This window comes from Clavelina lepadiformis, chromosome 6, assembly GCF_947623445.1.
Source record: "Clavelina lepadiformis chromosome 6, kaClaLepa1.1, whole genome shotgun sequence".
Lineage (NCBI taxonomy): Eukaryota > Metazoa > Chordata > Ascidiacea > Aplousobranchia > Clavelinidae > Clavelina > Clavelina lepadiformis.
Window position 1 is genome coordinate 2,772,364 of NC_135245.1, and position 117,844 is coordinate 2,890,207.

General features: G+C 36.3%; 15 protein-coding genes and 1 non-coding gene across 19 annotated transcripts; 11 read left to right on the top strand and 5 right to left on the bottom strand.

The window, feature by feature from the left end:
* Positions 1–1,140: 1,140 nt before the first annotated feature.
* Positions 1,141–15,578, top strand: LOC143462956 (fibronectin-like). The gene is made up of 15 exons (XM_076961282.1): positions 1,141–1,299; positions 1,983–2,044; positions 4,283–4,392; positions 4,768–4,921; positions 5,130–5,341; positions 8,407–8,652; positions 9,228–9,402; positions 9,883–10,026; positions 12,430–12,573; positions 13,031–13,230; positions 13,462–13,558; positions 13,881–13,995; positions 14,204–14,388; positions 14,651–14,772; positions 15,167–15,578. The coding sequence occupies exons 2-15, from the start codon at positions 1,984–1,986 to the stop codon at positions 15,323–15,325; spliced, it is 2,124 nt and encodes a 707-aa protein (XP_076817397.1). The 5' UTR covers positions 1,141–1,299; position 1,983; the 3' UTR covers positions 15,326–15,578.
* Positions 15,579–17,658: 2,080 nt separating this feature from the next.
* On the bottom strand, positions 17,659–24,120 carry LOC143462879 (uncharacterized). The gene is made up of 11 exons (XM_076961184.1): positions 23,648–24,120; positions 23,475–23,555; positions 22,496–22,623; positions 22,102–22,250; positions 21,466–21,569; positions 21,030–21,187; positions 20,754–20,830; positions 20,578–20,632; positions 19,351–19,618; positions 19,050–19,159; positions 17,659–18,693 (listed from the first exon to the last, which is right to left on the bottom strand). Exons 1-11 carry the CDS (start codon positions 24,039–24,041, stop codon positions 18,568–18,570), a joined length of 1,650 nt encoding a protein of 549 aa, XP_076817299.1. The 5' UTR covers positions 24,042–24,120; the 3' UTR covers positions 17,659–18,567.
* Positions 24,121–29,283: 5,163 nt separating this feature from the next.
* LOC143462673 (uncharacterized) lies at positions 29,284–30,965 on the top strand. Its single transcript, XM_076960915.1, has 2 exons — positions 29,284–29,679; positions 29,978–30,965. The coding sequence occupies exons 1-2, from the start codon at positions 29,647–29,649 to the stop codon at positions 30,788–30,790; spliced, it is 846 nt and encodes a 281-aa protein (XP_076817030.1). The 5' UTR covers positions 29,284–29,646; the 3' UTR covers positions 30,791–30,965.
* Positions 30,966–38,814: 7,849 nt separating this feature from the next.
* LOC143462755 (uncharacterized) lies at positions 38,815–40,282 on the top strand. Its single transcript, XM_076961015.1, has 2 exons — positions 38,815–38,953; positions 39,202–40,282. The coding sequence occupies exon 2, from the start codon at positions 39,253–39,255 to the stop codon at positions 39,877–39,879; it is 627 nt and encodes a 208-aa protein (XP_076817130.1). The 5' UTR covers positions 38,815–38,953; positions 39,202–39,252; the 3' UTR covers positions 39,880–40,282.
* A 4,039-nt stretch (positions 40,283–44,321) lies between these two features.
* On the top strand, positions 44,322–45,148 carry LOC143462161 (uncharacterized). The gene has a single exon (XM_076960205.1). The coding sequence runs from the start codon at positions 44,322–44,324 to the stop codon at positions 44,985–44,987; it is 666 nt and encodes a 221-aa protein (XP_076816320.1). The 3' UTR covers positions 44,988–45,148.
* An 18,553-nt stretch (positions 45,149–63,701) lies between these two features.
* Positions 63,702–64,677, top strand: LOC143462756 (uncharacterized). Its single transcript, XM_076961016.1, has 2 exons — positions 63,702–63,819; positions 64,211–64,677. Exons 1-2 carry the CDS (start codon positions 63,775–63,777, stop codon positions 64,613–64,615), a joined length of 450 nt encoding a protein of 149 aa, XP_076817131.1. The 5' UTR covers positions 63,702–63,774; the 3' UTR covers positions 64,616–64,677.
* Positions 64,678–67,515: 2,838 nt separating this feature from the next.
* LOC143463291 (galactosylceramide sulfotransferase-like) lies at positions 67,516–70,973 on the top strand. Its single transcript, XM_076961735.1, has 7 exons — positions 67,516–68,032; positions 68,168–68,284; positions 68,498–68,676; positions 69,567–69,776; positions 69,873–70,020; positions 70,104–70,226; positions 70,350–70,973. The coding sequence occupies exons 1-7, from the start codon at positions 67,793–67,795 to the stop codon at positions 70,701–70,703; spliced, it is 1,371 nt and encodes a 456-aa protein (XP_076817850.1). The 5' UTR covers positions 67,516–67,792; the 3' UTR covers positions 70,704–70,973.
* Positions 70,974–71,370: 397 nt separating this feature from the next.
* LOC143462100 (uncharacterized) lies at positions 71,371–72,786 on the top strand. The gene is made up of 3 exons (XM_076960142.1): positions 71,371–72,134; positions 72,303–72,467; positions 72,583–72,786. The coding sequence occupies exons 1-3, from the start codon at positions 71,925–71,927 to the stop codon at positions 72,784–72,786; spliced, it is 579 nt and encodes a 192-aa protein (XP_076816257.1). The 5' UTR covers positions 71,371–71,924.
* Positions 72,787–72,789: 3 nt separating this feature from the next.
* Positions 72,790–75,431, top strand: LOC143462098 (galactosylceramide sulfotransferase-like). Its single transcript, XM_076960141.1, has 5 exons — positions 72,790–72,993; positions 73,182–73,391; positions 73,661–73,808; positions 74,116–74,241; positions 74,341–75,431. Exons 1-5 carry the CDS (start codon positions 72,977–72,979, stop codon positions 74,680–74,682), a joined length of 843 nt encoding a protein of 280 aa, XP_076816256.1. The 5' UTR covers positions 72,790–72,976; the 3' UTR covers positions 74,683–75,431.
* A 250-nt stretch (positions 75,432–75,681) lies between these two features.
* On the bottom strand, positions 75,682–86,164 carry LOC143462097 (ARF GTPase-activating protein GIT2-like). 2 transcript variants are annotated; one of them, XM_076960140.1, is made up of 19 exons: positions 84,262–86,164; positions 83,800–83,900; positions 83,313–83,388; positions 83,028–83,116; positions 82,503–82,660; positions 82,177–82,354; positions 81,681–81,906; positions 81,369–81,451; positions 80,989–81,158; positions 80,549–80,649; positions 79,914–80,027; positions 79,527–79,648; positions 79,104–79,311; positions 78,899–79,032; positions 78,162–78,325; positions 77,673–77,874; positions 77,301–77,420; positions 76,990–77,106; positions 75,682–76,795 (listed from the first exon to the last, which is right to left on the bottom strand). In XM_076960140.1, the coding sequence occupies exons 3-19, from the start codon at positions 83,368–83,370 to the stop codon at positions 76,682–76,684; spliced, it is 2,358 nt and encodes a 785-aa protein (XP_076816255.1). In that variant the 5' UTR covers positions 83,371–83,388; positions 83,800–83,900; positions 84,262–86,164; the 3' UTR covers positions 75,682–76,681. The 2 variants fall into 2 exon arrangements, with proteins under 2 accessions (XP_076816255.1, XP_076816254.1); XM_076960139.1 differs by lacking the exons at positions 83,800–83,900; positions 84,262–86,164 and having other exon boundaries at positions 83,313–83,762.
* A 3,218-nt stretch (positions 86,165–89,382) lies between these two features.
* Positions 89,383–92,844, top strand: LOC143463187 (elongation factor Tu-like). Its single transcript, XM_076961593.1, has 11 exons — positions 89,383–89,546; positions 90,072–90,118; positions 90,229–90,376; positions 90,505–90,671; positions 90,858–91,031; positions 91,153–91,245; positions 91,431–91,566; positions 91,683–91,781; positions 91,863–92,014; positions 92,162–92,299; positions 92,497–92,844. Exons 1-11 carry the CDS (start codon positions 89,510–89,512, stop codon positions 92,683–92,685), a joined length of 1,380 nt encoding a protein of 459 aa, XP_076817708.1. The 5' UTR covers positions 89,383–89,509; the 3' UTR covers positions 92,686–92,844.
* A 1,877-nt stretch (positions 92,845–94,721) lies between these two features.
* On the top strand, positions 94,722–97,006 carry LOC143462536 (amine sulfotransferase-like). The gene is made up of 8 exons (XM_076960742.1): positions 94,722–94,971; positions 95,051–95,164; positions 95,387–95,496; positions 95,622–95,763; positions 95,879–95,994; positions 96,074–96,227; positions 96,321–96,463; positions 96,499–97,006. The coding sequence occupies exons 1-7, from the start codon at positions 94,731–94,733 to the stop codon at positions 96,437–96,439; spliced, it is 996 nt and encodes a 331-aa protein (XP_076816857.1). The 5' UTR covers positions 94,722–94,730; the 3' UTR covers positions 96,440–96,463; positions 96,499–97,006.
* Positions 97,007–97,208: 202 nt separating this feature from the next.
* LOC143462473 (uncharacterized) lies at positions 97,209–100,032 on the bottom strand. Its single transcript, XM_076960657.1, has 2 exons — positions 99,333–100,032; positions 97,209–99,180 (listed from the first exon to the last, which is right to left on the bottom strand). Exons 1-2 carry the CDS (start codon positions 100,002–100,004, stop codon positions 97,213–97,215), a joined length of 2,640 nt encoding a protein of 879 aa, XP_076816772.1. The 5' UTR covers positions 100,005–100,032; the 3' UTR covers positions 97,209–97,212.
* Positions 100,033–100,963: 931 nt separating this feature from the next.
* On the bottom strand, positions 100,964–101,035 carry Trnag-ucc (transfer RNA glycine (anticodon UCC)). The gene has a single exon. It is a non-coding gene; the product is annotated as a tRNA-Gly (tRNA).
* Positions 101,036–104,036: 3,001 nt separating this feature from the next.
* LOC143463467 (amine sulfotransferase-like) lies at positions 104,037–106,202 on the top strand. 3 transcript variants are annotated; one of them, XM_076961946.1, is made up of 7 exons: positions 104,037–104,407; positions 104,495–104,608; positions 104,737–104,846; positions 104,931–105,072; positions 105,178–105,293; positions 105,365–105,518; positions 105,614–106,201. In XM_076961946.1, exons 1-7 carry the CDS (start codon positions 104,137–104,139, stop codon positions 105,730–105,732), a joined length of 1,026 nt encoding a protein of 341 aa, XP_076818061.1. In that variant the 5' UTR covers positions 104,037–104,136; the 3' UTR covers positions 105,733–106,201. The 3 variants fall into 3 exon arrangements, with proteins under 3 accessions (XP_076818061.1, XP_076818063.1, XP_076818062.1); XM_076961948.1 differs by having other exon boundaries at positions 104,039–104,407; positions 105,365–105,532; positions 105,614–106,202; XM_076961947.1 differs by having other exon boundaries at positions 104,039–104,407; positions 105,365–105,522.
* A 2,336-nt stretch (positions 106,203–108,538) lies between these two features.
* Positions 108,539–111,008, bottom strand: LOC143463468 (uncharacterized). Its single transcript, XM_076961949.1, has 7 exons — positions 110,453–111,008; positions 110,139–110,179; positions 110,028–110,046; positions 109,662–109,889; positions 109,262–109,383; positions 108,996–109,146; positions 108,539–108,929 (listed from the first exon to the last, which is right to left on the bottom strand). The coding sequence occupies exons 1-7, from the start codon at positions 110,781–110,783 to the stop codon at positions 108,742–108,744; spliced, it is 1,080 nt and encodes a 359-aa protein (XP_076818064.1). The 5' UTR covers positions 110,784–111,008; the 3' UTR covers positions 108,539–108,741.
* Positions 111,009–117,844: the final 6,836 nt, after the last annotated feature.

Below are 117,844 nucleotides of genomic sequence, written 5' to 3' on the forward strand. Positions count from 1 at the left end.
ATAGAATATTGCCCACTCTAAATCTTGCTTCTTTTTGTGACCGTAGACAATGCGTTTAGTACGTTGTTTACACGCTGTCGTTGTAGTAATCAGTGCAAAACGACACCCGTGGAAACCACAATTCCGTTATCAAAGGTTCTTCTTCCAGACTATAATTGAAGCAAGCCTTGGGTGCAAAGTGAAAGAAAATTGTCAGCTGGAAGTTTTTCTGCGTAAACACTTGTAAAGGTAAAAAAGTGAACTAGCGGAAAAAGAAATTTTGATGTTTAGAATTAAGTTTAATCTTTATGTGTAGCAAGAAAATCTATATCGTTTAGCGTTGTAAGGGATAGTGAAACTTAGGTATTTTTTCTAAAACAGTGCAAACTTGATGGGCTTATTCAAGCACCAAGATTTTAAGGCCAGGTTTATTAGACCAGACAGAAAGTGCTTTGGGAATAGCTGAAACTGTTAGCTATCTTTTTAACACTACTTAGCAACAACCGTTGATTAATAAAATTTGAAACACATGCTTGACATGCAGAGAAAAATTTTGCATGAAGCGTATGACGTTATCAGGCAAAGTAGCTGAAGTCATCTTCAAAATTAGTCTAGCTAAGTGACATGTAAACGTTTCTACCTTACGGGTTTGACGTGTGTTTGATAAAACCTCCTTAAAATCGTTTTTGCATGTTTTTAAAATTGTTTTCATACGACTGTTAGTTTTATAAGAACCCTCCAAAGTTAACTTAGTGCCCCAGAGGTTAGTTTATAAAATTGTTTCGAAATTGTACACACAATCGCTGTTACACTAAGTGTGTTGAGTCCGTGGGTTTTGGGTAGGGTAATGCCCTTTATTGTGGGGGTGATTGTGGACAAGCAATCAAAAAATTTGACTGCGAATGAGTTGACAGAAAATTAAAATGTATGCCATAACCTGTCACTATAACCAAAACACGTAGTCAAGTGCATTATTGTTAACTAACACCGTTTTCACTTGATGAAGGTTCCAACATATCGTAACACATCTCTGCCCCGCGGCTTCATAAAACGATAAATTGCATGTGCGTTTGTCAAAGCGAAAATCTCTGTGATTTTGTTGTATATGCGTCAACAGTTGATCCAGGCTTAACTTTTGTTAGCAACTGGTTAAATTGAAATTTGTTTTATTAGGCGCGTAAGATATTTGCACGATTTTTTTAGTGGTACGAGAAGTTATCTACAATGGTAAGAGCATAGCAAAAATAATTATCAACAAATCAAGCTCTCGGGATTGTATTTGTTGTGATCGGAAGTATTAATTACTTTGTCGAGAAGCGGGTAAGTCAAAAGATATTTAAGTAGGCGTTTTTATTGCTGTATACTGCAGTTTTCTATAATTTTTTTAAACCTTAATTTAAGTTGGTTGAATGATGATTTTACAACAAATATCAACACGCCATGCAAGTAACGAATTACGTCAAACAAAGTCTGAATATAAAAATAATATGGGAATAATGTTAAGTGATGAAATACTGATAATAATCGAATATGTTTATTGTATATTTCTAGTTTATCTCTATACGCTTTGACTTAAAAATTGAAAGTTCAATCCACGAGTAATCTTGGTAAACACATCCATCGCATGACCTATAGTTTTAATGTAAACTTGGATTTGACTGATGGTTTTAGTTTTTAACTTTAGGCAGCACAGAACTTCAACCAATAACATATTCTGATGCTTGTAGTTTGGTATAAAACACGAAGAGTATAAAATACTTATAAAATTTCCGATTTATGCTTTTTGAGCGACTGTCTATATATAAACGATTTTTTAATGACAAAAAATTTTGACTTTGGGAAAGTTGGTCACTTTATTTAAATAAATGCTCAAAAAATCTTCAAACGAAAATAACTTTTCAGTAATAACAACAGAAAATGTCTTTGGACTTTAACATCAATTTGAAACTGTTGTTTTATGTGGTTTATAGAAGTAAATTTTAGGATATCTACCAATTTTTCAGGATGGAACTAAAATATGGAGGAGTTCTGGTTCTGTATCTTTTCATTGGAACGTGCTCAACAGGTAAATTTTATGTTGTAGCGATTGTCATATTTAGCTTATTTATAATTTTTCTTTAGCTTGAGATCCATTCATAAGCTTAGCAACTTATCACTTGCTCATAAATGGGCGAGGATGTTTTGAACGTCCAATTTAGATAAGGGTTAACTGTCATATGCTTTATCAAAATAAACTGTTTTCTGGATTAAATATGAAAGCACAGCTTAAGGTTATCAGGTTTGCAAGACTGGTAAAACGAAAAACAGCGATCTTGTAGCCGATAAGTTAAAACTTACGTGTAAAAAGCTTTAGGACAAGTTACACAAAAGCTATTTGTCGTACGTCACTTTTGATTGACGAGCAACGTTATTGGTTGGTACCGTTTATGGTTAATCTCCTGGCGCAGAAATCAAGAGAATAAATTTTGAAATAAGTTTACATACAACAACTCGACTGAAACTGTAGTTGTGCTAATTAGCAGTGAGGACTACCAGTTAAATGTCAAATCTATACGCTATAAGAGATAGCCGTGTTTTTAATCAAACCATATACCACAACTTGCGAGCTTTTTAAATTTTGGTATAAAATACAACTTTTGATAAAATGTTGTTAGCTCTAGATTTTATATTTTGAGAAAGTAATCTCGACAATTGCGTTCATTTTCTGTAAGATAAACGCATTTGACAGCTCAAATTTATCTAAAAAGTTTTGTTAAAATGTATTTTGTGTTGATTTCTATATAAAACATTTTATTTAGATCGATAATCGTGAGCTTGTGCCTTGTTGTACACAGCAAGAAATGAACGGTGTAATTTCAACAAATTACCTTAATTCCGCTACGCCCAGTACTTAATTACGTCGCGCACGGGATTAAGACCGTAAACACGGAGTGTATGATTGTAAACTTCATACCGCATACTTGTTCAATTTTCTACAAATTTTAATCGTCCATTCTGTGAAATGAGACGTGGTTTACGTATCTTACGTACATCACATCACGTTAATAACAGAACAAAGGCAGACATTACGATCCTAAACATAAAGTTTGACCTTAAAGTCTATTAACTTGGTGCTATATTCTATAAAGCGGAATATATTCGATAATTAAAAATATTGTTTTTAGAATCTTGTTATCATTGTATTAGAAAAATCAAATGAATATTAATCTGTGAATTCGCCCAAGATTTAACAAAAAACGCGACTGACGATGAAGCATGTCCCGTAAATGCTTTGCAATTAATGGTCTTTCATTATAGTCCTGTTTGATTACTACATAATCTTTGCTGTTAGATGCGTGAATTTGAAATAATGTATGTTTGAGGTCATTACAACATGCAAACTTCCTACAAACTTTATTAGAGCTAATATTTTACAATTGTTATTGTTAACGAAGTATACATTTAACGAGGCAATACATAATGTTTTAAGTTGCATGTAATACAAAAAAAGTGAATTGTATCAGTGAACAAGTTAATAGCATATTGACTGGTTTAACTGGTTTGTTAAGGCCAACCAACCTGGCGCCACGGAATGATATAATAGTTAATTAACACTCCTTCACTTAAAAATCTCGTATTCGATAACTGTTGGTTAAACCAGAACTCACGGTTTACGCAAATTTTCGTTGTTACTGTAGATTGTAGAATAACCTCTCCCAAAACGTTAAGTTAACCTAGTTACAAATACAGCAATTTAACAAAGTTTTTTTGTAACTGCAGTTGTAAACATTGCGATATAGTCTTTGATTTTATTTGCGATGTTTCACAAGACCACAATTACATTTTAGATTCTGTACAAAAGATAGCAAACCCTATAAAAAAATCGGTATTTTTTCAAGTTAAAATCGTTTGATGTTTACAGCAAAGGAATTTACGTAATTACTCGTTTCCGGTGCAATTCTTTACCTTCCTTACTTATATTTCACTTTGGCAGAAAAAGATTTGTATCGTACTTCCGGCATTTTTATGTGACCACAAGCACAATTAATGTTCACCCTTCACTACATATCCAGAGTATAGGATGAATGTACAGCAAAAACCTAAAAAAATATAGCGCAAAGTATAGTATCGTTTATTTTCTATTCTTTGCACACGTGCAGAATGTAATGAAGCATAATCCACATCTCAATAATACTCCAACATAGGCAGAAGTGTGAACGCCCACTGAATTGACTGTATATGTATACCGAGTTAGGTATCGCTAGAAAATGTGGTAAGCTTAACACAATAAAAGACTAAGTTTATTTGACATTATAATTTGTAGAACTAATTGTTCCGCAACCCAAGGTCTACGTTGAACAAGTGACGTCATACGCCATTATCTTGAACTGGACGATGCCATTAAACGAAAATGCTGACGGATTTACTGTTGAGGTGGGCACCTTTTGTTTTGAAAATTTTCTCATAGATTACGATGAGACAAGCCTTTAAACACAACTCTTGTCAAACACCTCTGGTTTGACATTGAGTTTGTTCAAGTCGGACAAAGAGAAGATATCAGATGAGTTTCGGGATTGTTATTCATATTTATGTTTGTTTTCGTAAAAATGGGGCTCACTTTGTCAATCACTTCTTCTGAACCATATCTTTCGATAAAGATCAGATACTTGCAACAAAAGCTTGTTGGTCTCTCAATGTACCTTAAAAACATCTTGAAATTTTGAGACAGTACACTTCAGAGATAGATTTTTGTTTATAAAGTGTTTAAATGAATATGACGCTTTAAAAGCCTTTCAAATTCTTGTGCAGGCCTATTCTAGCAATACAAAACTGGACTCTTTTGATACCAGTGAGACGCGGCAGGTCATAGAAGGTCTCAACCCTGGCGAAATATACACTTTTCTGCTGAAAGCTTACAGAGGGGACATGGAGAGTGAAGCGGTGATTGTTCTGCAAGATACCGGTAAGACCCTCACGACAATAACAGTTTACTGCCGCAAGTTCCCTGATGTCGTTTGTCTTTCGAATTTCTTTTCTTTTTTTGACGTACGATGTCATAACTATTCTCGTATTAGGGCTTAGTAGTAGTATCTGTAGTATAGCCTCATATAGCCTACTGTACATTGACGTAATACTAATACCGATAACGGATGTCGTGTCTGTCCATTTAGTACCTCTTCCGCCTTCCAATCTTCGCTTGGAGACATTCTCAAAACTAGCAGTGACATTGGAATCTGCTTATGCTGGTACTATCCACGTCACCCTGGACGTGAACGGCATAGAAGCGGTCTGGGAAGGACCCAGCGAAGGTGTATGTGATTGTTACTCGACGTCTATTACGCCACCTGACGGAAGAGTTGCATTGCCAGCCTCAGAGAACCGGGTAAGTGAGAAGTGCGATAAATCTTGTTAAAACCTCTAACGGTAATGTGGAATTTTGTGGGCATACTGCAGTAGTATTTTTCTGTCTAGCGCCTCTCCTTATATTATTGGTAATATTACGACCTGCTGCAGCAGCTTTTAGAAAGGTCTGCGAAGTGCTTGGTGATACATTCATGTAGTCATGTTGTAGGTTGCTAATCTGCATTTTCTACTTTTTCGACTTTCTGCGGTTGATTGAAGTTGCTTAAGTACCTTACAAAATACGTTGTAAGTACCTGGAATCTACACAGCATCATAATTACGTTTCCAGAAGTACATCTTAAGCCTCTTTCGCATCAAAGGCGCACCTTAAACTTTTTAAATTACGAACTCACAACTGTTATGAATGGACTTGTTTGATGTTAAAAAATAACAGCTACTTTCGGCTTTCGCTACATGAAAGCTAAAAATGTTGTCGTGTTTAACCTTTGGTTGTCTAATTGCGTCATTGTTTGGTATGCTGTGGTTGAATGACGAACTTATTACAATATCTGTAATTCTTGTAGATGACGCAGTGATTAGGCCTACGTATAGATGTTTGCCTAGATTGTTCGACGTGTCAAAGATGCTACCCTCTGAAAGTTAAATAACATCTTCTTAGTTCAAAAACTGATGTGTAAGATTTTTGAAATTTTATTGCAAATGTTTCGTCTTATTAAACTCATGCAGGTTCTGCTAACATATCTTGATGACGTATGCGAAAGGCAACTCTTGCCTGATAGGAATTCCACAGAGAATCAAGATACATACAGAGTAAAATTTAGCTATATCAACGTCATCACTTTCACTCATTAAACTCCATTCTTCATGTAACACGTTATACAAAAAGATAATCTTTTTCCAAAGTACGATGTGGCAGTTCTGAGGTGATTATTCATGTTCTTCAAAACAGCAGACTAACCAAAAATACGAAGGTTTGCAAGCATTAAATGTCAATAAGTTCATCAGATATCAAATTTTTGTCTAATTCAAATTTCAAAGGTTGCCTTGAACGCATTAGTAATTGCTCTTGTTTTTAAATCATGTCTGGTCAATATTTCTGCGTTTTGAAGAAAACTGAATAGTTTAAAAGAGGCAATTTTCGTTACTTACCTGAGAGATTCAAAAGAAAGAATCCTGGAAGAATACAACGGGATTTTATCAAACTTTTCTGATTGATTCGTTTCCTAACCTTCATAAGTTTTTGGAATTCACCTCAACACTATCCTTAATTTCGGGTTCCAGTATATTCACCCGCACGCGTTTCATCTTTCGTGTTGAAATTATGGGAAGGATAAAAAATCAGTTTTTACCTTCCTGACCTCATCTTTGATTTTCTTTTGCTAGTGATTGCATCGGACCCTGTCTTCATCGGTTTGGTGACACTTAATCACGCGACACTTTATCACGCGACACTTTATCACGCGACGCTTAATCACCGACACATAATCACTAGGACATTTAATCACGCGACTCTTAATCACGCGACACATAATCACTAGGACATTTAATCACGCGACACATAATCACTAGGACATTTAATCACGCGACATTTAATCACACATTTACAGTATCGGCTACCGTACACACTAGGTAACAATGTCATGCATGGGAAATGTAAGCAACTGCACGAAGATAAACTAAAATCTCGCTTGACAGATAACGGTCAACTGTGTCAACACGATGACTGTCATCGTGTTGGTGATATTTCTGGCTAAATAACAAAGAGTTTCTAGCTGGTGGAAGTCAACTTTAAACCAATGTTTTCTGAATTTGACGGTTTAATTTAAATTATCATTAGAATTGTCGCGATACCCATCTATGCGTATATGTGGTGTACTTCGCTTTTGCAAAACTTTGTTTTAAGAAAGGTAATAGGTAAAAAGTTTTTTCTTCACGTCAGAACCGTTTTGATGGTACTTTGATCAAGAGCTTCGGTGACAATAGAATAATGTTACATATTACATAGGTTATACGTAGCAATGTAAAATGACATGTTATTTCCTGATTGGCTAATGTGTTTCTATAAAAACTAAGGTTTGGTTAAAATCTCCTCTTCTTGTCTCTACACATAAAATCAGTTTTACCTTCTGGACTGTTCATTACTGAATTGGAGTTATAGTTTTGTTTAAATGTGAAAAGATGATGAAAATGTTTCTAATGTGATACAACTTATTTCGGACAATATAACAATTAGACTTTATGAAGCTGGTGTTGATTTAAAGAAACATTATAGAGAAAGCCGGCGAAACGGAGTCAAAGACAATTGTCGGGGAGTTCTAAAAGAAACACTAATAGCCTTTGGCTTTAGGCCAACCTTAAAAGCAATCCACATCGCCATCCCCACAGAGAGATGCACACGAGCTTGAATTACTGAATTTTTCTCACGCTTTTCCGACATTCGTTCTCTACAAAATAAATTCAGGCTATTCAGTACTCCTTTTGATGTGGACGCCAATACCATTCCCGAAAAATTTCAAATGGACCTTATTCAAGTGTGAATACATATATTTTGCTCTTTTTGTGATTGGTATGATTGAGATTGCAGCAATGTAGCGTAATATACTGAAGTGAGTGTGAATTATAGTATTAATGAAAGTTCCGGCCCGCCAAAGAGTTGTACACTCGACATTTGGCCTGTGACTAGCAAAAGGTTGCCGACCCCTGCTATAGACAAAGGCGCTGTCCAAGTGCTGTCGCATCCAAGTGATTATGTGTCGCGTGATTAAATGTCGCGTGATTAAGTATCCAAATCGCGTGATTAAATGTCCTAGTGATTATGTGTCGCGTGATTAAGTGTCCTAGTGATTATGTGTCGGTGATTAAGTGTCGCGTGATTAAGTGTGGCGTGATTAAGTGTCGGTACACCGTCTTCATCGTAACAGTTGTTCAAGTCATTGCATGGTTGTCAAACTAGCTTGACATTTTACATATCCTTAATTTAAATACATGTTAGTATTTTACCATCTTACGAAATACCGTTCCGTTAAAAAAGGCGAAAACCCGTTTTATATAGAAATTGACGCAAATGTTTGTTTTTTGCCCCAGGAGATGCCACAGTCTCTACTCCGGCAGTTCATTTATCTTCTCCCGGGGCAGAAATACACGATCGGGGTGAGCTCTAGTACCTGCGGAAAGGGACGTACTGGGACCCTGCTCAGTGATGAAGTTATTGATGACGTCATTTTGCCACCGTCACCCCCAACGAAAGTAAAAGCAAAAGACGTCACAAACACTTCTCTTGTGCTGAGCTGGAAAGAAGGGGAAATTCCTGGGCTTTACGACAACTTTAACGTAAGTAGGACAGCTTTCAAATATCTGCAAAACGCACGTTATCGTTAACATTATTCATAGCGTATTTTTTGAACATGGAAAAGTTCATGTTTAAAATTGCCCGCTGATGAAAAATGCGTGATCAGTTTAATGTTTAATATTTGAGTTGTTTGGATGAAGCTCGTTATAAGCAGTTCTTTGAAGCTGCTACTTATTTGCTTTAAGCCAGATTACTTGCTTTGGATAACAATATGAATAAACATTCTTATATACGTATGAAATCATAACAATCGGTTTCATATATTGTTGACTAATCTATGCACAAGATTTCGAAACTAAGAGTGATAAAAACAAAGAAAATTGTGATGAAAACGACCTGTTATATACAAAACGCAATTGTCCAACTCTCAGGAATTTATCCCGCATATTAAATGAAATGGCGATGATTCCTCCTTCAAATAATAATCACTCAGCATGAAAATTGCTGGCTATAAATAAATTTGAATCTAAATCGAACAAGTAAGAAGGCTAAATCAATCATCCAGTCAACCTAAATTTCTACAATTTAAGCAATAATGCAAAATGTTATATCACAGGTCACCTTAGTTGGAGATGTCAAGAGCGGTATCATCATAGAGGCCTCAGATGACGTCAGGTCACGTGATCGAAAGGTCACTGGGTTACAACCCTGCAGGGCTTACCACTTCAGCGTTTATACGATGTCTATGGGAGTGCATAGTGAAAGTGGGGAAAATGCGGAAGTTACAACAAGTAGGAAGACGGTTATACATCGTAGCTGTAGTAATAAACTATGAACAGCAGACGGTTTGCTTTCCATCGCTATTAAAGTGAATGAGGAAAACGCAGCAGAATGCTGTTTAGTGTAGTTGACGTGTATAGGTTTGTTTAAATTGGAAATATTCGTTTGGTTTTTTTCAAGATTCAATTTGTTTATAGTGTTTTTATGTTGAACTTCAAAAATACCGTCATCGGTAATGCTTAACACGTTTTGTGATTTATAACGTTAACCACAATGCACTGTAAATTACGTGCCTTAAGCTAAAATAAAGCCGACAGGTTGAGAAAAACTAATCAAGCTCAAGTTGAACCAACACTTGGTTAAAACATTGATTAAAATGTATTGTTAGAATAAAAGCACTTCAACAAAAACAAATTATGAAGTAGCAGAGTATTTAAAAGGACAAATGTTGTGTAACACTTACAGTAATTAATTACGTTGTAAAATTTCAGGACCGACAACGCCATACGCTCTGCGAGTAACAGATTTTGATGAAACAACTATTTCTGTGGCCTGGCGTATCACAGGACGACATGGCACGGCCGGTGTTCGGATCTACACCCAAGATGGCATCGAAGTCATCCAAGAAATGACAGGTATAATAGTTTCAGTTTTCTGAAAAAAATGTATAAATTATAGATTAGGTTCTGTTTTTCGTCAAAATTGCTCTTCAATTTAATTATACTTTAATTGGGTACCGGTAACTTGCATGTTTGGATAAAAAGTCAAACATCAAACGTATAGGGACTTGCTTTCACGTCATAGTCAAAGGGGTGGCCAAAACTTTCCCAAAACCTAATAAGATTATTGGCTTATACTTGTCTGTTTAAAAATATAAATCGTACTAATTTAAAACATTATCAATGTTGAATATTATACGTAAGTCAAGATCGCTAAAATTGTGCTATTATTAGCCATTGAACGGTTTACAGCAGCTCAGTCTGATTGTCAGGTGCTCTTTGTGCTGTTTGTTATCTATGTTGCGCCTTGTGCAAAAAATGAGGACACGTATTTTCAAGTTTGTACATCACTATAACAGTGATATCGTTATAAATATCACCGTAACTTCGACTCGTATCAGGCATGAGGAAACTTTTTTTTTGTCAAGACACGTATGAACAACGAACAGAAAAGTCAAAAAGTATAAGAGATTTTGTAAAAGTTGACGGTAATATTGTCGTATAGATACAGCAAACACATGTAAGCGTAGAACAGTTACCTTTTAGCGTTTGTTCAGCGCTTACGATGCCGATAGCTTACTATGAGTTAATCAAATTATCGTTCGTATCAGAAAGAAAATATTTTTGGACCGTTTTTTCACCCCAGTAAAAAGTGCGCGACTCACGCACAAGTAGCTGAGTTCAGATTAGATAACAGCTTTCTGATGTTAGCAGAGTAGGGTCTAGTATACAAGTGCACAAGCACAGGATGCCTTTGCATACTAAACCCCAGCTACTGAAATTGTGACGTCATCTAGTGGTGCACTTGTGTACTAGACTCGTAAGGGTATTGTACTTGGGTTGCTCTAATCTTCACGCAACCAGGTCTCAACATTCAATTCACGCAACCTTTATGTATATATACGCCTAGATTAGGCTTTTTAATAACTGAACATCTCCAATAAGGACAAAAGTTATCATAGATTTTAAACTTTTATACGTTCTAAGACACCTGCTTAGCATTGCGTGCCTACCTTTCATGCTCTGAGAGTAATTTTTTTAGAAAAAGGTTGAAACGATATTTTTCGTGACGTGCAGATTAGGTTTTTAATCGTCTGCATATATGAGCTTTTGAACGTTTTGGTGAGTTTTAATTTTAATGAAATCTTCGGTTTCTTTAATGTAATCAATAGTTTAACCTTTCTCGGGCGGAACTTTTTGTGATTAAATCTCCTAGTGAGTATCTCTAAATCTTCTGCGTGTCGTGTTTGTGGTCAATTCACATTTTCCCACTTTGTCAGTGTAGACCTGAGGCTAAAGTTGAAGAAAAAAAAAACAGGAACAAGTGTAACCAATTCTTAACCAGGAACTGCCCACTCCACAGCTAGTCAAATAGCTAGGTTTGCTTTAACATCTTTTAATGGCATTTTCTTCAATAAAAACAATGATCTTCTCGCTATCAAACCCCCACGTAGACTGATCAGACACTAGCTCAACACCACACAGCCGAGCGCAACATTCCCACAAAACCAATTCCACGCGACTAAGGAATCCCCGTGGGACGCTAAATACATTACTAATTGGGCCCTCGGGCGAACGATCTGAGACGTCACGAGTATAAACAAGTAAAACACAGCATATCGTGAACATGCATAAAGACAATGCGAATAAAAACGGTGTATAACGTGATGGATATAAAAACGGTGTATAACGTGATGGATATAAAAACGGTGTATAAAAATACTCTCGTGACACAAGCGCATGGTGAAAAACTTAAACGAATATTCCAAACGATTTTACATAGATCATTGCCGATAAACGCATATTTTCTAACGTTCCTCTCTAACCTCTTTCGGCAAGGTTGGGAAAAATCCATTTTTACGTTTTGTTACAGGTTTAACTTTTAACTAAGTTGTGCTTATACTCATTTATGTTAACTATAATACGTGATCGTTGTAGCCCATTGCCAGTTTTTTCTTATCTCGAACATGAATAAATCAAACAGTTTACAAACCGAAAAGCAAGTTTTATATTTGATACGTTATGATATGATTTGCTGCAGCCAGATTTTATGCGGATTAAAGCTTTTGCTTTTTGTCGCCTCTCCTGGAAGAAAAATGTGAAAAAGTTATTGATAACTTTGTTTTCAAACGTTTGCTTTCTACGCTAACAGCACCATACAGTTAGCTGTTTTGCAAATGCCTCCAACTAAGATAGTAAGCGCACACTTCTCAACATCCTAAAATTTATTTAGTATTCCTTCTATACATTTAAATTTTGTACTTCTTTAAATTTATATGAAATTGTTTTCGAGCCATGTTAAAATGTTTTTAAATTTAGACCGAGAGGCCGCGGTGGGCAGCCTGAAGTCGGGCACATTCTACAACATCTCCGTGAGCACATTCTGTGAAACTCCAACAAAGCCTCAAGTAGATGGAGAACGTTTTCTCGAGAGCGAGCCGGCGACTGTATCTCAAGTAACAGGTAAAGGATTCACTGTTTGCCAATAACTGTTGCTGCTTTAAATGTCTGAGGTGTTTGATTCCCTTAATCTCTATTCCGGAAAAAATCCAACACAAAATAAGCTCCCTAACTGACCAAGTATGGTGGCTTTTTGAATTTTTTTTTTAAATTGCTTATTCGTGAAACTAAGCCAGCATATTCTCAGAATTATGCACGAGCTAGACTGCTAGAGAATTATCGCAAATTTTCAGTAATTACGTTGCCATCCAATGCGTATAGTGAGATAATCCCATTGTGTTTTATTTCAATAATTAAACATCAAAATGGTTATGTTAAGAGCGCATGCATGAATGCTTATTGTCAGCTCTATTTCGGCTTCTAAGCCGCTTACGTCCATCATGTGTCTCTATCTCTTACGTTTTAACCTTTATTTAGCAATGATTAGCTTAAAAGTGTTAAGGACTTTAAATTTTTTCAGTTCCTCTGGAACCAAGTGGTTTGACCGGATATTGTGATCTAAAAGGTGATGACAAATCTATCCTCTACTTCTTTTGGGCTCCTCCAACGTCCGGAAGATGGGACGGGTTTGTTCTGGACTACTCTCCGTTCGCGTTTGAAGACGGAAACGCGTCGCCGTTGAGTCCTATGGTCCTCCCATTGGACACATACACAACAAATGTAAGAATAGTGCTTGGGCATGTTAGTATGCGTACAGTAACAACCTGCAAATGTATAGGTTACTATTACACGTACCGTATATCTACGCTACAATGCCAATACTTTGTACAATCATGTTGTCTTGTTGTCCAATGTATAACAAGCGTTATGCTGTGTAGTATACTATTGTCGCGGGTTATATTATTTTTGATGCTCTATCAAATGTTTGTATGCTAAATCATATACTTGAAGGTAACACTTCCCACAAGTGGACGAAGGATCACAGCTATGGTAAGAACAGTGAGCTCTCACATTTTGAGCAAACCCGTGGCGGCGGAGATAATATGTGGTAAGACTGACTTTATTGAGAAAACAAGTATCCACTTGTACAGCTGCTTCTATATGGTCGCTTGCTTTCGTTGGTAACAAGTTAGTTTTCGGTTTAGATGAGTAGTATAGCGGTAACGCTAAGTATTGTGTTTTACTGCCAACCAGTAATGTACGGTGTATTCACGCCAATTTGGAATAAGATTTGCTTAGAATATTCCTATGCATGCTGGTAACTTTTAGAAACAAACACATCTTTAAACTTTGTAACTTCCACACACAGTTTTTGTAACGCTATTTAATTGGTGTAAAAAGTTGTTAAAAATGTGAACTGTTTACTTCAGGTAATGACGCTGGGAAAGCAGCTCTGCGCTGCCGAATGACGTCAGTGTCTTATAACATCGTTGTAAAACGAATTGAAGATGGCAGAGTCTGTGTCGCGGTCACAGACAATCCTATGTAAGCTTTAAGCTCTTTCAGACTAATCGAGAAATAACGTAAGAAAGGTTAACGCGGTTTCTTTCTTTAAATTTTGGGTTAAAGAACACTTTATTTTACGTAAAACGAAAGCTTTAAGTTAACACAATACATTATAACATCGTAATTTAACATACTGGCACCCGGAGCACGTTCATTCACTTTCAAGCACTTTTGCTTTTCTTTGTAGTGTCAACATAACTGTGGAGACATCGCATAACCCGTTGGAGACATTTGTAACCGACCAGCACGAATTTTGTTTGGACGATCCGTGTGAACAAGCCGGCGAGAGGATTAAGTTATTGCTTCGAGTGCTTGTCTACCCAGAATGCAAATCGCACCTCAGCTGTCCGCCTATTCCGAAAAAGCTTTGTCGTAAGTAATGGTTGTGATATGTTTTCAAATTTTCTCCATTATGAGATAAGTATTTCTTTAAAATTCTGATTTATTTATTAATGCTGATGATTTTGATGCAAATTTCTAAGCAAAATCAAATTGAATGCTTCTGTGAAAACTAAAATATTTAAAATTTATCAATAATCCCGCCAAATAACTTTTCAGTGAGAGCAAAACTCATAAAGTTAGTTAAGAAACAAGAGAATTATCGGTATTTTCAAATAACTTCTTCTTTTTTCAGAACAACCTGGACAGGTAGAGGAACAACCTCAAGACGCCCCAGAAGATCCGGATGCCCATCCAACAACTCCACCTCCGGTTCAACCAAATGGATGCTGCAATGGGGTTCTCTATAATACTGGGGTGAGTTGCCGAGATCGATGTTGCTTGCCATTGAGCGAGTGATTGAGTAAAATTTTTAACTAGACGCATTATTGCTGCGTGGTGTGTCTTTAACTGAGTTAACATTTGCGTACATGACTGACATCTGGTATTAATCTGAGACTTGCCAATTCCTTTATGCTCGGCATCTCGGTTAAATGGAAAAAGTGAAACTATGCCAGGTCTAGTAAGTGAGAGCAAAACTGCTCAAGTTTGGCGTTATAGGCGGTTGTATGATCGATGAAACATTAACAAACGAAAGACATCTATTGCATGCACTTAGCCTGATTATAGGCTAGTAACTCCATCTTCTGTTTCTAAAAAGAATGTAGCATGTACGATATGTAAATTATCGTTTATATGTTTTTGCTTTCAGGTAAGAAAATGTTGCCACGACAAACTGGTTAGCTATGACAACGAAAATCTTTTGTGCTGCTACAACAAGTGGTACGACAGGACGAAAGAAAGTTGTTGTGGGAACGAAAATGGAGTTGGGATGGTCCAACATGGCACAACATGTATCTTGCCATCTTGATTGGAACAGGAAGCTAATAAAAAGTCACGTTTGCCTTCTGATGTTTCAACCTCGCTAGTTTATCCGAAAGAAATTACTTAAAATATATCATATTTGACATTTAATTATTTCATATTATTTCGGTGATGTTCCAATCAGTTTCAATCAATTCAGTTTTAAGCATATACGTGCTATTATTGTTATTATGAATGTAATTTCTCCTTTTGTTGATGATGAATAAAATTTTATGTGTTGATGAGAAAGGTGTAAAACATTTCGTCTCTGTTTGATTGGCATTCCCAATTTCAGACGTCTCGGGTTCGAATCCCAACTCTGCTATTTGCTTTTTTTTTGCTTCAAGTTGAACAGGAATCAAATATGGTATCATAAATGGCAAAAATTCTAAGTAATCTGCTTAACCTTCACTGTTAGTGCCCACTTTCAGGTACACGACGTTTTGGGTTCGAATCCCTGCCTAAGCGACAATCTTCTTTTCTAAAGAGATACAATGAAATAATGCTTCAAGACTATGTGAGTCTAGTGCACACAGAACTCAACGAAGGCAAGTTTACTTCTGAAAAAAATTCTGTCACTAATCAAAAGTTATAAGTCTACCGGCGGTGTGATGAGTAAGCGATGGCGCAGTGGAAACATCTGCCAGCAGCAAAGCAAAGGTTCTCGGTTCAAACCTTTGTCCATCCAAGCCTAGTCTAAGAAGATACCGTCGCAAAGTTCCCACTCTCAGGTAGGTCACTCAAGGTTTTGGGATCAAATCCCGGAGCAAGCGCTGGTGTTCCTTTCTTAAGAGATACAACGAAATAATCCTGAAAGACTTTGAAAGACTTTGAAAGTCAGTGTGCAACAGCGCCCAACAAAGTAAATATTTGCTCAACTAAAACTATTTCATTCCAGAGCTATTCAAGATAAAAGGCATAAATCTCCCGGGTAGGTGGGTAACCTCCCCAGCTCAGTAGAAACACCAGGGAACAGCAAGGCAAAGGTTCACGGTTCAAACCCAGTGAAGATACGGTCGACTCGGGTCGCCGAAGGCGACTTGACTAACACCGACCTACACCGCCTAGTCCTAGTGTCTAGTCGCCGAAGGCGACCCGTCGAGGCGCGCAGCGCCGAGTTAAATGAATTTTGCTGAAATTTCTCAAAAATGCTAAGTCCAAAATTATATTTTGCTAAAGCTTCTCAAATACTTCTAAAACTTCTTTTTCTTGTAAGTTCTAATTAGTGACTAAGTGTTACTTCTATTCCAAGGTAGGCTACTCAAGACTCTGACGCTTAACCAACTGCAGCTAGAACAAAACAATTCATTAATATAATTTTTTTCAGTATATTCCGTTTTTAAAAATGACGACAAATTCGCTGATGTTACACTCGCCGTATTTTCATTATTTTGGATTGTCTTCATAATAAAAAAAGTCATAATAAATGACAAGACTGAGCAATAAATGATTGAATCACGATTACAGCAGGAAACATATTGCACGAAAACAGAAATATCATAAAAAAATAAACAAAAGCAGAGAAATCAATAAGTTTTTACTGTGTGATAATTGCAGAAGCACAGCTTTACACACTCTTCGTGTAGATTTCACATTGTTTTTGCGTGGGTAACATACGTCAATTCAGCGACAATTAAACACTAAAAACGATGACGTCATCATCACTATAGTATTTTTTAACTTTGCGACTTTTTTGCTTTGCATACAATTAAAATAAATAATGGAGAAAGGTCAATAGCATTAAACAGCTGTGTAATAAAAACAAACATCTAAACAACATAATAAACAAACAAATGCATGTCAATAATTCTTAATATGTGATGATTACGGAAGCGTGGCTCCACACGCAAATATAGTGTCATAATCTTCGCACACACAAATGATTTCTGTTATTTTTGTGTGAATAGCACAAGTGAAAGCAGCTAGCAGGCCTAAACTTGTTTGTAATGAGTGGGATGATGTGGAGCATGAATATGAAGATCTTTACTTTGTGGTCTTCCAAATGATAACAAAAGACTCCCGTTAGAACTTTCTTCAATCAATCTGTCACCTAAGGACAGAATGTAATCCAGTGAATCTTTGAACCATTTGAATCTTCCATTCTTTCTATAGAGTATGAATGCATTTGGTGTTGCCATATCCAGGTGGTGGCAGAACCGCTTGTTATAATAAATATTCATTATTCCTGCAGAAGTTGTTTGAACCCATATTGTTAATAATAACTATACACCACTCTTACTGCTTTAAAAATGCAACCGAATTTATGTCGTCAAAACGAAATACGAAGAACAATTGAACTTTCATGAGAACAAAACGGTTATCGTACTTCTACTAAACACATCTTGTTCTTTTCATTTATTCCAACGTCAGTTTTAGAAAGTAAATTTACCTCCTCAAGTGCACAATTTTAAGCTACAAGCGTTACGTCGAGATTGCATAAAAAAAAAAGTTAAAACAATGCAATACGTTGATTAATTCAGTGACAATCAATGACAATGTTGTGCGAATGAACGTTAAGATTCGTAACAGAATACAACATTTCTAATGAATAAACTTATATATTTTATTTGTTAAAAATTACACAACTACCAACACAGAGAATTGTTGATATTTAATCCCAGGGTATGAACTGCAGTGTTAATCCTTGGCCTCACCTTGGCCAAAAATCTATCTATAGACATCATACATCAGTGACAAAAGCAAATTCAGAAAGCTAAGTGTGAAAATAAAAATATCGTGACTTTAAATGGGTGTAAAGTGTAGCAGTATAAAGCACTTTCCAGTTCTTAGTTTAAAACTAGATAGGCGTAAACCAAATGTCAGACAAAGTTATAATTGAAAAAACATCACACGACATACGCACAAAACAAAAATAATGGCAAGTATCCCTTAACTTTAAGGCTTAAGGGTCAGTACTTTTTAAGAAGTGCAAAGCGAAATAGTAAGGTCAGGTAGCACTAATTTTGTGAGTTTTAAAACAAGGCAAGAGTGTCAAGTGCAGAAAACAAAAATATACAACAAGAGTGTTTCTAAAATTACGTGACGTGTAACACAATGGGATACCATACCAGCTTCTCTGTAGAAACTGGAATAAAATACAGTTCATACTGTCGTAAAAGTGACATTATAAAATTGGCAGTTGTGGTACAACTTTTAGCAAAAAACACACCCACATAGTACTCCATTTAACTGCATAGCAAAAGGCTAATTTAATAAAAACAAAAGCTGTGTACAATAACAGCAGGCGTACTAGCACCAACTACCGCTCTTCGCTGACGTCATCTGCACGTGACAGGAAGCTAGCGTTCCCAGATCGACCGGCATTCGAAGATCATGACGTTTATGGAGGACGAATGCGTCATAGGCGTTCTTCATCTAAAAATTGGGAGGATTAGAACCTCTAACTGTAAAACAACCGGTACGGCCATTGCCCTATTTTTAGCAGGAGGCGCGCTATGTCGGAATTTACCAATCAACAGCATAACTATTATAGAGACTGGTTGAAAAACACCAACTTCATTGGACAGGCTGAGTGAAGTCCGTTTTACCTTTTGTGCGGCTATTCCGCATCAACGCACTGCGTGCTCAACGAAAAATTCCGTGCTTTAAACAAACTCCCGCTACTTTGCTTCGAATTGCTTTGTTAGTCTTAGTTCTTATTTCGAGGAGTGAATAATTGTTACAATGGCAAAGGGTAGGGTTTCGCACAAATAAATAACACTCAATCGAACCTGAAGCGCTATTCGCGTCGGTGGCATTCTTCCAATTCCTGAGCAGAATGCAGGACAAATGATTCTTCTAATCTTTGACTCCTCGTCGCAGGTTGAATTGTGTGACTTTACTAGAAAAAATAAAGTTTTATGGTTAATTTCTGGCTGCATGCAAACATGTCTGACACGTTTGAAGTTAAAGGCATCCTCTGGGTGCAATTAGTAACAGGTATCCTCAGCACTAAAAAACTTTACGTTTCCGTTGAGCATAATTAGGTTAACCGGCATCGTTCAATCGTCACATCCGGCATTTACCACATACTTGTTCGAATGGCCGCTCGAAAGGCGAGGTAAGCGTTGACCGTGTCTTGTACGATAGTTGGAACTCTCATGACCGGTACATAGACAATGTTTTTTATTGTTTTGCAATAAACCCTCTCCTCTTCATTGTCCGGTAGGATGAGAGTTGGTCTCCGAGGCTTCTGGGCGTCCGAATCCGATTTTTCCTCATCGTGGCCGCTCTCTTCTGATGAGCTTGATCCTGACGATGATCTTTCTGTGGTCGGCATGGGAAAAATGACAGCTTCGCCCTGAGTACAAAGACGTGGGTTACGCTGATTGTGCGCTAGTGCTGAAAGTGCATTTATAAACACAACCATTTGTGCATCTATTACGTTTAGTAATTTTAATAGATGCGACTTTTACTGTATATACAGTATACACGCAACATAAATGGCTGCTTGTTTCAGTTTCCTTTTAAGCTGAATTAGACAGTCAATGACTAAACCAGGCCTTGGTATCGCTTTCATTTTTCCCAGCACTATGTTACAGTCATTGTGTGGTGCATTGGCTACAGAATGATACCGAGACTCCAACACCGCATAAATCTTTTCATTGCGATTGAGCTTTTGTGCTGGTGCCGCGCATCGATGGATAAAGAGGCACCGTTGCTAAGCTCGTTGTCATTTGCTTTATTACAAGTCATGTAAAATAGACGTGTTATTATGACATCACAATGACCTTACCGGGAGCACGACATATGGCCGCGGGAAAGTGGCCGCGAACAAACTCACCGGGGTCAACTGAACGTGACGTAAATTGACCGCAGACAAACTGACTGTGACATAAACTGGCCGGCGATCAAATTAACCGTCGATAAATTGGCCGGCGATCAAATTAACCGGCGACAAATTGGCCGTCAAAAGGTCAAAATTTTAAACTCGGTAGTATATGATATGTAAAGTAAATATTTGTTTGTAACTATTTCCTTTGTTTTTAACAAAATTGTTTTTTATTTCAATACACATTGAAACGTTTATTGAAATAAACAGAAGTGACTAGATAGTGAATTAGAATTTTGACCTTTTGACGGCCAATTTGTCGTCGGTTAATTTGATCGCCGGCCAATTTATCGACGGTTAATTTGATCGCCGGCCAGTTTATGTCACAGTCAGTTTGTCTGCGGTCAATTTACGTCACGTTCAGTTGACCCCGGTGAGTTTGTTCGCGGCCACTTTCCCGCGGCCATATGTCGTGGAACCGACCTTACCACTAGCAATTCTCCGTCGTGTTCTTGACATATAATGTGACGTAATCGCTTTTGGCTGTAATGTTAAGAGAGTGGTTAAAACTTTATACAGTAGTATGTATATATATGGTACTTGTTTTGTTATTAATATTATTATATTCTTTTGTTGTTTTGGTGTTATGACATCTTGCACTTACATTTCCCATCCTAGTAACTTGACATACTGAATCTCAGGCTCACCATCCAAGAAGCCAAAACTATTTCCGGGAATAATCTGATAATATGAAATAAAGTCTCAAATAAATTTCATCAAAAATACAAATGGCAAAAAAATGAAAACTACGCTATTGCGGACTTGATCGAATTCTCTGTTTGTCTAGTTCTACAACCCAAAAATTCTAATTAACAGATGAAATCACAAAGAAAGGCTGATCGTTTAAGGTTCACTTGATAAAAACAACTAGTTGTCTTACTATAGCATCAGCAACAAGGTCTTCATTGAGATTCTTGCAACTTATTTCAATGCCGGGGCATTTCCGAAAATAACGCTGCCACGCAAGACACTGTGATTGGTTTGAACTTCTCAGCTGATATGTGGCGTTATAAGGAACGCTAAAGTTACAGGGCGGACCTGAAAGATGATTTAACATAATTAATCCAATTCTGCGAAAGGAAATATTTTCATCTATATTCTATATGGATACGAAAATTTATTTTTGTGTATATTGAAATTGAATAATGTCTACATGGCAAAAACACATTATAAACTTAACAACTCTAAGTGTTTAGTAATAGTATATACAGTATATGATTTTATGTTGTACCAACTACCCAGGTGGCTACAGTCATATACACAATCCTACAGCATTCCGCAAAACAAATACTATTCACTAACAAGCAATTACACACCTTTACCAACATGTCCCCCATCATGTTCATCCAATGAAGCAGTTCTGTGCTTGGTTGCTGATAAAGACGATTCTGTGCTTGAACCTTCACTTTCATCCTCATCACTGTGACAAGATATATTGGATTTAGGGGACCATTTGCTCAGATATGTACAGTAGCAAAATCTAATACACTTAGATGCCATAAAAGCTGAATATTTAAATGCTGTCTTTTATTGCACTTACAAATCAATTTAAAGTGTTCCTAATACGAAGAAATTAATAAGTATGTTGAACCTTCCGCAAACATATATCTTTTATTGGCATAAGTTTTTGTTAGTTCAAGACGACTAATGAATTTTCTATCTCTACCAAGCTAAACATTTGCTTTTCCTTAGTACCTTGAATAAACACAAAGGTGGTAATTTAGATGAAATTTGTTTGCCATGAATAGATAGTATGTATAATAGATTTGAACTGCAGATAGCAAAGATTAAATCGAAAAGACCTTGCTGCTTTTATCGATAGTTTTAATGTGAAAATATACCAGTAAATGGTAACCAAGCAATGTATAATAATGCACACACACTGATGTGTATATATTGCATCCATAACAATGTGCCCATCAAATTATTAATACTTTTAATTTCTTGCCAACCTGAAATCAGACTCATCCAGGGAATCTTCGCTGGAGTCTAGATCTGATGTATCATCAGGATCTTTGGAGCCAGAAAAACGAATAACTTTCTTAGGCACTGCAGCTGGTTCTAAGTTATTGTAAATGAATGAGGAAAATGAGGTCCCAACCTACACAATGCAATTGCATAGTTAAACAACAATTCAGGAAGTAATTGAGAAGCATATACGTTGCACTATACATGCATCATGAACCTAAATCCTGAGCAATATATCACAAATTAGATATACATGATATCTGTTGACACATGGTTTGTGGGACGTTAATCTACTGACTATTTAATGCATGATTATTTATCAATGAACATTTTATGACATATCGTGACATTCTTTTTGTTACCACAAGTAGAACAAACCTCAACTTTGCTATTCACAGACATTGTGACAGGCTTCAAAATACTTTTCGGTTCTTCTTGTCTTTCAACAACAACATTTTCCTTTTGTGTAGTGTATGTAGGATTGCTTCTTACACTTCGATTACTGGCTGAAAATGAAAGATGCACAAATATAATTACATAATGAAAGAGCAGCAAATTTAATTCATTTCTCTCCCACAGAAAGGAACTTCTTGGACAACTCAAAACTATATATCAACATATAATATAACAGTTCCTATCAACGCAGTTATATGCCAATTGATGAACAGTTATTTCTGTCGGTTTCTCAATCTAAAATCGAGCTTTGTCCTATAGTCTAGTATCACCTTCTACACTATACCTACTGTCATGCTTTGTCAAAAATCAAACTTATCCTAAAAGCAAGCCCTAGTAGGATTTTGGCATATATTGTAGGGGTGGGCCAACATGAACCCAAACCCGAATATATTCACCAAATATCGCCTGTGTGGGAGATTCGGGCCAAAACGAATACTAACAATGGCGAACCCGAATACAATACCATTTACAAATTTATCGACTTTGGTACGAAACAATGGTCAATTTTCCTGGCCAAGCTAAACTAAAGCCAGCATGTCTTACCGAAAAATATTTACCTAAGGATTTTGCTGTTCAAATTACCACTTAATCATTAAGTTTTAGTAATTACATCAAGTTACAAGCAAGATTTGGCAACTTTTTGATAGAATTTTATCATTTGGTGCTGATACGAATAGATTCGGGATTCGTTCGGGTCGAACTTTATGATATTTGGATTCGCACGAGCCCAAATAATCGTCCTCGTGGCACATCCCTAATATATTGTAATATAAGCCTTACCTTATAGTATGCTAAACTACTTGTAAAAGGGTAATTATTATACACCTAGTCATACTTAACAAAATAACGTGTATAAAATAACAAAATGCTATAAACAAGGAAAATAAATCAAAAATTCAACCTCTAAACCAATTTCCAATGGTACGAAAGAAAGATGAAGCTCTGCCAGTTGATGGTGGTTCGGCGTCAATAGTTTTCAAATCTAAAAGCAAAATAAACATTTTTGCATATATTGTTATAAATACAGATGCACTACATGCAAGATATAAATTGATTGACATGACATTAATTTACCAACACTAAGCCTCTTCTTCGGAAATGTAATTTCTGAGAGATTGGCTTCAGACTTGCTCCGTTGGTGAAGCCGATCAACATTGAGCTCCATAAGACTTGAACTGTTGGTTGCATTTCCTAAATGCTTCCATCTAGTGGTGTAGCCTGTCCTCCACGAAAAATCCTCGTTAGTGTACGACCCTTCATGCAAACTTGGTATAACAACAACCTCATCGTCATCGGAATCAACTATAACATCCTCGCTGTCACTGATGTTATCATATTCGTCCTCATCAATGGTACTTTGCTCCACATACTGATCTTCTTCAGCATCTGAATCGTCCAAGCTGATATTGCTCAGAGAAGATAGGTCAACGCGTGTACTAGCATCCATGGAAACAGCAGAAGAGTACATTTATTACAAATTAAAACTTATAATCGGTAGGTCAACTGTACTTAAATTTTACTCTGCTAGAAAAGGACTTAATAATTATTCTTTGACGGAAAACATGGCAATTTCACTCCGAGGTTTTCGGAGACTGTGCTTGGTGCACTTCAATGTCAACTTCATTGAAAGGTGCAATCTCTAAAGAGATTCACTTTTGAGATTCACCATATACAAAGGCATCCTGTGGTTGTGCACTTGTATACTAGACCCACAAAATGCACTTAGTGAACCCTAAATTTAGCCGTCCTGCACTCAGTTACCCCAATTTGACCGTCTTGCATCACCGAGATGTCATCGAAAAGTACCATGCTTTCCTGTATGATAATTATCATACAGGAACGATTATAATCGTTGATTACTTAGAGCGTAAAATTGCTTATAGTCCAAGCTACTTCAACTTTTTGAGAAAAAGCAGACTATGATGCTTGACGCCTTCACTACCAGACACCAGTGGTCAGGTTAGGACCGGTAGTCAATTAGTCTACAAATGGGTCTAGTGTACAGTAGAAGTGTAAAACTAGGCCTAGGGTTAACCATTTTTATTTTACTTTTATTGAAAACACACCCATTTCATGCATTTCAGACAGTTAATACTGCAACTGGGAGAGCCATGATGCTTTTCATGAACTGAATTTTTTTGGCTAGGCTATAACTTAGGCGTTTTTAAGTCTTTATTACTTTTCGTTTATCAAATTTTCTTGTTTGCTACTCCTTATCAGCTGTCATATGGGAAATCATGTAGTAAGTGGGTAAACGACGTTTCAAAATTGTACACTGACTTATGTGCTGACTATTTTATAAAGGCTACTGTCTACCAGCCTGCCACAAAGCGGCTAGACTTACTACATCACAAAAAATTGTGCGTTCATAGCTCTTTTACACAGTTTTTCGTTAAACTAACGTTAACGTAATAACATAGTAACCTAAACCTAACCAAAATTTTCCACCAGTCTAAATATAATTTCAATTACATCTTAAATAGGCCTAACTAAAATCAAGTTTTCATATACCAATTCTCATAAACCAACTTGATCGCCTAGGCTATCTCGATGCGCTGCGTGAATTACTTTCGGTGAAACAGTCACTTTCTTTTGGAAAACGCGTAATGAACTTAATTTACTGACTTAAGGTGACTTAGCCCAACAAGATTTTACGCATCCTTGCTAAGCCTTACAATTTTCCCGGCCAAGGAACTCACGCGCACACGGCCTTTTCATTCCGAAATTTTATGCTATGAACTTCCAAAGACGATTGTAGGAAAATCATTACAACGTCATAACATGACGACATCACGTTAAGTGTGACGTAAAATTTTGAGCAGAGCTTTTTTATAACCCATGACTTGAAATTGATAAGAACAAGAAAGAGTTGGTCTCTTCTTCTATCACTCGAGCATAAACATTTTCTCTTTCGTCACTGGTAACAAAAAGGATCTATACAAACATTAACTAAAAATAGAAGCCAAACAATAATAAAGACAATAGAAATCATATGCGGGAGATAACTTTATATCGTTGGTTTAACATTCCTTTACTTTTACGAGTTGCGAAGACGGTACAACTACAAATACGAACGACACACACGAGAAAAGGGGAAACAATGAGCTGTTTAGTTAGTTACAGACACAATAGACCGATGTGTGAAAATTTAAAAACGATTCGAAAAAATTAACGATAATACAATAGGTGGAGATAAATTGTGGGCAAGGTGTAATAAGCCTGAACAATACCCCTGATAAAAACCCTTAAAGCGTTTCTAGGCTGAAAACTACACCAAGAACCCGATTTCGATAAAACTTCACTTCCCATCAGACGCTTAACTTAAAAATAGCCTACCATTCACACAAAAAAATTCGGCCATTTTTTAAAACCAACATAGGACGTAGGCCTATATAGGCTACGTTATTGACCAAGTCGGTGATTAAAAAATTTAACTAAAACTAATGTAAGCGTCCTCTGCGTTTATTCATCTTTAAAAGTCGATAGTTAGCCTGCATCATTTACAAATCGCAAGTACCCAAAGCTTTCCAATCAAATGTGGTATACAAATTTACTAACCTCGAACAGGATAGGTTGTTGTTGCATTGGTAAGACTGCATGCCACTTAAGACTAAAGTGATGAAACACACGCGATTGCACAACAATACAAAAAAAACATTACTATATAACACATTAGGCTATAAAATGGAATCGCTGTTTCAAATATACAGAATAATCGACTGTTTTCAAATATTAAAACTTCGTATTATTGCAAAATAGTTGATGCCTTGTCAATAAAACCAACCAACCGTCTCTCTTTGGAAATGGGGCGTCTTTTTTATTAAAAATCTGTAAATAAGTAATTCAATTATGTTGTTCTGACTAACAAGGTTCCAATAGGATTTGCCAAAGTCGATTGTCGATAGAATACCTTCCACTGTTGATAGAAAAATCATATTTAAAAATCTAGAAATTTATTTGCAAATTGTTTTTTATTGCACGTTTTTTATAAAACTAAGTTATTAAAACTTTCAAGCGCAAAAACAAGTTGGTTATTAAACAAATTGAGCGCTTGTTCGCAAACCCAACCACAGAACAAAAAATGTAAAAGCAGTCACTATAAACGAATTTTTTATGGATGTTTTTAGATTTTTCAAATTTTTGTCTTTGATTGCTTTGCACATCACGCCGCTGTCTCCAGACTCCGGGGAAAAGTTAAGATTTCTGTTTTTTCTATCTATTTATTCTGTTTTCATATTGGCAACGTAAATGGTAGACTAACATTGTCTCGGATCTGAACAACATCTCGGATTAAATTGCTGAATGTTGGATTATTACATTTTTGTTTTTCTTTCAAAGACGGTAAATGCCACTGTAGTTGTTATAACATGTTTTGTGCAATATTCCAAAGTAGGCTTTGTAATTGTACAGAGTACGAAAATTTTATTAGAATCTAAAGTAGCTTGTGAACAATCAGCGTAACTACACATGGATTACAGCAATTTTTTCCGTGTATGTTTCTTCGACCGAAATACTATAATCAGTTTAAACAGCTAATCCCATTTTGTTTTCATGTTATCAAAATCTGCCGTTTACATTTTCCCTTTGTTTTACAGATACCAATTACATGAACCAATCCATAGTTAAAAGATGACTTCACAATGCTATTATTAGTTATAATTGTTTTAAATCAGACGTTTAGGATGGGAAGCTGAGGGTGACAAAGCATACAGTGTGCAACAGCCAATTAAATGACCATTTTTAATGACTGCATTGCAAGGTGCGAGTTTTGTCAAACTTGCAAACTTGGTGACGCTCTTGATAAGGCGAATTATCTTGGGTTGTCCTCGTTGTTTTCTCAGTATTAAGTGTAACATTTAAAAAACAAAACTGAAAAGCAGACCCAACTTTGTAACATTGCACAAAATGAAATCGTCCTTTCCCAGTCGCGTTATGACGGTTGTCAAAAAGGTATGGCGATTAAGGTTGGCCGATATACAAACTGAAGCCCGAAGTTGGCCGAATATCGCCAGATGGACAATTTTGGATAATAACGATTAACACTGGCAAACCCGCGATCGGCAAACGAGTTTACTTATAAATTTTTTGAATGCAGTGAGAAATGGTTGAAACCCAGCTTGGTGGTTTGGCATAACAAAAACTTTCCTAACAATTCAAGTCAATTAAATCACAATTAAGGTCATTCAGAGAAATTTAGGTTCTCGTTCGCTGCTTAATCGTTTTCCCAACACGGCAAGTTTTTTCAGCTATTGCAGTCATTTGCTGGATAGCAAAGCTGGGCAACATACTGTTGATATTTCAGCAATCGGTTCAGAAGCGAATTAAGATTCGGGATTTGTTCTTGTTTTGTGAATCTGTGCGAGCCGATTGCATAGATCTTTATTTTGCTGTACATTTCTAACCACAATACTGTATACATTTCATGCAGACTAAACAGATAATTATTCTGCTGGACGACTAGAACCAACTGTAAAACGCACGATAAATTACTGGATATAGGTTTAGTGGCAATTACGTTGAATTTATTGATTGTTAGCCAGTTAATAACAACACTATTTTCATGCACATTTTGAGCTTTTCCCTGTGCATCTGCACATGCTATTAACAACTAGTAGCGATCTTTCGCTCACACCGCGCAAATGACGATAAAATAAAATGATTGATTGATTGATTGATATAAAGACATAAAAGAGAGTTCAAATGAATCTCAGAACCAATCATAAGATCAAATGTCTTTTATTGTTCTTTCCGCTTCTGCCCTTTTTGGTTTATATCAAAATCTTTACATGTTACAACTTACTGCGTAGTTTTGTGTTCTCAGTGTCTTACTATTCAAGATTGACGTTTAGATCAAACTCGACAGCTTGATCTCTGTTTTAAGTAAAATCTTTCAAAGTCTGAGACGTTCAATGCAGTTAAAAGCAGCAAAAGAAAATACAGTAGATTGGTTAGAAGACGCATCAATTGATAGGTGATATTAAAAGAAATCAACGGAACAACATCAATTGCACATTCAACGTATTACCAAATCCATACACTCCCAATACATAAACTTGCTAAATTCAACAACTTCGGTAGCCCTTGGAAATGTGGCACGTTGTGTAGTTGTATGCTGTAAAGTTTAAACATATCACCAGAAAATCAGTTTATTTGTGAGGTGATAAGATGAAGCGGTTTGTATTGAACTTTAGTTCTTCAACGCTTGTAACGTAACACGGCGGCAGGCGCAGTTAATCTCATTGCCAGCTTTACTACAAAAGCTTGGCCGGTGCGAAGACTTAGGAAAAAAGTTGTTAGGCGGCTGCTGGCTATTTATAGGCGGACAGTCCGGTGGTTATAGCTGGATTGAGCATCGTTTCTCACGGTGTTCAGGTATAATAAGTTCATGAGAAAAAGTCGTAGGTTAAAAGCGCTGTAGTGGTAATCAACGGTCTTCAGACCTATGCTTGCATTGATTCAAAAGCTTTGACAGAAGCCATAAGGGTTGGGAGTTACTCATATACTTAGAACAAACACAAGAGCTAAAACAGTAAAAGCAGCGCATTTTTATGCGTAACTTGGCATTAATGTAGAGAAAACGTGTACCCCAGTACCTGCAACGAAACGCTAGATGGGAAGTTTAGATTTTTCTGGACAGAATGACTTAATATGTGAACTTAGATTTACAGAAAGGTTTGTAAAAACAATAACCAAAAGTTAAACGTACTAACAGCTGAGTAAATCTTTTTGGCAATTAATCCAATAAAAATACACAGCGAATACAGTGGTATGAGATTATTGTTTTAGTGTCTCTTTTGCTCAAGCGGCTGCTTTTTGTTTTTATTACAAAAGATTAGGCCGCTACTGGTCATAATCACTAACCGTCTCAGGAGCAATCTAATTGTTAGAACAGACACAATGGACTGGGCCAAGACCTGACACAAATTAAGAATTTTTTTCTCTTTGCAAAGTTCTCTTTTAACCGGTTTATCGTTTTGCAGCTGTCGACATTTGTTTAGTACCTCCAGTTGCTGGTAAAAGAGTCTGGTAACCATTGAAATTTTGAGAGTGAGCAATTTTAATACTCAGCAAACATGAAGTTTAATACAGAGCCAATGAAGAGAATGGTGAGCACTGAAAATAAATTGTTTTTTTAACTACGTAGAATTGCAACAAGCTTTAATAGATCTAATTTATTGATTTTCAAAACTAAAACATTTGTATTTTATTATTTTATCAGAATCGATAAACCATAATTGCCTAAAACTATTTTCTTTAAGGTTGCTGTATTGCTTGTTGTCGTAACTCGTTTAAGCAATGAAATTTATGGCACTATGCGACCTCATAAGCGACTACGATGTTGTGATCTTTTTATATTTTGTTACTTTACTTGCCCTCCATTAACTGGTTATGATTTTTTGACAGAGTGTTGCGGACTTGCAACGGCTCGAGCAAAACCTCAGCACTTGGTTCCATATGCAAGAACGGCAGACAAACATTGCAGCAGCCGCACTTGGCCTGGGACGACCATCCATGTGCTTTAAACCCAACTTGGCGTGCACCAAGGCTACAAAACTGGTATTAGAAAGACATTCAAAAGCGGTGTTTGATTGTTCTTCTCCAAGAAAGAGTCTTTGCAACGTTCTGAAGCCGCTCGCGCCCAAAGCAGAAGTTAACGGTGACAAACCGAGGTTTGTGAAACTTACAGATTTATTGGATGGAATGAACAGGAACAAGGAACCGAAGTCTCCGCGACGTCCGTTTCTCCGTCCGCGTGTTATCATCAGCCGTTCCGCCAGCAAAAACATTCGTGATACCGGCAATAAAAATGTTCCAAATAACTCTTTGCCTAAGTGCGAATTTTCTTCTTCGATGATCTTTTCCCCTCTACCCCTAGCTCCTCCATCGCCACTGTTAGAGGCAAACTCACACCCTCGGTGCAAGCTGCAAAAAGCGGTAAAAAGCGGATTGGAGAACAGGAGCTCTTCATCTGGAAGCCAGCTTGGATTCCCTAATATGGTTCACATGAAGGACAATGCTCAACATGCGGCTTCCAAATCAACTTCTATCGGCTCCCCGATAAAGAAGCATCGTTTTAAGCGATCCCGATCCTTGTGGAAATCAGTTACTCTTCGAGAGCACCAAAAGAAATGCGAGGAAAGGGTCCGAGCTCTGCAAAGTCAGGCCAATCTTCTTCAGAGGAAGAAAGCCATTTTATCTTCTTTCTCAAAACAATAAATAAACAAATAAGCATACTTGAGACAATATAGCCTTAAATGATTTATTTTTTTATTTGGAATTATTTTTGCATGAATGTTCATTATTCATTTATTCTGTTTGTTTCAGCTTTTGTGTATTTCTTACTTTGAGCGTTCAAACTTCATTTGTTGCTTTTAATAAATTATTTGGAAAAAACCGAAGAAATTTTATTGATGCGCGTAAAGCCATGACACACTCTTGATAAGTGAAAATGTATTGTAGTATTTGTACTACAAAGAAACGGTTCTGAACAAAAGATTAAGCCTTTTACAGCCAGTACATAAACCGTCTCACTATAGGTCGTGCGATTTACCACGAGTAGCAAAAAAGACTTTTTTGATTAACCTATATTTGCAAATGCGACGCAAGCTGTCGAGCGAAATGTTCAGCGAACCGAACAGACAATAATTAAGAAAAAGAGAATCGGCCGAAAATGCTGTAATTATGCATGTCCCAACGCTCTTGCAGTGAATTCCCTATAGGTCGCTCGGAAAATATAATCTGCCAGTTTATATGGAAAAGAAACTAAGAATTGCATGACAGATGACTGCATTTCACCGTAAGCAGGTCATGCGGATAATTGTATGTAGGCGGTTAAGTTAGAAGGAATGATGGATAAAAAGTTAGTTTCATAGTTATTTTAATTTTAAGAACAAGATAAAGTTGGGTAGGGTTACAGTTTACACTATTGTTATAACTTTCTAGTTAAAAGTTCGCAATAAACCATAAAAATAGCGCGGAACTGGAAAAAAAATAAACGGTACGGTATGCATTGTCTTCAAGTGAAAGTAGAAAGCTAAGAGGTAAAATGGTCCTTAACGTGCGTTTTTTTCTTTCTTCAAAACAAAGTAGAAGATCATGTTCTTGACTATATCAGCGATTTGCACTCGTTTAACATGAATATGACAAAACGCCCTCAGGATATTTGGTCGTAATTCAAAACGAAGTTCTTAAAATGGGAGCATGCTGTAATATAGTATAGGGGGCATTTAAAGCATTCATATATAAAGTTCTCAAGTATTTCTTGTATTATATATACCAGTTATCGTGATGAATTGTTGCATTTACGATGTTAAATAAGCTTGGAATGGACAATCCATTTTTTTGTTAAAAGATAAAACTGTACATAAACAATTTAGGTCAATCATATAATTAAACTGAATGTTATTCAAACCAGTCATTCAAATGTTTCAGGGTCGACGTTGCTAACACATTTCAAAATATTTTTGTTGAACTTCAGTTATAAATCTGACCAAGCTGCTACCAAAGAACACTCCACTGTAAAGCATATCAGATTAGAAACATGCTAGAAACCGACGTGTAAAGAATTAATTTACTGCAATGAACACAAACATAAAACACCTTCCTGATAGTGACCGATCCCCATTTGACCTATATACAACGATCGTAAATAATTATGAACTGGCGCCATCAAGACTCAATATATTCAATATATCGATTTCGCAAACTTAAAATCAAACACAACAAAAGAAAACGATAAAGAAAAGGAACCATAAGCACAGGTGCGGTAACCTTAACAAATCTGCATTTGTTAGAGGTCGGCATGGAATTTCTTGATAAGTTCATAGTTTACTGTATTTTATAGTTCCTGGTGATTTCACCATATTTCTTTCCCATCGGGCCCAAGGCGAAAATGTGACGTAATGTGATGTTCATACAATGGTTACGTCAAACCCTAAAAAACTATGATTCCCAATCAGGAAGCAGCAACATTATGATGGTGGATGAATATAAAAATTTTTCATTCGTTTTATGAATTTTTAAAAAAGCCATTTAAGACTTTGCACTTAAGTGTTGAGTTTGAACATTAGAGGCTAGATTCTCGCTGGAGTAATGGAAGACAGTCAGATCTTTACCGTTGAAACGTATATGTACTTTGTTTCTTAAGCGATTTGTCATCATGTAAACCTTAATAGAACTGTGCGCTCCAGGAGGCAAAACCTAAAAGCCACGTTTCCAACGTCCTTAAAAAGACTTCTGGGCATTCTGGCATATTTGATATTAGTTTCGTTCGAGCGCTGGTAAATTTTCAGTACCAATGCTTTTGCAGGTGACAGCATATAGGCCTATAAAGTTTCTGTTTGAACTTTGAAAACGATCGAAGCAGATATTTTGGCCGTCAGTTGGGAGCGAAAAGAACACGCAGCAGTACCGTTTGAAAGTTAAAAAAGTGTATGCCTATACGATAATTCGTATAATTGTAATGTGTTTGTAGATTTTTTAAACATAATTCAGTATTAATGCAACAAATGAATACTTGTCTTATGACTTTTCAAATATTAACGGACACGTTTTGGCTTTTATCAACATAATTTATTAAAATTTCCAACCAACATAAATCAAATAAACACAACCCGATTAATATATAAATGAATGAATATATAAACTGCGTAAAACATAAAATGTCTAGTACAAAAATATTTTACAAAAAATACCAAAGACATTATAATGGCCAATAATAATCAATGCACTTCGACATTCGAAATGTGGATGATGAAAGGTTAAAGACAGAACTTCTAGAATTTTCTACTTGTTGAAATAACATAAGTTGGATTTCCAGGTTCTTGACCCTCTCCTCGGTTTTCTTCTGATGTTGATTTTGCAAGGTCTTCTTTCTCAATGAGCGAGAGCCCTTGTGTCTGCGTTTGTTTCTGCGCTTTATTTTCTGGGCGTTGGTGGGAGACGATCTGGAGATCGGTGAAGGAACACGAGATTTGACTGAACTATCAAGTTTGACGGCTGGTTGAAGTTCAGAAGTATCCTGTAAAAAATAACAACTAATGAACGGCTTCAATGCTAATAAATTAAATTTATGATCTAACTAATATAATCGAAGTTATTGTTGTTCATGAAACTTATTTAAAAGATAGAAAATAAATCTATCATTAATCAATAAAACTTTTATGTGGTTTAGAAGAAAATTATTTTTGGTGCTCACCATATTTGCAATTGGCTCGGTTTTGAAGTTCACTTTTAAATCGGATTGGCAGAATTCTTTCACCAAATGCAGATATAGCTTATAGAAACAAAATGACAACAGCTGTAAAGAATACTTCAACCAATTAAAAAGTTCACAGCAAAAACAAATTACAAAAGCATTCCTAGTCTGACAATATTGTTTCAACAGTTAGATGACGTGTGAGGCGGTTTCTGATTTGTCACTACGGCTGAATCTTTCCTAATCAAAAAAATCAGCGGTCAAATGCAGTAACGCACATAGGACACACGCGGAAACAATAATCTGAATCCACTGTCACTAGATGTGTTTTATTGCTGAAACAGACTCAACTAACAGCTTTTAAACCTTTCGGAAAACCAAATTATGCGTTTAAACTACCTGTTTCTATAGAAATATTATTTTTCTAAGTTTACGAATTTAAATTTGAACCTAAATTTTGTACTTTCCACCCCTACGCATGTCGCGACATCTTCAGCCTGTCAGTTGCTCCTGTAGTGGTTAGTGCTTAACACCATGAGACACATGTTCTACTGTGGTTTTTGGAGTTGTGCTGCGCTTTTAAAGAAAATGTACAGGTCTGGAGATTTTTCCTTAACGATTTCGCAATGATCAAGCTTTCTAATTGATAAACAGAAGATATAGTTTCCTTTGCTTACCGCTGCCTTGTGTAAGCGCAATCTTACTATGCCTTGATTGACAGATGGATGAAAACGTTTTGGAACTTGATTAGATCATGTTATATCGAAAGGACCAGATAAAAATTTACGTTGGGATAGAGAAGAGCTCTAAACCGTGATTGTGCTTTATTTTATCAGGTTTAAATTAAAGAATGTCTGTCACATTTGGCCAAACTTTGTCGCTTGGGACAAAGTTATAATTATAATTGTAAAAGTTATTTATCAAAGCTTTTTGGCAGTATATGGATTTGGTAATTTTAAGTAAGTGCAAGGGCAGAAATGCAATTTTGTTGATGCTTTTATTTCATTCGGCGTTGCACAATCATCAACCCATGCAAATCTGATAAGATAAAAGTATAATCACGGTTTAGAGCTCTTCTCTATCCCAACGTAAATTTTTATCTGGTCCTTTCGATATAACATGATCTAATCAAGTTCCAAAACGTTTTCATCCACCTGTCAATCAAGGCATAGTAATTAAGATTGCGCTTACACAAGGCAGCGGTAAGCAAAGGAAATTATATCTTCTGTTTATCAATTAGAAAGCTTGATCATTGCAAAATCTTTAAGGACAATTTCTCCAGACCTGTATATTTTCTTTAAAAGCGCAGCCCAACTCCAAAACCCACAGTAGAACACCTGTCTCATGGTGTTAAGCACTAACCACTACAGGAGCAACTGACAGGTTGAAGATGTCGCGACATGCGTAGGGGTGGAAAGTACAAAATTTAGGTTCAAATTTAAATTCGTAAACTTAGAAAAATAATATTTTTATAGAAACAGGTAGTTTAAACGCATAATTTGGTTTTCCGAAAGGTTTAAAAGCTGTTAGTTGAGTCTGTTTCAGCAATAAAACACATCTAGTGACAGTGGATTCAGATTGTTGTTTCCGCGTGTGTCCTATGTGCGTTACTGCTTTTGACCGCTGATTTTTTTGATTAGGAAAGATTCAGCCGTAGTGACAAAATCAGTAACCAGCTCACACGTCATCTAACTGTTGAAACAATATTGTCAGACTAGGAATGCTTTTGTAATATGTTTTTGCTGTGAACTTATTAATTAATTGAAACATTCTTTACAGCTGTTGTCATTTTGTTTCTGTAAGCTATATCTGCATTTGGTGAAAGAATTCTGCCAATCCGATTTAAAAGTGAACTTCAAAACCGAGCCAATGGCCGATATGGTGAGTACCAAAAATAATTTTCTTCTAAACCACATAAAAGTTTTATTGATAAGTGATAGATTTATTTTCTATCTTTTAAATAAGTTTCATGAACAACAATAACTTCGATTATATTAGTTAGATCATAAATTTAATTTATTAGCATTGAAGCCGTTCATTAGTTGTCATTTTTTACAGGATACTTCAGAACTTCAACCAGCCGTCAAACAAGATACTTCAGTCAAATCTCGTGTTCCTTCACCGATCTCCAGATCGTCTCCCACCAACGCCCGGAAAATGAAGCGTAGACACAAGCGCAGACACAAGGGCTCTCACTCATTGAGAAAGATGACGCTGAAAAATCAACATCAGAAGAAAACCGAGGAGAGGGTCAAGAAACTGGATATCCAACTTATGTTTTTTTTACAAGTAGAAAATTCTGGAAGTTCTGTCTTTAACCTTCCATCATCCACATTTCGAATGTCGAAGTGCATTGATTATTATTGGCCATTATAATGTCTTTGGTATTTTTTGTAAAATATTTTTGCACTAGACATTTTATATTTGATGCAGTTCATTCATTTATTTATTTATTAATCGGGTTGAGTTTATTTGATTTATGTTGGTTGGGAGTTTTAATAAATTATGTTGATATAAACAAAAACGAGTCTGTTAATATGTGAAAAGTCATAGCACATGTATTTATTTATTGCATTATTACTGAACTATGTTTAAAAAATCTACAAACACATTACAATTATAAAAATTGTTTTATCGACATAATCTTTTTTAACCTTCAAGCGGTACCGCTGCATATTCTTTTCGCTCCAAACTGAGTGCCAAAATAATCCCTTCAATCGTTTTCAAAGTTCAAACAGAAACTTTATAGGCCTATATGCTGTCACCAGCAAAAGCATTCGTACTGAAAATTTACCAGCGCTCGAACGAAACTAATATCAAATATGCCAGAATGCCCAGAAGTCTTTTTAAGGACTTTTGAAACGTGGATTTTAGGGTTTGCCTCCTGGAGTGCACAGTTCTATTAAGGTTTAGATTATGACAAGTCGCTAAAGAAACAAACTACATACACGTTTCAACGGTAAAGATTTCAGTGTTTTCCATTACTCTAGCGAAAATCTAGCCTCTAATCTTCAAACTCGAAACTTAAGTGCATAATCTTAACTGGCCTATTTAAAAATTCAAAAAACGAATAAAAAACTTTAATATTCATCCGCCATCACAATGTTGCTGCTTCCTGATTGGTAATCCTAGTTTTTCAAAGTTTGACGTAACCATTGTATGACCATCACATTACGTCACATTTTCGTCACGTGCCCCAAGGGAAAGAAATATGGTGAAATCATCAGGAACTATGAAATGCGGTAAATTATGAACTTATCAAGACATTCCATGCCGATCTCTAATTATTGCAGATTTGTTAAGGTTGCCGCACCTGTGGGTAAGGTTTCTTTTCTTTATCATTTTCTTTTATTGTGTTTGATTTTAATTTTGCGAAATTGGTATATCTAGGCCAAATGGGGCTCGTTCCTTATCAGGAAGGCGTTGTATGTTTGTGTTCATTGCAGTAAATTAATTCGTTACACGTCGGTTTCTAGCATATTTCTAATCTGATATGCTTTGCAGTGGTGTGTTCTTTGGTATCAGCTTGGTCAGATTTATAACTGAAGTTCAATAAAATATTTTGAAATGTGTTAGCAACGTCGACCCTGAAACATTTGAATGACTGCTTTGAATAATTTTCAGTTTAATTAAGTGATTGACCTAATTTATTAATGTTCAGTTTTATCTTTTTCCAAATAAAATGGATTGTCCATTCCAAGTTTCGTTTAACATCGTAAATGCAACAATTCATCACGATAACTGGTATATACAATACAAGAAATACTTGAGAACTTTATATATGAATGCTTTAAATGCCCCCTATACTATATTATAGCATGCTCCCATTTTAAGAACTTCGTTTTGAATTACGACCAAATATGCTGAGGGCGCGTTGTCATATTCATGTTAAATGAGTGCAAATGGCTGATATAATCAAGAATATGATCTTCTACTGTGTTTTGAAGAAAGAAAAAAACGCACGTTTGATCCATTTTACCTCTTAGCTTTCTACTTTCACTTGAAGATAATGCATACCGTACCGTTTATTTTTCGCCAGTTCCGCGCTATTTTCATGGTTTCTTGTGAACCTTACAAGTTAAAAGTTATAACAATAGTGTAACCCCACCCAACTTTATCATGTTCTTAAAATTGAAATAACTATGAAACCAACTTTTGTCCACCATTCCTTCTAATTTAACCGCCTATATACAACTATCCGCATGACCAGCTTTCGGTGAAATGCAGTCATCTGTCATGCAATTCTTAGTTTCTTTTCCATATAAACTAGCAGATTCTATTTTCCGAGCGACCTATAGGGAATTCACTGCGAGAGCGTTGGGACATGCATAATTACAGCATTTTTGGCCGATTCTCCTTTTTTAAGTATTGTCTGTTCGGTTCTATTTGCTTATGGTTCTATTATCTAGTACGTGGCAAGTACAGCTTTATTCCTTATCTTTGTACAATGCAACTCGACCTAACCAAGTGCGAAAACAATTTTACCAACTTGGCAATAATCGCACCTTCTGTTTACCAACTTGACTTGAAGCTTGGTCGGTGCGAAAACTTTAACAAAAAACAAGAGAAGTCTGCTGAAAAGCAACAGAATTAAAATCGCGTTTTACAGTCTTCAGCTTGAAAAAATGCAGTAACTATCAGGAGAAACTAACCGACTAAAGTCACTTTAGTTGTAACTTGTAACAAGAATGATGTTCTGATCTAAGTGTAGTTTTAGGAGAGCTTTAGAGTGCAAAGCCTTATACGTGTAAATACAATAACGTTTAGCGAATTTTAACGTATACATATGCCTAACTTGACGTGCTGTATAACTGGCGAAAAATCGAGTTTTGTCGTGCAGTGAAATGTTAACATCGCAATTAATTTTTTTAGAAATAAATCAGGTAGCACGTGAACTTTGAATTAAGGAAAGGTGTCTAACCTAAAACATAGCACAAGTTAAGATGATTTGGTCTGTTTCAACACCTATAAATAATAAAACACAGCCAATGACAGTGGTTGCAGATTATTGTATCAGTAAGCCTTACCTTTAAGTACGGGTTTCTTTTGTGTTTCCTAATCAATAGTCATCTCATAGGATACATAATCACTGAAACATAGGAAAACAATTGCTCAAAAGTTAGGAACCTTTGAGCAAGATTTTTGTTTCAGATTTCCTTATTGACTGAGACATCGCTTTGCAGGTGATGACAATTTGTTAGTGATATATTTTAAATGTTGAACAACTTTACAATATCGTGTTTGAAATAATATATTCATGGTTGAAAAAACAAAATTTCAACAATGTCTGTTGCCGTAACTTGTTTAACAAATTAACTTTATGGCACGATGCGAACTTATTGGCGACTAAGATGTTGTGATTTTAAAATATTCTGTTGCTTTACTTGCAAATTAAAATTATTCATTTTAACTGGTTATGATTGTTTAACAGAGTGTTTCGGACTTGCAACGGCTCGAGCAAAACTTCAGCACTTGGTTCCATATGCAAGATCGACAGACAAACATGGCAGCAGCCCCACTTGGCCTGGGACGACCATCCATGTGCTTCAACCCCAACTTGGTGTACACTAAAGCTACAAAACTGTTATCAGAAAGACATTCAAAAGCGAATTTTGATTGTCCTGCTCCAAGAAAGCGTCTTGGCAAGGTTCTCAAGCCGCTCGCGCCCAAAGCAGAAGTTAACGGTGACAACCCGAAGTTTGTGACACTTACAGATTTATTGGATGGAAAGAACATTAACACGGATCCGAAGTCTCAACGACGTCCGTTTCTCCGTCCGCTTGTCACCATCAGCCGTTCCGCTAGAAAAAATATTCGTAAAACCGGCAAGAAAGATGTTCCAAAGAAGTCTTTGTCCACGTGCGAATCTTCCTCTTCAATGATTTTTTCTTCTCTACCCCTAGCTCCTTCGACGCCATTGTTTGTGGCCAAGTCACACCCTCGGTGCAAGCTGCAAAAAGCGGTAAAAAACAGATTGGAGAACAGGAGCTCTTCATCTGGAAGCCAGCTTGGATTGCCTAATATGGTTCACATGAAGGACAATGCTCAGCATGCGGCTTCCAAATCAACTTCTATCTCCTCCCCGATGAAGAAGCATCTTTATAAGTGATCCTGATTTAGACCTCTCTGAACTTTGTTTAATTCTAAAAGTTATTTATCAAAACATTTTGGCTGTATATGAATTATGTAATTTTATCCATGTGCAAGGGCATAAACGCAATTTTGGTTGCTGCTTTGGATTCATTTGGCGTTGCGCAATCATCAACTCATGCATTATTTTTGCCAATTCATTTTTGTTTGCTGTATTCATACATCGCTACGTGTGGAATCAATTACTCGCAATCATTCATCTAAATCTCAAACACAGAATGCAATTAAGAAAACATGGGATTGAATAAAAAGTCTGTAAGAGTCATAATTACTAATTTGCAGAAAGCTCTGTATTGACTAACTTTTAAAGTGAGAGGTACGTCCAAAAACAAGTCGGCCTTAAATCGAAGAGTTGATGTCAGTTAATTTACTGGTGAATGAATTTTTAATCATATGAAGTGGTTAGGCCATAATTGCAATAAGTAAGTGGCAAAAATGCAAATTAATCGCTTATGACGAAGATCGCAATTCTTATTACATCAATATGATAGAAAAAAATATGAATGACTTAATAGGTGTTTGGATGAAGTCTGAATAGAATGTTTCCTGTGAATGACAAGTAAAGATTAATAGAAAATATTTTGAGTCAAGTAAGCCTAAACTAGCTTACCGTTGGTGTATTTGGACTGGTTAGTGTAAAAGCTAACCTAGAGTACAGTTCAGTGTCGGCTGTTGACTCTGACTGCGATAAAAGCAAGAATGGTTTATCAGTTTATGTGCTGTCGTCTGCGACATTCTTCTGCTAAACATAATTATTTTTTGCTAATAATCACCTACTTATGGACATGGATTCCATCGAAAACGCGTTAGCTGACTTACCATTCCTCATACAATTTATCCCAGTCAACAAGCATATGGTTTATACATTGTGACATCGTAGTGACCGTCGTCTCTGTCATATTAGGAGATTAAATTTGTCATACAATTTTAGCAATAATTGCTTAACCATTACATGTTATTAATATTCCTTTCACCAGCATACTAACTGACAACTAATCTTTGATTTAAATGCAAATCGTTTTTTGACTTGCCCCTCACATTAATGATATGATGTCAGAATAAAGTACAAAGCGAATTTTCAAAGATTTTAGACGTTTCTCCTTTTGGTGATTGATATAGTTGAATCAAAACTTTTGACGGCTTGCGATCTCCATCGTCACGAAAAAGTACAAAGGCTGGCACTTATCAAAAATAGAAACCGAAGTATTCAACAGCTTTGAATACAGAAAACACAGACGAATCGTCCAAAATATGCATCATTTGATGGGTAGTGCTCACTGCTTACTTGTGCATTGGGTACTACGACACCTTATCGAAAGACACTTTATCGAAAGACACTTTATCGAACGACACCTGATCGAAACGACAGCTGATCGAAAGACACTTTATCGAACGACAGTTAATCGAGCCGACAGTTGATCGAAAGACACTTTATCGAAACGACAGCTGATCGAACGACATTTTATCGAACCGACAGTTAATCAAAACGACAGTTGATCGAACGACACTTTATCGAACCGACAGTTCAAGCAAGATTTTAGCGTGTTTCTCAAACATTGGAACAATGAGCCATTGTGATGTGCGGTCTTTGTAATGGTGTGCATTAATGAATTGTGATGTATATATCATAAAGTTGACGATTTATATTTTATATCTATATTTTATATTTGTATCATAAAGTGTTCGATTTCGCATGGCGGCCGGCCCGCCCACATATTAATAAGATATCACAAGAATACGCACGAGAATTACTAAGTACGAGATTGTCTGTACAGTAGACTAGACTAGTCATTATAGATACAAAGAGTAAGGAATTGAAGGCAAAATTTAATAGCAAGGGGCATGTCGCTGTCTGACTTTTACACAAAGTAGCTTCTTGAAAGTGGTCTTTATCCCAGCTTGACCGACAGCGCAAAATAAATGGCTTCGATGCTTGGTAGCACGTACACATGTGAACAAATGTTTTCAACAATGAAATTCACGAAAAGCAAGCTAAGATCACGCATTTCCGACGCCTATTTAGAAAATGTTCTGGCTCTTGCTTCATATGACTTGCCACCAGATGTTGAAAAACTTTCACAAAGCAAGCAGCATCAAGTGTCACTTTAATGCTGTGTTGTTGAAGTGTGAACACAACGGTTCCAACGAATTGTTAATTGAACAATTGAGTGCTGGAATCGATGGCCCACCACGGAAGAAGCGCTACGACGCTGTCAACCAACGTCTGAGGAGCATAGTTGAAAATTATGACTCAACAAACATGGACATAAAAAGTTATCTTCGAGCAATTGCACACAACTTGTGATTAAATGAATGCGATTGAAATGTGCACTTCGTCAGTTGTCGTGCTTTTAACAGTGCATGTTGTCAGTTCTTTTAATAAATTGTCGTTCTTTTAACAGTGCATATCGTCAGTTGTTTCAATAAATTGTGGATCTTTTAACCCTATCCTAACCAGGCTCGCGAGTTTACTAAAAAAACTAGGTGTGGCCAACCCCGCACACACATTTGCAATCGTTAATTACTAGAAACCTATGCGTCGTAGACGATGAGATTATTACAGGTTAGTAGAAACATCATCTGGCTTCCTGTATACATCATAATTGTAAAACTAAAGAAAGTGAATTTAGTGTAAATTAGGTATTTCTAAAAGTGACACATTTCTATAAATTCTTCTTGTTACGCCGCGCCCCCGCTGTGAAAAGAGAACGAAAAAGAATAGTTAGTCAAGTTATTGGTGCGTAAATGAGTAATACGTTTCAATGCGGAGAGAGAGCAAAATTATATAAATATCACAATATCTCAAAAATTGCAAAATCTAACTTTATCAAACAAACATGGACAGATAGCTGAACATCACAATGACCCATTGTTTCAATGTTTGAGAAACACGCAAAAATCTTGCTTGAACTGTCGGTTCGATAAAGTGTCGTTCGATCAACTGTCGTTTTGATTAACTGTCGGTTCGATAAAGTGTCGTTTGATCAACTTTCGGTTCGATAAAGTGTCTTTCGATCAACTGTCGTTTCGATCAGGTGTCGTTTCGATCAGGTGTCGTTCGATTAAGTGTCTTTCGATAAAGTGTCGTTCGATTAAGTGTCGTTCGATAAAGTGTCTTTCGATAAGGTGTCGGGTCACGGTGCATTGAATGCAAAAACGACAATTACACTTATAGGGTTGATAATTAATACGCGACACAAACAAATCCAATCACTTCCAATATATGTTTTGCAAAATTAACAACTTTAGGAGCCGCTGAAACTGTATCTACTTCCAAGCAGTAAATTGTAATCTTAAATATAATGAATACTCATTATTTTGAAGTCGAAAAAGATAATGTAACCAAGGTTCGTAGCGCTTTGTGGCAAATGCAACTTTATTCCTTATCTTGGTACAATGCAACTCGACCTAACCAAGTGCGAAAACTATTGTATCAACTTGGCAATAATCGCACCTTCTGTTTACCAACTTGACTTGAAGCTTGGTCGGTGCGGAAACTTTGACGAAAAACAAGAAAAGTCTGCTGAAAAGCAACAGAATTAAAATTGCGTCTTACAGTCTGATCTAAGTGTAGTTTTAGGAGAGCTACAAGTGTAAAACCTTATACGCGTAACTACAATGGTGTTTAGCGAATTTTAACGTGTATTAGCCTATAACTTGACGTGCAATATAACTGGCGAAAAACCGGATTCTGTCGTGCAGTGAAATGTTAATGCTACAAGTAAATTTTTTAGTAACAAATTAGGTAACACTAGAACTTCGAATTACGGAAAGACGTCTAGCCTAAAACATAGCACAAGTTAAGATGATTTGGTCATTTTCAACACTTTTAAATAATAAAACTCAGCCAATGACAGTGGTTGCAGGTTATTGTATCAGTAAGCCTTACCTTTAAGTACGGGTTTCTTTTGTGTTTCCCAATCAATAGTCATCTCATAGGATACATAATCACTGAAACATAGGAAAACAATTGCTCAAAAGTTAGTTACCTTTGAGCAAGATTTTTCTTGCAAACTTCCTTATTGATTGAGACATTGCTTTGCAGGTGATGACAATTTGTTAGTGATTTAATTTAAAGGTTGAATAGCTTTTTAATATCGTGTTTGAAATAATATATTCATGGTTGAAAATCAAAAAGTCACCAATATTTGTTGCCGTAACTTGTTTAACAAATTAACTTTATGACACGATGCGAATTTATTGGCGACTGCGATGTTGTGATTTTAATATATTCTACTGCTTTACTTGCAAATTAAAATTATTCATTTTTAACTAGTTATGATTGTTTAACAGAGTGTTTCGGACTTGCAACGGCTCGAGCAAAACCTCAGCACTTGGTTCCATATGCAAGATCGACAGACAAACATGGCAGCAGCCCCACTTGGCCTGGGACGACCATCCATGTGCTTTAAACCCAACTTGGCGTGCACCAAGGCTACAAAACTGTTATCAGAAAGACATTCAAAAGCGAATTTAGATTGTACTGCTCCAAGAAAGCGTCTTGGCAACGTTCTCAAGCCGCTCGCGCCCAAAGCAAAGGTTAACGGTGACAACCCGAAGTTTGTGAAACTTACAGATTTATTGGATGGAAAGAACATTTACACGGATCCGCAGTCTCAACGACGTCCGTTTCTCCGTCCGCGTGTCACCATCAGCCGTTCCGCTAGAAAAAATATTCGTAATACCGGCAAGAAAGATGTTCCTAAGATGTATTTGTCCAAGTGCCAATCTTCCTCTTCGATGATCTTTTCTCCTCTACCCCTAGCTCCTCCATCGCTACTGTTAGAGGCAAAGCCACATCTTCGGTGCAAGCTGCAAAAAGCGGTAAAAAACGGATTGGAGAACAGGAGCTCTTCATCAGGAAGCCAGCTTGGATTCCCTAATATGGTTCACAGGAAGGACAATGTTCAGAATGCGACTTCCAAATCAGTTTCTGTCGGCTCCCCGATAAAGAAGCATCGTTTTAAGCGATCCACATCCTTGTGGAAATCAGTTACTCTTCGAGAGCAACAGAAGAAATGCGAGGAAAGAGTCCGAGCTCTGCAAAGTCAGGCATACAATGAGTAGCTCTATGAGTCATACTCATACTCATACTATACAAATATCAGCTCTCCGATAAAGAAGCATCTTTTTAAGCGATCCTGATTTGGACCTCTCTGAACTTTGTTTAATTCTAAAGGTTATTTATCAAAGCATTTTAGCTGTGTATGGATTTTGTAATTTTATGTATGTGCAAGAGCATAAATGCAATTTTGGTTGTTGCTTTGATTTCATTTGGCGTTACACAATCCGTGACCCGACACCTTATCGAAAGACACTTTATCGAACGACACTTAATCGAACGACACTTTATCGAAAGACACTTAATCGAACGACACCTGATCGAAACGACACCTGATCGAAACGACAGTTGATCGAAAGACACTTTATCGAACCGAAAGTTGATCAAACGACACTTTATCGAACCGACAGTTAATCAAAACGACAGTTGATCGAACGACACTTTATCGAACCGACAGTTCAAGCAAGATTTTTGCGTGTTTCTCAAACATTGAAACAATGGGTCATTGTGATGTTCAGCTATCTGTCCATGTTTGTTTGATAAAGTTGGATTTTGTAATTTTTGAGATATTGTGATATTTATATAATTTTGCTCTCTCTCCGCATTGAAACGTATTACTCATTTACGCACCAATAACTTGACTAACTATTCTTTTTCGTTCTCTTTTCACAGCGGGGGCGCGGCGTAACAAGAAGAATTTATAGAAATGTGTCACTTTTAGAAATACCTAATTTACACTAAATTCACTTTCTTTAGTTTTACAATTATGATGTATACAGGAAGCCAGATGATGTTTCTACTAACCTGTAATAATCTCATCGTCTACGACGCATAGGTTTCTAGTAATTAACGATTGCAAATGTGTGTGCGGGGTTGGCCACACCTAGTTTTTTTAGTAAACTCGCGAGCCTGGTTAGGATAGGGTTAAAAGATCCACAATTTATTGAAACAACTGACGATATGCACTGTTAAAAGAACGACAATTTATTAAAAGAACTGACAACATGCACTGTTAAAAGCACGACAACTGACGAAGTGCACATTTCAATCGCATTCATTTAATCACAAGTTGTGTGCAATTGCTCGAAGATAACTTTTTATGTCCATATTTGTTGAGTCATAATTTTCAACTATGCTCCTCAGACGTTGGTTGACAGCGTCGTAGCGCTTCTTCCGTGGTGGGCCATCGATTCCAGCACTCAATTGTTCAATTAACAATTCGTTGGAACCTTGTTCCTGCTTAATTTTTTTGACGAGTCTGCGAAGCGTCGGATGGGATATTGAGACACGCTTGCTGAACGCATTGTGCCATCCTTCAATGCAATTATTCAATTCCTTACTCTTTGTATCTATAATGACTAGTCTAGTCTACTGTACAGACAATCTCGTACTTAGTAATTCTCGTGCGTATTCTTGTGATATCTTATTAATATGTGGGCGGGCCGGCCGCCATGCGAAATCGAACACTTTATGATACAAATATAAAATATAGATATAAAATATAAATCGTCAACTTTATGATATATACATCACAATTCATTAATGCACACCATTACAAAGACCGCACATCACAATGGCTCATTGTTCCAATGTTTGAGAAACACGCTAAAATCTTGCTTGAACTGTCGGTTCGATAAAGTGTCGTTCGATCAACTGTCGTTTTGATTAACTGTCGTTTCGATAAAGTGTCTTTCGATCAACTGTCGGCTCGATTAACTGTCGTTCGATAAAGTGTCTTTCGATCAGCTGTCGTTTCGATCAGGTGTCGTTCGATAAAGTGTCTTTCGATAAAGTGTCTTTCGATAAGGTGTCGTAGTACCCTACAATCATCCGCTCATGCATTATTTTCGCCAATTCATGTTTGTTTGCTGTATTCATATATCGTTACGGGTGGAATCAATTACTCCCAATTCCCAATCATTCGTCTAAATTTCAAACACAAAGTAGAATTAGGAAAACATCGGATAAAATAAAAAGTCTTTTAAGAGTCATAGTTACTAATATGCTGCAGAAAGATCTTTATTGACTAACTTTTAAAGTGAGAGGCGCGTCCAAAAACAAGTTGGCCATAAATGGAAGAGTTGATGTGAATAAATATGCTGGTGAAAGAATTTGTAATCATATAAAGTGGTTAGGTTATAATAGTAATAAGTAAGTGGCAAAAACGCAAAGTAATCGCTTATGACGATGATCGCAGTTCTTATTACATCACAATAATAGAAAAAAATAGGAATGACTTAGGTGTTTGGATCAAGTATGAATATAATGTTTTCTGTGACGGACAAGTAACGGGTAATAGGAAACATTTCGCGTTAAGTAAGCCTAAACTAGCTTACCGTTGGCGTATTTGTACTGGTTGAAGTAAATGCTAATCTAGAGTACAGTTCAGTGTCGGCTGTTGACTCCAACTGTGATAAAAGCAAGAATACTTTATCAGTTTATGTGCTGTCCTCTGTGACATTCTTGTGCTGAATTTAAAAATTATCGAAGTGTTATGCGGTAAAAAATGATGCGGAATAAGAAAATCTATAAAGCTTTAACGTGTATTTCTATAAGTTATTATATAGGTTGAAATATAACCTGTGAACGAAAAAACAATTGTACTCAACTCCAAATCTTACTTTTCATGTTATTACTGTGATCTACAAAAATAAATATATATGATAAAATACATAAATAATGCAATAAAAGGTTGGGTAATTGTCCTTCGTTTACAACCGTTAAAACCTTCACAAGTCACATTATGAAACAAATCCACATAATAATAAATCAAACAACGGCTTTCTTTTTGGTGATTGATATAATTGGATCAAAACGTTTGACGGCTTGCGATCTCCATCGTCACGAAAAAGTACAAAGGCTGACACTTATCAAAAATAGAAACCGAAATCTTCAACAGCTTTGAATACATAAGACACAGACGAATTGTCCAAAATATGCATCAGTTGCGTGACGCGACACCTGATCGAAAGACACTTTATCGAACGACACTTAATCGAACGACAGTTTATCGAAAGACACTTAATCGAACGACAGCTGATCGAAACGACACCTGATCGAAACGACAGTTGATCGAACGACACTTTATCGAACCGACAGTTGATCGAATCGACTGTTGCTTCTCCCGCACACAGTCATAGCAAAACGTGGGGTACCGTTGCATTGTTTGCTGTAGAAAATTAAAATTTGGTGACTTTTCATTAAAAATGTTCAGCTATCTGTCCATGTTTGTTTGATAAAGTTGGATTTTGTAATTTTTGAGATATTGTGATAGTTATATAATTTTGCTCTCTTTCCGCATTGAAGCGTATTACTCATTTACGCACCAATAACTTGACTAACTATTCTTTTTCGTTCTCTTTTCACAGCGGGGGCGCGGCGTAACAAGAAGAATTTATAGAAATGTGTCACTGTTAGAATTGCATGACAGATGACTGCATTTCACCGAAAGCTGGTCATGCGGATAGTTGTATGTAGGCGGTTAAGTTAGAAGGAATGATGGATAAAAAGTTGGTTTCATAGTTATTTCAATTTTAAGAACATGATAAAGTTGGGTAGGGTTACACTATTGTAATAACCTTCTAGTTAAAGGTTCGCAATAAACCATGAAACTAGCGCGGAACTGGAAAAAAAATAAACCGTACGGTATGCATTGTCTTCAAGTGAAAGTTGAAAGCTAAGAGGTAAAATGGTCCTTAACGAGCGTTTTTTTCTTTCTTCAAAACACAGTAGAAGATCATATTCTTAATTACATCAGCGATTTACAATCGTTTAACATGAATATGACAACGCGCCCTCAGGATATTTGGTCGTAATTCAAAACGAAGTTCTTAAAATGGGAGCATGCTATAATATAGTATAGGGGGCATTTAAAGCATTCATATATAAAGTTCTTAAGTATTTCTTGTATTGCATGTACCAGTTATCGTGATGAATTGTTGCATTTACGATGTTAAACGAAACTTGGAATGGACAATCCATTTTATTTGGAAAAAGATAAAACTGAACATTAATAAATTAGGTCAATCACATAATTAAACTGAAAATTATTCATACTAGTCATTCAAATGTTTCAGGGTCGACGTTGCTAACACATTTCAAAATATTTTATTGAACTTCAGTTATAAATCCGACCAAGCTGCTACCAAAAAACACTCCACTGCAAAGCATATCAGATTAGAAATATGCTAGAAACCGACGTGTAACGAATTAATTTACTGCAATGAACACAAACATAAAACAACTTCCTGATAGTGACCGAGCCCCATTTGGTCTATATACAACGATCGTATATAATTATGAACTGGCGCCATCAAGCGACATTCAATATATCAATTTCGCAAACTTAAAATCAAACACAATAAAATAAAAAGATAAAGAAAAGGAACCATAAGCACAGGTGCGGTAACCTTAACAAATCTGCATTTGTTAGAGATCGGCATGGAATTTCTTGATAAGTTCATAGTTTACCGTATTTCATAGTTCCTGATGATTTCACCATATTTCTTTCCCATCGGGCACAAGACGAAAATGTGACGTAATGCGATGGTCATACAATGGTTACTTTAAACTCTGAAAAACTATGATTACCAATCAGGAAGCAGCAACATTGTGATGGCGGATGAATATTAAAATTTTTCAATCGTTTGTTGAATTTTTAAATAGGCCATTTCAGATTTTCCAATTAAGTGTTGATCGAGTTTGAAGATTAGAGGCTAGATTTTCGCTAGAGTAATGGAAAACACTCAAATCCTTACCCTTGAAACGTATATGTAGTTTGTTTCTTTAGCGACTTGTCATAATCTAAACCTTAATAGAACTGTGCGCTCCAGCAGGCAAACCCTAAAATCCACGTTTCAAAAGTCCTTAAAAAGACTTCTGGGCATTCTGGCATATTTGATATCAGTTTCGTTCGAGCGCTGGTAAATTTTCAGTACGAATGCTTTTGCGGGTGACAGCATATAGGCCTATAAAGTTTCTGTTTGAACTTTGAAAACGATTGAAGGGAATATTTTGGCACTCAGTTTGGAGCGAAAAGAACATGCAGCGGTACCGTTTGAAGGTTAAAAAAGATTATGTCGATAAAACAATTTTTATAATTGTAATGTGTTTGTAGATTTTTTAAACATAGTTCATTAATAATGCAATAAATGAATACATATGCTATGACTTTTCACATATTAACAGACTCGTTTTGGTTTATATCAACATAATTTATTAAAATTCCCAACCAACATAAATCAAATAAACTTAACCCGATTAATAAATAAATAAATGAATAAACTGCATAAAATATAAAATGGCTAGTGCAAAAATATTTTACAAAAAATACCAAAGACATTATAATGGCCAATAATCAATGAACTTCGACATTCGAAATGTGGATGATGGAAGGTTAAAGACAGAACTTCCAGAATTTTCTACTTGTAGAAAAAACATAAGTTGGATATCCAGTTTCTTGACCCTCTCCTCGGTTTTCTTCTGATGTTGATTTTGCAGCGTCATCTTTCTCAATGAGCGAGGGCCCTTGTGTCTGCGCTTTATTTTCCGGGCGTTGGTGGGAGACGATCTGGACATCGGTGAAGGAACACGAGATTTGACTGAACTATCTTGTTTGATGGCTGGTTGAAGTTCCGAAGTATCCTGTATAAAATGATAAGTAATGAATGGCTTCAATGCTAATAAATTAAATTTATGATCTAACTAATATAATCGAAGTTATTGTTGTTCATGAAACTTATTTAAAAGATAGAAAATAAATCTATCACTTATCAATAAAACTTTTATGTGGTTTAGAAGAAAATTATTTTTGGTACTCACCATATCGGCCATTGGCTCGGTTTTGAAGTTCACTTTTAAATCGGATTGGCAGAATTCTTTCACCAAATGCAGATATAGCTTATAGAAACAAAATGACAACAGATGTAAAGAATACTTCAATTAATTAATAAGTTCACAGCAAAAACATATTACAAAAGCATTCATAGTCTGACAATATTGTTTCAACAGTTAGATGACGTGTGAGCTGGTATCTGATTTTGTCACTGCGGCTGAATCTTTCCTAATCAAAAAAATCAGCGGTCAAAAGCAGTAACGCACATAGGACACACGCGGAAACAACAATCTGAATCCACTGTCACTGGATGTGTTTTATTGGTGAAACAGACTCAACTAAAGCTTTTAAACCTTTCGGAAAACCAAATTATGCGTTTAAACTACCTGTTTCTATAAAAATATTTTCAAAGTTTATGAATTTAAATTTAAACCTAAATTTCGTAATTTCGACCCCTATACGCAAGTCGCGACATCTTCTAGCCTGTCAGTTGCTCCTGTAGTGGTTAGTGCTGAACACCATGAGACACGTGTTCTACTGTGGTTTTTGGAATTGAGCTGCGCTTTTAAAGAAAATGTACAGGTCTGGAGAAATTTTCCTTAAAGATTTTGCAATGATCAAGCTTTCTAATTGATAAACAGAAGATATAATTTCCTTTGCTTACCGCTGCCTTGTGTAAGCGCAATCTTACTATGCCATGATTGACAGGTGGATGAAAACGTTTTGGAACTTGATTAGATCATGTTATATCGAAAGGGGCAGATATAAATTTACGTTGGGATAGAGAAGAGCTCTAAACCGTGATTGTGCTTATTTTATCAGGTTTAAATTAAAGAATAGCTGTTACATTTGGCCGAATTTTTCGCTTGGGACCTGTTACAATTCTAAAGGTTATTCATCAAAACATGTTGGGTGTATATTGATTATGTAATTTTATCTATGTGCAAGGGCACAAATGCAATTTTGGTTGATGCTTTTATTTCATTTGGCGTTACACAAGCATTAACTCTTGCATTATTTTCGCTAATTCATTTTTGTTTGCTGTATTCATATACCGCTACGTGTGGAATCATACACTCCCAACTCCCAATCATTCATCTAAATCTCAAACACAAAATACAATTAGGAAACCATGGGATAAAATAAAAAGGCTACTAAAGATTCATAGTTACTAATATGCAGAAAGCTCTTTATTGGCTGACTTTTAAAGTGAGAGGCACGTCCAAAATCAAGTCGGTCTTAAATCGAAGAGTTGATGTCAGTAAATATACTGGTGAAAGAATTTTTAATAGTATGTAGTAGTTAGGCAATAATTGCAATAAGTAAGTGGCAAAAACACAAACTCATCGCTTATGACCAAGATGGCGATTGTTATTACATCACAATAACAAAAAACAATAGAAATGATTTAGGTGTCTGAATAAAGTATGAATAGAATGTTTCCTGTGACAGAAAAGTAACGAATAATAGAAAATATTTTGCGTTAACTAAGCCTAAACTAGCTTACCGTTGGTGTATTTGGACTAGTTAATGTAAAGGCCAATCTAGAGAGCAGTTCAGTTTTAGCTGTTTGCTCTAACTGTATTAAAAACAAGAACACTTTGTCAGTTTATGTGCTGTCGTCTGTGACATTCCTGTGCTGAATATAAGCATTACTTGCTAATAATCACCTACCTATGGACATGTATTCCATCGAAAACGCGTTACCTTGCTTGCCGTAGCTAATATAGACCTAATTTAATATAATTATTGCTAAAGTTGTATGGCAAACTTGGCCACCTAACATGACAGAGACGGCGGTTATTATGACGTCACAATTTATAAACCATATGCTTGTTGACTGGGGTAAAGTCAGTCAATAAAGAGCTTTCTGCATATTATTAACTATGGTTCTTAGGCCTTTTAATTTTATCCCATGTTTTCCTAATTGTGTTTCGTGTTTGAGATTTAGATGAATGATTGGGAATTGGGAGTTGGGAGTGCTCGATTCCACCCGTAATGATATTTGAATACAGCAAACAAAAATGAATTAGCGAAAATAATGCAAGAGTTGATGATTGTGTAACGCCGAATGATATCAAAGCAACAACCAAAATTGCATTTATGCCCTTGCACATAGATAAAATTACAAAATCCATAAACAGCCAAAATGTTTTGACAAATAGCTTTTAGAATTGTAACAGGTCCCAAGCGAAAAAGTTCGGCCAAATGTAACAGATATTCTTTAATTGAAATCTGATAAGATAAAAGTGCAATCAGGGTTTAGAGCTCTTCACCAGCCTAACGTAAATTTTTATCTGGCCCTTTCGATATAACATGATCTAATCAAGTTCCAAAACGTTTTTATCCACCTGTCAATCATGGCATAGTAAGATTGCGCTTACACAAGGCAGCGGTAAGCAAAGGAAATTATATCTTCTGTTTATCAATTAGAAAGCTTGATCATTGCAAAATCGTTAAGGAAAAATCTCCAGACCTGTACATTTTCTTTAAAAGCGCAGCACAACTCCAAAAACCACAGCAGAACATGTGTCTCATGGTGTTCAGCACTAACCACTACAGGAGCAACTGACAGGCCAAAAGATGTCGCGACATGCGTAGGGGTGGAAAGTACAAAATTTAGGTTCAAATTTAAATTCGTAAACTTAGAAAAATAATATTTTTATAGAAACATGTAGTTTAAACGCATAATTTGGTTTTCCGAAAGGTTTAAAAGCTATTAGTTGAGTCTGTATCACCAATAAAACACATCCAGTGACAGTGGATTCAGATTGTTGTTTCCGCGTGTGTCCTATGTGCGTTACTGCTTTTGACCGCTGATTTTTTTGATTAGGAAAGATTCAGCAGCAGTGACGAAATCAGAAACCAGCTCACACGTCATCTAACTGTTGAAACAATATTGTCAGACTAGGAATGCTTTTGTAATTTGCTTTTGCAGTGAACTTTTTAATTAGTTGAAGTATTCTTTACAGCTGTTGTCATTTTGTTTCTATAAGCTATATCTGCATTTGGTGAAAGAATTCTGCCAATCCGATTTAAAAATGAACTTCAAAACCGAGCCAATGGCCGATATGGTGAGTACCAAAAATAATTTTCTTCTAAACCACATAAAAGTTTTATTGATAAGTGATAGATTTATTTTCTATCTTTTAAATAAATTTCTTGAACAACAATAACTTCGATTATAATAGTTAGATCATAAATTTAATTTATTAGCATTGAAGCCGTTCATTACTTTTCATTTTTTACAGGATACTTCAGAACTTCAACCAGCCATCAAACAAGATAGTTCAGTGAAATCTCGTGTTCCTTCACCGATGTCCAGATCGTCTCCCACCAACGCCCGGAAAATGAAGCGTAGAAACAAGCGAAGACACAAGGGCTCTCACTCATTGAGAAAGATGACGCTGAAAAATCAACATCAGAAGAAAACCGAGGAGAGGGTCAAGAAACTGGATATCCAACTTATGTTTTTTCTACAAGTAGAAAATTCTGGAAGTTCTGTCTTTAACCTTCCATCATCCACATTTCGAATGTCGAAGTTCATTGATTATTGGCCATTATAATGTCTTTGGTATTTTTTGTAAAATATTTTTGCACTAAACTTTTTATGTTTGATGCAGTTTATTCATTTATTTATTTATTAATCGGGTTGAGTTTATTTGATTTATGTTGGTTGGGAGTTTTAATAAATTATGTTGATATAAACAAAAACGAGTCTGTTAATATGTGAAAAGTCATAGCACATGTATTTATTTATTGCATTATTACTGAACTATGTTTAAAAAATCTACAAACACATTACAATTATAAAAATTGTTTTATCGACATAATCTTTTTTAACCTTCAAGCGGTACCGCTGCATATTCTTTTCGCTCCAAACTGAGTGCCAAAATAATCCCTTCAATCGTTTTCAAAGTTCAAACAGAAACTTTATAGGCCTATATGCTGTCACCAGCAAAAGCATTCGTACTGAAAATTTACCAGCGCTCGAACGAAACTAATATCAAATATGCCAGAATGCCCAGAAGTCTTTTTAAGGACTTTTGAAACGTGGATTTTAGGGTTTGCCTCCTGGAGTGCACAGTTCTATTAAGGTTTAGATTATGACAAGTCGCTAAAGAAACAAACTACATACACGTTTCAACGGTAAAGATTTGATTGTTTTCCATTACTCTAGCGAAAATCTAGCCTCTAATCTTCAAACTCGAAACTTAAGTGCATAATCTTAACTGGCCTATTTAAAAATTCAAAAAACGAATAAAAAACTTTAATATTCATCCGCCATCACAATGTTGCTGCTTCCTGATTGGTAATCCTAGTTTTTCAAAGTTTGACGTAACCATTGTATGACCATCACATTACGTCACATTTTCGTCACGTGCCCCAAGGGAAAGAAATATGGTGAAATCATCAGGAACTATGAAATGCGGTAAATTATGAACTTATCAAGACATTTCATGCCGATCTCTAATTATTGCAGATTTGTTAAGGTTGCCGCACCTGTGGGTAAGGTTCCTTTTCTTTATCATTTTATTTTATTGTGTTTGATTTTAATTTTGCGAAATTGGTATATCTAGGCCAAATGGGGCTCGTTCCTTATCAGGAAGGCGTTGTATGTTTGTGTTCATTGCAGTAAATTAATTCGTTACACGTCGATTTCTAGCATATTTCTAATCTGATATGCTTTGCAGTGGTGTGTTCTTTGGTATCAGCTTGGTCAGATTTATAACTCAAGTTCAATAAAATATTTTGAAATGTGTTAGCAACGTCGACCCTGAAACATTTGAATGACTGCTTTGAATAATTTTCAGTTTAATTAAGTGATTGACCTAATTTATTAATGTTCAGTTTTATCTTTTTCCAAATAAAATGGATTGTCCATTCCAAGTTTCGTTTAACATCGTAAATGCAACAATTCATCACGATAACTGGTATATACAATACAAGAAATACTTGAGAACTTTATATATGAATGCTTTAAATGCCCCCTATACTATATTATAGCATGCTCCCATTTTAAGAACTTCGTTTTGAATTACGACCAAATATGCTGAGGGCGCGTTGTCATATTCATGTTAAATGAGTGCAAATGGCTGATATAATCAAGAATATGATCTTCTACTGTGTTTTGAAGAAAGAAAAAAACGCACGTTTGATCCATTTTACCTCTTAGCTTTCTACTTTCACTTGAAGATAATGCATACCGTACCGTTTATTTTTCGCCAGTTCCGCGCTATTTTCATGGTTTCTTGTGAACCTTACAAGTTAAAAGTTATAACAATAGTGTAACCCCACCCAACTTTATCATGTTCTTAAAATTGAAATAACTATGAAACCAACTTTTGTCCACCATTCCTTCTAATTTAACCGCCTATATACAACTATCCGCATGACCAGCTTTCGGTGAAATGCAGTCATCTGTCATGCAATTCTTAGTTTCTTTTCCATATAAACTAGCAGATTCTATTTTCCGAGCGACCTATAGGGAATTCACTGCGAGAGCGTTGGGACATGCATAATTACAGCATTTTTGGCCGATTCTCCTTTTTTAAGTATTGTCTGTTCGGTTCTATTTGCTTATGGTTCTATTATCTAGTACGTGGCAAGTACAGCTTTATTCCTTATCTTTGTACAATGCAACTCGACCTAACCAAGTGCGAAAACAATTTTACCAACTTGGCAATAATCGCACCTTCTGTTTACCAACTTGACTTGAAGCTTGGTCGGTGCGAAAACTTTAACAAAAAACAAGAGAAGTCTGCTGAAAAGCAACAGAATTAAAATCGCGTTTTACAGTCTTCAGCTTGAAAAAATGCAGTAACTATCAGGAGAAACTAACCGACTAAAGTCACTTTAGTTGTAACTTGTAACAAGAATGATGTTCTGATCTAAGTGTAGTTTTAGGAGAGCTTTAGAGTGCAAAGCCTTATACGTGTAAATACAATAACGTTTAGCGAATTTTAACGTATACATATGCCTAACTTGACGTGCTGTATAACTGGCGAAAAATCGAGTTTTGTCGTGCAGTGAAATGTTAACATCGCAATTAATTTTTTTAGAAATAAATCAGGTAGCACGTGAACTTTGAATTAAGGAAAGGTGTCTAACCTAAAACATAGCACAAGTTAAGATGATTTGGTCTGTTTCAACACCTATAAATAATAAAACACAGCCAATGACAGTGGTTGCAGATTATTGTATCAGTAAGCCTTACCTTTAAGTACGGGTTTCTTTTGTGTTTCCTAATCAATAGTCATCTCATAGGATACATAATCACTGAAACATAGGAAAACAATTGCTCAAAAGTTAGGAACCTTTGAGCAAGATTTTTGTTTCAGATTTCTTTATTGACTGAGACATCGCTTTGCAGGTGATGACAATTTGTTAGTGATATATTTTAAATGTTGAACAACTTTACAATATCGTGTTTGAAATAATATATTCATGGTTGAAAAAACAAAATTTCAACAATGTCTGTTGCCGTAACTTGTTTAACAAATTAACTTTATGGCACGATGCGAACTTATTGGCGACTAAAATGTTGTGATTTTAAAATATTCTGTTGCTTTACTTGCAAATTAAAATTATTCATTTTAACTGGTTATGATTGTTTAACAGAGTGTTTCGGACTTGCAACGGCTCGAGCAAAACCTCAGCACTTGGTTCCATATGCAAGATCGACAGACAAACATGGCAGCAGCCCCACTTGGCCTGGGACGACCATCCATGTGCTTCAACCCCAACTTGGTGTACACTAAAGCTACAAAACTGTTATCAGAAAGACATTCAAAAGCGAATTTTGATTGTCCTGCTCCAAGAAAGCGTCTTGGCAAGGTTCTCAAGCCGCTCGCGCCCAAAGCAGAAGTTAACGGTGACAACCCGAAGTTTGTGACACTTACAGATTTATTGGATGGAAAGAACATTAACACGGATCCGAAGTCTCAACGACGTCCGTTTCTCCGTCCGCTTGTCACCATCAGCCGTTCCGCTAGAAAAAATATTCGTAAAACCGGCAAGAAAGATGTTCCAAAGAAGTCTTTGTCCACGTGCGAATCTTCCTCTTCAATGATTTTTTCTTCTCTACCCCTAGCTCCTTCGACGCCATTGTTTGTGGCCAAGTCACACCCTCGGTGCAAGCTGCAAAAAGCGGTAAAAAACAGATTGGAGAACAGGAGCTCTTCATCTGGAAGCCAGCTTGGATTGCCTAATATGGTTCACATGAAGGACAATGCTCAGCATGCGGCTTCCAAATCAACTTCTATCTCCTCCCCGATGAAGAAGCATCTTTTTAAGTGATCCTGATTTAGACCTCTCTGAACTTTGTTTAATTCTAAAAGTTATTTATCAAAACATTTTGGCTGTATATGAATTATGTAATTTTATCCATGTGCAAGGGCATAAACGCAATTTTGGTTGCTGCTTTGGATTCATTTGGCGTTGCGCAATCATCAACTCATGCATTATTTTTGCCAATTCATTTTTGTTTGCTGTATTCATACATCGCTACGTGTGGAATCAATTACTCGCAATCATTCATCTAAATCTCAAACACAGAATGCAATTAAGAAAACATGGGATTGAATAAAAAGTCTGTAAGAGTCATAATTACTAATTTGCAGAAAGCTCTGTATTGACTAACTTTTAAAGTGAGAGGTACGTCCAAAAACAAGTCGGCCTTAAATCGAAGAGTTGATGTCAGTTAATTTACTGGTGAATGAATTTTTAATCATATGAAGTGGTTAGGCCATAATTGCAATAAGTAAGTGGCAAAAATGCAAATTAATCGCTTATGACGAAGATCGCAATTCTTATTACATCAATATGATAGAAAAAAATATGAATGACTTAATAGGTGTTTGGATGAAGTCTGAATAGAATGTTTCCTGTGAATGACAAGTAAAGATTAATAGAAAATATTTTGAGTCAAGTAAGCCTAAACTAGCTTACCGTTGGTGTATTTGGACTGGTTAGTGTAAAAGCTAACCTAGAGTACAGTTCAGTGTCGGCTGTTGACTCTGACTGCGATAAAAGCAAGAATGGTTTATCAGTTTATGTGCTGTCGTCTGCGACATTCTTCTGCTAAATATAATTATTTTTTGCTAATAATCACCTACTTATGGACATGGATTCCATCGAAAACGCGTTAGCTGACTTACCATTCCTCATACAATTTATCCCAGTCAACAAGCATATGGTTTATACATTGTGACATCGTAGTGACCGTCGTCTCTGTCATATTAGGAGATTAAATTTGTCATACAATTTTAGCAATAATTGCTTAACCATTACATGTTATTAATATTCCTTTCACCAGCATACTAACTGACAACTAATCTTTGATTTAAATGCAAATCGTTTTTTGACTTGCCCCTCACATTAATGATATGATGTCAGAATAAAGTACAAAGCGAATTTTCAAAGATTTTAGACGTTTCTCCTTTTGGTGATTGATATAGTTGAATCAAAACTTTTGACGGCTTGCGATCTCCATCGTCACGAAAAAGTACAAAGGCTGGCACTTATCAAAAATAGAAACCGAAGTATTCAACAGCTTTGAATACAGAAAACACAGACGAATCGTCCAAAATATGCATCATTTGATGGGTAGTGCTCACTGCTTACTTGTGCATTGAATGCAAAAACGACAATTACACTTATAGGGTTGATAATTAATACGCGACACAAACAAATCCAATCACTTCCAATATATGTTTTGCAAAATTAACAACTTTAGGAGCCGCTGAAACTGTATCTACTTCCAAGCAGTAAATTGTAATCTTAAATATAATGAATACTCATTAATTTGAATTCGAAAAAGATAATGTAACCAAGGTTCGTAGCGCTTTGTGGCAAATGCAACTTTATTCCTTATCTTGGTACAATGCAACTCGACCTAACCAAGTGCGAAAACTATTGTATCAACTTGGCAATAATCGCACCTTCTGTTTACCAACTTGACTTGAAGCTTGGTCGGTGCGGAAACTTTGACGAAAAACAAGAAAAGTCTGCTGAAAAGCAACAGAATTAAAATTGCGTCTTACAGTCTGATCTAAGTGTAGTTTTAGGAGAGCTACAAGTGTAAAACCTTATACGCGTAACTACAATGGTGTTTAGCGAATTTTAACGTGTATTAGCCTATAACTTGACGTGCAATATAACTGGCGAAAAACCGGATTCTGTCGTGCAGTGAAATGTTAATGCTACAAGTAAATTTTTTAGTAACAAATTAGGTAACACTAGAACTTCGAATTACGGAAAGACGTCTAGCCTAAAACATAGCACAAGTTAAGATGATTTGGTCATTTTCAACACTTTTAAATAATAAAACTCAGCCAATGACAGTGGTTGCAGGTTATTGTATCAGTAAGCCTTACCTTTAAGTACGGGTTTCTTTTGTGTTTCCCAATCAATAGTCATCTCATAGGATACATAATCACTGAAACATAGGAAAACAATTGCTCAAAAGTTAGTTACCTTTGAGCAAGATTTTTCTTGCAAACTTCCTTATTGATTGAGACATTGCTTTGCAGGTGATGACAATTTGTTAGTGATTTAATTTAAAGGTTGAATAGCTTTTTAATATCGTGTTTGAAATAATATATTCATGGTTGAAAATCAAAAAGTCACCAATATTTGTTGCCGTAACTTGTTTAACAAATTAACTTTATGACACGATGCGAATTTATTGGCGACTGCGATGTTGTGATTTTAATATATTCTACTGCTTTACTTGCAAATTAAAATTATTCATTTTTAACTAGTTATGATTGTTTAACAGAGTGTTTCGGACTTGCAACGGCTCGAGCAAAACCTCAGCACTTGGTTCCATATGCAAGATCGACAGACAAACATGGCAGCAGCCCCACTTGGCCTGGGACGACCATCCATGTGCTTTAAACCCAACTTGGCGTGCACCAAGGCTACAAAACTGTTATCAGAAAGACATTCAAAAGCGAATTTAGATTGTACTGCTCCAAGAAAGCGTCTTGGCAACGTTCTCAAGCCGCTCGCGCCCAAAGCAAAGGTTAACGGTGACAACCCGAAGTTTGTGAAACTTACAGATTTATTGGATGGAAAGAACATTTACACGGATCCGCAGTCTCAACGACGTCCGTTTCTCCGTCCGCGTGTCACCATCAGCCGTTCCGCTAGAAAAAATATTCGTAATACCGGCAAGAAAGATGTTCCTAAGATGTATTTGTCCAAGTGCCAATCTTCCTCTTCGATGATCTTTTCTCCTCTACCCCTAGCTCCTCCATCGCTACTGTTAGAGGCAAAGCCACATCTTCGGTGCAAGCTGCAAAAAGCGGTAAAAAACGGATTGGAGAACAGGAGCTCTTCATCAGGAAGCCAGCTTGGATTCCCTAATATGGTTCACAGGAAGGACAATGTTCAGAATGCGACTTCCAAATCAGTTTCTGTCGGCTCCCCGATAAAGAAGCATCGTTTTAAGCGATCCACATCCTTGTGGAAATCAGTTACTCTTCGAGAGCAACAGAAGAAATGCGAGGAAAGAGTCCGAGCTCTGCAAAGTCAGGCATACAATGAGTAGCTCTATGAGTCATACTCATACTCATACTATACAAATATCAGCTCTCCGATAAAGAAGCATCTTTTTAAGTGATCCTGATTTGGACCTCTCTGAACTTTGTTTAATTCTAAAGGTTATTTATCAAAGCATTTTGGCTGTATATGGATTTTGTAATTTTATGTATGTGCAAGAGCATAAATGCAATTTTGGTTGTTGCTTTGATTTCATTTGGCGTTACACAATCATCCGCTCATGCATTATTTTCGCCAATTCATGTTTGTTTGCTGTATTCATATATCGTTACGGGTGGAATCAATTACTCCCAATTCCCAATCATTCGTCTAAATTTCAAACACAAAGTAGAATTAGGAAAACATCGGATAAAATAAAAAGTCTTTTAAGAGTCATAGTTACTAATATGCTGCAGAAAGCTCTTTATTGACTAACTTTTTAAGTGAGAGGCGCGTCCAAAAACAAGTTGGCCATAAATGGAAGAGTTGATGTCAATAAATATGCTGGTGAAAGAATTTGTAATCATATAAAGTGGTTAGGTTATAATAGCAATAAGTAAGTGGCAAAAACGCAAAGTAATCGCTTATGACGATGATCGCAGTTCTTATTACATCACAATAATAGAAAAAAATAGGAATGACTTAGGTGTTTGGATCAAGTATGAATATAATGTTTTCTGTGACGGACAAGTAACGGGTAATAGGAAACATTTCGCGTTAAGTAAGCCTAAACTAGCTTACCGTTGGCGTATTTGTACTGGTTGAAGTAAATGCTAATCTAGAGTACAGTTCAGTGTCGGCTGTTGACTCCAACTGTGATAAAAGCAAGAATACTTTATCAGTTTATGTGCTGTCCTCTGTGACATTCTTGTGCTGAATTTAAAAATTATCGAAGTGTTATGCGGTAAAAAATGATGCGGAATAAGAAAATCTATAAAGCTTTAACGTGTATTTCTATAAGTTATTATATAGGTTGAAATATAACCTGTGAACGAAAAAACAATTGTACTCAACTCCAAATCTTACTTTTCATGTTATTACTGTGATCTACAAAAATAAATATATATGATAAAATACATAAATAATGCTATAAAAGATTGGGTAATTGTCCTTCGTTTACAACCGTTAAAACCTTCACAAGTCACATCGTGAAACAAATCCACATAATAATAAATCAAACAACGGCTTTCTCTTTGGTGATTGATATAATTGGATCAAAACGTTTGACGGCTTGCGATCTCCACCGTCACGAAAAAGTACAAAGGCTGGCACATATCAAAAATAGAAACCGAAGTATTCAACAGCTTTGAATACAGAAGACACAGACGATTCGTCCAAAATGTGCATCAGTTGATGGGTAGTGCTAACTGCTTACTTGTGAATTGAATCCAAAAACGACAATTACACTCACATGGTTGATCATACGCGACACAAACAAATCCAATCACTTCCAATATATGTTTTGCAAAGTTAACAACTTTTGTAGCCGATAAAAATGTAGCTATTTCTTAGCAGTAAAGTTTAATCTTAATTATTATGAATACTCATTATTTTGAAGTCGAAAAGGATGACGTAATCAAGGTTCGTAGCGCTTCGTGGCAAGTGCAACTTTATTCCTTATCTTGGTACAATGCAACTCGACCTAACCAAGTGCGAAAACAATTTTACCAACTTGGCAATAATCGCACCTTCTGTTTACCAACTTGACTTGAAGCTTGGTCGGTGCGAAAACTTTAACGGAAAAAAAGTCTGCTGAAAAGCAACAGAATTAAAATCCTGTTTTACAGTCTTCAGCTCGAACAAATGTAGTAATCAGGAGAAACTGTCAGACTAAACTCACTTTAGTTGTAACTTGTAACAAGAATGATGTTCGGATCTAAGTGTAGTTTTAGGAGACCTACAAGTATGAAGCCTTATACGTGTAACTACAATGGCGTTTAGTGAATTTTTATGTATATTGACCAAACTTGACATGCAGTATAATTGGCGAACAAATCGGATTCTGTCGCGCAGTGAAATGTTAACATCGCAATTAATTTTTTTAGAAACAATTCAGATAACACGTGAACTTTGATTTAAGGAAAGGCGTCTAGCCTAAAACATAGCACAAGTTAAGTTGATTTGGTCTTTTCCAACACTTATAAATAATAAATCACAGCCAATGACAGTGGTTGCAGGTTATTTTATCAGTAAGTGTTCCTTTTGTGTTTTCCAATCAATAGTCATCTCATATGATATAATAATCACTGAAACATAGGAAAACAATTGCTCAAAAGTTAGGTACCTTTGAGCAAGATTTTTGTTGCAAATTTCCTTATTGACTGATATACTGCTTTGCAGGTGTTGACAATCTGTTAGTGATTTATTTTTATTTTTGAATAACTTTCCTACGTCGTGTTTGAAGAAATATATTCATGATTAAAAAAACAAAAATTCAACGGAGAACCAGCGAAAAAATGGTGAGTAACTGACGACGAGGTTCTTGTTTGACCGCATGAAAACTCCAATAACGATTCAACGATTTTTCTTATTCATTTTACAGAACATTTTTGGATAGTCCCTTTAAAATAATCGTTCTTTGCTTTAAATTTTCAAGCTAACTACAACGTGTTACAATATTTTGCTTAGTTTATACTACCGCGACAAATATTTTTCAAGCCATCCAACATGTTATAATTAACACACACTTCCAATGTGCGCAAAATGCATGATGAGCATGCTGGTATAGACCGAACGCCTAACTTGTCAGCATGCGCAAAATAGATTTTAACAAATTTTGAAATATGAAGCCGGCTGTGTAACCGGCAGTAAAACTTATGTTAACGTTAATTTAGTATTATTTTCTTACAGACTGTATCCGACTTGCAAGTCTCACAAAGGAAATCAGTCCGCAGGAAATTGCAAATGCAGGATTTGACGATAAACACAGCAGCCGCCGCAATAGGTCTTGGGAGGCCTTCAATGTGTTTTACTCCGGACATCTCTAGCATCAATGCTACCAAGTCGGTGCTGGACAGCCGATTAAATCCGCGTTCGAATGTCAACTCTTCTCCAAACCGCTCCCCCACGAATAAGCGAAATTTCAAACGAGCTGGCTCTTTGCGGAAAGCTGTCACTAGACGAGAATATCTTAAAAAGTTGGAGCAGAGCGAACAACTGATGAAAATCCAGGTCGAACTTCTTCGCAGAATGAAACTTATTGAGAATCTTCCGTATCCTACCAACAAACAAATATCAAAATGTCCTTTTACTTAAATTATTATCCGCATACAGTTTATTTATACTTTTATTTCGGGATTTATTTTGTTCAAGATCTGAGTTATATGTTTCGCGTCAGTAATATATTTTGTTTTCTCGTGTTTAGTTTAGTGTTTTATTTCGGCCACTTCGCTTTTTTAATAAAAAACTTATAAACATAAACCGAAGTGATGCGAAGAGTCAATGTGACCTCAATAGCACACTTGATGAGTGCAAGTAAACGGAATGCAAGGAACGATCTTGCGCAAGTCAGTTAACCTTTTATTTGTATATACATCAACCGCTTTGCGTTGCTGTAATTTATCACTCGCCACTAAAAACAGTCTTTTTATTAAATTATAAACTATTTTGGCAACGCAAAATTATCAAAGAGACCCGTAGATGATAGGACCAAAAAGCTCATCAAAGGCCGGTTAATTTACAACTACTGCAATTGTGAATGTCTTAATACAGTTAATAGACACTCGCAATGATTTCCATTCGAGCTCATTCACAAAACAGGGGCAACTAGAACAAAGCGGCCGTTTTATAGTTGAAAGACACTGGGTGACTGTTTTTTCCCGAAGCAATTCACACAAATAACAATAATAGCTAAATCAAGTCTGCATATGAGGAAAGTTATCCATGGCATCTTAGAAAAACCGCTCTCGCTCAAAGGTTTTAAAGGTTCGACTTTTGCGCTTTTCTTAAATTTCTTCAACTACTCAACGATATCCGTATTTTGATTGAGATTAAATTCAAACTCAAGAACTGTTTCAATCCCGTCTGAACAAGATACTCAAAGATAGGCGACAAAGATTTTACCGAATATATACAAATACAGCAAACTAAAATAAATTGATTAAATATGCATCAATTGAATGATAATAATGCTCAGTGTAATGAACGCATCAAAAACAATTGCATTAATGTCTCTCTTTATGCACATTATCACAAAATCGATAAATGTTTTGCAAATTTAACATCTTTTTGTAGCCGGTGGAAATGTAGCAGAATCCAAGCGGTAAAGTTCACGCCTGATACCAGAAAGATTCGTTGTCAGGGGATTGAAAAGAAAAGTACAACGACGGTTTGAAGCTTTTTGCAGGTGCAAATTTATTTCTAATCTCGGATGTCAACGTAAGACGATTTCATGAAGTACGAAAACCAATTATCGTATAACACGGCGCTTTCGCAAAGGTAACACGGTGGCAAGGAAAATGCGAACGTTGTCATTATAATTGTTTACCAAATTGAAGCTTGGGTGATGCAAAAACCTTTTACGATTGTTTAGTGATAATCGATGCGTATAAAACTATACTGACAAGTAGAAGAAATGATTGTGCATCAACGCAAGTAAGCGGCATGGTATGATAACCTTTATCCTTGGAATGAGGAAAGTCTTTACAAGACTTAAACGTAACGATGATTCCACATCACTTGAGCCTCGGCTACCGAGCTTGCCTTTGTGTAAGTTCTGATTTTCACAATTTTTTTGCTCGAATTTAGAATTGCTAACCACTCGATTACTGAGCCGAGGATGATGTTGTTCCAAATTGCGGTTTTAGTAACATTAAAACACCAGACTACAATCGCCAATCAACTTACAGCATCTTGGTTTTCGCATTCATCGTTGTCCAAGTCGAGCGACAAAGACGCTTTCAAGTTTATTGTATAACGCTTGTAAGACGTTGACGTCCGTTAGTGGTCGCTATCAGCAAACTTGCGCAGAGACTAAATTCGCAGAAACTTTTTTAACTTGTCGGGAAAACGATGAATTGCTGCAGTTGTAATGCGTCGAAAGAATGATTGAAAGCAGCCCTCGAAAGTAAGCCGCAGAAACGATGACACTGAAAACTTAACAACTGCCGAGAGCTTCTACAATCGAATCGATGCGGTGCCACAGCATTGTAGTCACCAAAAAGCCATCAGATACTTGAGTTACATGCTGATTTCGATTACTTTTGAGTTTCCACTCACCGCAAACACAGTTTTAGTCAGGGGTGTCCAAACTTTTTGGCCAAAGCGTCACATGCGATTTATGAATGATATCTGCGGGCCACTTGAATGTTTACTGCTAATTTCCAATTAAAACCATCACACCAAAATTCTAATCTTAGAAATACGAATTATCCTCTTTTACAATTATAAGAACAATAAACATACCAAGATATAGTAAATTTAACAAAGTTTTTACTACACGTCGACATTTCAATGTAAAGTTTGGCACTGTTTTTCTCAAACAAGTTTGGCAATATTTGGTGAGATGGACGATGTAGCAATGCAAAACGAGTTTTCCATATGACTGTCAGAAATTAGTAAACAAACAATAAATGCCAATTTCTCGGAATGTAAGTTTGCCATAAATTCAGTTGACAATATAAGTCATTTCGAAAAATACTGCGCGGACAACTCAGAACCTTCCCTCGGGCCACGGGTTGGACAACCTTGGTTTAAGTCATAACTAAGTAACAAATTTACGTTTTTTGCCATTTTGTGTATGATTGTATGGCAATACTTGCTTATAACCACTACATATTACTGTAATACAAATCCTTTCTCCGATTTATTTACTGATAATTACTTTTAAGTTTGAGAGCAATTTGTTTTTGGGCTTTCCTCTCATTCTAAACGATAACTTTTGATTAATAATTGGAATTGTCAAATTAACAAAATAAACAAAAAAACTTGAATATACGATAAAAGGTATTTTTTATCCTACTAAATGGTGATAGATAATAATTAATTAACTATATGATAAAATATTATTAGTTCTAATTCACTTTTGGATACTGCCTTTGTTTCAAACGACAATCGGCGATTACGTGTGGAAATGAGCGACAAAAAATCAGGTTATTCAACATGGCTACCACAAGACGCCCTCGGGATATTTTGTAGTAAACCTAATTTTAAGCGGCGGTTTTTAGCACCGAGTTCTTAGGCGCTCGCTGTACAAGAAGTAGAAATGTTGCTGTTACGAATTTATTCAAAGTGTGGAAGGACAAAACGTTTAAGTTGTGGCTATTTGGTTGGAAGTTGAAATACGTACGCTAAGAAACTGTCGAGTTGTTGTTGACAACATGTTTGAAAATAAATTAACCGATTTACTGTAGGAAAAAACAAAGCAGAAATGTTTGCAAATCATTGAGTCAAGGTTGCTTTCACCAACGTAAAATAAAACAGTAACTAAGGGAAATGGTAAAGCAATGGAACCTCGTGCACAGCAGATGCAGATTGCCATGGATTGCTTTGATAGCTACCATATTATTTTTCATCAAGTTTTTCAAGTCTAACGGGGCAACAATTGGGGAAATCAAGGAATTTGAAACGCGATATAAAGCCAATGAAGAAAAAAGTTTCATTTCCCAAAGAAATCAAAGCGAATTGTCCAAGAATGGAGACAGCAACATTACGCCACACTTTAGCACACATAAGGTGTCCCACAGTGAAGAACATTGTTGAAATAGACACTTAACAGCCTGTTGCTCTCAACAGAGCTTAACGTATAGCGTGAGCTTCAATCCTGTGGCATAAGGCCTTCGTGTTTATTATTTACTTAATTTGTTGCAGAAAATCAGCAGCTGCAGATCATTGCCAGACATCGCCTACATCAAAACACATAAGACTGACAGCAGCACTCTTCGTATCATCTTGGCAAGTTTAGCTCGAAAGCGCAGTCTTCCAGTGGTAGGTGATTACAGAACATTGCTGCTCAGTTTAAGCCTATCTGAAACTTAAATAAGCTGTGAAAACTTAAAACTCTATCATGAACGTCAACAACCAATCGTTACTTTTGTAAGCAAAAAAGTGATAATTTTAAAATGTTTTAATTAGTTATACTGTATGGTAGTTAAATGACAATCAAAACTGTTTTTTCTGGTAAGTGATTGATCTTAATAGGCGACAAGTAGTATACCGACATATTTCGGCGGATATCCAGGACATATGAATGAAGAGTTTTTCTTCAAGCGGTCAGGAGAAGATTTGGTTCCTGTTACTCCCGGAGATCATTTTGTAATCGTAGATCACTGCAGACTCAACGCAACTCTACTGAGGGAACTTATGAATAAAAACACAGTGTAAGTTAATGTTTGTTGATTGTGCGGGTCCGACCCTGGTATCGTGGCTGCCCATGCTGGCCATCAGTGGTTATGCTACAATATGTAAACTGACAGTAACACCGCATATGTCTTAACTTTTAGCATTGTCATACACAAACAAGAAGAATGTAACTTAGATTTGCCAAACCACTGCATTCTAGTTGCTGGATTTAAATTTGAGTTTAAATTAAATTAAATTTAAATTTGTTCCTGCAACTGAATAAAATTTGATAATGATAGGGGGTTGTGGTGTCTTAGAGCTAAAAATCTTAAGTCAGCGTTAAAGAAAAACTTTGCGGCCTTCACTTTTTTGGTTGATTTTGTACGGTATACACGCACATACAATATGCGCATCTAGGACACTTTCCGGTTGAGTTTATCATGCACAAATCAAGTCAAAAGAAGATATTTCGTGTTTGCTCAAAATCTCTTTTCAGTAGACGTTGGTAAGCTAAACTATTTCTACTTCGCTGGCGTTAGTTTCTCTCATTCCAATCTGCTTCTACTTACCTGTAAATTAAAAACCCTCTGAATTTTGGCAAATAATTAGCTTTTAATTCATGCATCGATTCCGTGGTCTAACAAAAGCTTAATCTGTTCATTGCCCGAAGCTTAATTGACGCGTGTTGCGTTTTATCTTCGGGCAGGTTGTTTTTTACTTCACCCTACAAAAATTTATTCTAGTTTTGCTTTTGAAATAAAATCCTCTACATTTTAACCCCAGGCGGTCAATTTCTGCTCAACAGCTTTTCAGCATTTGTGCTTTTTTCTCTGTCTTTGTCATCACGCTGTCTTTTTTGCCTGCAACATTGGAAATTTTGTAGAATTTTAAATATCTGTAAATTTTTAAGTACAACAAATCTTTGCAGATTAATATCCATTCTTCGTCAACCGTGGTACCAGTTCCAATCATCTTTCTACTACTATTATACGAGCTTTAGGAGCAGACGACCAAACATGAAGATAAGCTGCTTTCCCTATCCGTACATCGAGATCGCAAAAGGCAAGGATTATTCTCTCCTGGAGTACTTAAACTTGGCTTATGAAAACTTAAACGACTCAATACCTTGGTTTTTCAGGTAAGATGAAACCATAAACGTAGCCTATAACCTTGCACTTTGCGATGAAGCCTTTTTTGGTAAAATCTGTTGCGTTTGATGCCGTCATATTTTCAGGAGCAAGAACTACCAAGCGTTTGATCTTGGACTCGATCCGATGTTGGATGACGATGGGGAAATAAAGATCCAGGTGCAGAGACTCAGCTCCCAAATTGATTTCATGATGATAATGGAGTACAGGGAGGAATCCCTCATCTTGCTCAAAGTAAGAGGATTTTCTTCTTGTCATAATTGTTTTTATGTTTGCCATTTCTTGAGTATAAACAGATGTGCATGACCTTTTGAAAGGAACTGTTGTGCATGGACTGGAGCGATCTGTTAAAATTCGGACCGGGTCATACGTCATACACGTCCATCGACGTGGAGGCTTACCCTCAAATGTTGAAAAAGTTCAAAAAAATGTACAAGTTGGTAAGTCTTGTTTGAATATTTGTTTGCTTAAGTACATATTCTTTGTGCTGTTAACTTTAGCTCGTACGTGTGTCATCATCTTCTGTTTCTGAAGTGATTTGCTACTACTTTCCCTGTCTTCAGGACATCGCGCTGTATGAGCACTTTAACGCCACCTTCTGGCGAAGAGTGGAGCAGTACGGGAGAGGAAGAATGTACGATGACGTCATCACTCTACGCAATAAGAGAGACGAGAAAAGAGCGGAAAATGACTCAAGAAAATTGCTGGAAATTTCTCCGGTCACTTTAGGCCGCAGAAAAAGAAGTATCGATATACATCAGGAAATCTACGCATCAGTTCCCAAAACTTTATCGAAAGAATATAAGTTGAGCGTTCTTCGGAGCAAAATTGAACGTAACAGCCGGGGACTAACGAATCGACAAATATCTCGCCTTGCGAATTATATGACTGATAATCATGGCTGGTGCCCTTTATGAAATTAAACATTTAACATCACTGCTTATGGAACAAATGTATTATCTGCAATCATTAGCAGGTTTTGTTTTTGTTATTGATTTTATATTTTATCGATTTCTCACCCAAAATACAGTATTATAGTGTAAAATATATTGTAAGTTCGTCCGTTCTTGTTTGTATACCGAACATAGCGAATATTTACTTTTCAACTTCCCGAATTGCTTCAAGCATATGGCAAACATTTACACGTTGAACATGTGAATATTCGAAAGAAAATTTGTAATTATAGATGCTAACCGCTCCGCGAAAAAATAAGTAGTTAATCTAATGTTCATAGACTCTTTTAAGTTTCACTTATCTACAAAGCTACTGCGGTTTAAGATTAAAAATAGAGATAAAAGGAGTTTATGAAAGCAAATGGCAATAGCAAATATTAGCTAAAACCTTGTTAAATTGAATTTTCATGCTTTTTTGCGCCCTGGAAATCGTTTTCCGCTGTCAAATGCTGTTTGATCAAGTCAATATACAACTTTATCTGAAACACACACTTACCCAGAAAGAACCGGTTATTTTGAAACGATACAACACAGTACTGTAAATAGCTGCGGGCTAGCTTGACTCGCTATAGAGTGGTTAAAGTCATAATAAAAGACTTACTATCGCCGGCTTAACAAGAGAATTGTAAAATTCAGTATGTTGAGCGGCGACTAAATCAGGTTCAGTGATATAGCAACAAAGATTAAAATAAAAAGATAATTGAAACCAAAAAGTGGGCAGATTTGCAGCTCTCTAACATTTGTATGCCTGATGCGTATACATGATACACGCAGTTATATAAATGCTTCCAGATTTAGTTATTATGTTGGAACGTATTGATTTTCTAGGCGTAGGGAAAGAGGCTAAAAGTTAATTGTATAGTAACAAAATTTACACTTGATATTTTAAACAGGTAAAACTGACCGAAAAGATCGAAAAATAATATTTTTGCCCGCTCGTATTTGTTAACTAAAATTATATTTATTTATCCAATTTCTCCTTTTGTTTAAACCATAGTGTTATCTGTTAATTGCAGAAGGTGTTTATTAACAACTGGTTTATATTAGCGGTAAATTACTGCAGGTTAATATTCAATAAAATAGTTGTTAGGAATAAAAATAAACTTTGGAAATCCAAAGAATGTGAATATTGCACTTATGCAATGACAAGAGTACGTCGCAATGAAGCCAAATTTTAATTAAAGTATGATGATAAAACTAAGAAAATTTAAGCTGAACAAAGTGGGCTCTCTTTGTGCTTTCTTTCTATTTGCTGTTACCGTGGTTGGAATTTATATGAAAGATAAAGAAAAAAATTTCAAGCTGGTTAAGTACAAATCGGGAGAGAAAAACTATTTCGACTTTTCTCATAAAGATGAAAAGCGGAGCACAGTCTCGGAGATCATAAATGAAGTTGTACGTAAAAGAAAACTATTATTAGAAAATATTGCAAATGAATATTATTAAGATAATAACTTAATCTTTGTATTATGAGATGCTACTTTTGATCAATATTTATTTCATTTCGCGATCTCGTAGTATTTATTTGCAGCAAAAAATACTGTTTTCATATTATATGAACAGGCGGAGGATGGCGCCCAAACTAACAAGGCCGATACGACGGCGTCAAAGTCTCCATCCAAGTGTAAGCCTCACCTTCAATTTGCCTACATTAAGACGCATAAAACCGGTAGCAGCGCAGTTCGGAATGTCGTTCAGCCTTACACAGCGAAGCACAATTTACGCGTGGTAGGTTACGTATGGTTCACTTTGCTCCCAGCTGAGTCAGTTTATTGCACTCTTTCCAAACACTTAGCCTACTTCTTTTCGCTGTAACTTTTGGTTTCTAAAACATTTCGTACAGGCTACGAGCGGGATAAAGAATTATTTCGGCGGATATCCGGGACGTGTGAGAAGTGAATTTATACTCAAATACACTTCCGAAGGCCTAGTCCCGTTTACTAAAGACGATTCTTACATAATATTAAGTCACTGTCAGTCACCGTCACCAGCTGAGTCAGTTTATTGCACTCTTTCCAAACACTTAGCCTACTTCTTTTCGCTGTAACTTTTGGTTTCTAAAACATTTCGTACAGGCTACGAGCGGGATAAAGAATTATTTCGGCGGATATCCGGGACGTGTGAGAAGTGAATTTATACTCAAATACACTTCCGAAGGCCTAGTCCCGTTTACTAAAGACGATTCTTACATAATATTAAGTCACTGTCGATTTGACGGAACTTTGCTTCGTGAGATAATGGATAAAAACACCAAGTGAGTTGTGAATTTATATATTGTAGACACTTAATCATTGGTTTTTCTTTTCTTTCTGGTCCATTTAACCTGGTGCCATCTTTGTAAAATTGCATTTGCATAAAAGTAATTCAATTCCATAGTCTTCATCGTCTTTAATCAGCCATGGATGATCAGAAACCTTTGTTACTCTTTTCTGTTTTTTTTAGGTACATATCCATTGTCCGTGAGCCTTGGTACCAGTTCCAGTCATCTTTCCACTTTTACTACACCTGCCCTAGAAGCAAAAAAACCTTCCTGTCAACCGGTTGCTACGTCTACCCATACATTGAAATAGCAAAGGGCAAAGAGCTTTCACTCTTTGAATACTTCAACCTGGCCTATGAGAATTTAAACAGCTCCATACCCTGGTTTTTCAGGTTAGTTTTTTGATTTCATAGACATCTAACTATTTAACTTTCATTAAAACAATGGCGTTCAGCAGTGTCAGATGATAAAGACAACAAAATGAGAAAACATAAAAAAACTGAAACATTTATCTGTCTGAACATGTTTTATTGCGTTACTTTTAAATTATCTAAACAGCAAACTGTTGTACTCGTTTCATTACAATGATCTGGACAGAGAGTAGATCTACACTTGTTACATAGGCTATTTTATTCCATCAAATTTCATCGTTTTACTGCAGGAGCAAGAACTACCAAGCGTTTGATCTTGGTCTTGATCCGATGTTGGATGACGATGAGGAAATAGAGATCCAGGTGCAGAGACTCAGTTCCCAAATTGATCTCATGATGATAACAGAATACATGGATGAATCTCTTATTCTGCTCAAGGTATCTTGTATTAATATAGCCTATATGGGCTACTTGAATTATTTTTGATCTCGGATCAAAGAAACTTCACTTTTCGTTATCCCTGATATGTTTTATTCATATCTCCGGAATCACAAAATCTCCAGAATCTTCTTACTTTTTCCATATCTTATTTTAGCTAGCCTGGACTTTATTTTTATAATAACTTAGGCCTATTTCGCTTTAGTTAAACGCAACCAACCAGATCTGTCGTATACCTGATACATATAGCATTTCAAGTGCGGTAAATCAAAATAGGTTTGATTTTGTTACTTCATTTCTTTCTCAGGATCTGCTGTGTATGGATTGGGATGATGTGACAAGTTACAAAGGAGAAAACAAAACGCCATACACTTCAATCACACTGGAGGAATACCCGGAAGTGATGAAAAAGTTCAATAAGATGTTTAAGCTGGTATGCAAATTGCCATAATTGTTTAACTAAAAGTTTAATGATTATAAAATTAACAGCAATCAACAAATTACTTTTGTCTGTTTCACGTGGAAATTTCAGGATGTGGCTCTTTATCGTCGCTTTAACGCCACCTTCTGGCAGAAAGTAGAGGATTATGGTCGGGAAAGGATGTACAATGACGTCATGACACTGCGCAGATTGAGAGAAAAGCGAAAAGAAGATAATGACGTGAAAGATGAAGAATTATCCCGCTCGCGAAGAAATAGCGTGGCCGACTCACATTACAAACTTTACGCGACCGTTCCAAAAGCTCCAACTAGGAATTATGAGTTGAACATTTTAAAACGGAAAATAGCAGAACAAAGCCGAGGGTTGAACCCAAGTCAGATAATTGACCTTGCCGATTACATGGCTGATAACTACGGCCTGTGTCCTCTGTGAGCATTACCACGGAGAAACGTTTTTATTGGCCTACGCACTGTGAACCGTTTCCGAAGCGGGGTTGGATGTTTCGAATGCAGCAGTCAGCATATAGCCCATCAGCGGTGTAAGTTATGGAAGCAAAACTGACTTGTTTGGAATACAACAGTATCGGCCGGTTCGAAGGTCTTGTCCTATTAAAACTGTCGATTTCCAAGACCAAGCAACCCTTGGAAAACTAATAAGAGCATTAAAACTTGTAATTTCATGCGTGGTATAAAAACACATCGTAGAGTATGGATGAAAGCCATTGCAGCCAAAATACGCAAGATCAGGCCAGAGTTTGTACCTTATCAGAATGGACTTCAGACAAATCATCACCACGAGCAACTCACTACCTCACCTGTTCCACAAATATTAATGTTGAATCTGTTTAACTGCGTCATTACCTTTACCTGTTAGAAATTCATTCTTTCAAATATATACCTCGGGAGCCTTCAAATGGCGGATCTCGATCCGAATCTTTTCAACTTTTTGTGTGTGCTGCAGCACATTTCACTTTTGACTTTTACAAAGTTATTAATATGTTGTTGGACCTACAATGTAGGGTACATTTACATAAATAAAGCACCATAAAAATTAAATCATGTCCAATATGTTTACTATTCGTATTTAGTGGATCATTATGTTGTCAGGTTTGGCTGTGGTGGATCATGGCAGAAATCATTTGAACACCCCTGATATTTATCAATACATAGTATACCGAGAAATTCCTGTTTTGAACAAGTTCAAACAATGGTAAGGCGTGGAGTTGGTTTGCGCATTGTCTAATGTCGGCCGCAATCCGGTGATCCATTATTTTACCAAGATAGTATGGAGCGTTTATAAGTGAAGAAGCTTACACTAATTCTCCCTTCAAATACAGATGCTTGGTCAGTAAATGTGGGTAATTTATGCGGAATAAAACTGCTCTTATGGAAAATCAGATACAGCCAATTCTGTAAAAAGCAGGAGCCAAAATATAAGTGAAGTTTTTTTTGAAGAGAAAAACAAACGCTACGTTATAAATTGACAAAAAGTCACCAGGAAGAAAGTACTAGGTTACACAAGATTCTGATACAGATATAACAACGAAAAGAAGATATCCAATTCGGCAAAACTGTTAAAAGAATTAGCTTAAGATTCGCTCAAATTAATTAAGAACTTACATTGATTTGGAAAAACATTGCAAGTTAAAAGCTAGGTGGAGCACCAACCTTGTTAAATGTCTGAAATTTGCGTAAGAACGACTCAAAAACGCATTTTTTCTTTTCTGTTTGAAGGAAATACGACAATCGGTTGATGGAACATTCGCGCCCACCATCATACATGTAGTTATAATGTCACAAAATACTGCTCTAAACGAATAACAAAACAAATGTCGTCAGGCGATGACGTAAGAATGAGTGAACAATTAAGCAGCTGGCCAGAGGTCACGTGATTTGACTTACAAGGAACTTTCCCAATCGCTTGGGTGAATTTAAACGAAGACTCATCAATGGTGCACAAACCTTTGTTAATAAAGCGCTTCCAAATCCACAAGAGAACCGGACAGCATGTTCTATTCACGTACTGAGTTTACAGCGACCGAGCCACGGGAGCTTTGACGCATTTTTCCGGGTTATTGCACATTTTTGAAAGGGGACAGCATATTGGGTAAGAAGTTTAACAAGGCATCTATTTTTAACATTACGAGGATCGCCCAAGAAATGTGGTGGCAAATATGAGCTTGCTGTTCTTCTGCGTAAAGTATCGGTATTGTACGCACTTGAGCACGGAGTAAGAATGTACTCAAACACACAATTACGTTTCGGTGCCCTGGTTTTATGAGAAAAGTTTCAGTCTAAAACTTGGGCCGCTTCGCGTGTTTTAATAACGCAATAGCCACAGCACCTGGCTGAGCCTGGTAAAATTCTCTGTAAAAGTTTTCTAGTGCGATTAATAAAATAAGGAAATGGTAGAATAAGCCTCGAATAAGAAACTACATTGAAGACGCTGACGAGGACCCTTGCGATTGGAGCTTTGTTGTCATGGTAACGAGCTCCTTCTCGGCCTTGGCAATGTCATAGGCGTTCTTTATAATCTCCTCGGTGACCTGAAATCAAACAAAAATCGATTTTTTTGCGTAACAAGTGAAATCTAAACAGTAATTTTTTGCTGCAAGCGACAAACAACGAGAAAAAACGTATCAAAACAAGTTTTAAGTGATACCGATGTACTACAACAACTTTACATTTAAGCAAAATTACAATTAAAAATAGCCTGCCCTCTTCAAAGAGTGAACCGAACCTGTTTCGAATTGACAGCGATTCCTTGATCTGCGACTTCTATGCATCGACTCTTTAGTTTCCCCGCTCCTCCGATCAATTTCTTGAGAACAGCCGACATTTCCTTATCGTCTGGATTCTGGAAATTGAGCAATACAAAACAGTGATTATGATAAGGAGACAGTTATCGCGTGTGAGAAACCTATGTTACGTTATGCTTAGTGATTATGGCACTTTATAACAATGTGGTTATGTCAACAACATGCAGTTTCTGCTTCGGTGAAGTTTCTGTAAGAATTTCTAAACAACTTTTGTCACCGTATCCCAACTTACCTCTGGAAATAAATCCACAATCTCTTGCACAGCAATACGAATGTTCTCGGAGCAATTAAGATAACTTTCCATCCTGCTTTTTTGAGCCGCTTGCAGAAGATTTTGAATATTACGAGTAACCTAAAGCATTTAAAAATAACCATAAGCGTTTCAACAATGTAATCAACTCACTACTTGCCATTTACAGACATACATGCGCTTGATATGTGATGTGCAATTATACAAAAGAACAAATAATGGCGATGATTAAACCAAGAACAATACAAACGTAACAAGTTACAATTAAAGACAAAGATGATTTTTCCTCTTCGTTCCATGTCTTTTATCTAATTATTATAACATCTATTCCTAATTATTTTGACCAGGTCTTACAGTTTCTGTTTTCCTTATGACTTCCTCTGCTCGGGGAAGTTGTTTCGAGGTGGGAAGCGGGTCTTGTTCCCTCATCTCGTCTTCATCCTTGTTATCGGATGCAATAACACCTCCAGACAAGGATTCGGGAGATTTAGGTTTATCTTGAGGAATGTTGTTGTTTTCGTTCGTATTAGACGTTTCGCTGCCATTTTTCGATGACCTTTGCAACAAAAATGAGCTTTTAAAACGCAAACTACACCGACAAACATAAAACTAACAGAACTAAATATGAAAGGGTCTTGAAATTGCAATAAGAATTAAGGAATAAAAATATATAGATAGTATAACAAAAATTATTGAGAAAAACAACATACCATAACAGTAAATAACAACATCTAGACATGAACAGTTAAATAGCAAGAAGCTGTTGATCAAGGGCTACAAAGTATTAAGATATTAACTTAGTACAAGCCTTGTTAATAAATCATTTACTAGCCTACAACTTACTGCTTATCAGCGAGGGTGTCTAGAGAGCCAGCACTGCCCTTTCTAGCACGAACATCACCGTTTCCACCAACTGATGCAATGTTATTGTCGTATTCGCTTCCAGTACTGTTGTGAGGGCTCTGTTCTCTTAGGTGAGGCGTCTTTTTCAGTGCCCTGCCACCATCCTGGGTAGTATTTACATTCATCATGTGACGACTGGTTTTGTTTACTTAGAGCTTATCAATCAACAGGTTATTTCTCATCAGGCGTGCCACATCACCCGGGTCATCAATTTTGGTGGAATTGAACTCTGTATTGGCTTTTCTATTTCATCTAACTTTACCGACCATACCTTCTCACAACGTCTAATGTGAGATTAATTTTAACTTTGCAAAAGCGTTTCAACACTGAATAACGTTAAACGCATATTCACTTAAGTTATATCAACCATAATTCAATTTTTAAAAATTGGTAATATGGTTAAATTGAAAATCTGAACTGCTGTCACTGATACAACGACAGCAGTTCAGATTTAATTGGGTACAGTCAGCTAAGCAGTTTTAGTTTCAAAAAGTTTTCAGTTGTTTAAGTTCAAGTGTGGGCCGCAAAACTTAGTTGAATCAAATATCTTCCAGTTGTTTGTGACATAACAATCACTCTTTTGCACTAGATGAGCAACAGCCTGCACTATTGACCGGAAGCATCTTTCATAGCGGCTAATCTATTTAATAAGCTTGGAAGTTTATTTTTTAACTTACACCACTTTGACCAGGACCATCAACTTGAGTGGCACCCTCGCAGTTAGATAATACCCCGTGCTGAGTTTCGTGGATTGTGCGCCTGCGTTGTTCACGGCTGTCCATCGAGGAAAGTGAGGATTGGCTTCCGGCTACTACAAAGCGTTTCACTTTAGTATGTCAACAGAACTCGATGGATGCATGCAAGTAGAAAACGTCAACTTACAAGATTCAGTCGCATTGTAAACAGAAGTTGGCCGGCTTAGATTGTTCCCAGTTACACTGCTTCCTGTTCTTGAACCAACTGGACCAAGGTTTGGTGCTGGCGGTTTCGACACAGCTTTTCGTTCCATTGGCTTGAAAGCGGACGAGTACTGGTTGACCTGCTGCTTTTGCTTGAGAAGTTCGTGATTGTGTTTTGCCAACGAAGTCACCTGCAAGTATTTAAGCAACGCTAGATGTTACATTTCAGGATGTAATACGATACAACCAAAGCAAGTAAAACAATGATCAATTAAGTAAAACAACAGACAGAACAGTAACAACAGAAGTACTTCTGTGTGTCCAGTGTTAACTGTATCACAAAGAGAGTTAAAATTAGTATGTGTGCAGTTTTTCGTCTACATTTGAAGGTTTGTTTGGTCCATACCTTGTTTGACAGATCCCGATTGAGTTCAAGGAGCTTCGTGCATTTTTCCTCTGATTCTTGAAGTTTTTGTTTTAGGACGAGATATTCATTGAGAGGAATACTAACTGGTTGTGAAGGACGAACTACGATATAAACAAAATATAATAATAACAGAAGAAACAGCAGAAAAATTCTGCAAAATTTCTATAATGGCGCACACCACATTAGATGCTGATACAATGACTCGCACAAACAAATCGTAACACAATGACACAATGTTTCTTGCGCTTTTGTATCAAATTTTCACACAACAATTTATGTCGCACATAATTTTAAACATTTCATATTTTATTAATAGTCAGTTAAAATCAAATTTTATCAGATATTACAGAACATTGTCCTGCTTACCTGCTGAGTCTTCAATAGATTGATAATCAAGGCCATCCGGAGGCAGGTCGTAAATTGGATCTTCATTGCAATAGTCTTTCTTAGGTGGAGACTGACAAAGGTTTAATGACCCATCTAGTTTCAAGAACAGACCTTAGTATGGGTCACTTGAAAAATTGTTGAAGAAATTTCTTTTCCTTACACAGTTACGATTCAGACACAGTGGAAGTGCAAAACTTGCGTTTGTTCAAGACCACAGCAAAAAATTAAAAAACCGGTTTGTTTTAACCGTATTTAGCTTTATTTTAACCTTTTTAGAACACTAACTACAAGCAATATACAGTTTTAAAGTGAGCTAGCTTGATAAGTTATTACCAACCACACAATGTTAACATAAAAACGACTTAAACTATATAAGTGCAGTTTGAAAAATAATGAAATGCTAAGATGTTGGCAAAAACCATTGTTACTGAACAACACTGACTGAAGTTGTAACATCAGAACACCAGGTAACTAGTTAACTACTAGTTAATTACTGGGTAACTATAATAACTGTAGAAACCAAGAGAAAATGTTGATGTGTACCTCTAACATAACTGTTATCAAAATGCAAGAAACATTAAAACTAAAACCCATGGAATCAATGTATAGCTCACCATAGGCAGACTGACGGCGAACAATGTCATGCAATATGTCACTGATGAGTACAGCAAATTCCCGTGGAGTGAACCTAGCAAGCTTCTGACGACCCTGGTTTCTAACAAGGTTTATATCAAAGTTTGTTAGACAATGTAAGTTACTGCAAAAATTTCATGTTGGAATACAAAACATGTTAAACGCAAAGACGTGTATGTTGTATGCATATTCACGTCGCAAGATTACACAAATCAGACAATACACAAGAATACAAATTAACACATCAATGTCTTATTATTTTGACCACGATTTCCAATTGCGGCATAGATGTAATTCCTCAGTAGCAATTGATTTAATTCATTTCTTTCTAGATTCAGTGTAAATCTTATGTTTGCTTTAAATCTTCTAAAGATTTACATCCCTAGCACCTTTGTGTTTGTTTTAAATCGTCAAATTGTACCTTGTGGTTGTGTAATCGGGGTTCACTGTTAGAAAGGGAACAGCAATGTGGTCGTTAGGGACAATCTTTGCCCCAACCTGCCTCACTTCCTGCCAGATTTGTTCAGTTTCACGGCGGTCCACTTCGTCATAGACGTCCATCGCCAGTTCTTCAAAGATCTGATTACTCAGCTAAAATTTATATGATATCTCTTTAATGTCAATCATGCATTGCTAAGTTGAGTTTCGACAAAATAACAATAAATTCACAATTAGGACAACACGTGCAAGAAACATTTCTAACTCCAATAAAAATAGCATGTTTCAGAAAAACTTTTGTCCTTCCTCAAGGTTAAAAGTCATTCACATTATCCCAAATACAAGCAACATAATTAAACAAACCGCTTGCAGTCTTTTCCGTCCATCCTGTCCAACACCATTATTTCTTGCTTTCGACATTGCATAATGATTTTTGCTTTTATGATCTATTAATACACATTAGTTAGGGAGGAATAGTGTTTAACATGTCAAAATCATTGCATTGCGATCACTTCATACTTTATTTGAATACAGACACAAATTTTGCTAAATTTACTAAGCTGCACAAAAAATAATATGTTGCAATATATTAAGTGTGTTGATGTTGTTAAGTGCAATCTTGTCTCATTACCACAAATAAGCAAACAAAATTATGCCGATATCACACAAACTAACCTGGCTTCAAACCCCACACAAAATTAGACAGCCTGTCCGAGAGTTCATATTGCAACTCTATCAGTCTGTCGGCAATCTCATTATGACCTTCTGCACGTGCTAGGTCTTCAGGTGTCAGCCGATTGGTGTCTCGGGCGGCAGGGTCTGCACCGTAGGTTACAAGCAATTCAATCTGGTATGCTTGGCCGGCTTTGGCAGCGACGTGCAATGGTGTATTTCCTCTTTCCTGGTAATAATCGGTTGCCGTTAATGCAAATAAACTGTAAATTGATGCAAAACCTGCTTTTGTTTAATGCAGTTAATATAGTAATATACTGCCTAAACAGAAAAACCAAACAGAAAAGTTGCGTTATTTTCATAGGTCAATTTCTTTTGGTTGATATTTGGGTCAGGAAAATATGTGGAGCGTTTTTAGTATACTGTAAATCAATACTGGTTAATATTGACAAAGCGAAACCTTGAAGAGTCAGATGCAACAAAAGGAACATTTACTTACAGAGTGAAAGAAATTAGCATGAGCACCAAGTGATAGAAGTCGAAGGCTGGTGTCCAGGTTGGCAGTTCTCACGCTGGAATGTAATTGCTTCCCGAGATCCTCATCGTGCTGTCGAGGAGGACGGTGTACATAGGCAAGCTGCTCATATTTGGCGCGAATGAAGTCATTTTTAGTGCTGCTGCAATAGGAATTTAACACCACAAGTTAGATAAGTGATGTTGTTACGACCAATTAGTTAAAACCGCAAGTCAGCAACTATCTAAAATTGACAAAGCCAAAAAAGAATAAATTAAATAAGTAAGTAGCTAGTTTGCAAATACACTTACTGGATGGAGTCCGATGGGTTTGGTTTTCTTTTTCCGCTACGAATTTGCTGGGGATCGAGCAGAGAATGTTCCCAAATGGAGTTGGCACCGACCAAGACCAACTGTTTAACCATGTTCAATTGATTTTCATGCCATATGCTCTTTTGCAGATGTTTTACCTGCAAATGTGTAATAAAAGTGTTACCAGTAGCTAACGAAATTGTTGGTAATTCAGCAAAAAGTTATTTGTCGTTTTCAGGATTGTTAATCCCTTTTAAAATTTCGGTCATTTTTGTTGCCAAAAACATGGTTTGTGGAACATAATTACGCAGAGCACAACAACAACGCACCACATGTCCCTCAGTCATTGTTTCATTAACTATTCATTAAAATGTATTAATATCAGTAATTAATAATATCATATCCATCGTATGTATGCATAATATGTATATATACACATTTAACTTCAATGCTGACTGGATACCACTTTATATACATATTTTTAACAATTTTATACATATTTATAGTAGAGAATAATTTATATACTTGAGACACATGACGGCCAAGGTTTCTGTGGACCCCTGCACAGTCATTGCACATGTAGACCCCTCTGTTGACGGATGCCCAGCATGGCTCTGAATATGACGACAATTAATTAATAATTTGTTAGTTCCCATAAAAATCATAGCAAGGATTGACAACAGCATATTACACTGAATTAGAGTGACCGGATACAAACTTAACTTTGAAAGAAAGTGTAGGCCATATATGTCATACTGTATTTATTCACAGATGCTATAGACGTAGTAGCAAATTATAATGTATGTATACCTGGTGCACTACAATCTGCACAAATCTCTAAGGTGGTGCGTATTTTTGGCTTCGTCATCGTCTATGACCTCGTTGCCTAATTTACGAGTACTGATTATGTTATTGTAAGTCAGGAAACGACAACTAGCAAACTAGTCAATTTACAAAGCAAATTACTTTTCCATTTTCAACATTTGTTGAAATTTTTGTATCAGATAACAAACTTGTATATAATATATATTTATATATATATTTTCAACAAATCTGCAAGAAAATGTATTATTTACAAATCATCAAAAAATACTGTGCATTTAAGATTTTCAGTGTACCAACCATTGATTAAGAGTACACAGCAATATATAGTATATAATTAGAAAAGTTTGAATAACCTTCTCGTATATCGTATCAACTTTTATATAATAATGAAAGAAGCAACACGACAAATCTGTGAATCATTTCCATTTTCCGCAATAAAACTAGCTATGTTTAGTCATATCTGCTAAATCACCTCTGATACAGAAATGTTTGCATCACAGTGATTTGACATTGACAGCTCCGCTATTGCTTCAATATCAACATTTACAAGTTGGTATCCTTTGTTTAGTGTAAGTTATAGACAGGGTTGCCATACCGTCCTTATTTATAAGATTTGTCCTTATTTTAAAGGTCCGTGTCTTAGAAAATATGTTTGTCCTTATTTCTAAGAAATGTCCTTATTTTCACTTACGTCCTTATTTTTAGGGCGGAGGTGGGCACTTTTGTCCTTATTTTGGGCATTTTGTCACCTTTACGATACCATTTTGTACCAAAGAGATACCAAAATTATGAACATGCAGATAGTGTCTCGTTTTTTTTTTGTTTTTTTTTAGGAACATTGGTTGCTTTCTCTTGTTGTACACTGTTTAAGGTGGTATTCCTCGTTGATTTTCTAGTCGTCCTTATTTTTGAGTTGAGACTGATGGCAACCCTGGTTATAGAGCTATCTTATTCGATAACATTCATTTACATATTGGTAGCAAGTGATATATATTTTTTATCACTATTGCACTGTCACCAGGATTACTATTAGCACTTTCTGCTATTACAGAAGAACAAATATTTCAGGTGGTAGGAGTAGTGCACAAAGATACAACAACACAAAAACTGCAAACATGAACACACACTAATGTATCCAACTATATTGGACTAAGGTTAATAAAAAAGAAACATGCACAGATTGTAGTGTGTTTTTCTTGTACAGTATAAAACAATAGGCCACAGCCTACTAAGCAAGTATATTCTGCAGACAATTTACAAACCTAGTTGTCTAAAATATATAATTAATTAAGCTATTGCCATGACTGGACTACACTGCATATGTTTCCGTAAAGTTATGTAAAATTTAGTCATAAATACTCTGGGGGATTTAGTGTCCAAGACAAAACAGTAGCTTTACATTCAATGATTTGCCTATCAACCACGTCTGCATTTTTGGACTTTTCTTAACAAAATCTTGTGTGTGCAACCAGTCTATCTGGTGCATTGTTTAACACCTGGCAATTAGAAATAGGCAGAACTTTGTCAAAAAAGTACAGCTGGTAAATAAATTTCTGAAAAAGCTGCAAGAAAGGTGTAGAAATTTCAAACATTTTTTTTTTCAAAAACTACACATAGTCCCGTAACAACAATTAGGGCTCGAATTCCTTTTTAAAAAAATAATGAATAAATTTAACTTGAAAAATGTAGCATTTTAATGTAACAATTTTATAAAATATAATTTGTACGTCAATGCCAAACAGAGGATAAAACTTTAAAAAATTAGTGGTGTTTTTTTCATTTGACACGCACTACATAAATACACAAGAAATGCGCACAAATGTACTCGCTTCAGTTGCTTGTTCTAACTTCTTTATGACAGCATGATATTGGATAACAAACAGATAATATTTTATATACGTTGAATATGCAGATATGCATAGGTTTATCTATAACGAAGTCTCACAGTTCTAGCATAGCCTTGGAACATTGTGATATTTTTGTCTTCGCATTGTGTTAAATGCTTTTAATGATAATACTAATAAAAATGAAAAGATGACCTATAAATATGTTCAGCAATCTTTTTCAACAAGATCTTGGGTACGCAAAATGTCTAAGGGCTGTTTTCAGGTGTCCGTTTTGATGCTTTATCAAGCCCTTGTACAGTATCAACTTACAAAAAGAAAAATACCAAAACAGAATACATCTGAATATGATAATTTGACAGCAAATATAGTCTACAGCTACTGTACACCATTGCATATTAATCACTAAGTTTGTCGGTTTACAGGGTACTGTCTCCAAAAGCAGTATGAAGCATATTGTTGTAGGCACTGCGTCTGCATGGCCTTGTCAATTTTTTTGCTTTATATTGACCGACAGTGTATTAAAAAAAGATTTTAAAAATCAATAAATTCAGGTTTGGAGCAAGATTTATTATAATTTATCATTAACAAATAATTTGGACAGGCATTTTTTAATCTGGCAGCATATTAGTATTCAGTTTAACCACAATTTTCCCTCCCTAAGTGAAGGATCCTGCCAGCCTGTTGCAGTATTAATTGTACCATGTTGCATTGCAGTTGCAGATGGTACAATTAATCACTTAAATAAATGTACGTTTTCAAAAAACTTTCAATCTAATTTTGCAGTTACAACCCTTCAACAAGCTATCTAACGGTCATTTCATTATAATAGGAACAAAAATTTCAACTTTTGGAACCACCCTATTTTTTATTTGTTTAAATGATGCTATTCTATTTTCTATGATAGGTAAAAATTTGCCTGTGAAAAAATGTCAAATGTATGCAATTTGTTTAATTTCAAAAACGAAAACTGATGCATTTTTTTATTGAATGTAGCTTGTATAGTGTTTAAGAGGTGAAACTGAGAGTGCCAAGTAGCCAAGTTGTTATAAGTTGTTACTGAAAGCAAGTGGCATCATATAGGTAAGACGTAAATTTTAAATCAAATTTTCAAATGTGTTGCGCACTATAATGAGTGATGCAAATGTAAGGAAGATGCAGTATTTGTTACAACATATATGAAGATGAACTACAAAATACTGAAAAGTGCAACTAAAAAAAGAAGTTTGTAAAGACAAAATCAAATAACAAGATTTTTTGCTACAATAGATGAGACTTAGATTTAGAAAAACTGACTATGGTACTTTGCCATGACTATTATGTGAATAGAGAGTGTAACAATATACTGTCTGTTTCCTCTTTTTCTGTAAAAATTAATTTTTTCCAAAAAAGTTACGCATCATTCTTTTCATGTCGTTTAAAGTTAGGGTGTGAAAAATATTTATCTCAAAAACTAAAGGCTGTAGCTCGTTTTCATGTGAATAAGTAGAAAGCCCACTCCTGAAAACATAGGGGTAGATCAAAATATGTTCCAAATACAATGAGTGGATCTCGAAATATTACAGTTTGTTTGTTGCTCCTTTATTTGAAACTGCCTAGTGGTGAAAAACGATTTTGTCCAAAACTCAAAAACCACAAATCTGACTTTCGTCAAATTTTCACTATTCATCTCAGAAAATTGAATAGAATCATTTAAGCAAATAAAAAATAAGGTGGTTCCAACCAAGGTAACACATTATAATGAAATGACCCCTACGGCCTAAGTGAACCAGTATATTTTAGAGGCACCTAGGCCTATCCAGAAACACAAAATTTAGGCATGCACTGAAATTATTTCTTATTGTATATATTTATTATGAACAGGCATTGAACAACTAACTTTGTCTAGCTCGTTTATTATTTATTAATCGGCATAAAACCAATAGAGTTTGGCACGTGCATTGAAAAGTCTTGTGTGCCACACTTTCCAAGAATCACTATAAAAGTTCACAGCGTAACACACATGCTAATGATCATATCATATATCTGCATAGCAACATGCAAAAATTAACAAACACATTACTAAATAGATTTAACCATCTTGTTTGTCGACATTTCGGCAGTCAGACAGTGGTGCACTTTAGGTGCATAATTTTGCTTTAATTTTAATTATTTATTAGTTAGGCAGAACTTCTGCGCACTGATGGAAAGTAGGGCATTTTTCGATGATAAATCGTGCGTGCAAACGAAAATTTGGGGTGATGACGTTTAGAAAAGTCTCAATTTTCTGTATAGGCTAGGCCTATCAACTATAAATTGGTATTGAAATAACTACATTTTATTCTTTGTTTCTTATAAATCAGCGTGAGAATAAAAAATTCGGTCTGAACGTTGATGAATCTCTTGCGTGCGGTTACCACCTTTCAACTATGGTGTCTTGCCTAACTATGCAGACCGTGACACCGGCCTTACAGTACCGGCATCAGCCTTGCCCAACTCTGCAACCAAGCACCAAGCTATTTGTTAACTAGGCTTACTGAACAACCGGTAAGGCTGTACGAGACGTACTTAATAAGGTAATAAACATATAGTGCAAGCTACTATCTTTCCCAAGTCCTCTAATGGGCGATTTAAACAGGCCAAAGCTAGCTTAGGCCTAGCCCTAGAACAATGCAAAAAGCTCCACACTAAGCCAAGTACTATTCACTTTTGTGGCTCCTGCTGAAGGTGGCGTCAAAAAACATCAGTCCAATAATTTTTTGCTCGTTTGGTTGTGCGCATGCGCGAAAAATGCACTGTCTGTAAATTTTATGAGAATTGAGCTCCAGGTCTAACGAAATACACGTGAATTTCTTAACATTTCTTTACTGTTTTTGTTACTTTTTGGCATCGGCATCTCTATTTTTTTTAACAAAAATTGCAAATTAGAGACTCATTTATGCATTCCGACAAACGTCGGACAAGTCCTGAGTGGTGAACCTATAGCTCAACAAAAGACACTACGCTATATATATTTATTGAGCTGTGTATGGTCTAGGACTTCGGTTAACTTGAATTTGTTTTATTGGCAAAAAACATGTGCTGAAGCACATGCATAACTGGACGACGTCTCTAAAGAGCATCTGTGTGTCTCCTTGTTTAAACAACGATTAATTCGTAAAACGAATATTGAACAAAAGAGAAAAACACAATGAATTTTCGGCAAATGAACCTGGTGTCCAACCGTTATTTAACGGACAATCGAAACAAGCCTTTCATACGTTAGGCTATAGCTTACTGGAGGAGTAGGCCTACAGTATGCTATACCATATAGTCTTACAACAAACAAACAAGCGAGCCATGTGACTATTTTGTAATTTTGAGGACGAGGTTAAAAGTTGCTGAACGAGGATAGCGAGTTGAATAAAAATAGTTAAATTTAAATTGGCCTATTTTAGGCTTGAAATTAACTTAAAATTGTAGGTCTGCAGTAGCCTACTGTAGATACTGGACTATCAGTAGACGATGATATATGCGACTCTTTCTTTAAGTTAGAATTTTTATGGAGAAATTATATATATGACATCTAATCAAAGTATTGGGAAAGTTTGCAAAAAATAAGTCTACAATGTAGCATTGTAAAAGATAGGCGAAATTTGAGCAAAGCGGCAGATTGTCATCAAAAAAGTATCACGTATCATCACATATCAAAACTTTTCTGCAGATAAAACAAAAGCGCTTTGTCAATGTAGGCAATGAAACAGCCACAGTAAATTACTTGATAAAGTTAAAGTTGACTTTTAACAACAATTTTCCTTAAAACATTTTATTTTTATCCGCAAACTACATTCATTGTGAATTTTTATACACTGCATAGTAAATAAGATATCTATGATCTTGTGTAACATGTGCGACAACCTAGATGTTAGCATTTTGAGTCCTTGTGCGATCATATTTTAATTTAACTGACATTAAAGCAATTGATGTTTTATATTTTTACTGCCTTATGTGAGACTAGCCCTAAGCATGGAGTGGTGTGGTACCTTATATATGCTGGCAGCAGTAGTTTTGCTGGGCTAATTCTTTTTCAGTACTTACTCGTCTGCCCGAATACTGGAGTAGGCCTATAACCGGCTGCCCGGTACCCGCCATCCGGTAATGTAAACAGATTTGACCAGGTACCCAGGCCTATATACCCTGTACTGATATAAATTTTCAGTGCCTAATGTATATACTTGTATGTGTTGCAGTATTTGAATATACCACTGTTCCAGTAGGTTATTTAATTGGCTAAAGTTTAACGTGTGGAAGTAAGAAGATCAAATAGAAGAATCATTCTGGCATTGGTTTATTGGCATTGATTTCTTTTCAAAAGGAAATATGGCAGCAGTAGGATTAAGAACTTTGCTTACTGGTGGTAGGTGCTTTTAAATTATATAATTAGTATTTAGGGTAAAATAAGGAAATCTTTAAACAAAGTGATCTTTTTTGTTTTTATGTTCTTTTATCTTTTTTTATATCTTTTCAAAGAAACAAAAAGTTTCACTGGTTTAACCTACCCCACTAAAATTAGTTTTAGAATGATTTTTTCTAAAACATCCTTTTCGCTTTTTTACTCTTCAAGGTAAACCATATTGAAAAGTGTGGCACCTGCTCGCATGAGATTCATCAATATGCACGCCAAATATTTTACTTCTCAGGCCGATATATAAAAATTTTATTTATAAAATAGTTGTTTAAACGTCATTTGATAATAAATAAACAAGGAATTGAGTCATCAAAAAGTGCCATATTTTTTGCAAAAATCCTTTTTCTACTTCCCATGCCCAAAGAAGCCTAATGTATTTTTTTGTGTGATTGGTCAGCCATGGTGTGTGTGATGAGTTTAGGTCCAATTCATGTTAAATAAAAACTTATAACCAAACAATATATAACTTTACAGGACGAAGAATAAATCCTTTAAAAGTTTCAACAATTCCTGCTTGTTCTGTAAGTACAGACTAAAGGATACTAAAACAACTATATATATATATTGTATTCTAAAACAAAAAATTTTGTGATACATTCACTACGGTTTTTGCAAAACATCTGTTTACTAGGTTTCATGCAACTTTATTTTTTCCACAAACACATCGCAAAGATGGTATGCTAAAGAAGCACATAGCAGAGAGCGAATGCATGTAAATATTGGAACAATCGGGCACGTTGATCATGGAAAAACAACACTCACAGCTGCTATAACTAAATGTGAAAATTATCTATATTTTAATTCTTATTCTACCATTACATATTATATATTCTCATCCTGGCACCTGTGAAGTACATCATGTTGTTGTCCACTATTTCATTTATCGTTGCTTTACAATGGTTGTCAGATTTGTCAGAGAAAGGTGGCGCCAAGTTCTACTCATATGACCAAATTGACAAAGCGCCTGAAGAAAAGGCAAGAGGCATTACAATTAATGCCACATCTGTGGGATATGAAACTGATCATCGCCATTTCAGCCATGTAGATTGCCCCGGACATGAAGATTACATTAAGGTTAGGCCACTTCATAGGTGATTATTCTAAAAATATCTACAGTAGACTTTTCGGTGATATTCATTGTATTAGGTAACTAACTGCAAAACCACAGTAGTGCAAACAACTGCAACTGCATTTCCAGTGTTTCAAAGTGTAATGCACTATACACGAGTTTATATTTTATTTCAAAGTTTATGTTCACAGAATATGATCATTGGAACGTCAAGTATGGATGCTGCAATTTTGGTTGTAGCTGCAACTGATGGTACAATGCCACAAACTCGCGAGCATTTACTTCTTGCTAAACAAATTGGCGTTCAAAACCTTGTTGTTTACATAAATAAAGCTGACGCTGCTGATGAAGAAATGATAGAGCTGGTAGGAAACCCAAACATCATTTTGTATCACCGTAGTTGATATTGATAGTGCTATATACTAATGCTGGTATGAGGTGTTCTTACTTTGAGGGAAAGTTTTTATCTCAATTTGCCTTTCTTAGGTTGAGATGGAAATACGAGAGGTTTTAGATAAATACGGTTTTAACGGCGATGAAACCCCAATTGTAATAGGATCAGCATTATGCGCATTAGAGGTGGGTATTAAGGCTTCTGCCATGCGATGGGTCTTTGTCATTAATCTAAAAATATGCTATTACTCTCTCAAGTGTGGTCTTTGTAGTTGATAATTATATATATAGTTCTTTAAATATATTTTTTTTGTTAATCTTTTGTTTTTTGATTGCCGCCGTTCGTAATTTAATCTTTTTACATTTTTTAGGACAAAGAACCCAAGATTGGGTCTGAGTCGATAGAAAAATTAGTTGAAGCTTTAGATAATGTTCCTTGCCCCGATCGTGACTTGAGCAGTCCACCGGTTTTCCCAATTGATACAGTTCACAGTATTGCAGGCAGAGGTGAGAACTGTGGACACATATCTGTTATTTCAATTATTTGTATTTTGTTCAGTACATACATTTATATGTATACTTAATGCTGACCTAAAATTTTAATTCAATCTGTAAACTAATAGGCACAGTAATTACCGGCTGCCTGAAGCAAGGTACCCTTAAAAAGGGCGACGCACTTGAAATCAGTGGCTTTGGCAAATCAATGAAGACCACAGTAACAAGTAGGATTGGCATTTTCAATATCAATGTTTGTGTTACAATTTGTTTTGTGCATAATAGTGACTGCGTAACTTCTTAATCAGGCATGGAAATGTTCCACAAAATTCTTGATCGTGTGGAAGCTGGCGACCAGGCCGGATTGCTGATTAAAAACCTGAAGCGAGAAGATCTCCGAAGAGGAATGGTTGCTGTGAAATCAGGAACTTTTAAGCCTACAAGGGGCATTGTGGCCACGGTACATATAAAATGAACTGTCATGACTAGAAACGAAATCAAACGTTACGAAATTACAAACAAAATGTTTCTAAAAGAAAGATTAGAGAATTCACTTTGTCACTGTCATATATGGTTAAGTGACCAAATTTATTTTGCTGGAATGCAGATCTTCATGCTGTCCAAGAAAGAGGTTACTGGCAGAGCAGTTCCTCTGGTGTCTGGAAAGGACGTGAGCATTCTGTTCAAAACTTGGAGTGTAAACACTCGCTGTCCTGCTGATGACGAATCAGAAGATGGTGCAGCGGTATGAAATATTGTATCCCTGGATGATATTTTTACTGTATTCTCATTTAACTTGAGACAAGACGGTGGTTGTGGTTAATTGATTGATAACTTTCAAGTGAGCTAATACATAAGTTGCACACTGAGAGCTTGTCTTCACTTATCTTAGAATCAATTTCCTACAAGTCCTTGAAACCTTTATTTATCTCCTTTTCTTAGAAAATGGTGATGCCTGGTGAACAAGGAAGCATGAAAATGGTGCTACGTGTTCCAATGATGATCATGAAAGGAGACAGGTTCACCATCAGAATGGGAAAAAGCACAGTCGGTACCGGTATGGTCACAGACGTATATGACGTCGCAGTCGCTGACGATCTTTTTGTGAAGAAGAAGGCAAAGAGAGCTTGAAATGCTGAACTTTATGACTTTTTCAACCAAACACAAATGCCGTCTTAAATGACGTTACGTTCCATTCGCTCGTGAATGTCTCTGTAAATTTGTAAGACTTTGTTTTTTGACTTGAATTATCTGCGTCCAAACTAAACTAAGAATTATTGTAGAACTGAGGCCTTTTCTGAAACCTTCGAGTTTTTAGGACGGCTCATCGGGATAGTAGGCGAAAAATCTGTCAATAATTATCCCGTTTTTCGACAAACTTAGGTCAGGCAATACAGTAGTATAAAATAAAACAGATTGTCTGAACGTTTTACAGCGGTTAGGTATTGTATGACGCAGATTGGGTCATTCCAATTTCCAACTTTGAAATTAAGATTGGGACCCGCGAGAATTAAAAAGTAGGTCGCTAGGACAAATTCCCAAGACAACTAAAGATATTTATCACCAACGTTGTTTGCATATACCAAGGCTAAAACTTCCAGTACTACCACATATAGACGTAACAGAACAACCACCTGACTATGTCTGACAAACTGCTTCATACAAAACCTGCTTTGCCTTCAATTGAAACATAAAACCTTGCAACCAACCAAAGGATCGTGAAACGATATACTGCACAACAACGCTGTAAAGCAAAGCGAGTAATTACAGCGGCAAACTGCTGTATGTTTAGGAAAATTAAAGTTTAGTAATAAACCTGCTAACCTGAGTATAGTTGAATTAAGCTGCTGCACAGTGAATAACAGCGCAGTAATGGACTCTAAGTAAACATCGTTGTATAATCCATTGTCAGTTTGTCATACTGTACTACACGTTATTTGCTTACTGAAGCGTATCCACAGACTACGGTGTCAGCAGTATTGGTTAACTTATAAAGTATCGCTTAACCAAGACTGCTAACACGCAGTCTTTATAACTTATTAGTTTAGTTTTTATTCATAACTTATGCACCATACTTTATAACTTACAAAGTGTCGCTTAAAGATGTAATAGGTCATCAAAGGTTAGCTGTAGTTGCAAATCTCAGAGAAGAAAGATTTAGATTGAAGTAACACATACTGAAGTTGCACAACTTTATTGCAACCATTATATCTAACCATGTATTAAAAGTCTGCTTCGCATCACGACTTTTCCTAGACGACCATGAGCGCCTGGCAACGCAGTTGCAAAACGAAATTGCATGGAAGCACATGACATGGTTAGCCAGTTGTCGCATGTAAACATATTTTTCTACACATCGAATACGTCAAGAATCTAATCCGCAGGTGACGCCAACTAGACTATATGTGATATCATGTCGAAGCTAGCAATAAGTTATCCAACTTTCAATGTTTTCAGTTAGGTAAGACGCTAACCCGAGACTATTGCGCTTTTTAACCCTTCGGCCCATCATGCAAATAGGCTCCATGACCTAACTTAAATTTGTTTGCTTATTTAGGTACCCAATAAAAGGCTATAAGGCCATAGTTCGACTTTATCCAGTACAGTTCATTTCATCGTTGTCTTCAAAATTACAAATACACACTGGATGTGATCCACACAAAAAACTTCATTTGCAACGACTTGAGTTGCGATGACGTGCGACTTTGTCTGCACAGTAAATGCAATTGCCGCACGACTAGCCCACTAGCCGAGGACTAGCGTGTAGCCTACCTGAAAAATGTGAGAGTTAGCTAACTTTGTAGGTCTTCGATTGTACCAAGCATTGTAAGCCACATCTTATATCACACAATCCAATTGGCATCACCTGCAGATTTGATGCTTGACGCATTCTGTGTGCCGACAAATGCGTGTGCGTGAGGCGACTGGCTAACCATCGCATGTGTTTCCTTGCGACTTCGTCGCCGTGCCAGTGTACCGGCTCTTGTAGGTTGCTTTTTCTGAAAGTAAAATAAGAAACCGGATATAGTTTGGCACTCTTAAGGTTAACTTTATATTTTTCGACACGAGCTTTCGCAAGCATAAGCTTGCTTCTTCAGGTGTACTGTGAAAATTTTTCTGAAAGATACTTGTAGTTTGAGGTTGTAATAATATTTTTGCAGATATAATACAACACAATGCAAAATAGAAACTTTGACTATCTTCGGCCAGCCGTAAACTTAATTCCAGAAGATATACGACCTAATGCCGAGGTTTACATGGATTATATGAAGTATGCTTTTCTAGAAAATCCTTCTCTTAAAACCTGGAAAAACTACATATTCCAGCCGGGCTTTGAACCCGAGACCGCACAATTTGCTTATAACCAATGGGAACCAAGAGATAACGATGTGATCGTTGCAACTTTTCCAAAAGCAGGTTTTACTGCTGAAGATGATTTGAATTTTGCATGTCTTATGTATGAAATCAACCAACCTCTAAATCTTAGCATTTATAGGCACAACCTGGACTCGGGAACTTCTACGTCAAATTATCTACTTAAACGACGAGGAAAATCTTAAAAAGAGCAAGGCAATGAATTATTTTTTTTCCTACCTCGAGTTTGGTCCAGGTTTGAAAATCGTTTATCACTTATAGCCTACTGTGTTCAAGTCCTGTATCCAATGACTTAATATGGTATGTTAGTTGATTATAAACGAATGCTTCCATCAATTAGGTTTTTTGCCACCCTGACATGAAGTCTATGCAAAGTCTAAACCAACGTATAAAACAAATTACAATAAGCTGCCCTGTTTCTTAACTGCGAAGTGTGAAATTTAATGCATCATTTCAGTTTCTAAATACCAAGTGATGGACAATATTCCTCTGCCTCGGAGGGTGTTGGGAACTCACTTGCCTTCCCAACTTATTAACTTCGAAAAACTCAAATTAAAAGGAACTAAGGTAGGCTACAATGGGAAGTTTTACAATCGTCGTACGTTTTGTTAAAATCTTAATCAACTCGATGAGTAAGCCAATAAGTTTATCTAAGCTTATATGCTTTATTTTTCGGCAAAACATTTTGTCAGATAATTTACGTCACAAGGAATCCAAAAAGTCAAGCTGTATCGTGGTATCCGTTTGCACGAGCAGACTATTTTATGCATAAAGAATTTTTCCAGAAAAGATACCCTGAAGATGAAAAAGCGTTCCTTGACATGTACATCAATGGTGTGTGACTTAATATAGCTGTTTGTTTCCGAATGTTAACACCGTAAAGTACAAGGAGTCTTTATAGGAGTGTTATTTTCATTTTCGAATCAGTCGGGTTATCCCTTTTCTTCAGGCCAACAATCGATGTGCGCAAAAGAAGGAGAGGGATATCTTGAACACATCAGATCCTGGTATCAGCACAAAGATGATGAGAATGTCTTGTTTCTATGCTTTGAGGAAATGAAAAAGGTCAATTGTCTCGCTGACCAGTTAGCATAACTTCATCCTAAACTGCTTTCTTACAAATGAATTCTATTTTTGTATATAGGATGTGACAAAACAAGTTCGTCGATTGGCTGATTTTATCGACGTAAGCTTGAGTGATGATGACGTCAAAAAAGTCTGCCAAAACTCATCACTTGGCAAAATGAAAAAGTCTTGGGATACACCTGACATGCCCCCGACATTTTTCTTCAGAAAGGGTTGGTCATTACATATTCCTGCATGCTTGCCACTAGTCTAAATATTTGTTATGTGTTATTTCTCACAATAAAAGTTGACTGATTTGTTTCTAGGTCAAGTTGGAGACTGGAAAAACCATTTAACAGTCGCCCAATCGGAAAAGATTGACGCCAACGTTGAACGAGTATTAGGCGACACAGACATCAAATTTATCTACGAGCTAGAGCAGTGAAAGCCATAGCGTTTGTTTTGTTTATTTTTAAATCCAATTCTAAGTTTGTAACTATAATTTTAAGTTCCGTTAATTCTGATCTCAGTCTTGGTGTAATAACTAAATTCGACTTGTACTCTTTCTCCTAACAATTGTAACGGTCTGTGTGACCCATACTCGGAAAGATTCTGTGTTAATTGACAAATGATTAGCTGTGTCCCGCCACCCAAGGACAGAGCAGCACAGTTAAACTAAGCACGTTGTAGGCGACATAAATAAATTTGTGCTTTGTACTTCCAGCCTTTGCTAACAATATTGAAGACTATTTTTGCATCTTAACATTTTTATGACTCGAAGTAAAACCTTTAGGAGTTATCGGTAAGTTTAGTCCCATAAGCCATTGATTTTATCTTTGATGTGCTTTACGCAAAACCGGTCGCAATTTCTTTTTTTTTTGTTGAAACTAAGATTATTAAAAACGATATATGACACGTGACCTTTTAAGTTATATAATTTCAGAAATCAAAAAAGTTTAGTTTGGCCACGTAATAAATTTCCAATGATGGCTTTATCAATAGTTTGTAAGTTATAAATAAAAATTACTATAGGCACAACTTTATGTGTTTAACGTCTTTGTATGAAAAACAGGACTGTTACAAAAAATACTAGGTTGTTTACAATCTCTTTTACAACGATCAAAAAAGTTCAAGCTGTTAGATCCGAATTCGCCGTTATCGACCCGTCCAAAAAGTGTTAAATTCCATTCCAAAGATTTTGTGCAAATCAACAAATGTTCAGTTAATTTCGAAAGGTTTCCACTGCATATGCGTGCGTAATTTAAACTCCCGCGTGACGGCGTCGTTGCGCACGCGGTGAAGATGAAGAAGTCGTTTGACGTCTCGCTCTAGCATTCGGTCGCGCCGGGCAATTTCGGCGTCCTGTCGTTGCTGCAGTCGTCCGACTATTTGTTTCTGAATTTCCTCGGACTTCTCAGCGTGATGTCTCTTCACTTCCTGTAGAACCTGTTTATGTTCTTCGATTATGACGGCATCGCGTTGCGCCTTCACTCGCATCTTGTCAATTTCGTCTCGCTGTTGCTGAAATAGGTTCCAGATATCGTGATGAATTTCAAGCATTTCTGGGTATTTTGAAGCGTTTGTTTTTGACTTCACATCATCATTAAATTCGTCAGATCTTGCCACAGTGTGAGTTGACATACCATCTACAGGCTCAGGCGGTTTAAGACGCAAATTTAGATTCTTTAGCGTTCTAGACGGAGTAAAACCGTCACTTATGTTAATGGATAAATTTTCCGAGCTGTCTGTAGTTTTTGGTTTGTTCGTTTGGTCTTGATTCTTTAAGAGGTGGGTGAAGTCGCACAAAACATTTTCCGAACTTAGATTGGAGGCGAGGTTTGCGAAAGGACCTGTTCCGTATTTGACTTCAATGTTCGGGCTTGTTTTAACGGAAACGGAGTTAAATCTTGAATCATCAAAATTAAATGACGATGCGGAGGTCTGTAAAGATTTCCTCGATGAAAGAAGAGCCAAATTTTCCCCCCTCACGGGCCACATATTTCCTGAGCCTTTTTCTTCACTCATGCTCTTTCCTACCCATGAGCATTCACTTCGCTGTTGAAATTGAGTTTCTTTTACGACCTGGCTCGACGTTGGCCAGTTATACATACGCTCATTATTTTGGTAAGGCCATATAGCTGTGCCGTTTCCCGTTTTGGAAGATGAAAATTTACTAACCGGGAGGTGACGCTCGACATCCGTAAACCAGTTAGCTGACCTATTAATATCGGAAGTTTGGGAGTTGTATGACGCCGACCACATATTGTGGTCGCTCTTTCTCCAGAGAATTTTCACGTTTGAATCTTCTACAACATCCCCAACCTCTTGAAGATCCGGTGGACTGAAATGGACGAAATGGGGGTCACCATTCCGATTCTCGCATTTTCCAGAACTTTTGTATTTTAACGATAGCTCGGGCGAAGCACTGTTTGATGACGTTATGTTACCTTCCAGTGACGAAAGGGATAGCCGGTCGTAGGAAATCTTTATATCATCTTGCGCGATGTCATCATTACTTTCAGATAGTTGCAGCATGGAGTAGGAGCTGCTGCCAAAAGAAGAGCAACTTATGATACAAGGTGATTCATCCAATTTTACATTATCTCGTTTCAGAGAGAGATTTCTTGAGGATGCTGCGCTTGAGACGTCGCAATGACTCAGCGTAGTTTGAGATAAATTACTTGAAGCAAAATCTTCCGTAGTTAATATTTCAAACGAGCTCTCTCCGACAGTGGTGTTAGAGTTGTGCCGAGTAGAATGGTCTTCTTGTGGGGATCCGTCAACTTTAACTGAATCTTCAGATTTCCTGAAAATCTTTACTTTCATTTTCTTCTTCTTTTTTCCACGTGGAAATCGGGCTAGCATTTTTATGGTTGCGCCTTTTTTGATTTGCTTCCAGAGATACAATTCTTTTGTCTTCTCATCGGAAGAGAGCGGTGCTGTATTGGCCACTTCGTACAGTAGGCCACTTCCGATAAAAACTTTCCCAATAGCAAAGACGATGATTACAACTTCCTTACTTATCGATGATAGTATTACTGGAATTATTTGTAAAATGAAAACAAATTCTCTGTAACACCTATTGCAACGGTTCGCAGCAAAGCGCTTCATTCTTTGCAACCTTTTGAAGGTTGACAACTGATACTTAGTTGGTTGTAAAACAGGATTCCTTTTTCGGCCTCCTTCCTGTATAGAAATTAGAAAGCAAAGTTTAAGAGAGATGCCGTAGTTTCCAGATAGAAATTTTTGAAAAAAGTCTTTTAAATTGTTTTGGAAATGAATATTAAAAATATTTACAACTGCCTGATCTTTACCAACGCTACCGTACTATGACTTACTTGCAGATTTGGTCCAAAATGCAAGAGAAAAACTTTCTGGAAACACAAAAATGCAGTCGCAATTAACGGAATATAGAAAGCCAATACCACGATGTGTTCAATTGAGATGGAAAAGCGGGGAAATTTGTATTTCTGATTTTCGGTGTCCGGTATCGATGGCTTGGTTGGTGTTGGCTTCTCTTTGCACTCATTAGTGTTGTACCGACCTTCGTTAAGCTTCTCCAAGCTATGCAGCCAATTCATTAAATTATTGGCGAGGTATTGCGATGAAACACAAGCTGATACTTCATGTCTTTCTTGAAAGTCGATCTCGTAACTGTAACAAAATAAGTTGTCTTCGTTGATGTAGAACTCGAACCTTTTTACGTCGTTTTCAAGTCCGAGAGAAATTTCTAGAGTCGAAACCGCGTTGACGAAATCTTTGTCATTGAAACAATTTAGTTGACTTCTGTATTGATCCGAAACTCCAACACAAGCTCGTATAAAAGCTACCAGGGCAGCAGGGTCTAGTTTAGCATCAACAGTTTTGTCCAATCCACAGAAAAAGTTTCCTTTTCCGTCTAAGCATCTAGGTTTAGGATAGAAGTTGGCAATGGTAAAACAATCCGAGTCCGGTTGATTGACTTCCAGAAAAATAATGGCACTAAGCCAGAAATTTAATGTCGAAAACATTAATCAATGTTATTAATCCTTGAACACCACAAACTGTAACTCAAAAGCAAAATATGCGGTAAAAAAATCACACACTTGAGTAATTTTATTTTTTGTGTGACGTCATAATAAAGCATATTTATTACGCATTAATTGTTGCCAAGCTTTAAGATTTACAGTTTTCAGCTCTCAATGTAAATTATAAAGTTTTTTGTTGTTGTCTAAACTGTGTGAAACAAATTTTAAAGTAAAATAAAAAACAGGATATAGGAGGGTGGCACTTTGAAGGTTAACATTATATTTTTCGACACGAGCTTTCGCAAACATAAGCTTGCTTCTTCAGTGAAAATGTCATTATTGAATAGCATTTTCACAGTACACCTGAAGAAGCAAGCTTACGCTAGTGAAAGCTCGTGTCGAAAACTATAAAATTAACCTTCAGAGTGCCAAACTCTATCCTGCTTTTTATTTCACTATAAAGTTTGTATAATATAGCCTACAACTTTGCGTGATTATACAGTCCACAGTTTTCCACCGTTAACTGATACTGTGTTTAAATTTTTTTCGAAACACGTTGTTGTTACGGTTGTTACCTTAAAAGGTGTACGCTGTGATATGAGGTAAAAGATTTTGTGCAAAAAGCGACATTTGAAAAGAAGTCCAGCTTGCTTCTTGTACATTCTGAAAGGGCTGCCTTGAAGTGGTTTTTCCGATCACTGATTTGACCCAAAATTGCACAAAACTTGAAAAAGATGAAAACAAGTATGAAACTTTTCACTGTCTTATACTCTAATCAGTTTAATGGAACACTTTTCCTTATGCAACACGTAACAAAATCATGAGAAAAACACCTTTAGTTTTTCTGTTGATAATGTTGTAGTATTTTTATAAACTATGTATTCGAGTACAGTGAAGAAAAAATATTTTGTTTGAAATTAGTTGAATTCTTATAAAAAGGTTGGAAAAAATAACGTGGTATCTGCGTCGACCGGGAGTCGAACCCGGAACTAGTGCTTGGAAGGCACCAATGCTAACCGTTACACCATCGACGCGACGACGAAACGATATCGTATTATTTATTTTTCTCATTCCGTTTGTTAAGGCGAAAAATGGAAAGATTATTATCATTACACATTTACAGCATGACAAATTGCAGAAAACAGATAAACATACTCTATGTTTCTTTATAGCACAGCAAAGGGTTGCAAAAATGCTACGACGCAGGATGAAAACACGCAATAAATGATTTCGGAAGGAAAGTGCAAAGTGTGTAAACTGCCAAGGTGCTCAAGGTAAAGCGCACTGCAAGCCTAAAACCAACATGATGAAAGCTAGTAAAATGAAACCCCAATCGCAAGCAGCACAAACGCATATTACACACAATAGACAAGCCAGTAAAACAAAAGAATGTAAAACTGTTAGATGTATTTTGTTCCATCGCTTCCATGATTGTCCAATAAATGAGTTTCATGTTCTGGCTCGAAGGAAAGAGGTTCTCACATTGTTATCTTTTACGAGGCGTCGTAAACACATTTTCTCAATTATGCCGGTAATTGTTATACAAACGTAATTTCCTGTTTGATTAATATAAATGTATTCCATTCAATATGCATAAACATTTATATTCATCGTTCTTCAAAATCAATTCGGTGTGGTTCGCTTCAACTCAATGTAATTGACGTCTTGGTACTAAGTTATGCTTTGATATGCATATAATTACTAAGCATTTTTGTGACAAAAAGTTTTTTTCAGGTAAAGTTGGTGATTGGAAAAACCATTTAACAGTCGCCCAATCGGAAAAGATTGACGCCAACGTTGAACGAGTAGGCTATTAGGCGACACAGGCATCAAATTTATCTACGAGCTTGGTCAATGAAAGCGGAGACATGTTTAAGATTTGCACGATTTGACAAATGTTTCCCAAAACTTATTTTTTTTTTTTTTGAACTGTAAAGCAATCAATTTAGGTTATACAGCCTACCTTCGAAACTGTAGAAAATAATTCATCAAAATTAATAAATCCAAAATTTTGTTTCATATTTTACAATTCACTTTTATTTACCAATACAAAATACGAATCTAACTAGAAGGCAAAGTTTTTGTAACAGCACACTCTCAATCAACGCCGTCGCCAGGTGATATTTGTACGTCTCGGGCAAATATGTTAATTAGTTTCTGATTAGAAAGGCTACGTTGTTAAACGCAGTTTGGCACTAAAAATTGTTTAATGCCGAGATTTGAAATAATTTTCAAAGCTATTAGCTAAGTGCCTCATTTGCCTTCATTGTAGCTAAGGGCTGGTCTATCCTGACAATCATCTGCAATGCCGACTTTATTCAAGGAATAACATCGCACGTCATTTCAATTCCACAGAAGACTGGAGTACATTCCGAGGCAGAACTCATAGTACCTAAACGTTTTAAGCGCTGAATTATTCCAAGTTATGCTGAATTAAACTAAAAGTTATAAATATTTTTATAGGTAAACGTTAGAAATCATAAAATCTTTAGCTGGTGAAGATTTCTCGGCCCATATGAGATCCATTCATTATAGTCTAAAACATTTTAAGCACTAACTTTGTATAGCCACCACTTGATCAACATAACAGCAACTTAAATTGGCCATAAACTGGTTTCTTAATAGACCTTAATGTGAGCGCTAAATATAGGCCAGTAGCAAACCGTAGCCTATATGGTGTCTAGGATATGTATCATGCAGGTGAACGACAAGAAATGCTCGCCCCTGCTTACAGGGTACGGAAAGTAAAGAAAGCATTAAAGTAGACAAGTCACGTTTAACTCTGGTCTTTTATCACTTGGCATGCTCAGGTATTTTTAACACAATTAATGAATAATAAATATATAAGGCAGGATGTGTAATTTTAGAAAGTAATTACTTTATACGTTTGTGATAATAACGGAATATTATAGTATAGCCTACAGATCGATTATAGGGTAGAATTATTGTCTTTGGACATCTGCTTTACGAGGTAGCCTATGGCATATGGCTTGCCGATGACTTCCTATTTTCCGTTTTTTTAAGTCGTGACTAAAATGTCGTGCCTGCCTATCCTGGGTGAATTATTCACAGCTGTTCAATGCATTCAGCCTGCTAAAATCATCGCTGCAACATGGACGTTTTTATGCTGTAGCTTTGCCAATATTTTGTCCAAATGTAATTGTTCAAAGAAACTTCAATATAATCAGTATACACAGTTGTCATTCCTGTGTAACCAATGTTGAATTCAATTGGAAGAAGTTCAGTTTTAAGATAGATAACTTTATTGTCATCTTCACAAGGTAATAAGGACTTTGGTCATATATTATTGAAGTGGAAAAAAAGTCATTATAATATTAATCACTGCTAATTGAAGCTAGTCATCAGACAATAAGCCCCGTCAAGGTGAACAATTAAATGTGAGGGTTAGAAATGCAGACAGCGACCTCATGAGACTCATATATCATCACCGGCAATAAATATTTTAACAAGTACTTATTGTAGTGAAGTGGGTTATTCTCTAAACTTCAGATGCCATATACCCACTTTCCGTTACATGTTCATTCATATATTTAATTTTCGTCAAAAGCGCGGTGGGGACGAAAAAACAAGCAAGTTGTTACTAACACTCGCCAATGAACAGGAAAAAGTGGCAGTCAAGAAAAATAACGTTAATAATTGCTGGTAACAACTGGCATGGCCACTAAACCTATACTTAGTTAAATCCATAAAACATAAGTTTAAAAAACCGAAAAATTAAGCAGACGAACAGGTGGTTTGTTCAAGCAACTAATGATTGAAAATTGCGTCAATGCTGTACATCACATGTATGTATGTTGTACGTCGTATGCAAAAACATTGTATCAGTCTACACAGCAAATATTCTTTGCTGATTTTGCTTTACATGCCTTGTAACAACTAAATTTCAAATAATGTAGTTTATTAAGACTGCAGTTTTTATGGTATTATTTGCCATTTTGCCTTATACAACACTTGAAATATCAGGCCTAACTTGAATTTTGAAACGACTGAACCTGAATATGCTTTAGAGGCCCATGGATGCTAATATACGCAATAAAAGATTTACTTAGGATTTACAGTAGCCTATATTTAATTCAACTGAAAACAGTTTACAGTGTATAGTGTAATGTAAATTATGCAACGTCTTTTGAAACAACCTGAAATGAAAAACTCTATTAATTTCGACTATCTTCGACCAGCTGTAAATTTAATTCCCAAGGAAAAACGACCCGATCCTGAAATCTACATCAACTACCACAAATATGCTTATCTACAAAACCCCACCCTAAAAAGTTGGAATGGATATCAATTCAATCCAGGATTCGAACCCGACACAGCACAATTTGCTTATGAAAAATGGGAGCCGAGAGGAAACGATGTGATTGTTGCAACTTATCCAAAAGCAGGTTTATTAGATAAAAACAGTTTCAATTTTGCATATCTTCTGTTTGGTTTTTACAATGATATTTCAGCAAAGTTTTTCTGCATGCCAGGCACAACTTGGACCAGAGAACTTTTGCGTCAAATTATTTTCTTAACTGATGAGAAAAATCTTAGGAATAGTAAATACTTCAATCATTTTTATGCCTATTTGGAAGCTGGACCAGGTAAAGTCACCAAGCACATAAAAACAGCTGTTTCATATAGGCCTACATGGTTGTGTCTCTATATGGAAAGATTAAACATATAGCCACATCGGCAAAAGTTGTGCTATGCAAAATTATTTTCATTTCAGTTTCCAAATACCAAGTGATGGACAATATTCCTCTGCCTCGGAGGGTGTTGGGAACTCACTTGCCTGCCGAACTGATTAACTTTGAAAAACTCAGATTAAAAAGAACAAAAGTAAGTGGGCTAAAACAAAAAATTTACAGCTGCAGTTTAGTAGTTTCTTAGATTTCCAGTTGCTTTGAGTTCATATTTTCAAAGTTGGTTTATGTGATTCCAAATCCGAAAGACCAAGCAGCTTCGTGGTATCCATTTGTACGCTCTGACTTTTTCATGCACCACGAATTCTTCCAGAAACGGTACCCGGAAAACAAAAAGATATTTCTTGACATGCACATCAATGGTTCGCGTTTCCTTAGATAGTAGATTAAGGATTCAGTCAATAACAAGTAAATACATTGATTTGAGATTTCATTATTCGACAACTATAACCTATACATTTGAAAAGGTAACAATACCCAGTTTGCAAAAGAAGGAGAAGGATATCTTGAACACATCAGATCCTGGCACCAGCACAAAGATGATGAGAATGTCTTGTTTCTATGCTTTGAGGAAATGAAAAAAGTAAGTTAAATACTAAATTTACACAACTGTATAATCTAACAACGTTTAAAACCTGAGTTTTATTTTTACAGGATTTACAGAAACAAGTGCGTCGATTGGCTGATTTTATCGACGTAAGCTTGACTGATGATGACGTCAAGAAAGTTTGTGAAAATTCATCGATCGAAAAAATGAAAAAATCCTGGGATTCATCTGAAATGCCAACAACATCTTTCTTCAGGAAGGGTTGGTGATTATGAGTTATGCCTGCTCATTAATACTTTTTTTGTATATTCATTATAATTCTTAAGTGTTTTTTGTAATAAAGATTGTTTTTTAAGGTCAAGTTGGAGATTGGAAAAACCATTTAACAGTCGCCCAATCAGAAAAAATTGACGCCAACGTTGAACGAGTATTAGGTGACACAGACATCAAATTTATCTACGAGCTTGATCAGTGAAAGCAGAAAAACATTTCAAAGTCTCAGCATCTTCAGTTTGCTTGGTGCCGCAAACTAGTCTGTGCCTGATTTTCGCATTAAATTATTATTTGTTAATGTGTCCTAGCTATCACGTTTTCAAAATTCGTAAAACGTGTTGATTTAGCTTTAACTTGAAAGTGTAGTTTTTTGGTCAGGCTAAACTAATAGATTTCGCTACGATCAAAAATGTCTAAACCAAACCCGTCCTTACTTTGCAAACAAACACAGACAATTATTACGATCACCTTATTGGCAATTCTTAGCCAGTTTATATATTTATTAATTCAACAATATTTTATGTAACGTGCTCAGAACAAGTTTTCAAGATATTTGGAATATTAAACCTGTGACGAGATATATATAAACACAATCTAATACATACATAAAAGTGGGGGTTTGATAATTTCAATTCAGGTTGTATATATAACACCATCTAACAAAATTTTGTGAAAGTTTTATTTGCATAAAAATGTTTTATGTATTGTGTTTTTATACTCGGAACTAATCACAAAAATACAAATATTTTTCCTGAAGTGTCCTAACTTTTGAGGAAATATCGCTTTTTCTGATTTTACTCAAAATTTTTCAGTATTAATAAGCATAATTTGGTATAAGACTCACAAACCCGCTAACACAAAGAAGTAGCCTATTGTGCATAATAAAGCCTATTTATAATGCAATGTGTAAGGATGCATATTGCTAACATTCCAAAAAATTTCAGAAGGGGTTTTGTTTGCGTAGTTTGCGTTTATGAACTGAGAAATCTTCTCGTAATATGGACCACAAATAATCCCCCACTATGTTGCAACTCCACCTTCTTTGGTATCTTCTTTCCATATCAGAAATGTCCTGGTGAAACCTTTTCTAGAGTAGTGTTCTGTGTCAGCTCGGGAGTTCCATAAACAAAGAAAACAAGAATGTTTTGTATAACCTCCTTGCAATCCTTTCAAGAACCCGATCATTTTGAAATCTCCACAAAGCTGCCAGTTGTATCTGACATAGGTAATACTTTCAAGCAGGAACTTTAGATTTTTGTAATCTTCTCTCATTTGGACGGAATGGCCAACGGGTATGGATGGATACTGGTTTCCATTATGAAGGAGAACACATTTCAAACTTCGGGGAAAAACTGTCTATAAATAGGCGCCACTCCTTTGGGTCATGAGCAATTCCTATTTCTTGAAAAAGGTTATCATTATTACTGCAGAAGCAAAGAGAGCCTGCCACAGAAAAATACCTTGAAAATCTTTCATGCTATTTTCTCGACGAAGAACATCGACATGACGAATCTAACAAGTTCCATTGTTTCAACCTTGAAGTCAGAAGTTTGGCATTTGACTTAGTGAGCCCTATGGCTCTAACTAAATCATTTAATTCTTGTTGGCTTGGGAAGTGTGGTTCTGAATTCATGTCTGTATGAGATAGGTTGAATTCATCATCGGAGTCTTTTTCAATATCTTCAGACCCTGCTAAATCTTCTGGAGCTTTTATGATCGGTGGTTTGGGCAGTGGCAGCTCACTGCTATGCGGAACAGGTGCAATAGAAGACGGTATAGAACAGTGGTTCTCAAACTTTTTTAAGAGAAAGTACGCTACGGTCCCCTAGCAATTTTATAAATGCCTCACGGTCTCTTAAAAAATCAACACAAATAAACATAAAACAACACGTTGGTTTTTATGGTATCAATGTGACGGATGTAACTGCTTCTTTGCAACCAGTTCGGCTATGTTTGGTTCCGTTTAGGACATCGTAACCCTAATATCGTGAATAACATACAACCGGTTTCGAGCTTTTGGCTTGATGGCAAGTAATGCCGTTCGCGTTCCCAGAAAATTGTCACACGGACCCCAGTTTGAGAACCACTGGTATAGAAGGATATACAATGTCACGTCAGTAATTAGTTTTTCTAAACCTTGAAATGTCAGCCATACAGAAATAGCAGTCATCTGTATGGTTTTGGGGTTCTCTCCATATTTTCGGAATAGCTAATGGCATCGAATGCCGGTTTCCTCTAAGCCAGCCATCGAAATTTGATCGATGTCACGCAGATCACACGAGGTGCCCATGCAGTGCTTGTTTTGGTCACCAATTGTCATGCCAAAATAAAGTTCATAAAAGTAAGAAAACGTTGCTTCTATCTTTATTTTGTATTTCACTTATATCGACCACAGACATAGCAAAATCAATCAGCAGACAGCTTACATTTACGTGATGATGACATTTCTCAATTTATCCAGAATCACGCTACCTGTAATTAACCTGGTAAGATACCAGTAACAATAAAATCGCCAATATGGAAACCCTGGTATACTGACTCACTGAGATTATGCCAAGAATGATCATAGGTACTATACAAGCTATAAGTAATAATCGATATGTTTAGCAATAAACCAATGAACGTCATAAAAGCTCCAAGTCTTCTTATGTGTGAAAAAGTGACTTTGAGCGCTACTTTGACTTTTCTATCGCCATGAGTGCGATTTCGCAACAAGCCGCGTATACCGGTACGCCAGCTATTAAAGCTCACTGCACTCATAACTTCAGCTACCAAAATGTTTATGAGGTAAGATGGAATCACGGTGAGGCTCAATTTACAGTGAAATGTTAAATATTCAAGTGAATTGAGATTCGCTGTATTATAACCTTATATAGGACTATAGTTTGCTCTGTGGAAATCCTTTATTCCTGGTTTGGCAGGAAATATCGTCTCGTATGGTGTTGATTCAATAAAGATTTTAAATTGAGTATGCAAGATGGAAATTTTCAAATTAAGTCGGTTAACAATTCCAAGAGAATCGATGTAATGAAACAGAAGCTGTCAAATAACAACCATGTGCACTTTCGTTAGACGTTGCAGAAACAATAAACGTCAGGTAAATCCTGTAGCGGTACATGGCTGGTCTCACTCGTACCGAGTATACCAGTACGAAATCTACAGGTTAAGCAGCGCTCGAATAAAAGGTATAGCTATAAACGTTTGTGGTATTTCACTTCGGGGCAACGTGCACGGATGGCCTGATAGAAAAGCTAAGTATCCCGGCCAGGACAAGAAGAATTGCTCCGATCAGGGCTAGAATCCAAGAAATGCCGGTAGAAGTCGTAGGCAAGCCTTGACGTTGAAAATTCCACACTATGATGATTTTGTAGAACACAATAAAGACGAAAGCGATAACTCCTGAAGGAAAACAATAAACTGTTAGAAGGCATTACACAATTATTACAAGAATCGGTCAAGTTGTACCTAGCACGAGAAAGAAACTTCCGATCAGTACTCCGTTGAGCGCTATCCTTCTTCTTTCACGCTTAAATGACATGACAAAGATAAGGGTGGTAGGAAGCAAGCTAAGTGTGGTTATCGCGATAAGAACGGTCGCAAAAATCGTCACGGAACCCTAAAAAATATCAAAAAAAATTAAATTAAAAGCGTTTTGTAAAACTATTGTGATCCGATAAAAAATCCTGTTTGGTGATTTCATGTCTATTATAACCATCCCAAATGCGACTTACTTCCACAGCAATAGCCAGCCCGTTATCGTGACAAGCTCTGGTTTTAACTAACACGCTATCAGCCGTAGAAATGGCAGGAGTGGCGTTTGGAACCGTGTAACCTGATTTACACTGTACGTCAACTGGGAAACCACAAAAAGTTTGAGTGTTGTTAAGACGGAAAGTAACGTAAAAGCTACCATACAATCAATGATATAGCAAGTCAATTATTTGGTAGAAAATCAAACGACAACGCCCTATAAACACGTTTGACAATAATTTCCTGTTCATTGGACCTAGGTATGGTAGCAATTGTTATTGGGTTTACAGCAATGTTTGGGTAGATATTAAAAAACGAAAACAACCTCTAAGCTGCATATGATATCTTGAAAACATAGAGTGCGTCTGTAATAATCCTTACGTTCATCCTTTTTAAACAGTGAAGCAGGTCCACATACGGCGTCTGAGTCTGCCTGTGAACACATAGAAAATAATCCGCCATGCCAGTGGAAACGCCCCATGGGGCCAATTGCAATCCTTGTCTGGTTCATCTCTTCTATTTTGATCATAGCCTCCTTTGTTTGGCGAAATGAGTCCACTGCTTCAGTGAGGTTGACCCGCATCATTTGCAGTGGAGTCAATCCGTTTTCTACAATGCAAAACTTTGATTCATCCATTCTAAGTGATAGATAACAGGATAACATATTTTTCTTTTACTGTAATTCACACCCATCTCTTGGTTGACAACACGTCATTGGCAGAAAAAAGCATCAATTAAGGCACGTACCTGTAACTGTTTCACAGTCCTGCCATTAAAAGAAGCTATTAAGTTGATAGTTAAATTGCACTTAAGCGCTACTTCAACACAAGAAAGATTATTTAATGAGATCCTTCTTACCAGACAAGAGGTCGTACTGTCTGAACTCCGACGTTTCCGTCCTGTACAAGTCAAAGATAATTTATTATCTTTCTTTACATAGCAACAGGTTCCTTACCGTCACCATTTTTTTGACCAAAACATCCTGAATAATCTATTATGTATGCTTTTACATAAATCATTTTTAGCAAAAATAAGGATAATTACATGTAATGGTTCTTCTTGGAAAGTTTTTTGAATAGCCTAAATTGCAATAGCAAAATTTATTCGTAACGGTTATACGCAAAACCAGATACTTCAATTTAGCTTATACTAAAAATGTAAGGTCAACGCACCTACTGTTACTGTATTTGGAGCTATGGTTGTGCTTTCGTTCAGCATCACTGCTAACGACAGGCTTGTTGACCGAATGACGTCTAGTAGGGTGGATTTCTGTGAGACAAGACTATAATACTTTGTTTGGTACGTTGGCCAATCTGTGATCAGAGTAGCAAAAGACATGTTCGAGTTGGCCTTGAATTTTTCCTCTGTTTGTGCAACCGCATCCTTTCCATAAAGTTTAATCCATTGGTTAGTTCCAATTCCAACTGCCAGAAATCCCATACCAGCAAAAGCGGATAAAACGATAACGTAGCAAAGTTGACCAGGCTGGCCCAGACTTGGCATCTTGAATAGTGTCTAGGCTAAATTGTCGAACTGGTGATGCTAAATTACTTTAAAAACTCTACTTTTTCAAATAAACCCTCGCCAACTGGTGCACTAATATCTTCATACTTACCTTGTACTACATACACACCAAAAAATATAGAACACGTTATTCAATGATCGAAATAGGAAACGCTTGTCAAGGTCATCTTAGACTAAACTGTATGGCTTCCAACACTGTTCGTTTTCAAGACTTTCTAGTATGCCCGAATATACTTGCATTGTAGCCAATGATTTAAAATTTGTTGGAAAGTACCCAGTTGTTTTTTCTCTGTCGACTTTTGACTGGCCGACAAAAGGCTCTACCTCGAAAACATACTTTCCCTTCACGGGCTTTGTGAAGTAGGTAGCAATATTGTAACGGGTAATGACTCGAGTCATTGACTTCACTTGCATCGAGTCACAAGTTCTAAATGACTCGAATCAAAGTCCAAAAAGACTCGACTGACAATATGACGATAGTGAACGCAAGTAAGACAACTTAAGTAACAAAAATGAATAGGCCTATTTAAAAAAAAATCCAAATCTCTGCAAAAAGTATTAACCGAACTAATTTGTAGATAGCCATGAAGTCATAGTAACCAATTTGATGCAACACATAGTGTGACCTCAGACTAGTTTTTAACTTAAAGCATTCGCTTGACTTCACTTAAGTTACAACTTAAACCGATTCGACTTAAAAGGAATCGGACAAAAATGAATTTCTTGCAACTTTGGTTTATTAAAGCAAGGTCGACAAACTTCACTGCAGGCGAAGCTTACTGGAGTGTTGGCCTTATATACCTTCGATTGTACAATTTTGTTCGGTGAAATAGTGACAGACAGTGGTTATCAATCAAATCATATCAAATCATGGATTATAACAATAAAAAATAAACATGATAATCGCTTACTTGGGAATGGAAAATAAGTGGCTGGGACACGGGAACAGAAACAGTCATTTAAAATTGACTCGACTGCACGTGAAAACGTAGGCAATAAGTGATTACGTAACCCAGCAACGGCGGAACCCGAGTGGGTGGGCCCACAGGCTAGTGGTGTATGTAGGATTCTTTTTAATGGAAACAAAATTTTTGGAAAGATTGGTCTAAAATTCCTCCTCTGCCCACCCAACCCAGCATTCGAGGAGGGCAGAAGTTGGCGCTTGTGCGTTCAAAAACTGTTTAAAAGCACTTCAAAAGGAAATGTGTTCTCTTCTCATATTTGTAAGCACAGTAGTTGGTAATTTATGACACACGTCTTCCTACATGTCATTTGCAATCTATGCGTATAGACTAATAGGCAAATTTAAGTCTAACTGGTAGTCCGAATTTGTAACTCGAGTTCACTGTGGTCCGATAGCTGCTCGAAAAGCTCTCGTGTATCACTGTTTCAAACCTATAGCCCTAATCTAACCAATAGCAGTTCTGAGTACATACTAAAATTTGCTCGTGACGTCACCAACTGCAGCCTGCCATTTTTGATTAGTACTCTGCAATTGGTGACGTCACGTGGTAACTGATCGGTAAAGCATCCTGCTATTCAATAGGATCGGTAAGGTGCGTGATGATTGATCCTGAGAGTTGAGATAAGTGCTTGGCGAGAGATCCTTTCCTGTAAGATAAGATAAATGCCCGGTGGTCATCCTACCCTGAAACATAAATGCCCAGTTAGTGATTCTCTCTTTTTAGCAATTCCTAATTTGTTGAAGTTTAGTTTAAATTAACCGTAACTGAAACCATAATGTTGTCTGCTTGTTTAATTTATGTATAATAACAATATATATAAATATTAACAGTATTGTATTTAACACTAGCCTACATCATGGTAAATACCTCGCTAAACCGAAGTTTTCTACTTAGTTTGTCACCTACGGTATTTTTCACTTACTAGGTGTCAAACACCGAAAAATGCCATAAAATACTTGTTGCAAAATAAACATTGGAATTTTTGGCTTAAAAACCGAAATAACAATATCGTAAAGCTGAAAGCTAAACAGACCCAATAAAATTATATTTTGTTTCTGGGAACCAGGTTTAGTTTACCAGGTTTCTGGGAACCTCGATCTTGGTCCAAGTAATGCACATACATGCCTAATTTAAGGCACGAACTGTATTTGACTATGTCTTCACTTTTTTTAAAAGATCAACGTTTGTGTGCATTCTCGCTGTACGACCCAGACTTCTTCATCAAGGCAGAAGACTACTAACATGACCACAAGAAACCTCTGTTGTTTGAGCATACCACTTGCTGATCTACTTAACTTGGTTTTTAAAAAAAATATTTTTTAAATTTTGAAATCTTCCACTTTCATCTGTTTGTTAGTTAGTTGTCTGTAAATGTAATTTACAGAGTAGTCATGAAGAGACCACCTAAATATATGGCCATGGACAGGAAAATGCGTCAAACTTTATTCGCAATCCACTTTTGCATACGCAAAACGTGTACAGTGTACACGCGTATTTACGTACGTAAACGTACTAGTTCAGTCGCTTCTTGCGCACAAAACTCATGACAGGTTTTATGCGCCTTTGCCCTGCATTCCCAGTATGGGGAAGGGCCGATTCGAACCCAAACCCGAATAGATTTGCCGAATATCGTCTTTGTAAATACACAAATACTGACAATGGCGAACCCGAATACAATATTACTTATAAATTCACTAACATCGGTAAGAAATGATAATCTAGCTTCACGACAAAGTTAAAATAGGGTTAGCAATACTTACAATGAAAGTCATTTTCCTAACGATTTTGCTTTTTCAATCGTTTTTTAAACATTATTTTTTGAAAGAAATTGATTTTTTATCGATTACGTCATGTTACAAGCAAGACTTGATAACTTTTGGATAAAATTTTATTGTTTGGTTCTAATACGAATAGATTCGGGGTTTGTTCATGTAGATCTACCTGATATTCGGGTTCGTACGAACCAGAATAATCTTCTTTGCGGCACATCCCTACACAGTATACGAAACAACTTGTGTAAATGGTTAAGGTGCTGTTGCTGACAGTACAACATTTACCTTTCAACATTCATCTAGTCGGTTACGACTGAACCTAGTCAACATAGTCTTGTAGTTAGGCCGATTTTGGAACCGGCAATCGAAATATCATAGTGAATTTAGCAGCTTTATTCATGATATTCGGTCACTATCACCTTCTTCTGTTCGCCTTGCTGGCGGTATGTAATCGGCGCAGGAAGCTTTTGAAATCTAAGCAAATGTTTCGCTTCTAAAGTGAAGACTGTTTGCATCGCGAGCGTTGTTAGTATAAAATTGGAAACTTTAATGGTTACTTACGACCCGCTAATTGAATTACTTTTACTTGCACCCCATTGCTGTAATTTATGCGTAGGATGTGGGTTCGACAAATATTTGCAAATCGACATTTGGGAACACGTGCCATGCTCGATCCACATTTAAGACGTGATGAATAACTCTTTTTTATATATTACCGCAAGCATGGGGAAGACTTTGACGAGTTGTTGTTAGTCTAGCCATACTCATTCAAAAGAAACATTTTTGGCAAATGGCGACTCCTTTGCAGTGTACTACAGAGTAAGTGATAAATGGAAACTTCATTGGAAAAATTGTGCCAAAAAAGTTGTATCTACTAGAAGGGGTGGCGTGAAACTGAAAATAATTGAAAAACTTGGGGAATCAAGATGAATGCAGGCGTTAATTTTCATACCAGTATTCATACAACATTCGTCAAGCGATGATTCATTGAAATGATCATTGCATAGCGGCTCACTGTAATAAATTATGACATCGAAACGATCTTCGCCAAGAACATTGTCAAAATTGCTGTCAGTTCTACAAAGACAAAATAAAAGCAACCACTATAAATTCAGTCAACTTCTAGTTATTCTAGAAAATGTACAATCTTAAATGTATATACAGTAGTTGAGCACTTCATTCAAGCACTTCACAAAAAAATGAATACTGCTGATGTTAAAGCATGTCATTTAGCCAAAACAATTGATTTAATAAATGCCAGGTTTCAAATTTGTCAACTTTATCTGGCCCAGTTACTGCAAGCTGGTATACCGGCTATTAGCTTGCCTGCCATCTTTACCACTTCGACTCCTGCTATTGGTGACGTCATGTCGTTATTGATTGGTGATTTAGAAAGGCAAGGTCGTAATCAAAAACAGGGTGCTATTGTTATTGTTGAAAAACTAGCCAAAAAGCAATAATATAGTTGTGCTATAAAATGGCAGGTTAACCACTTAAATCTTTAATAAATAACCAGTTGCGTGACCTGCTTGTGGTGAAATGGTTACTTCCACTTTGAAAAGTAAGTTTCGAGTTTCGTTTGCAGGAAATGTCGTGATTTCAACATAAAATCCACAATTTTTACATAAATTCAAAAATATGTTTTGTGGAATTTCTATGATTCGTATGATACCGCAGGATTGCGCCGGACCTCCACACACAACAGGTTTCGAGCTTATGATAGACCTAAGCATACTTGAAGGATTCCCTTTTAAAAGTACCTTTACTTTTCTGCGTAAGACTATACCTTTACTTAGATTACCTTGAAGTAATTAACGGTCTGAGGCTGTACAGTATAGTAATTAACTCCTAAGTTCCCTTGGTTTCATATAGGCCTATATACCGTAGCCTAAATTGTATCTGGTAAATGTTAGGCTGTGATTCTGGGACACCCCTGGCCCCGTGCCCCTCTGTGCCTCTATCCCAGGTTTCCCGTAGCCTAACTATTTAAAGTTAAAACGAGGTTTAATTGATCCCAATTTTTTTAAACCTCATCTTTTGAGGTGCTTATCCATAAGGACCAGGATAAGATATACCGGTACCTTCTGAAAATATCTAGCTTTGGAGTAGGCCTAAGTATAGTTGAGGTAATTAGATAAATAGTGTGAGATGATCTTGATTTATGATAATGATATCTCAAGTGGTTGCCAAAGTTAGATGTCTGATATTAAATGTCGAATGTGAAATATAACTATGTATAAGACTAGGCTAGCGTATAGGCTAGCTTAGTACTGAAATTTTTCTCAAACTTTTTACGGTTTTCAACAAAAAACACCCTTCTGATGCCTTCCTAATTTTTAAGCATATTTTTGGGTATACTCTCAGAGTGCATATAGGCATAACATTGTTGACATGATAGCTCTACTGGAAAGTTTGCTTTCAGTGCAACATTAAATGCCAAAATTTGCGCCAAACTAAAAAAACATTTAGCCTATAATATAGATTATTGGGCAAAACGACGAGTCTATGCCAGAAAATTAGTGCTGAAACCAAGTTTCATCCAGCACATCATACAAACTTTAACTAGCTATCATTACAAACTAGCAATAGGCTATGGGGTGTGACGCTGATGCATTTGTCAGTTTGTATGAGTTGTATACTAAACCCCTATTACTCAAAATATAATCTGTCATTTTATTACTAACTTGACTAGACCCAAATTGCAGAGCTGCTTTACTCGAGTAAACTATACTTGTACTAAAATTAGTAGGCCTACTTATACAGCTCTGCCAAATTGTTTAGCATAATATACGCTTTTCAATTAGCCCTAACCACCACTATTTCTTTGGAGGCACGATTTTTTTTGATCACCTGTACTTACCAATGAGAATTGTCAACGGCCTGGGCGTTCTAGACATCAGATTGTAAAAGTTTCACTCAGTTGAGTAGCATATGAATTTCTTTACTCGATAAAGAAACAATATTGAAAATATGTTGCCCAATTCTTATTTTACAGCAGTTTCAATCCTGTGCACTAAACTTGTTTGATATGACGACATGATACGAAGCCAGCAAAGCAGGCAGCGTAAAGTGCGTGAGAATCTATGTGGTATCTACAGCATTTCACATCAACTAGTTTCATCTTGCATTACAAGAAAAGTTTAAAATAATACATCAGAAGTAAATAACAACTGAATTACTATTTTACACCCACAGCAGATATGTGTTCATGAATTTTTGTTTTCTAATATGCAGTGTATATCGCCATGCAGTAGCATACTAAAACTTTCTACAGGCAGTCATTTAATCACTTTCCAGTAACTAGTTAATCTTAGAAACAGAAACAAATTGTCCTAGTCCAAAGATCTAACTGAGTCACTCTCTGGAGTCTTGAATTCAGTAGAAAATTATTCAAAGTAATCTTTGATTTTAGCAGGACATCTACATTGATTTGTATTTCAAAACATAACTTAACATTATGTTTAAAAGTTTAAAGCCCCACACTCTTCACCACCATGTTTGTCAATCAAAATTTTCTTACTTTAACTTGTTTCAAGGCTAGGTTAGAGGGCAGCATGACTGGCTTACTGGAAGGTATGAAGCTAGTACAGGTAGGGCAGTTTTAAAGAGAAATCATTCATTAGAAGCCAAGAAAACTCTATACTTTACATTCTTCTAAACTCCAATACAGACTTGAGACTTTCCATTATTGGAAAGTTTGCTTACTGTGCAGGCTGGCATATAATTGAAAACAAGGTGTGAATAATTGTTTTAGTTTTTTGGCTTGTTGTATGATCCGTAACCTTCCGTGTAAAGGTTTGCTTTACCCAAAATCTGGTCACTCCCTTATTTTCGCAAGACTTATGCCAGTGTTGTTATATTGAAGAATAAATTGCTGTGCCATTAAAAGGAAGAACGATAATATGATAGCTAATGATTAAAAGTCATTATTGTTTAGTAATTTAGCAAACTTGCATCGTATGCTAAACTTTTAGTTGTAAATTAATAAATCTCCTGTCACTGTCTGTACAGGTAGTAATATGTAGACTTGCAGACCACTGCAGTATTGCTAGTGGTTATGTTCCAACTCCATCAGTTAATTGTTTAACCTTGAGCTCTTTCATTAAGCTTTGTACCAGACTTCTAATTATTAGTGTTGTAGTTAGCTAGTTTCTGAAAATAAGCCGATCAACTCAACCGGTTACATGTGATTAAGTTTTCAGCATAAAACTATTTCCATTTTGTGTATAATAATTTATGAGTTGTGACAGTGGCAATTAACGAGCATGTTACAAGGTCTTGTGAAATCTTGTTTTGCTTTTTC

Excerpts from the sequence above, each read along its gene's own strand:
- LOC143462161 (XM_076960205.1), top strand. The coding sequence starts at position 44,322 with ATGTGCTTTAAACCCAACTTGGCGTGCACCAAGGCTACAAAACTGTTA.
- LOC143463291 (XM_076961735.1), top strand. The coding sequence starts at position 67,793 with ATGGTAAAGCAATGGAACCTCGTGCACAGCAGATGCAGATTGCCATGG. Across the intron at positions 68,677-69,566 it reads CTTATGAATAAAAACACAGT|ATTAATATCCATTCTTCGTC; the intron begins GTAAGTTAATGT and ends AAATCTTTGCAG. Across the intron at positions 70,021-70,103 it reads AATCCCTCATCTTGCTCAAA|GAACTGTTGTGCATGGACTG; the intron begins GTAAGAGGATTT and ends ACCTTTTGAAAG.
- LOC143462473 (XM_076960657.1), bottom strand. The coding sequence starts at position 100,004 with ATGTTTTCGACATTAAATTTCTGGCTTAGTGCCATTATTTTTCTGGAA. Across the intron at positions 99,181-99,332 it reads ATTTTGGACCAAATCTGCAA|GAAGGAGGCCGAAAAAGGAA; the intron begins GTAAGTCATAGT and ends ATTTCTATACAG.
- LOC143462756 (XM_076961016.1), top strand. The coding sequence starts at position 63,775 with ATGATTAAAAAAACAAAAATTCAACGGAGAACCAGCGAAAAAATG. Across the intron at positions 63,820-64,210 it reads GGAGAACCAGCGAAAAAATG|ACTGTATCCGACTTGCAAGT; the intron begins GTGAGTAACTGA and ends ATTTTCTTACAG.
- LOC143463187 (XM_076961593.1), top strand. The coding sequence starts at position 89,510 with ATGGCAGCAGTAGGATTAAGAACTTTGCTTACTGGTG. Across the intron at positions 91,246-91,430 it reads CAGCATTATGCGCATTAGAG|GACAAAGAACCCAAGATTGG; the intron begins GTGGGTATTAAG and ends TACATTTTTTAG. Across the intron at positions 92,300-92,496 it reads AATCAGAAGATGGTGCAGCG|AAAATGGTGATGCCTGGTGA; the intron begins GTATGAAATATT and ends TCCTTTTCTTAG.
- LOC143462879 (XM_076961184.1), bottom strand. The coding sequence starts at position 24,041 with ATGTACTCTTCTGCTGTTTCCATGGATGCTAGTACACGCGTTGACCTA. Across the intron at positions 22,624-23,474 it reads CATTGGAAATTGGTTTAGAG|CCAGTAATCGAAGTGTAAGA; the intron begins GTTGAATTTTTG and ends TTTCATTTTCAG. Across the intron at positions 21,188-21,465 it reads TGGGGGACATGTTGGTAAAG|GTCCGCCCTGTAACTTTAGC; the intron begins GTGTGTAATTGC and ends ATCATCTTTCAG.
- LOC143462100 (XM_076960142.1), top strand. The coding sequence starts at position 71,925 with ATGATGATAAAACTAAGAAAATTTAAGCTGAACAAAGTGGGCTCTCTT. Across the intron at positions 72,135-72,302 it reads CGGAGATCATAAATGAAGTT|GCGGAGGATGGCGCCCAAAC; the intron begins GTACGTAAAAGA and ends TTATATGAACAG. Across the intron at positions 72,468-72,582 it reads CGAAGCACAATTTACGCGTG|GCTACGAGCGGGATAAAGAA; the intron begins GTAGGTTACGTA and ends CATTTCGTACAG.
- LOC143462097 (XM_076960140.1), bottom strand. The coding sequence starts at position 83,370 with ATGACGAAGCCAAAAATACGCACCACCTTAGAGATTTGTGCAGATTGT. Across the intron at positions 83,117-83,312 it reads TGCAGATTGTAGTGCACCAG|AGCCATGCTGGGCATCCGTC; the intron begins GTATACATACAT and ends CGTCATATTCAG. Across the intron at positions 79,033-79,103 it reads TTACAATGCGACTGAATCTT|TAGCCGGAAGCCAATCCTCA; the intron begins GTAAGTTGACGT and ends AACGCTTTGTAG.
- LOC143462536 (XM_076960742.1), top strand. The coding sequence starts at position 94,731 with ATGCAAAATAGAAACTTTGACTATCTTCGGCCAGCCGTAAACTTAATT. Across the intron at positions 95,764-95,878 it reads CCTTGACATGTACATCAATG|GCCAACAATCGATGTGCGCA; the intron begins GTGTGTGACTTA and ends CCTTTTCTTCAG. Across the intron at positions 96,228-96,320 it reads GACATTTTTCTTCAGAAAGG|GTCAAGTTGGAGACTGGAAA; the intron begins GTTGGTCATTAC and ends ATTTGTTTCTAG.
- LOC143462673 (XM_076960915.1), top strand. The coding sequence starts at position 29,647 with ATGAAGTTTAATACAGAGCCAATGAAGAGAATG. Across the intron at positions 29,680-29,977 it reads CAGAGCCAATGAAGAGAATG|AGTGTTGCGGACTTGCAACG; the intron begins GTGAGCACTGAA and ends ATTTTTTGACAG.
- LOC143463468 (XM_076961949.1), bottom strand. The coding sequence starts at position 110,783 with ATGCCAAGTCTGGGCCAGCCTGGTCAACTTTGCTACGTTATCGTTTTA. Across the intron at positions 110,180-110,452 it reads TCCAAATACAGTAACAGTAG|GACGGAAACGTCGGAGTTCA; the intron begins GTGCGTTGACCT and ends TGACTTGTACAG. Across the intron at positions 109,147-109,261 it reads GGCTGGCTATTGCTGTGGAA|GGTTCCGTGACGATTTTTGC; the intron begins GTAAGTCGCATT and ends GATATTTTTTAG.
- LOC143462755 (XM_076961015.1), top strand. The coding sequence starts at position 39,253 with ATGCAAGATCGACAGACAAACATGGCAGCAGCCCCACTTGGCCTGGGA.
- LOC143462098 (XM_076960141.1), top strand. Across the intron at positions 73,809-74,115 it reads AATCTCTTATTCTGCTCAAG|GATCTGCTGTGTATGGATTG; the intron begins GTATCTTGTATT and ends TTTCTTTCTCAG. Across the intron at positions 74,242-74,340 it reads TCAATAAGATGTTTAAGCTG|GATGTGGCTCTTTATCGTCG; the intron begins GTATGCAAATTG and ends TGGAAATTTCAG.
- LOC143462956 (XM_076961282.1), top strand. The coding sequence starts at position 1,984 with ATGGAACTAAAATATGGAGGAGTTCTGGTTCTGTATCTTTTCATTGGA. Across the intron at positions 4,393-4,767 it reads CTGACGGATTTACTGTTGAG|GCCTATTCTAGCAATACAAA; the intron begins GTGGGCACCTTT and ends ATTCTTGTGCAG. Across the intron at positions 13,559-13,880 it reads GGCGGCGGAGATAATATGTG|GTAATGACGCTGGGAAAGCA; the intron begins GTAAGACTGACT and ends TGTTTACTTCAG.
- LOC143463467 (XM_076961946.1), top strand. The coding sequence starts at position 104,137 with ATGCAACGTCTTTTGAAACAACCTGAAATGAAAAACTCTATTAATTTC. Across the intron at positions 105,294-105,364 it reads GCTTTGAGGAAATGAAAAAA|GATTTACAGAAACAAGTGCG; the intron begins GTAAGTTAAATA and ends TTATTTTTACAG. Across the intron at positions 105,519-105,613 it reads AACATCTTTCTTCAGGAAGG|GTCAAGTTGGAGATTGGAAA; the intron begins GTTGGTGATTAT and ends TTGTTTTTTAAG.